Source organism: Chlamydotis macqueenii, chromosome 6 (genome assembly GCF_036417535.1).
Source record: "Chlamydotis macqueenii isolate bChlMac1 chromosome 6, bChlMac1.mat, whole genome shotgun sequence".
In the NCBI taxonomy this organism is placed as follows: Eukaryota; Metazoa; Chordata; class Aves; order Otidiformes; family Otididae; genus Chlamydotis; species Chlamydotis macqueenii.
This window is the reverse complement of record NC_141561.1, coordinates 31,380,872-31,500,969: the sequence shown is the minus strand read 5'-3', so window position 1 is coordinate 31,500,969 and position 120,098 is coordinate 31,380,872. Positions and strand designations below refer to the sequence as shown.

The 120,098-nt window shown below is 39.5% G+C and overlaps 6 protein-coding genes across 13 annotated transcripts; 3 read left to right on the top strand and 3 right to left on the bottom strand.

The window, feature by feature from the left end:
* Window positions 1-3,134: 3,134 nt before the first annotated feature.
* Window positions 3,135-26,583, bottom strand: SF3B1 (splicing factor 3b subunit 1). 3 transcript variants are annotated; one of them, XM_086750381.1, is made up of 25 exons: window positions 26,482-26,581; window positions 20,649-20,815; window positions 19,309-19,410; window positions 18,498-18,612; window positions 16,583-16,662; window positions 15,211-15,378; window positions 14,818-15,052; window positions 13,385-13,597; window positions 12,659-12,780; window positions 11,755-11,952; window positions 11,562-11,663; window positions 10,691-10,870; window positions 10,144-10,230; window positions 9,749-10,019; window positions 9,339-9,484; window positions 9,106-9,252; window positions 8,827-8,952; window positions 8,217-8,438; window positions 7,783-7,965; window positions 7,575-7,686; window positions 7,368-7,488; window positions 6,815-6,946; window positions 5,776-6,048; window positions 5,077-5,293; window positions 3,135-3,767 (listed from the first exon to the last, which is right to left on the bottom strand). In XM_086750381.1, the coding sequence occupies exons 1-25, from the start codon at window positions 26,507-26,509 to the stop codon at window positions 3,609-3,611; spliced, it is 3,906 nt and encodes a 1,301-aa protein (XP_086606507.1). In that variant the 5' UTR covers window positions 26,510-26,581; the 3' UTR covers window positions 3,135-3,608. The 3 variants fall into 3 exon arrangements, 2 of the variants coding, with proteins under 2 accessions (XP_086606507.1, XP_086606508.1); XM_086750382.1 differs by lacking the exons at window positions 18,498-18,612; window positions 19,309-19,410; window positions 20,649-20,815; window positions 26,482-26,581 and adding an exon at window positions 16,980-18,281; XR_015258860.1 differs by lacking the exons at window positions 3,135-3,767; window positions 5,077-5,293; window positions 5,776-6,048; ... (14 more) ...; window positions 13,385-13,597; window positions 14,818-15,052 and adding an exon at window positions 16,980-17,035 and having other exon boundaries at window positions 15,318-15,378; window positions 26,482-26,583.
* Window positions 26,584-33,056: 6,473 nt separating this feature from the next.
* COQ10B (coenzyme Q10B) lies at window positions 33,057-46,847 on the top strand. Of its 2 annotated transcripts, none has more exons than XM_086750656.1 (5): window positions 33,057-33,291; window positions 37,093-37,239; window positions 38,697-38,889; window positions 41,474-41,575; window positions 44,643-46,847. In XM_086750656.1, the coding sequence occupies exons 1-5, from the start codon at window positions 33,209-33,211 to the stop codon at window positions 44,808-44,810; spliced, it is 693 nt and encodes a 230-aa protein (XP_086606782.1). In that variant the 5' UTR covers window positions 33,057-33,208; the 3' UTR covers window positions 44,811-46,847. The 2 variants fall into 2 exon arrangements, with proteins under 2 accessions (XP_086606782.1, XP_086606783.1); XM_086750657.1 differs by lacking the exon at window positions 33,057-33,291 and adding an exon at window positions 36,589-36,722.
* On the bottom strand, window positions 46,553-56,714 carry HSPD1 (heat shock protein family D (Hsp60) member 1). The gene is made up of 12 exons (XM_086750652.1): window positions 56,529-56,714; window positions 55,553-55,728; window positions 52,397-52,649; window positions 51,702-51,784; window positions 50,928-51,023; window positions 50,517-50,610; window positions 50,184-50,352; window positions 49,722-49,821; window positions 48,561-48,806; window positions 48,020-48,194; window positions 47,238-47,416; window positions 46,553-47,146 (listed from the first exon to the last, which is right to left on the bottom strand). Exons 2-12 carry the CDS (start codon window positions 55,724-55,726, stop codon window positions 46,994-46,996), a joined length of 1,722 nt encoding a protein of 573 aa, XP_086606778.1. The 5' UTR covers window positions 55,727-55,728; window positions 56,529-56,714; the 3' UTR covers window positions 46,553-46,993.
* A 210-nt stretch (window positions 56,715-56,924) lies between these two features.
* HSPE1 (heat shock protein family E (Hsp10) member 1) lies at window positions 56,925-61,807 on the top strand. The gene is made up of 4 exons (XM_086750662.1): window positions 56,925-57,166; window positions 59,108-59,272; window positions 60,775-60,864; window positions 61,452-61,807. Exons 1-4 carry the CDS (start codon window positions 57,164-57,166, stop codon window positions 61,500-61,502), a joined length of 309 nt encoding a protein of 102 aa, XP_086606788.1. The 5' UTR covers window positions 56,925-57,163; the 3' UTR covers window positions 61,503-61,807.
* Window positions 61,808-67,091: 5,284 nt separating this feature from the next.
* On the top strand, window positions 67,092-77,240 carry MOB4 (MOB family member 4, phocein). 3 transcript variants are annotated; one of them, XM_086750658.1, is made up of 8 exons: window positions 67,092-67,252; window positions 69,344-69,406; window positions 69,919-70,019; window positions 70,863-70,905; window positions 71,165-71,251; window positions 72,852-72,931; window positions 73,763-73,874; window positions 74,814-77,240. In XM_086750658.1, the coding sequence occupies exons 1-8, from the start codon at window positions 67,193-67,195 to the stop codon at window positions 74,943-74,945; spliced, it is 678 nt and encodes a 225-aa protein (XP_086606784.1). In that variant the 5' UTR covers window positions 67,092-67,192; the 3' UTR covers window positions 74,946-77,240. The 3 variants fall into 3 exon arrangements, with proteins under 3 accessions (XP_086606784.1, XP_086606785.1, XP_086606786.1); XM_086750659.1 differs by lacking the exon at window positions 67,092-67,252 and adding an exon at window positions 67,398-67,714; XM_086750660.1 differs by lacking the exon at window positions 67,092-67,252 and adding an exon at window positions 67,722-67,993.
* Window positions 77,241-78,126: 886 nt separating this feature from the next.
* RFTN2 (raftlin family member 2) lies at window positions 78,127-114,593 on the bottom strand. Of its 3 annotated transcripts, none has more exons than XM_086750653.1 (9): window positions 114,138-114,593; window positions 109,096-109,279; window positions 106,859-106,970; window positions 104,463-104,775; window positions 101,262-101,462; window positions 96,471-96,592; window positions 95,496-95,599; window positions 88,669-88,747; window positions 78,127-83,048 (listed from the first exon to the last, which is right to left on the bottom strand). In XM_086750653.1, the coding sequence occupies exons 1-9, from the start codon at window positions 114,274-114,276 to the stop codon at window positions 82,779-82,781; spliced, it is 1,524 nt and encodes a 507-aa protein (XP_086606779.1). In that variant the 5' UTR covers window positions 114,277-114,593; the 3' UTR covers window positions 78,127-82,778. The 3 variants fall into 3 exon arrangements, with proteins under 3 accessions (XP_086606779.1, XP_086606780.1, XP_086606781.1); XM_086750654.1 differs by having other exon boundaries at window positions 78,127-83,045; XM_086750655.1 differs by lacking the exon at window positions 114,138-114,593 and adding an exon at window positions 113,249-113,385.
* Window positions 114,594-120,098: the final 5,505 nt, after the last annotated feature.

The following is a 120,098-nucleotide window of genomic DNA, read 5'->3' as shown; positions in this document are numbered from 1 at the left end:
TACCCGGCATGCTGCAGGCTGAGCAGCAGAAGCAGAGTGAGAATTTTCCAGCAGTGAGTGATTATTCATACATCCAGGAACTGCTGTAGTTTCAAAGTGCAACAAACAGCGACAGGGAGAATTGCTCTTCAGTGCTCTCCTCGCCACTACAGCTACGGTGCTAAGACATGGAGGGGTGAAAAAAAGTCTGATACAGACACAAGGGAAAGTATTCAGGTTTCAGTGCAGAGATTGAGAGGGAGGAAATGCAGATTAGACAGATGCCATGGAAAAATGAGGTATAAGCGAAGTGGGTACAACAGAATCAGAACAGTAGGAGTGAAGGGGGCGTATGCCTGTGAAATTGTATCAGAAGAGATAGAGGTAAAGAAGCAAGAGAATCCAACTACAAGTGAACAAAATCAAGGAAACACTAGATCATTATCTTTTGCTGCTTTCAGAAAGTAGCTAAGACAAAATGCACATAAAAATTTCTCCCAGTCTTTTAAGGTTAGCATACCTTAAGCATAACTGCTAGTCTTGGCTAATTTCAGCCCCATCAGCTCAGGCTGTAAAGGGGCACGCTTTGACGGAGAAGTTTAGACTGTAAGGAAATTGAGGTATGTACAACTGTTGCATCCTTTTTTCCTTTAAAAAGGAAAAACCAAAAAAAAAAAATCAGTTTCCACCAAGAACCACATTAAGTTGCAAAATCAAATATTCTTAAGTAGGAAAAGTCCAAGGCAGTAATGCTTATTGAAGTATGGCTTAAGCTCTCTTAATTCACTGTCCCTTTCCAAAAGCATCATTGTAATTGATTTTTTAAAATATACAGAAAAATCACATACCTTTTTTCCTATAGGTCACTCCACCTTATTCCACATACTGGGGGCTGCCAGTGAGGCTTTTCTCCATAGTTTCTTTTGCAATTCACTGAAGAAGTTAGGAGCTGTATGTAAATACAGAAGGGGGAGGGGGGAGCTGGGAAGGAACACCTGGTTCCCTTTACAAAGAAACTTAAATAAGGAAATTTGAGAGACTCCCTGGACATTCAGATTTTATGCTTGTACCTGTATTTACCAAACAGCACACCATAATTGTGCAGCACAGTAAACTTCTCAGCTGCCAAACCATGGCATGTCTCCCATTCTATAAACAAGCAGCAAAACAGCAGAAGCAGATATTTTGTTCACGTAGTCTAGTCCATTTTTCCGTATTTATAGGACAATTAATTGTTCATTAATGGAATTTTAATATCAGTGACCCAGTCTTTCCATTCATTTAAACACTTTGCCCTTTGTTGTCCAGAATCAGAAATCTGCAGGTAAACACCAGCCACAATCTCAGAGTAAAACTTTCCCATTCATTAATGATTTTCATTTGTGCTGGAAAAGAAACATGTCTGTCTACAGATGGACAGATGTCATACTAGTGTATCTAGATAGTTACTTTAGTTTCTTCCCCAAAACTTTTTGCTCTTGGGCGGAACAAAAATGGAAGCCAGTATTCTTAGATATTGTCCCCTTAATCTGTCCATGCTAAATAAAACTTGGTATGGTTGGTCAGCAACACAGGTAAAATTATTTAAGAGCTGCTGTAGGCTCCTAGGAAGTCATATCAAACAGCATGTGACCCAGAGATAGACTTTTTAGGTACGAGTTCCACAGATCCACAAGAGTCTCCAGAAGGAAAAAACAGTTTACGTGTGTGTGATGACACCACAAAGAACTGTGCTTTAATACTGCTGTTTCAAACCAGATTTCATACTAGATACTTGGATCAGCAAAAAACCTGAAAGATAAACATCACTGTTTTATGTACAATTCCGTTTCATCAAGCAGATCTCCTTCCCCTTTCCCTCTTTCTCAGGAAAAAAAAAAAAAGTTTGTATATTCCTCAAAAAGGTTTCTGAACAGACTTTTGATAATTAAAGAGATGAGCCTGAAAGACACAAAAATGAGAGTAAGTTGAAGTTGTTCCTTTCCATCTTACCAGAAAATTTTTACAACGTGAATTCTGTGTAAAATAACTATTTTGCTAAGATGCATCTAGAAGTCATGAGCCATCATCCATTCCTACCTGTTTCAGAGCTCTCTTTTGGCTAGTCTCTCAAAACTCAGTGGTTTCTCAGCCCTCCACCCTCTCTATTGGCACTTGCTTGGTCCTATCTTGCAGAACTACTTAAGAAATGAAGACAGCACACCATCTGTAATACAAACAGTATTATTAAATGAAAAAGCACTAGAAATAGACTAGAATGCATGCTACCGTCCAAGGGAACAGCTCAGCAATAGACTTCCAAGAAGTTCCAGCTGTTTTAACCTAACAAGTTTTAGAATAAAGCATGCTGCTTTAAAAAGTAACTTTTTTCCTAACAAATCAGTACCTTCATAAACAAAAGGGTCCCACGTCATTGTTGCGCCACCTCAAGCCCCTAACAAAAACTTAGGCCTTGAAAGGTAGAGTGGAATTTTCTGTATCCTGAACAGCTAAAGAATCTCACACTTACATAAAACAGCAGCGAGAAGTCAGCTAACAACGTTGCATTGAACTTCGTAAGATGGAACTTAATCACTCAACTTGAAACAAAGTCTCCCAGAACAACATGCCTGATAGCCAACTACTACGTTTTGTTGTAAGATAATTACAACACCACCAGAATGGTTTAACCTTGTGTTTTATGTGGTTTACTGTCAGATATCAAGACCTTTTTAGTATACATACAGGCAGAAAAAAAGCAAATTAAGAAATAAAGTGCTTTTCTTATCTCAAGCTGAAGCATTTCCTACGTCACACACACATAAATTGTCTCATCTCAGGTGCTGGAGACATTACCTTCCTAGCTCTTTATAGGAATTACAGCATAGCCTATAAATACTATTTGGCTTTTTATACAGCCATACGTGCTAAGGCATGGTTAAACATGATCAGCATACATAATTTGTGCAACTGATTTTACATACACCATTTCCAATAAACTGCTTAACTTCTGAAAATTTAACAAGCTAATCCATTCCCAGAACCAGGACACTGTGGATGAAGCAGTAACAAGAAGCAATTAAACACCGATTTTTCCATGAAAATAAACTGCCAGTACTACAACCATCAGCCAGACTACAGCTACATTATTGCATGACAAAGATACACACATTAACTACAGTTTATATGTTTTTCTTATTTATTCAAAAGCTAGGGGATGACAAAAAGGGTTAAAATGCTTTATGCCACCTACTTATTACATGAACAAATACTTAATCTAAAGGGACTCTTTTTACAAGCCCCTCTGTCCAAAAACCACACACAAGTTAGTTTTTATACACAAACGTTTATTTCTCAAATAAACTTCCCCTTTAAACACAAGGAATGAAATCTAAATCTTCATAAAGATGAATCCAAAATGAAATCCCTCCAGTACATTGTAATCACTGTTTTCTTGGTCACTACTGGCTTTAACTGTTTAACATCAAAAAACAAGGACATATTTTAAAAAATCATGCTACTGGATTCCTAGCTCTGCCTCTGACCAGCTCTATACTGATCTCAAATATTTTAAAATTTTACATAATCAAATCTGAAGCGTTTAATTGAAGAACAGCTGTGCATTAAACACAAACAACTGAACAAGAAGATTATAAGATGTAATCAAGTTCGTAACGAATATAGGTGTTCTTTTCATCGTTATAGATTCTTGGATAATGTGCTATCAGAGCATCCTGTGATCCGATGTAGATCGAATTATAAATCTTCCAATAAACATCTCTGACTTTCCTGGCAGGGTGAAACAAACCCTAGAAAACAGAACAGAACAAAATTTATTAGAAGTTTAAGGTCTAAATGTCTCTTATTGAATTTAATCAAGTTTTGCACAATAAGCATTTTAAAAAGCAACTAAAGTAACTAACACCACTTAAAACAGAGAAGGTACATGACATGTGTCACTCCCAATTTTTGTGACTAAGCCAGCAAGTAGTAATTAAGTTTTATTTAGAGACAAATTTCTTATCTTCTTTTTTTCTGCAGGGAGAAATTCCACTGAATTTATTTCTAGTTTTGTATTCTTCTTTTAAAATAAAAAATAAAACCTGCTGCATTATACTTGGTTGGAACTGAGTTTTACCTTCGGCTCTGCTAATTATGATTTGTGCAGAGTGCTAGATAGGAATATATGAGATAAACTATTATTAAACCTAAAAAAAATGAGCAGAATGTGAAAGCTCTAGGAAAAAAAAAAACAAACAGTTCTATGTAACAAGAATATACAAGTAGTATTTGAAAAAAAAAGTACACTGTGCAAGAGACTTCCTTCACCTTCCTACTGATGTCAGCATCTTTATGCTGAGACCTCCACCATAAAAAAAACACAGTGAAATTCTGTATCTGCAAATAATTAATAAAATGCTGCCACATCATCTCTACATTGATCTGCATTACACTCATCCTTGCTTCCCACCTGTTACGTGAGTTTAGATTTTATAGCCAACGCAGCAAGAACTGTTACGTGCAATTACACAGAAATGGAGCCTCCACATGTTACTGCCACATACACATTTACAGAAGCTGAAGTAACTAGTGTTGACGCTAATGGCATAAATTCTGATCAAAGCACTGTTTTCTAGTGCTTCACTCTTAAAGTTTTAAAAGTCTTACTGTTTTTCTTGGCTCATGACAAATAATGCTGATTTAATATTAAGCCTATCCTCTCATTTATTTATCTCACTTGTTACTTTTTCTCAGAACCCCTTGCACTATTAAGTTATTCCCCGGTCATTAGTTAGTGTCCTCAAAATTTGTGAGATGTTTCCATGTCACATATTAGAGTGCCAGGCTATTTTAGCCAATTTATATTCTAAGTTACCTTCTACTTCTATGCAAGTTCCTCAACGTAATCAGCTATCTCCCTATACCAAAATCTCTGTTTATTGCATATTTCAATTATTGAAGTCCTTGGTATGGAATGCCACGTTTAAAGAATACTGTAAAAGCCACACTGTTTTCCTTTGCTGGAAATCATCTTCAGTTGATTTTCTTTTGTCTCCTGGAAAGAAGCCCTGCCTGATAATTGCTGTCTCTGCTATCCCAGTACACATAAGGACTTACCTGTAAACAATACTGCAACATTCTGCAGGGACCAATAGCAACCCTGAGGCCCTCCAGAGCCCCCATAACTGCCTGAATGACGTGAGGAGAGGTTTCAAACACATTGGGCCAAACGTAATTTAACAAATGATTAAGAGAATCTTCACAGCCAAACCCATAAACACCAAGAGACATATGTTGCACCACAGCACTGGCTGTTTGTCTGTGTACAAGATCCCTGCAAAGAGAACAATAGTCTGTTAGTAAATTATACTTGAATATACACGATTGAACAAGCATAGCGTTTCTTTTCTATAACACTTTTTTTGAAAGCACTAACATACACTTTCAATGCATATTTACGGACAGTAAGAGGCAGAGTAACAAAAACCAGTAAATTAAAGACAAAGTTTTCTGACAAATTACTGCATGCTAATTCCTCAGCAGAAGTACTAACAGTAGAAATTATCAAAAGCAGTTTGAATGTAAGAAGTCTTGACTCGCTTAAGATGCTTGTATCATTTTAATCTTTTAAAATATTAGTAAAATAGGAGTACATAATCTGAATTATTTGCAGGTAATGGCTTCCAAATTATCAGTCACTTAACACCTTCAGCAAACAAGGAAAATATGTATATTTGCTACCATTAAGTCCAAGCTATATACTTCAAATACATGACTATGGCTAACTGTACCACAGATAGAAAGAAGTGCACTCACCTGTCCATTAAAGCATCTTCAAGCAATGGTGTAACAGCGTAAATGTAATCTTTTCCCATCTCTCCAATGTATTCAAACAGGAAAGAAAGAGATTTTAACACACCATTCTGGACGTTCAGTTCTGGAACTCTGTATTCATTCATGAGTGCAGGCAGCACTGTGAAAGGTGAGCATGTTTCAGCTACAATAGCAATTGCTACTGTAGTACATACTCTGTTCTGCCTTTCCTGTACTTTCAAGTTATTTAGCAGTGTAGCCAACACATCGTGAGGTCTGGAAGAGATAACATGCGCGTCCGTGTCAATAGACTCAGAGAGGATTTGGATAGATTGGTTGAGTTTCACATAGCAAGTGGCAGAAAAGCATGGCTTAGCCCTTAAAAAAAGTTTAGATAACTGGGAAACAACATAAACTACAAAAGTGTAAAACAGCTTAAGCAACTGCATGATCCTCTTTTCATAACCAACATTTTCTTACTTCTCTAGACTTACCTTTTTTCCTGCCTTCTGTTCTCCCTCTTGTAAACGCTGGAGGGTAACAACAGCCCCCCCACTATTACTCTGATCCCACAAGTAGTTACAAACTTGTATAAAACCATACACATTGACAGAGAAACGTCCTGTACAGACAACCACAGTTACAGTATTCATCGGTTGCTTGCTGTACCTGTATTAAGTCAGTCATCAGTCACTTATTTAAGAATATGCATAAAGATGTAAATTGTGCTTCATTTTACAATCTGTTGGCTTGCACTATCACCTTAGTGGCAAAGACTCACTTGCAAATCAGTAAAAATATTGATCTGTGGAAAAATAAGACTCTAACCTTGCTAGTCTACAAATTCAGTTCAAAAGTGCAGCACCCTATGTTAATGAAGAACAGGTGAATGTATTCTCCTTCTACAAAATGAGTAAAATCAAGGCTCCACATTTCACATGTTAAATGTAGAGAAGCCTGAATAATTCTCACCAGAAAACTCATAATTACCACTATGTTAGGTAACTGTGTATACAAGAGGATAAACATTAAACCAACTTACCCAATAGCTTTTGCAATATAACCAAAAGTGTTCACTGTGGCTCTTCGGATAGCTTTCTTGTGAGCTTTTAATAATTCAAGCAGTTCAAAGCAGATCCTCATCCATTCTCTTGCAGAAACATATTCTGCACCTCTGAAAGAGAATAAAGTGAGTCACCTCTTCAGTGATGCTACAGGTTTTTAAATAAAGCCACATAAATTGCAGCACCTATTCATTTACTGTCAACAAAGAGATACTGCTTAAGCAAATTCCTTAATTCCTGTTAACATTAGACCTTCACTGGTTAAGAGTGTACTCAATTTGTTGCATTGTGTGCATTCTAATTTTGCATAAATGGACAACATACTTCTTAAAGTGTTTGCAAAATAATGTAATTACAATATGTTCAACAGTCAGTCAGCTAAATAGAACATCTTAAGCTTCATACACAACTTAAGACATATCAAGAGATATGACAATAAATAGCTCGAAGCCAAACCTGATACTCAACTTTAGCTTTTGCTACAATAATTTCCACACAGAGGGTCAAATATTTTATCATTAGTCAGTTTACCTGTCTGCAATGCGCCCAACAAGATCAATACAATTTTCCTGTACTTTCTCATGTCTGTTCTTCAAAATAGGTGTAAGCCGTGGCAGCAGATCTTTGATTGGTGGCGTCATCTTGTGCATACCTATTAAATTCAAAGAGTCATATTTAGTTTTATAATGCCTTTTCATGTTGCTCTTGAGCAGGCATGTAATCAATACACAAACGTACCTATAACATTCACAATAGCCTTAAGCGCTCCGAGTATGCTGCCCAGTACTTCAGGATATTCTTCACCCAGGTACTCATACAACACAACACCCAAGTGTCCCATCAGTTTTTCCTACAACCAAGTAAAAAGATTTAGAAATTATTTTCTTTTCTCTTGCATTATTATGACATACTACAGCAAATTTAGTAGGAGAAGTCAATACAATACCTCTTGACAAGTCTTCATGACAACTGCAGTACGAGAGATCAGGTCAGCAGCCTGCTGCCTAACTTTAGCTGATTTGTTGTTCAAACGCCACAAAACTGTACCACAGATTTGTGGCAAGTAGGGTTTAACTCTTTTGCCTAGAGCATTAACCACTGTGCCAAAACCATTCAGCATCACAGAATCCTGAGTGCAAAAACAACAAAGGAAAAATCAGACCAACAGCAACACTACATTTTAATTAAATTTGACCTCATCTAAAATGGCTATTAACATGCTAACATTCCAGAGCTTGTTTCTGGATCTTGCTGATTAGAGCACTGACATCTAAAAAAAGATTCTAAAAATCTAACTTAGAAGCATATTATTTGTGCATAACCAACAGTGAGCTAGCTTACAATTAAAGTGCACCAAACACTAAATACTCTTGGCCATACCTCTGTGGTCTGTTCCTGAAAGGCGTACAAGATACCATCAATAAGCTGTTCTTCCAGTTTATGATCAATGTCTGCTGCCCCTAGGTTTCCCATTATCTTCTCAATTGTTTCCATGACCATTTTTCTGTACTGCTCAGCCTCATCCTTCAGATCATCCACAATTCTAGAAATAATTTCTGCTGCTCCAACTTTATTTGCCAGCTCCACAGTTGTATCAACCAGCTGAAATACAGAAATGTTAAGTAAGCAAGCATTGTTAAAAATCTACTTTCTACATCTGAAAAATAAATTTCCCTACTCCAAAGAGGAGAAACAGCATCATGCATGTTAAGCCCATACGAACAACTGTTTTGACCTTTAGAAATCATACAATGTTTTAAACAACACAAATGGGGTGAACCACCCCACCTTACAATGGATGTAGACTTATATTCACAGATGTGAAGTATCTTGATAGCCTCCTAAGAACCTGTATAACTTCTAAATCGCTAGTCCAAACAAAATTCAGCTTCAGGACACACAAGACAATTAAGCATCTAGCCTGAATTAACATTCTAATGCGTATTTTCTCCTACTGCAAAGAATTTGCCAGCTAAAAAACCCAAAATACCTGTCTGTAATTTCTTCTGTCCAATGCCATTCTGTGCTGCCAGAAGTGTTTAAAAAAAGGTGGCAAGATTTCAGTTTTAATGTAGTTTGCTTCAACACCATCCGTACCACAACACTGCTTTACCACCTGTCAGGAAATAAAAATCCAACAACTTAAATTGTGTAGTGTTTGGGGTTTTGGGTGGGGTTTTTGTTGTTATTTTGGTTTGGGTTTAGTTTTTTTAAGAAAAGGAAAAACATACATATTCTATATTAATGCTAAACAATCATTCTGACATACCTTCAACACAATTTTTTTCATCTCTTCATCAGGAGACTGGAACTCTCTGATAAGGATTAGCATGACTTCTCTGGTGTAATAATTTGCATACTCAGCATCCATAAGTGGAATTAGGTAACCAATAGCCTTCAAAAAGGCAGCCAAACCCTATTTAAATACAGAAATATCTCTAGTGAGTTACAGAACACACACGTCCATTTCAGTTCAAACCGCATAAAGTATTGTAGATATACCTTTCCTCTGTGCTGACGGATACCCTTCCATAGAGGCTTCAGAACAGAATCAAATGACTCAATACCATAGGGAGTAGCTGCCTCAGCCAAAGCAGCAATAGCCAAAGCACTGATGGTGCGAACTTTCTGCTGCTCATCCACCAAACCTGCAACAAAATAGCGTTTAGTACCACTTCTTGTGACTTAAATTCAAAATAGCAAAAATATACAGGGGCAGCATAAAAGGTATTAACTTATTTTCAGTAAAACTGAACCACTATTCCTCTTTCAGAGTCAGCTGAACTGTTTCTCAGTGTCAAAAGAACACAAAAAACAAGGACCTTACTATCCCTGTGCCTCACTAGCGTACAAGAAGTTTTCCAAATATAAAGTGAGTTTAAAAAATCTTTGCCTAGGAAAGCAAAACTTACCATGTTCAATAATTTCAACCAAGCTCCTGAGATGAGGCAGGATAGCACAACCCATAAGAATAGCAATCTGCTGTACGATCTTGATGCCAGTATGCCTAGCTTGCCAGGATTTTTTGCTTTTACAGACAGCTTTCAAGAAGGGTAACAGAGAAGGAATGCCCAAAGCAGAGGCAACAACAGCAAAGGCTCGAGCTGTAGTATTTCGGACATATTCATCCATATTATCAATATCAGGTCGCATTGTGGAGATCATTGTTGCCAAACCAGCAGCCTGAAGGAAAAAGATACAAAACATACCAATTGAATTTATGAACAACACAGTTAACTCCTCTGCCACGCTTATAAACTTGCAGCTATAAGCTAACTCAGTGCCATAATGAAGGATGGAACTTTACCTTAGCCAAGTTTGAAATAATTTCTCTGCCTTCCACTCTAGCATAGTAGTCTTCATCAATCAGCAGTGGTTCAATGACAACAAGGATCTGAAAAAGACAAACAAATTAAGATTTTAATTAATTAGTACTTTTACTAGTATTTCTGTCCCTAATACATTCCATGAAACAGAGGTGATTTCATGGATCCAAGCTTAAAGCTTTATGATGACCGGGGGGGAGGGGGGAGGTGAATTTAAATCTATTACACTCTTTTTAAAACTCATTGTCTCCGAAGGACCTGGCCTAGAGATACTACCTAGATCAGATAAGATCTCCTTCCCACCCCCACATGCGCATGGATCATTTTTACATCGTGCCTTAATACTATAAAGCCCATACTTTGATCACACTACAAGACCTTAAAGTTTGGCTTAAGAAAAAATACAAAAGTCAATTACATTAAAAAACCATGGTACCATCATCTTCTGATATGCAAATAAAATAGACACTTCTCCCAGCAATGATCAGAAAAAGCAAATCAAAGATGAAATAGTAAACTGCATCAGACCTTGTGTACATATGGTCGGACCAAGTCATCCAGTTTGTAAAGAATTCGGTCGATGACTTTGACAAGCAAGTGACGCTCCTGATCTTCAAGCGTTGGAGACATCAGCAGAGGCAGAATCTGATTAAACAATGGCCCTGCTCCAAATTCCCGAGCTTTATCAGTAATTTGTCGCAACGCAGCCTAAAGAAAAAGAACCTATCAGTTAAACTAAGGAAACAATACTGAATAATTCCAAACCAGGTAGATATTAATGAAGTTAAAATGTATTTCACTGTAACCACAGGCTTCAAAATACTTGCTCCTACCACCGCAAAAATCTACTTCAAATAATTTTATGCTGATCTGTAAAAACGTATGAGTGAAGAGAAACACCCTGATGTTAGCTCCCAGATGTTCCATTTTCAAGAAACGCATGTCCCTGGTCTAATATTAAGAATGGCTCCTTCTGAAGAGTAGCTTATACAGCACTTACTTGCATCTAGGCAGCTTGGCGCTACGGTCAATCTAAAGCAAAACTGTGCAGAAAAGACTGCTAACATATTCCATAATGTGCAAGGCTGAAACTTAACTAAGAGCTACACTGCTAATTTAAGTGTAAGAAGCAAGACGCAGAAAATTATGAAGCCCTGTAAGCAGAAAGCAGGATAAATCTAGTTTCTCTTAATTGAAAAAGAGCAGCAATACTAAATTACATCGAATGACAAACAAAAAGCCACACAGATATAGAAGAGGAAGAAAGCACTAAACAGATACCAAAGTTTAGAAGACTATCTTAAAGAGAATCCCAGGGACAACTGAAACTAAACCTCAAAATAAATGTAGATTTTTTGGAAAATAAAGTGACATAAATGTATCTGACAATTCATCTTACCTTTCTCATGGGAGGTGTACCATTCTTTATTTTCAGAAGTAATTTCATTATTTTTCTCTCCTTCTGTTCTTCAGGACTCAAAGTCGATTCATCAACATCAACCTACAAATAATTCCAGACAAATAAACAGGCATTGCTACATATTCAAAAGAAATCAGGAAACTTCAATCAGTATGTATGAAATCTCATTTACCAGCAGTTTATCAAAGTACTGGATATCATCTGGTTTTAGGAATGGAAGATTGCCAGATGGCTGGTCATTAACACTCTTCATAGTCCGGTCTTCCGTCTGCATGTGGAATCCAGTCATACCACCCAAAGGTGTTGGAGTTGCTGTCAGCTTACGAGCTGGTGTGCGAATAGGTACATAACCTGCTGGTGGGGGAAGAACCTACAGAAGAAAGAACAAAATTTATCTTATCACAACAGATATAAAAAGAGGAAGACATCAAATACAAAACATGACTAAACTTCTATCTTCCATTGTATTTGTCCGGGGACAAATTCACCACGACAGCTTGTATTTGTGCTTATCCTGTATTGATGACATTTCAGCAGAAAGCCGACTTCCACTGCTGAGAGCTTGGAAGTCTCTTGCAATAAACTTTGAAGTCTCTTTACAAAGAATTAAAGAAACACTTCAATATCTGTATCAATACAGTGTACTTGCTGACTTTGAATTTGTTACTCTCATCTGTTATTTTTCTACTTCTGGACTTAATATTTTTTTTCAGTCCATTCAGAGCTTATTCCTCACTTTAACAGGCATTCAAAACATTGAGAAGCAGAATAAAAACTGGCCATTGAGATGATCTTTAGTTCTCCCTTTCTAATGGATTTACAATAAATCAGTACCCAAACTGATCAAACTTCTCCGACCAATAATCAATACTTAATGTGAAACAATCTATTTCTGGGAGAACTTTGTTTAAAAAAAAAAAAAAAAAAAAACAACCAACCAAACAAAAACAAAATAAAACAAAAAAAAAAAAAAAACAAAACACCCTTCCCCCCAACCCCCTCCGAACCCAAACCAAATATCCCCTGGCAGAAAAAAAGCCATCATGGTCTGCTGTATTTTAATCCAGATGAATTACCTTATATCCTTCTGGAAACATAGCATCCAATTCTTCATCAGAAAGTGGTCTGTTTCTCTCATCAATTTCCCTCTCCCAACGCCAAGCCTGCAGCTGTTCAGGAGTCATGCTCATTATATGACCTATATTCAAATTAAAAAAAAAAAAAAAGTTAAAAAGGATTTTTAAGAAGTCTTCTGTATGCAGATTACTTGTTTACTTAAGTACTCTCTCGAGCCAAAGTTTCCACAGCACTTTCCACATCTGTAGCCAGTAAGATACCAAACTTTCAGAGAGCATTTTATAAATTTTTTACCAATTAAATTGAACAGGAATATTTTTTAACAGAATAATTTTTTTTACAATTAGGGTGGTAGAACACTGGCACAGGTTGCCCAGAGAGGTGGTGGAATGCCCCATCCCAGGAAACATTCAAGGCCAGGTTGGATGGAGCTCTGAGCAATCTGATCTGGTTGGAGATGTCCCTGCCCCTTGCAGAGGGGTTGGACTAGATGGCCTTTGAAGGTCCCTTCCGACCCAAACTATTCTAGGACTTCAGATAATCTTAGTCTCCATTGCCCTCCAGAACTGAGTTGCTGTAAGCATTAAAAATGGTAAACTGAGCATTCCATACAGGCAGGAGAAAAATGTTAAGCAGAAGTATATTTCAAAATACAGTATAAAGGTAAATACTTCATTTATCCACAAATAGTGGAAATGAAGCCTTATAGAATGGACTGAGCTTACCTGGTGTAGGAGTTGCCATGTTCATAGCTGGTGTACCAATGGGTGTTTTGCCAGGTGTCAGAACAGGAGTGCTGCCACCCATTTGGCTAGCAGGTGTTTCATCCCATCGTGACTTTCTTTTACTTGCTCCTGGAGTTGGTGTCTCACCAATGGAGTCACCACCTCTGTCTGTTCGAGGCGTCTCAGCCCATCCACTACCATGTCCCGGAGTATCTAAGGAAAAACAAAACAAGTTTTGCAGAAAGCTGCACAGTATATACTCCAACTATAGTATCAATATCCAAACCCATTTTCAGTATCTCATCCTCATGTCTACACAAATCAAATATCAAATAAACAAACACACTAGACAAAAAGTAAAGACTACTTTGGTGAATATTGAAAAAACACAGGCATTACACTAAAAACATCCAACAGAGAACTTCATTACATGAAAAAAGCTTGTCAACTTCTTGCTGAATCTTAGTATAAATAGATAAAAGCCTAAAAAATACAAAAGAACTCAGAAATTCTATAAATTGGACAAAGTACTCCATGCCCTCCCTTGATTACGCATTACGTAACAATGGTGTTTCACTGTTCTCAGACACACGAACTTGATTCAAATTAGGCAGGCAAGAAAACACTTCCAAAACTTGTTTTAATGCTAACTTCCTCAAAAAAATTAAACAGCTCAAAATCAACATGCGTAAATATATCATGAAGGAGAAACACGCGGTGCTGCTTAGCCCTGTGCGAAAGTTGGAGATTTCTGGGTGTGAAACAGGCCTACACGAAATAAAACTGCCAAAAATGAGCAGGCTGCCAAGTGGATCCTCTGGGATCTCATCTGTGCTCCATGAGCTGTCAAAGACGGTCACTAACTCTTTGCTGACTTATCCTATTGCAATGAGCTGTTACACCACCAATGTGGATTTTGAGACTGGTTTTGGTATAAAGAACTGGTTTATTTATGGTAATTATGTTTGCTGTTTGGGAAGGTTTAACAGTTATGGTCAGTACCACTTGATGGATTATTTCATGGAATATGAATAGTTGAGGGAGTTCAATGTGCAAATGTATACGTTTGGGGGGTTGGACTGGATGACCTTTGAAGGTCCCTTCCAACCCTAACCATTCTACGATTCTATGAAAAGCAACTGAACGTTAGCTCCTTGACTATGCCCTTTACACATTAAAATCCCAACCAGCAGCGGTCACTAGATACACCACAGAACTTTTATTCTAGTTTTGAGTCAAGGTGCTTTCATAGATGTGAGTTAAGCTAACAAGCAGAATTGAATGCTACAAACTCAGACAAAAACATCACTTCACATCAACCACTAGGTGTCAGAATATAATTACTTCTTGCTTGACTTCTTCTTAAGATGAAAAAATCCCACACAATTAACCATTCAAAACTTATGGTGAACTGTAAAGCGCATAATAAATACCTCTTTCTGTTTTAGGTGTTTCATCCCATCGATTTTTACGTGCGCTGGAAGTGGCACCTCCGTGGCCTGGTGTGGCATGACCAGGCGTGTCCCGTCCGGGTGTTGCAGCTCCTGCTGGTGTGTGACTGGGAGTCGGATCCCATATTTTTGAGCCTGGTGTGGCACCAGGAGTTTCACTACCCTTTGCACGGCCTGGAGTTTCATCCCACCGCAGAGATGGTGTATGTCCAGGAGTCTATACAAGACAAAGTCAAAAGTATTAATGTCTCTCATGCTACATAGTAAAAGAGTGCTAGTTACTCTTTTTAGTAGAGTAAGAAACTTCTGAAATTCAAGAGTATTAGCATTAATAATGTCTTCTGTAGATATGCTGATGAACATTAGGATTATTACCTCTGCTTGATCCCAACTGGATAATTTTTTAGGTGTAGCACCAGGAGTCTGATCAGCTGTCTGATCCCAACGCCGTTTGCGTTTTGAAGGTGGCTGAGATGCAGCTCCATTGACGACTTTAAGCTCTCCAGCTTTAGCCTTTTCAGCTAGTTGTTGCCTAATTTCCCTCTATTCAAGGGCACAAAAAGACAAACAGAAGAAACAGATTTCTTAAGGCGGCCTCTTCAGACTATATCTTTAAAAGAGATTTTTCAGCTGTGTCTTATCTTTTTTATGCTATTTTTGAGATTTTGCACAAATAACACACAATTAGCTACTATTTTAATTTCAAATTTATTATCTTTTTAAAGTATTCTATACTGATAGAGCAGCTATGTGCTTGGAGGAGTTTTTTTTAAATTTATTTCTTATAAAAGCTGTTACTATAACAAATGCAAACGCATGGAGAATTTTTGAGTGCTATCAGTTTCTGTCACCTATATGTACGCCTTAAAATCATTACACATCTGTTTGAAACAAGTTCCACTTCAGTAATTTAAAAGTGGATGAGTCAGAAAATGTGTTTATGAGTCACATCTCACGACACAGAAAAGCCCTGAAATTCTTATTTAAAATTCTGATATGACTTTATCAAAACAGTATACTAACCCAGACTGTTTTTAACTTATCAGTGTGTCCATGAACAGTATAGATTGTCAAAATTATGAACTAGTTCCTCAATTAAGGTAAGTGAAGTAGAGTAAATCAATGTAAGTCTACAGAGGTCACTGGAACTACAAGATCTTGCTCCAATTAACAAGATGGCATTGTAGGTATTACACAAGAAATTTGATTATATTACCAGTATCTTCTTACCTATTAAAATGAGTTTTAATAGCCATGAATAAAGCATGTACTTTAATATTTAAAATGAAATGTCAACCTTACACCAATTCTTAGTACTGCAACATCTGTTGCAAGGTGCTTCAACAAAAGCCTTTCAAAACTTCCCTGAATTCCCTTTACACAGAACTCGCAAAAACAAACACCTCTGACACTGAATACCCTTCAGTGACTGTAAATTTTTGTTTTTCATGCTCTGAAAGAAAACAAACAACAAACGTCCACGAGCTATAAAAAAAAATCCAGATTAAAATATATTGAGACTGTTTCTCCCTCCATTGTTTAGGTATTATATAGAACAGATGATTTTCAAAACTTTCATCTTTAAATTCTACTGACTTTCAATATGCAAAGAACACAATTTTCCAAAGAAAAAGACTTCTAAGTCAAGACAAAAAGTCAACAGAATTTCCATTCTCACTTTCTTAACATACTTTCAAAGGCTGTAAAATGAAACTAAGTTCAAGTGGAAAACTCTGCCCATACACACCTCTTCTTTCGTTAAATGCTGTTCACGCATAACATCCATGTACGTTCTGGCATTCATTTTAGGATCTGGTGTCTTCCCTCCTGTGGAAGAGAACAGCAACAGGAATGGAACACAATGAGTACAAGATAAGCAGAAACTACTGACTTTTTCTATTGTCCTGCTCTAATATTATATTATTCCATGATCATTTAATTTTACTTTTTGATTGAAATTTTAAAAAATTACATGTATCTTACGTTTATTCAGTTTGCTGATCAATTTAACCTGTTTGAACACAAACATAACTACTGCAGTTTCAAACAAATATTTTAAAGCCGATATAAATGATAAAATGACAACACAGTTAAAGAGCCTTCAGAAGTGATGGGTTCCTGGGTTGCTAATCCGGAATACGTACACTTTCGTGCCTTTGTCTCCATCAGCAGTTCTGACTTCAAGCAGCAGAATAGAAGCCTAGAAAATTATCTCTTTACCATTAGTAACACTTTGGAAAGATATTTATATTCAAAACATTACCTTGTGTAAGCTGTTAAGTCCTAGTTGTTATCTGACTACAAATAACTATTGCATACCTAAGTAATGTTTAAAATGTTTTATCATAAAGACCCATTTACAAGTTTGATAAATCTGGACACTTCTCCCAGATTTTCTAGTGTCATATTGTAAAAGGGCTTCATTAAAACAAACAAATAAAACAAAAAACCCCAAAAAACTGTTTGATGGCACTTTCCCCCTCTTCTCAAGGTACAATTGTCATTGGGAGCTGAATGCAATACAGTACAAATACCACCACAATGATACTCACAGGTAATGGGTTTTGTATACCATATGTTGTTTTATGCTGTGCAGCTTGAGTTAATTAAACTTTTAAATACTTTACAAGAAGCCCAACATTATAAAAATTAGACTTGTCAAGAAAAAACACTTTTCTTTAAGAAAAATGTGCAGATTTGCTATACAAGTAGTATAGCATTATAATTTAGGGAAAAAAATAAACTTCTTAAACATTTCTATGCTGAAGATCATTGCCCAATTGGCAGTGTCATTCTGACACTAGCTTTGATAGGACTTTCCTTTGGAATACTTTTTCACCATAATCTACACAGGATGTGTTGAACTGCACCCTTAAGAATGCAGACAGGACTGGCATATAGCAGTACTGCTGTAGGAAAGAAATTAAGGACAGTTAGTATGGGCCTGTGAATTCTGACAATACATGTTTATATCAATTACAATTAAGCAAGTAAAATAATTAATATCCCTATTAATTCATGCAGGCTGAAATTCTCATTTGTAAAACCTGCAAAATAGCTACTAATTTTAAGCCAACAGGCACCTTATTGCCACATGTGAAACTCACTCACCTGAAGAAAGTTTCTGTCAGACCCACTAACACCCCTTTTCCTGACTTGCATTCTAAAATTATCAGAACAGACTTGAACTATTAATAGTATCAAAGTCTTATATATGCTTTTCTTTCTTTTAGCTATACCACCTAGGTTTACATAGGATGGTAAGAATCAGGTGCTCTATTTTGAGAACTAGCATTTCAAAAGCAATAACCCTGTAATTCTATGACTTGGAATGACAACTTTCAAGGTACTGAAAGAATTTGAGCATTCAATACACAAGTTGTTCAAAGTATAATGCACAACCCAAAACAAAATGAAAAGAGAAACCTTTAACCCTTTGTGTTTCTATGGCAATGGCTCATTATTTTCTTGTCCTTCTACCTGGAAAGAAAACTTGTATTATAAAAATGAAAAATACGGCAACTAGGTTTTCAACCAAATCTCTATAAAAAGGGGATGTTTAAAACAAAACTAAGTTTATAAGCATGCCAACCAAAATCAAAGGGCTAAAGACAATTAAAGACAAACTTCATTAAGGGTATAGAAAAGTCAAAATAAATTACCATCTGCAAAAGGATCAAGACGCTCAGGGGAAATTATCATCATACGCCTGTGCTTTTTGTACTCATCTTCCCGATCTGCAATCTTTTGAGGACGGTGTTCTGCAAAAGGATCATACTAAAAACAAAAAAAAGCTTGTTAGTCACAACTGTAAAAACAACATGAAAACTGTCTGGTGACCACAAGCCTGTATTCACTTCCAGTATTACTAAAAAGGCCTACTTTATTTTTAATCTCAACTATGTAGGAATGTTAAAACACTCTGCTAATACAAATTTTACTTCTGTAACTGATTTTTTTTTTAACAACGGAATTTCTTTTTAAATAAAACAGCAAATTTTTGTCAGAAGTTAAGAAGCTTATTCACTTGTTACTAAAGCATTTCATGCTGTCAATCTTCCCCTTCTTTTTGCAGGGGGACTTAATGCTGCTTCATATGCTTTTAAATTTCACAGAAAAATACTCCAGGAACATAAAACTTAAGTGTTACATTTTCTTTACAAAAACAGAAGTATAAAGGACATTAAGTTTTCCAGTTATTTTAATTTTTGAAGTATGCGACTGATCAAAAAAAAAATTTTAATAGTTTAGAGTGCATGCCCACATTGCCTTTATATGCAGAAGTGTCAATTTTTATCACCTTGTAGAATTCTAACCTAAAGTAGTAACAAGCTTACAGCAAAAGTAAAATACCATAGCCCTTAACATACATCTTGTATTTCCAGAAGAGAAAATCTGGTCTCAAAAAACTTAAACACTTCTTTACCCTAATATCTACAACAATATTTTATTGTGCCTTAAATTAAGATGTACCTGTTCAGTAGACTGCGGTATGTCATTAAGCAATGCCACTGGAGCATGGTACCCCGGCTTCTTCTGGCCAAGCAAACTTGTAGAAGGATAGTCATCATCATCCTGTCAGTAAAAAGACATGGCAAATTTGTCATGCTGATACTGTATTTAGATAAAATAATACCAAATTAACATACTGTGGTCATAAAAAAGATGAAAATGGACAATTACAACAACTAATTCCAAATCTTAGTATGCTTTTTCATATAGCTTATTTTATTATTCCCAAACTGCTGAACCAAATTAACCTGCAATACGCTACATGTAATCAAGTATGCTATCTACACTAGCTATACAAAAAGTCTGTATTTCATATTAGCACTACTGATATTGTTCCCTAGTCAGCATATGAAAACTATTTTTTTCTTAAAAGCTAGTAGATCTAGAACTAGGTTCAGTAAGTAACCCTATAAAAAAGCTTCAGGAACAGTAAAAATTTCAGATATATATTAATGTTGACCTTAATCACAATGGCAGTAACAATTACTCAGAAGGTGTAAGATGCTTTTGCTATCTATTTCCTCATATTAGTCAGTTTCTGTGCAATAATTTACAGCAACCCAAAAGAAAAATTGCTCTTAAAACCATGAACTGATTTCAGTGAGAGCCTGTAATGGAAATTTTTAATTAAGGAATTCTTAGAAGTCTACAAATGACACACAGTACATCACTAAAAACATGTAACAACTAGTACTAAATTGAACAAAACAATCTTCCTTCCTTTTAAAAATATAATTCACTCATTGTAATATGTAGTTGCCTATGTATTTATGGTCAGAACTGTAGTTTCTGACCACTACTGCAACTGAAAATGTGGTCAAATATTTAACACTAGAAATTAACATAAAGTAATCTTACAAGCGGGACACATAAGGAGACCATAAGACAGTTAAAAAGACAATTATCAAAAATTGCTCTGAAATTTGAAATGAAGTAGAAATAGAAATCTTAAAATAGTCACTTAATTTCGTTGGTCCAAGTTTTATTAGATTTTTTTTCTCCCATCATCATTTTTCACGTTGGTAGCAACAACAGAACTAAGTTAATTATTCCAGTCAAGGCTAATACTGATAAAGTACCATTTTTGCCTTCTGCTTCGGTCTACATGACTTTCAAAGCACAATTCACTAATTACACACCAGACTTAGGACTTACAAGCTTCCCAGATATGACTTATTTGGTCCAGTATGGCTTTAATGACAATAACCGCTTTACTTCAGCAACTGCAATTAAACATTACTCTAAAGTAATTCCAAAATACCTAGAATGCATGCCCTGAACAGATACATAAAATCACTTACATCTTCCAACTCAGTTGCTGCAATAGAAGTGACGTATCCAGCAAACCTGCTGTCACTGCCACCATAAATTTCTTGGTCATAATATCCGGTGGAATCAAGGCCTACTCCTTGTGCTTCATCAAGAGCAGGTTTTTTTCCTTGAATTTCTCGAATTTGTGCTTCAATATCTAGGGTAAAGACATAAAAAAAAAAAAAAAAAGTCTTTACATATACACACAAAATGTAATATTTATGTTACTATGTACAACAAATTGAGGTTTTCCACACAATATCAAAGATTATCTCTAAATAAATAAACCAATATGACACATAAAACTACAAAATCATTATGCTAATAAGCAGCTTTTCCTTAAATTCTAATATTATCCAGCACAGACTACCTCAATTGTATGGCCTAAAGTAAACTATTCAAACCTACTGTTAATAAATCTCATTTTCCAACAGAGATAGCAGATAAGGTAATTTACATCACAGTAATATTTCTCAACATTACACTAACACACTTTCTCAATGAATGTAAACCTCTTAATAAAAAAAAGTATTTCAAAATGTTATCATCAATTAGCAAACCGATTTTGCTAATTTAAACAAATCTGTCCAAAAGAGCTACTGCATGAGTTGTCAAATCTGAGAATATTTAATAAAACACTGAACAGTGTATTGTGTTATCTAACACATCAAAGTTGTATTATCTTTGAAAAAAATAAAAAAAAACCAAACAAACCCAAACCTCTTACTATGCTACTGGATACCAAGTTAGCAAAAAAAAAAAAAAAAAAAGTTAGGAGCAGTTTCTTTTCACTCTGGCAGCTCAAAAGTTATTTATTCATAACTATTCCCGCCTCCATCACCATCTTTGAAGAGTCTACTATTCTTCTGAATAACAAAAAGCTTACCCTTCAAACAGGACAAATGGGAGCTTTGTCATATTTTTAACCTATCAGGGTCTGACTCTAACCAACTCTGGTAGTCATCTTTGACCTCAGAAATTTGGTACTTTCAGAAAGAACATTAACTTGTTAACCCAGAAAACATGGAACCAAATTAAATCATGCTTTCCTCCTAGCTGTTGTAATGCAACAAGAAAATAAGTTATAGTAATTCAACTGTCTTCAACAAATGTAATTGTAACAGAGATATAAAGGCACAGCTAACTCCATAAAAACTTATTATTTCCATCTGAATTTAATTTGATTCAATAGATATGTAAAGACATTATCCATCCAGTGCGAACTTCAGTAGACCAAAAAATAATTTCAATGGCCAAAAAAATACCCAAGAGTTGTACTTCATGGCTGAAGGAATACCAAGCATCATGCTTGAGCAGGAGGGCTGGACTATATGGTCTCAAAAGTCCCTTCCAACCTCAATGATTCTGCAATTCACCCTTTTCCATCTGAAGTGGTATTGTCTGCTATGTTAACTTGAGGGAAATTTGCCAATTTACAAAAGCTACAGGAAATTCTCTTCACAAATAATCATATATCTTGATTACTCACTAGTTTTTTACTGTTTTTCCACATTTCTCTTTTTAAAGATTAATAAATTGCACAAGGTTTTCCCACCGAGATATCTTGCAAAAGCACTATACTACATCATCTGCTATCAAACCTAGCAAAAACTAAATTAGAATATATTGGGTTTTTTTAAATATAAGATTATTGTTCATCCAAGTTACTGGATCTGAGACATAAACTGGGGAGGGGTGTTTGGTTTTGCTGAATTTTTTTTAATGATTGAAAGACTGCAGATCAGAATTGCTTAGTTTAAAAGGAATCTGTCAGCCCTGTAAACTTCAAGACCAAGGCTGGGTCCTTTTCTTATCACAAACTGACACTAATAAGAAAAATAATCCCACCACTGTAAGCCAAGTTATGCCTCCTGTACAAAGGCACGTTTTCTATAGAGAAAATCTACAATTCCTGCAGTGGTCTAGTGGGAAATGAAAGAAACAGCAGAAGTACATTTCTAAAATTATCAAGAGTTCCATGCATAGAAGATACATCATAGCAGCCGATAAGAAGAATCTTGCTCCAGCCAGTTAAGGGCTTCGTCAAACTTTTGCAGAGGTCCAGAACAGGGTAACTTGGACAGTCATCTCTGCATTACAGAAACTCATGAGAAACTGAAACCTGACAAAAGCTTGACAGTGCTAGCCATGATCACCGGCTGAATCCTGCCCTCAGGTATATCCAGCTCCCCTCAAAATCATTCCAGCAAGTCCAGAACTCGAGACACATTGCTCCCCAATATGTTAATTCCTGGAGAAGCAGCAGAAAGAAAACTACTGCCGAAGACAAGATCCTTGTCTTGCTCACAGGTCTCTAACCATCTTCAGCAGCACATCACACATATCCTGTTTACCAGTGTCATCTTAAAGTATTCCATTTTCGTGAAGTAGTCCTACAGCATGGTTATGGAACTGACACAACTCAAATACTTTTCTCACAGATTTTTTTTTATTTATTTGTGTTTCTTCTAAAAAGCAGATCAAGTTCCCGATTCCTTTTGCAGCCTGGTGCAATGCAGCACTGGGGTGAAAAAGAATACCTGAAGCTTCCGTTGCTACCAAGGACAATACTACTAGCATTGAGTGCTTTTACAGTATAATGACATTGTTTCTTATTTCTAAAGAGCAGTTACTAGAACACCACCCTGCCTCTTCAAGTAGCATATTAAGTCTTGACTATGCATTCATAGCTGTAACCAACTTCAAAATAAAAAAGCCTACAGATCTTGCCTACAATGCAAAAGCCTTTCCATCATCTGTTCACTGAATCAACCTAATCATGTAGCTCAGTCAAATAAAGCACCAGTAAGCACCCTGCCATGTCGCATGGGCCACAGAGATTTGCCTGGGCATGGGCTCCCACCACTACTATCATCAACATTGTCTATTAAAACAGCGGTGGTATCAAAAAAGTGTTAATACAAAAATATTTTCCTATTAATAGTTCTTACCAATGCTTTACAGGCTAAAGGCCTTGTTTTCTTACTTTATTTTTAAAATAGCTACATTTACTGAAGAGGGTAGGTACAGTTCTCATTCATTATTGGCCCTCTCCTTTAAATGACAATGACTATAACTGTTTGCAGATTAAGGAACATCCTCATTTTCTCATAGCAAAACCTGCTGGGTTATCTATCACAAAGCTTAAAAATACATCGTGTAAACCAAAGTACTTTGATGATTTAGTCAACTGGGACATAAACAGAAATTTCAGTCAAAGACAGAGAAACAGTAAAAGGAGTGGAATAAAAAAAAAAAAGGAGGGGGGGGGAAGGAGGGAATAATATCCTACTGATCATTCCTTTTTCCATATTTTACTCTTTAATATATTTTGGTATTTTAAAATAAGTAACTTTAACATGCACAGTAGATTTGAAACATACCCATTAAAGTCAATGTGTTTGAATCTGAAGTCACTGAAAATCTAGCTCACAGCCAGATCATTACATCCTTTCCCAAAATCTATACTCTATTACCATACGCGTGAGTTCTACTAGAACGTAAGACATTATTCAGCATGAAAAAAGAAATACTAATCAGACTCCGTACTGAAGTAGTATTTTACAGTGTAAGTAGTTTCTATGTTTTCATGCCTTATCATATTTTTGCACATTTAACTTGCCTCGTGCAGCTTAATTTCCAGCTACTTCAGCACTCTCATAGATGTTAGATCTGTTATGTTTGGAGATCTCTGTTCTTTTTTGAGCAAGAAAATAAGCGATGCAAATTTAAAATTACCTTCAACAGCATTCAAAACTCTACCATTTATTGACGCTTTATAAGCTGCCCTTTAAAACTTAACTTTACAGCCTAAAGCAAATTGAGCTATGTAACTGAAACAATCTCAAACTGTTTTGAGATCTCTTTCCAGTTGTGTCTTGAACATATCAATCAACAAGTATTTAACAAAAGCTACAAAGACATGAAAAATCTTCTAAGACAATTTAGTAACAAACAACTAAATTTGGAAACTCAGTCAGGAACTGCAAGAAGATCAGAGAATCCAGAAGAAAAATAATCAAGCTATTCAGCTAATATCTCCATGTTGAGAAAGACTGCATTACATGGTCATACTCGATTATACAGAATTTTTTATTTAACTACATACAACTCCCTTTAAAATATATTCTGATATAACACTAATCAAAACACATGCAACTGGAAGCATGCCAATGTTTTCATTAAATTCAATTGACCACTATTTGCTTCAATAAATAAGCAATTTAAGTAAAAGAAAAGATCTACTATTTTATTATTAAAAGCTCTTTGGGTACTAGGAGAGGCAGGGCACTGTGATGGGTAATATTCACCTAGGTGAGCCTTAAGCATGCCATAGCATATTAACAAAAGACAAGACAACTTCTGTAATTTCTAGAAAAGTGTTCCAGAACGTTAAAAAAAAAAAACAAAACAAAATCTAAATAACTAAACAAATGAGTGAGACAATGGTTTAAGCTTTTCTTCATCTATAAACTCAAACCTGGTCTGCAATGTTAAAGACTATATTAACTTCACTTCCACGGGAGAGGATGCCTCTCCATTTGAAAAGTTTTTTCAGTGTAAAACTTACCGCCCCCCAAGGTGATTAACACCTGGGTGCCCTGCTTACCTCACAGTGTACAACCACCATCCAGAGGCAGTTTTTGCTTAATGAATTATGGATGTAAATTAAGACAAAACAGAGCAGATCACCTATCATACACAGAAACATGAGTGAAAACCCAAAAGCAAAAACACAGAAGCAGTATGATTCTAAAAATTATTCTTCCTTGCCTGAAGATATTTAAGAGCACGGCAAACCACACTGTCCAAGAGAAAAAAAAAAAGCTTTGATTCATACTGTAAAGAGCTGGAAGCAGTAGTGAACACAGCCACACAGCACCTCGGAGAATAACACCACACTGCCTATGAAAGCCCTCACTCATTAAACCACCCAGAGACCAGTTTTCTTACGTAAACACTCGGCCGACAGGAAGTCTCCGTGCTAAAACGGCAGCTGAAATGCTTGAGACCTCACACTGGTTTTTCCCTTCCTTCGGGGCATTTTTCTCAGCAAGCACCACGTCGACGCGGTGCTTAGCAAGAGCTCGGGCCATGATGGCTTTCAGCGGGCAACACCCGTTCACCCTCCCTCTCTGGCCTCCTGTTTAATGCGTAACCAGGCCGAAGGGCTCGGTCAAGAGAATAAACGTGTGCTATTGGCATTTATGATGTGAAACTGAGGAGGCGTGAAGTGCAATTTTTTCAGAGCGCCGGCCGAGGGCTCGACAGGAGCGCCAGGAGGCGGCCGCGGGGAGATGTGCGCAGTGATCGGGAGCGGAGGCAAAGAGCGGCCCACGGGCGACTTTTCCCGGAAACGCTGCTCAGCCTGGGCATCGTGCCGGCAGGCGGAAGCCCAGCAGGGACTCGTGCCCCAGCGGAGCCGCCGGCCCCGTCAGCAAAAGCGGAGCTAACCGACACTGCTCCCCCCCCCCCCCCCCCCCCCCCCCCCCCCGCGGGTCTGGGCAACCGCCATCCGCTTCATCCCACACGTGCACAGCGAGAGTCCTCCCCTCCTTTAAATCAGGTTCCCCCCGCCCGCCCCCCCGGCCCACCTCCTCCGCCCCCGAGCGCGAGGTGGCGGCCTGGGTATGGCGGTGACACAAGCGGAGACGCCATTACAAACAGGCCCGGCCCGCCCGCCGCGGAGCCAGCCCGCCCGGCCTCCGCCCGAGGAGCGCGGCCTGACGCTGCCCAGATTCGGGAATAAACACAACCAAAATACAATGGTCAAGCGCGCGGGCACAGAGGATACCGCTGCGGGTGCCTTTCGAGCATTTTTACCTTCGTGGGTCTTGGCGATCTTCGCCATTTTGTCCAGAGCGAACAACGCCGAGGCGGAACTGCCGCGGCCCCGCCACTTCCGCTACAAGGGGGAAGGCCGAGAGCTCAGTGCGCAAGCGCGGCTTTGGGCCGCGCCGCTTCCAGCGAGGCGCTGGCGCCTTGCGCAAGAGCAGTGCCCGCGGCAAACGGGCGCCAGTCTGTCAGTTGGGCGGTCCTTCGGGCCCGGGCCCCAGCCCCGGCCACCTGGTGACGGATGGCGCGGCTAGCGAATGACAGCGCGGCTCAGCGGCATGGAGGCGGGTGCTCAGGCCACCGTTAACGGTCCGTCCTGGCAAGCATGAGGGGGCGGTGGGCTGAGGAGGGGTTCAGGCCGTGGCAGGAGGCCCGGGGTGGCCCTTACAGCCCCGTGGACGGGGTGCTGCAGGAGAAGGGGCGGCTGGCGCTGCCCACGGCGCTGGCCTCGGGAGAAGCGGCCGCCGGGGCAGGACAAGGCTCGGAGCGGGGCAAGAATTAGAAGCTGTTACGTATGTGAAGGTACAGGCACTTCAGTGTTTCTCTGTTACCTCACGCTAGAGAACTAACAGTACTCTTCTGGCTACACGCTGTCTTCTTCCCCTTTGCAACACCAAAAGATGACGACACTCCCAGCATCGTTTTTGGACAGTCAAAATGCAATCGTCAGACATGTTACTGTTGCCTGAAAACCTGCTTCTCACAGATACTGTTCTTTTCCTGAGGGCTGGTCCCACTGGAATGTGGATGCTCTGCTATGTTAGCCAAATCGCTTGACCTTTGTTTCATCTTATCAGGGTAACTGGCCCAGTACCAACAGATGAACTGATGAACTGCCAGATAGCAAAATAAAGCACATATACATATACTTGCCACAAGATGGGGGCATAATTGGATGATAGCACTTCAGGCAGATCAAGTCTATTCAATAGTTTAGTAAGGGCTTGAAAGAGGGAATGGAATCTATGTTTCTAAAATTGGCAGATGACACCAAACCGGAAAAAGCCTCTAGCAGGTGAAAGGGGGAATTCAGAATCATCTTCTATTGATCCATACAAGAAATAATCTAAGATGAAGGAGGTGAACTTCAGTAACAAACAGCAAAAAATACTACATACTGGAATTTGAAAACAAGTATATGAATTCAAAATAGCCAAAATAATCAGAAAGTGATCACATCTGGATAGCAAATCAAAGCTAAATGTCTATCAGCAGCAACATGCTGCTACAGAGGAAGTAGATCTAATTCTAGGCCATTAAAAGTGGCACTGTGCATAAAACCTGGAAGACAGTAATTTCATTACTTGGCACAGTCAAAGCCACCAATGGAGTACATGATGATGAGTTCATTTTGGGACTCTGCTGTTCAACAAAAACATGGACAAACTCAACACAGTCTAGAAGAGAGTAGGAGGAATGATCAGAGGTTTATGAAAGATGACCGAGGTGGGAATGTAAATAGAAACTGTTTAGCTGTTCTGCAATAACTGTCCTTATGCAGCTTCCGCATTGCACTTCGAAACTATTTTTTTCCCAGTTCTGTTGATGTAACATATCTATATTTCAACACCACTGTCTACAGTATACATCATAGCTGAATGGGATTGATTCTGTCCACATCCAAAGCCCTGGAAACGCTCCCTTATAGTCAGGTGTTGTGAATGAGCTGGTTTTTATTCTCTCATCTTTTAGTACTAGTAAGCAACAGCTTGAGGAAAACACCAAGGCTGGCCATGCAAGCTAAGTTCAAAGTCTGTGATTGCTTAATCATACAACACTTTCATGATACTTGGTACACATAAGTAATCTTATATAGCTTATTTACTCTCCTGCAGTTCTATTGTACAACTGCTTAGTTCCTAATCTCCTCAGAAGCCTTTGCAACAAGTGGAGTCAACTTGAGAACTTGTGATACGGTAAAATGTATAAATTATTTGCAAAAAGGGAGATAAATGCATGATGGCAAAACTCATATTCACTACTCACAAATAATTTCCAGTATGAAAGCTGGTAGTTCACATCATGGCTTTTTGAGGGTTGTCTTAAAGAAGATAAAGCCAAGGTTGTGTGTTTGTGTGCATACGTATGCTTGATTGATCAATTGATCTATACATCAGCCTATTTTTGCTTTGTATTGCATAGCTTGCAGAAGTTTGATGAACAGTTCTGCTTGTAATATTTTACATAACTACAGGTATTCAAATGCTCCTAAGAGAGACTGTCATTTGAAGGTGCTCAGTGTCTTGTTATTCTCCTCGTAGTGTTATTAAACTGACGTTCTGCATTTCTAGAAAGGTGCACTTGCACATACTCCTAGGCCACAAAAGGAGCTATTTACTGAGCGGCCCAGGGACATGTGAGGGTAAGGTCGAGGCAGGCAGTAATTCCCTACTGCAAGAACTGAATGCGTGTAACTATTTTAAGTAAATGTCACATGCTCAAGTGCACTATGAAGATCAATTTGCAGTAACTTTCTCTTGTTTCTTCAGCCTGACTTCCAACTTACATTAGGCAGAACAGTTGTAATACTGTATTTTCTCTGTTATTAAACAGAACTGAGTCCAGGGGTGGTGATGCCAAGGAACACTTTAAAATAGTAGTTTTGGAATATGCCATTTCCCACAGAAAAAAAAAAAAAAAGAGTTCTGTGTTGTGAGAGCAGACAGGAATTGTGCTGTGATGAAGCAATGAGAAAACTGCTTTCTGCTTGTGTCTCCTCTGCTCCCCTAAATTCTGTATGCTGCCCCAAGTTCTTCATGCCTGCCTGTCAAATCCTTGAATGTGTACTTTTGCCTCCTGAACAATCTGTCTATCATGTAGCTTCCACAGGATACCGACAGGGTAGTAACTTAGTGGTTTACCAGTCCTATTTCATCTGCCCAAGTTTCCATCCCCTTCCCCCCCATACACGTGTACATACACTTCATGGAGATTCCTGTACGAAATGGAAACAGATTGGGTTTAAGAGCCCATAGGCTTTGCAGATCTGCAATCTTACCTAAGTTACAGGCCTGTGAGGTCTTGCTTTACGTAACAGACTCAGGTCCAATTTCATGGCCAGCTTAAGCTGTCACTAGCTGGCATTGCTGCTGAAAGAAGTATGCAGCCACTTTGCCTGTCCTTGATTGACCCCATCTATTGTGCCTCTAGAAGTTTCTGGCACTGGTTCACTCAAAGAAGCCACGCTTCTGACGACACCCTCCTGCTGATTTTCCCCAAAAGACCTTTTTATTTGTTATTGTGTTTTTTTTTTTCTCCCCACATCCAATGCTATAAAGAATTGCACAATGAGCTGACATTATGCAAAAAGCCACAAACCTGGTCTAAACTCCCAGTCCTTTGATTTACCCCAGGTCTGTGCTTAGCTTCATGTGCCAGGGACAGGTTACTGACATTTATGTGTCTATTAAAGAGAAGGGCAAAAATTCTTAACTCAGAGAGGGAATACTTCACTACAGCAGCTATGTTTCAGCTCTGTAGAAACGTAGAACAGTTTCTCACACAACATGAACAAGAAAAAAATGGCATGAAATAAAATCTCTTCCAGTCCCATTTTTGCTTCTAATGTCAAGAAGTAGTAAGGTAAAAAGGATCATTTTTCTCACTGAAAAAACAATGAGTTAAAAACACACAATTTGGATGATAAATTCTTTGGAGGGGTTTGAATGAAGGCTGCCTTGTGTTTTATAGCATGTAACCTGAACACAACCTGAACACAAACCACCCCTTCTTTGTCTGTCCCTGCGGTAAGGACAGGCTGACGAACACAAATTAAAGTGCGGATGGGATAGTCACCCGTGCTCCTGCACTGCAGTGGGCTCCCCTGGGGGAGTCTGAGGATCCTTTTGGAGATTTTATCTCCAGAGGAACCAGGCTTCAGGCCCACAGGAGGCCTGTGGCACCCCAGGGCTGGCAGGGGAGGGTGGCTGGGTGCTGACTGCACCAGCCCTGTGGAGAAGCAGAAGATGACACAGCCTTCTTCCAGCAGCCATCCTCCCCGAGCCTGCAAGAAGCTGAGGCGAGTCTCTACGTGGTTTAGCACCGATGGCATTCCTCCTTAGCAGTTAAATCAATATAGCCTGTATTTAAGTGCAACAGGGCATAGACAGAGCAGCTGGATTTCAAAACTGGCTATAAGTGAGCACGGCCTGAGATTTCAATCTGTTTTGGATTTACAGGCCCACCAAAATCTTACAAAGGTGTAACAAGTCTAATACTTTGCACAACAGGTTTACAGCCAAATACTTTAATTATTGCTATGCCAGAAACACCCAGGTCACTGGGACTACATGAAATATAAGAAAATTGTCTTTGTTTTATATTGTAGCTCCTGATTAATCCACTTAAGTGTGAAATAGTAAATCTGCCCTTAATTCCTAGCTGCATCATCTGCAGATCATGTAACTAGCAACTTAATCATCACCCATGTTTGTAGATCATCTCTCCCAGCCTAAATGTACGGTTGTGTGAGATTTTGAGATATTTCCAAGGTCACTATTATTCAAAATTCATTTATAAATAGGAAGATGATGGCTATATTTTTGCTTTATTCAGCGTATCTTTGGCTGCCAAAGGAACATACTATACTAGCTGCCCTACTCAGTCATCTGTAGGAACAGAACTGAATGTATTGTGTAAAAGATACCCTGCTTTTAAACAGGGATATGCTTGCCTCATTTAAGATTGTCTGCCCGCTTGAAAGGGGTTTTTAAAATTCTTAAATGTTTTCAATTAGTATAACCTCTAACAAAAGTTTAAACTGAACCTTTTTCTCATGATGGTGGTATTACAAAAATAGCATTTAGAAAAAAAAAAATTCTTTGTGGTCATACAGTATGGCTCTTTCTGGTGTATCAGAAATGTCTTACATCTCTCTGGTATTAAGTATTAATTTGGGCCACTTCCTGTCAAAGTTACTAAATGCAAATCTAATTTCCAACAGCAGATATCAAACAAAGTGTAAGAACTGCAATTCTGAGCCTACCAAGGGAAAAAAAAAAAGGAAAAAAATCCTCAAAGTGCCCTCAGACATCCATCATCTTGTATTTCTCAATACTTTAGTTACTCTAAATACTAAAAAAAAAAATCGGACTCTCGAAGAGGTAATTCCTCAACCACAGAAGCAAGCTAGAACAACAGATATAGAACACACTCCCATAGCAAACAGCAAATAAGAGCAGCAAAACACAGAGGTGAGGTAATAAAGATTGGGGGGGGCGGGGGGTGGACAGGCTAGGACTGGGGCTTTTTTTATATTTCTGGGTTTCCTGTTTGTTTTTTACCTGCATTGGAGAGCACGAGGTTTTACATGTTTCTGTTTTTCATGAAGTTAAAAAAGCAGAACATGCTACAGGACAGCCTATCTGAAAAACACTACACCCTGATGTGATAAAGTAAGAGCTGCTCCAGTTAGTTTCAATGATCCAAACTGGTGGTGTTCTTGTTTAATAATTAGTGTTTTTCCTAATGGCAAGGACACTAAGATAATTACGAAGAGGATGTTTCTGAAGAGCATGTATATGTGGACTTAGATAGTCAAACTGTTATTTTGTTCAGAAACCTCTATTTCCGTGCATTCACCATTTGACTGCTTCAACAAAAATACAGTTTAACTTACATTGGATGTAAAATTCAAATTGCACTTAATTGAGTGGGCACGGGTTTATCACATAGTTGAAGAGATTTTGTTGAAGCCGTTTACCTTCTAGTGTGATCCAGCCCAGACACACATTCAAGTTAAGGACATGTAAATACTATGAAGTGAATTACATCTCAGTTCAATAGTTGTATAGCCCACCAGGCAATAAATTAAAAAATACTATTTTATGGAAATAGATTTTGCAGACTGACTTTTAAATAACTTCCGTGCAGCACGTGATGTTATATGTAGTATGAAACATAGGATGAGACAAACGATAATTAACCAGTAGTCCTTCAATTGCGGGGTATTTGTGAGACGCTTTTGTTGCGGAAGGCTGTATTTGAAAGGTGAATTATGCGAAAGCACAAGTAACAATACGAGTTTTTTGTTTCAGTTTGTAGCACAGCGATGCCCTGTGATCACAGTCAGGACTGCGGAGGTACCGGTAAGATTTAAGGACGTAAGTTATGCTATGCGTTCGCCCGCACCGAGCGCCAGCCCGCTGCACGCCTGCGGGAGCGGCCCTTCGCTGAGGGAAGGCGAGACCACACGCGGGGTCAGCGGCTACCGCCCCCTCCACGGAGCGGGACGGCCCCGGTGGGCGCCAAGGGGCTCTTCGCTGTCGCCCCCACCGCGGAGGGCTCTTACCGGCTGCTCCGCCAGCTGCTTGCGCCGCGGAGGAGAGGGCCCGCCCCCGGTCACGCGCTCTCCGAACCCAGCCGCCGCCACCCCGTGGGACGTACCCCACGCACTCACAAGCCCAATTATAGCCGTGCGCGGGGCTCGCACGCCGTGGGGCCAATCAGGCGAAGGGCCTCTCCCCCCCCCCCCCCGGCTCCTTTCCCCCCGCGCGAGCCCGCGCTGTCTCGTGACTGCGCGCGCCCCCGTCCTACCCCCTCCCTCCGCGCCCGCCAAGCGCCCGCCGGCTGCGGGGCCGGCCCGCAGCGCGTGACGCCGCACCCTGCGCGCGGCGATAGGCGGTTGGGCCGCGCGGCGGGGGCGCGGCTCTTTGCCGGCGGCCGTTAGGCAGCGCGCGGGGGCGGGCGGGGCAGCCGGCGAAGAGCGGGGCTCGAGATGGCGCGGAGCGGCCGAGCGCTGGGCAGGGCGCTGGCCGGCGGGCTCGCCGCCGCCCCGCCGCCGCGCGCGGCCGCTGTCAGGTACGCGGGGCGAGGCGAGGCGCAGCGGCCGCGGGGGTGACAGCCAGGGCCCCGCCGCGGCTCCTCCCACCGCCGCCGCCGCGGCGGGCGGTGTGCGCCGTCCCGGGGCCCCGCCACCGCACCGCCCCTCGGCGCGCCCGGCCGTCCCGGCTGCCTTCTGCCCGCCGGGTGGCCTCACTGTAGCCCCGGGGCGCGACGGCCGGGCTCAGGGGCGGGCTGGGCCCGCCTGGGGCGCGCGGTCCCTCGGTACGGCCCGGAGCGAGCGCTGTCGAGCGCCCCGCAGCCCGCGGGGCGGTGCTGGGCGAGCCCCTGCCCGGCGAGCCCCGCCCCGGGGAGCGCGGCGCTGTCCCGGGCCGCCGCGGGGAGCAGCTGGTGGCTCTGGGGAAGGGCAGAGGGAAGGTGCTGCCGCCGTCCGCGGGGGCGGCCGGGGTGCCCTGCACTTCGGTAGTTGTTGGCTCCTTTCAGCGCGGACGCAAAGAACAACCGGTTTTCAGATTATAAACCTGCCTTTTCTTTGCTTGAGCCGGTTGCATAACTTTGAGTAATCCACAAAATAAATTAAAAACTGAGTAAAACGCCCAGATGTTTTCCACTTGGTGGAAAGAACAAGCAAGCAAGAGAGAGAGAGAGAGAATGCAATTTGAAAATCTTGAAAGAGGAAGAGAAAAGGTTCATCTGTTAGTACTGTTACAGCAGTGCCGCCCTCATAAAGCCAGTGAAAAAGCAGAATAGAGATTGGTTCATGATGTCAAATTTCAAGCAGTCCTTTGACATAATTGTTACTGTGCAGTGGACATAATTGGGCACCTTACTTAGACTCCATTTCTTACTGGATGTCCTTTGTGTTTTAATCTCTAAGGTGTGGTTGCAGTATTAAAATAGTTCAATCCTGGTAAACAAAATCGCAATTTTTGAACTAATACCTTGGATTGAGGGTAAAATCAATTACTGGGAAGGCTGTTCAGTGTAAGGAAACTGATTAAGTGACTGGTTGCAACCTAAGTTTGAGCATACTTCTGTTGTAAGCTGTAAGAATCTTGGCAGCTGGTTTTAAGCAAGTGCAAGCTGAATCCAAAGTGGTGCTGCATTATTTGTAACCTTGAAGCTGGATATGCTTTCAAGTCTTGCAGTTGTCATTGGTGTACATCCTGTACCTGTTCTCAGCTCGGCAGACCCCATACTGTGCTGAGTAGCAGACTTCAAGGACTCACTCTTGTGATTATTCAGACTGAGATGCTAATGAGGACACTTGTTGGCAATGCTCATTTCTTGGGATGTGAACAGATGTCGACAAAGAATTTGAAAGAGATGGCCTCATGTCTGGCAGACCATAAAACAGCCATCAGATAGCACTAACCTTAGGGATGCAACAGTTGGGATAACAGTAAACTCAATTGCCCTGACATGCTCTGACCCCTGATTTCAGTCTTTATAGTCAGGAATTCGAGACCCTTTTTTTTTTTTTTTTTTTTTCAAAAATGCGTTAATCTTTAGGCTTAGAAAACTTTGTAGCTATTAAAAATAATCACTGAATATACATCACTTATGTATGTATGCCATACACCAGTAAACGCTTCCTTTTCAGGTCATGGAGGTCAAGTGATACTGTGATCAGTGCCCAAATGTTTAGAGAGAAAGCAGCAAGTGGCAGGAATTGAATGATGCCAGGAAGAGCAGTGTGAGTGGAAATGTTTGTATTACTGTCAGAGGATAAATACAGAGGTGGCAGGTGTGTCTGAATTCTAGCATGGACTTAGCTTTTCTGCTGTGGCCTTGATCAGATTCACAAGAAAATGTGCGACAGCCCATTGAAATCTGTGCTTTTGTGATTTCTTGAAGAGGTATGCTTTTCTGAGCTGGGACTGCGCCCAGCACATTCTTGCAGCATTCTGTTTTTCTTCAGATAAAATCGGGAGAGAGATCAAGTCTCACCATGTTTGTTAGCGTTATAACCTCTCTTAACCTTGCCTTCCTGGAACAGCAATATACTTGTGAAAAGGACATTGACTTACAGCAGCTAAAAGATTTTTTTGTAGAGATTGTTTTTCAGCCTTGTAGCTGAAACAAGTCTAGATAAAATGACATAGTGGCGTAGCATTACAGTAAAAAACAAACCAAGTTAAGAAACCTGGCAACTCATTTGGACTGTGTACGGTACATAGCCCCAGATGGAGAAGGTAATTTAAATTAGCTGTCCAGAATGAGGTCTGGTCCAAACATTTGAACACTTTCTATGAATCTGGTGGAGGCAGCTACAATGTTAGTGGCACCATTCCAGCATTTCTGTCAAAGCAATGTTTTTCCTTAACAGTCTTGTACTGTTTATGTGGAAAAAAAAGAGTGGTTCCACATCCCTTGAGACACAATTGCAAACATCTGCAGAGCTTGTTGTCTAAAGACTTATTAAAGTCAACCTATCCCTTCTTAATTTCAACACCATCCTTCTGTTGCATCTTAAGTAATTCCTTTTCAACTGCAGTGATTACAGTCTGTCTTGTCAGTCATCCTGCTTCGTGTCACAGTTGCTTATTTCTTTTTTAAAAAGTCTGTACAGATTGTTTCTAATCAGGTAATGGTGATGATTATTTTCCTCTGAACTCAATACCAAATTATTATTTGCCTGTCTCCTAAAACAGTGCCTAAAACTAATGTGGTCAGTCCATTACTGTTTGGGTTTTTTTGGGGTTTTTTTTTTGTTTTTTTTTTTTTTTAGAATTCAAAGTTATGTTGATTTTTAAAAGAACATGCTAATTACAATTTTAAGTGATTAGAATTGGTACCTATAATTTGTTAGACTATTTTGGAGGTTAGAAAAAAAATGCATCTCTCTGTTCAATGTGCTTAAAAACAACCCAAAACAACCAAAGAAACCACCAAACAGGCCTTGTGCTAAGTGGGGAAGGTTGGTTCAATTTTTGACTGTGTGAATCCAGAAGTACAATCCTGATCGTTTAATTAGAGAAAGGACAGACCTAGGTTGCTCTTTAGCTTACGTTTGTAGAATCACTGACAGCTGATAGTAGCATTTTTAACTTCCTGGTGCCAAAAATCAGAGCTTTTGAGGTAGCATTAAATGACTTGATCTAAGCAAAAAACAATAATTGAGCAGAACAGACCTCTTAACGGCAATGAATATTTTTTAGATTTTAGTGTAGATGTTCACAAACAGAGAACACTGAAGTACAATCTTAGAATTACTAACATTTTTAAAGGTAATTTGTAAAGTTTTATTTATTAAAACACTCTGTCCAATGTTTTGCATGGTATTTTTTTTAAGGAAATTTTGAAAGCTGGGTAAGCAATGCACTTTCTGAAAGGACTTCCAAAATGAAAGTGTCCTTTTAAGAGAAGGACGGCAGCAGAGGGATTATGGCAGAGTTCAACTTCGTATCTCCAAGTGGAACCTTCTCATCTTTGTGTATTCCAAAAGGGTAAAATATTGCAGACTATGCCTTGAGTTTGTAATTAAGAAAGCCTGTTCTGCAGAGAAAGTGCCTGTGAGGCTTGTACATGAACTCAGGCTGCCATAAAGCAAATGTTAACTGAGGACCTTTGTATTTTACTCTGCCAGTTACTTTTCTCGTGACTGGGGCCTATTTTTAGTTTCTCCTAAGGGAGGGGAAAAAAAAAAAAAAGTCCTCTGTGTTTTTAACAGTTTGTATACTGTTATGAGCCTTTGTTTTTCTATCAGAATCTGACATTTTCTGGAATGTTAAACAACAGATCATTGGACTCACCTGAATGTGTTGTTATTTATTTTGCTGATATAAAACACATCTAAAAGTATTTTCACTGTTGCAGGCACTTGGCTTCTTGTGGTATTCTGATGACCAGAATTTCTCCTGTGCAAGTACCTGTAATGAGCCATACCTTTTCAAGAACCTTCTTCAAATTTGCTGCACCACTAGTAAATAAAAGAAAAGAATATTCTGAAAGAAGAATTATAGGGTTTGTATAAAAGTGTGGAAAGAGACTTTATATGCTTATTGCTTTTGTGTTTGCGGTGATTAATCCAAAACACTAGAAGTTCAAAGACTCAGCATCCCTGAAGGCATATGCCCCTATGACTCTGCCCAACTGGAGACTAAAAAGGAGTTTTGACTTCCAGAATTTGTAGAAATCAGGCTTTTCGAGTCAGAAGTTGAGTATAAAAATGGAGGAACCCAACCCCCTTGCCTTATAGAGCAAAACAGCAAAAATAACCCTTCTATTCCATGACAAAAGAAAAACAACCCTGAGAGGGAAGGATACACTGGTAATTTCATGTGGTGAAATGTGAATAAAGCAACAGGTGTGAATACTCTCAGTTTGTCCCCTTCTGTCCAAAATACATGCTAATATTTGTACTTACATTATGTTGTACTTCTCACTTCTCAAGATTTTCTTCTTTCTTTGAAAGAAGGAAAATAATTAGTTGTATGATTAAGAAAATGAGGGACATATAAAACGATTTTTAAATCCTATTTGCCTAAAGCTGGAAAATTCTGGTTAATTTGATGAGACAGAGATCTGCCCCCAGTTTTGGTGCACAGTAATATGAATTATTTGTTTATTAGCGTAATTTTTGACAATGCTTAACACTCAGTTATGTGATAGTTCTTGAACTGCAACAGGTTTTGCATAGTCACTTAAAAAGAGCCTTTGTCCAGTAGTGCTCACTGTTGAGTACTGTTGAACATATGCTTCATTTTAAACACAGATGGAATTAAGCATGTGCCTCAGTTCTTTTCTGACTCAGAACTAAAAATTAAAAAACATAGCTATGCAATACTTTGCCATGTTAGCGTAGAATCAACTAAAATGTTGCCATTGTATTCTTTCATACGATTTCAATATCCTGCTTGAGCAGGGAGGTTGGACAAGATGATCTCCAGAGGTCCCTTCTGTGATGCTGTGAAGTTTTTCCAATGAATGTATTTTTTAATTAAGCTTTTTTTATTTGGGCTAAAATAAGAAAACTAGTATTCCTCTATTTAAAACTTATGAAATATAGTACTTTAGTTTTGATACTCCTTTTCTTGATAGCCATGAAGTGTGGATTCTTTATGTGGAATGTCTAAGGTCTACCTAAATGGAGACACAGCTGTGCTGGAAAAACTATTTTTCCATTTGAAATGGATGCATGCTTACCTGGTATTGCAGAAAGTAGCACACTCCAGGTTCATTGTTCACTAACTTTACTGCTGGATGTTGTGTGGTGTTTTACATCTTTATGCAAAGATTTTTATCATTTTACTACTTTTTTTTTCCCTTTTTTTTTTAATTTAAAAAAAAATAAAGTGGTATGTTTTCAGGTAACTGTATGTTCACCATCCAAACTGCCATTTATACCATCTTTGAAACTTCTAAATACTGAATTTGAAGTTAAAACACCTTGTATATAATGTTTGTGTTTCTGTTTCCAGGTATTCCATGCAGGAAATGTATGAAGTTGTTGCTGTTGTGGAAAATTACAAACTATTTGTTCCTTGGTGTAAGAAGTCAGATATATTATCCAAGCGCTCTGGATACTGCAAAGCCCAGCTGGAAATAGGATTCCCTCCCATAGTAGAGAGGTATACATCGGTTGTTACCCTAGTGAGACCACATTTAGTTAAGGTAATGTGGGTTTTTTTTGTTGTTTTTTTTTTTTTTTTCTTAGCTGTAACTTTCTGTAACTTCTGTGTGTTGAAATTCAAATAATTCATTGATGCTTAAAAAAAAAAAAAAGATGCTGGAAGTGCTTTGTGAGGCTCAAAACTTGTGTTGCTTTTGTTTAAAGCCTTAGGATACATGGAGAGAATTTGAAAGTGCTTTTAAAACATAAGCTGTCAAATGAGTGAGGGAGAGGCATTGCTTTTTAATTTCCTTTTGCTGGAGAAACCAGCAGCTATTAATGTAGAGACACCATTTTTCTTTGGTTTTATTAAAATGTTGTCCAAGACCCTCTAAATGGAGAATTAATACTAACTTAAAAGTTATCTTCGACAGCTGTAGCTTCTGAAGCCTTAGTAAAATTGATATCTGTCATTACTTTGCTTCTGATAATTCTAACTAGGTAATATGGGAAATCTTAAGTTTAAGTGTAGGATTCAGTGTATTGATGAGAAGATAGAAGAGTGGATTTAAAGTCCATTTTTTAGAATTAATTTCTTCAGAAGAGAAGCAGTTGTATTTGTCCTCATTTCAGCTTTTCAAGAGCAATAATTAAAAATGTCAAGGGAGAAATTTTAAATGACGTCTGGATCTTCTGACTAGTTTGTCTTATATGTTCAAATCTGTTTCAGTTAGGAAAAGCTCAAAACAGATTCCTTACAGCAAAACTGCCTCTCCCTTCATATGGCAGATTCTATTTTTTGAAATAACTAGCAGAATTACAACAGTTGATTGCTGTTAAAGATAATTGTTTGGATATCCTATTTCACTATTATTTTCTAGGCTTCCTCTTAAGAGCCACCACTCAAAACAGAAACTGGTTTTCTTAAATATAAGGGAGAAAGGAATTTGAAAGGAAAGTGCCTTTATTTAAGGTACTTACTGATTCTGGAAAGGAAAAAAAATCTTTCCCCCTTTCTTAAGGAAGTTGAACAACTGCAATGGAAAATGTGCATTTTATGTGCTGACTGCTTTCCCCTTCTACTCTTCCCTGACAAGACTGGCTTTTTTTCTTTCACATAACTATTGGATTGGCTTACCAAGTCTTTTTTTTCCCCTCTATTTCACTCAAAAGATGATTTGTTGTCTCAGAAAAGATCATGAAAGTGGTGAGGAGAATAATTTCTTTAAATTTCCTCCTCCTAGACTTACTAGCATTTTCTCTGCTAGGATGATGTTTCCTGGAAGCTTACACTACATTCATATAACTGTAGGAACATTTCTAGAGAAGCGACTGTGTGTTTGGACTACTTCCTTGTCCTCAAGACAAAGGCAGCTTGCATGGTGGTCTAGCACAGCAGGCTACTGGTGGTGACAAAATCAGCACAGGTTTGTTGCTTACAGCAGCAGTGCTTGAGCGATGGAAAAATCAGACTGGCAGCAGCAGCTCGTGCCGCTGAGGAAAGTACGGAGTGAGTTTGCTACTTATAAGGTTGGGAGCAAGGGGGACGCACTGGCAGTTCTCCCATTCTTCCTGCCCTTTTGGCAGCAGCAGGAAAAGCAAGCCCGGTTCTTTGTGTCTGATCTTCCCTCTACTCCTCCCCTTTCTGTTGTAGAAGTAGCAAGACACTGGATCTCATTCCTGGGCAGAAAAATGCAGGTATCTTTCTGCTGCCAATTAGTCTTTGAGATGGTTTACCTTATCACTGCTTTCAAACCATAAGCAACACCTATTCATCATGGGTAGTCTTGTTGGAGCAGAGCTTCTTGTGGTAACAGTATGACCTGTAAAAAAAAAAGAGTTAAAAACAGTTACAGAAATCCCAAGACAACTGACATGATGTATTTGGATGATTTTGAAGTATGCGTCTTGATCTTTTTCTCTTATAAATATAGCCACACAAAATTAGCTATATGCGCTAAAAGCAAAATGAGTGACAGTAACGACCTTATTGTCATGGCAACCAGGAAGCCAACTACTGCAAGTACTTTATTGTTTTGAAGTAGGACTGTATGCAAACACTCCTGACATGTCAGTTAAACATGGCTTGCCAGTAACTAAAAACTAACATATAAGTTGATTATGAACTTGAGTGTGTAGTCTTACTGACTTAATTGTTGCTCCTGACGACAGTAGTATCTTGTGACAGATGATGTCTGGAGTTTGTCTTCAGTCAGGTTTATTTTGATGCTAAGCATTCCTGTAGCCCAAGACTACCAGTCTGTATCAGTATGTAAAACATTCTTTACATGTAATGAAAAAAAAACCAACAACCAAACCAGCAAATATCCAAATCCCTTGCTTAAAACGGTGTTCAAAATTCTGGTATATAGCATTAGCATTATTTCGGTGTTCTGTGCATCGTGCTAGAGATCTGTTTTATGACTCTGAACACAAAAATTTTTCCTCTGCCTTAAAAGAGATTCAATTACTTTGCTGTAAATGAGACTGTGCAAACAGGATCTTGTGCTGGCTGCACTATGAGAATAATTTTAACTGTGCTGTGACCTTCACTGTCTAACAAAATGCAAATGCAAACTTTGGTAATACCAATTTGCCACATCTGTAAAAGCCTAATTGTAGCTTGACTTTTAAAAACTTTTTTAGGCATCCTGCACAGATGGAAGACTGTTTAATCACTTGGAAACAGTGTGGCGTTTCAGTCCAGGTATCCCTGGTTATCCAAGGACATGTACATTGGATTTTTCAGTAAGTATTGTAATTAAGACTATCACATGCTTGGAACAAGGCATAGAAACAGTATCTTCAACTGTGCTTTTTGTTGTGGGGAGTTTTTTTTATGGCTGGTACTATATATTTTTTTTTTAACATATACACACAGAAAAAGAGTTAGTTTTAGTCACTACTATCCCAAAGCATTTTTGCAAACTACCACATGGAAACCACTACAGTGTCCTTTAGAGTGAGCAGTCTTCTGTGACCTGACTGCCTGTCATGAAAGAATCTAGAGATTGGTATCTCTCATCATACATCTCACTGTGCAATTCTAAACATGCTGAGGTTTTTAGACAGTCAAATACAAAGAGAGAAATGCTAAACCTACTTGGCTAATTTCCTTTAATTACTCTGCAACCTGAGTGTTCTTAGTAGCAGGAAGCAGGTATTCTCCCATCTGTCCTGTTTTGTCTGCAGTGTGGTCAGTTTAATTTCCTGGGTTCCAATTTTACCCTTTCATGTAATCTAAGTCTTACTCCTTATTTCTGTAATACAGGTATAATAGATTTCTGCTGTCTTTCTACTCTGATAGGCTATCACTGCAGCTCAGGACTATTGCTCTTTACATCCAGTATCTGATTTAGCCTGTTAGTCCTAGACAAGTTGTTTTCCACTTAAGTTACTGCTTTTCCATTTTGTCTGTTTAGTAAGGAAAAAATGCGATGACAGACATTTTATAGTGTTAAAGAGTAGGTTTTGCATCGAGCACATAACTAAGCTGGGGTTCAGAACAGGCTACAAAAGCACATAGAAGTGCATTGATCCTGCTGCCATCTACTGGGATAGTCTGCTTTAAAAAAGATTGTAAATAGGAAGAGCTTTTGGAGTATTTGTAAACTGGCACATTAATCTCCTTGGGTTAATAGCTTTCAACTTATTGCTATAGTACACTTCATACAGTTCGACAGAAAAATGAATCTACAGGCACTCAAAAAACCTGTATTTCTCATGGGATTTGCCAATTATAGTTTGCATGCTGTTCACTCATGGAGTTTGAATTTCTGCAGGCAAATAGGTGCCAGTTCCTGCTACTGATCAGTACAGAAGCTAGCTAACCAGTACATAACCCAAGCCATAAATCAGTCGAGAAAACTTGAATTGAGCAAGTGTTTAAACCGTGTAATCTAAATACTGAGTTTGTGAGGAAAACCTTTTCCCCCATACCAAAGCCACCTTCTGACATTTCTGGTCAAGAGCTTCAGTTAAAGGAAGTCAAAACTGGACTGAAAATGGACATTTTCCCTTTCTTGGGGAAACGCTATCGATACTTCTTACTGCTTCCTCCATTTTAAGGTAGCAGAGGCAAATGCAGCCAGGTGAGCAGGGGGCTGCCTCACAAAGGCAAGTCCTTAAGGACTCCAGCCCTTGCCAGTTACTGACCTGCTCTGTTGTTTGCCTCTGGGCCTGTGCAGATAGGGATGATAAGCATTTCACAACAAACCTCTCAAAACATACTGTGCAACTACAAATATTCAAGAGAAAACTGATTTCAAGGATGCTTGTTTGCTTTAGAAAATGTGATTTGGGTTGGGTTATGCTGGTTCCCAAAAAGCTACTGTATGCTGTTTTGGAATCCTTATGCCAGGAGACATGTATATACAGCAGCGAACTTTTCTAGTTTGGTTTCAGCTCTTAAATGATTAGGTATGTAGATTGAAGCACACATCTGCGAACTTTGTAGATGTGTACCATACCTCGTGTTTTCACAGTTACTGCACACGATGCCAAACTCGTTATCCCTGCTCTGCAGGACTCTACACGCTCTACATGGCAACTCTCAGACTTTCAAAAGGCACCTTAATTTTACTGATGCTTGAGGTCAAGCAAATGTAAATGAAGCTACACCTGGCTTACAGTCCAAGTCGTTTAATTACTTCCATGCTACTGTTTCACAGTTGCTACGCATTACTCATAAGCAACTTGAGAGAAGCTGCATTTGCTCCACTTGGCATTTAATCTGCCAGTTTCTCAGGAATAATAAAAATACTTAAATCTCAATCCAAAAGACATGTTATAGCAGGAGTGCCGATAAAATCGCAGAAGAGCTACCTGTTTCTTTTCCTGAAAATTCTGTAATCATTTCTGGAAGCTGTATGTTCCAAAACAATGTGATTCCATAGCCTTAGGGGGAATGTTATTTAACTAGACCGAAGGTTAGCACAGCACAAAATCATAATTGAAGGCTATTTAACATAAAAGTGACTGTTTCTTTGGAGAGGGGAGAAAGTAGACTGCCTGTGCCCCTGCCGTAACTGTTAAACTGAAGCTACCGTAGTAGCTAATGGCAAGATTCAGCAGCTAAAAACAAATGTAGAAGTTCTGAGCACTGCAGTAGGAGGCCCGAGGGCTTGGTACAGAGGATGTCACCAGAATGCCTGTACTGTGACATTGACTGCCTGTGTCAGGACAGCGAAGGTCGAGAGTAGGAGGAGGTGTTCAGGCAGGAGATACAGCACAAAAAAGCAAATGTGTAGCTTTAGGTAGTAAAGTGCTCTTGTTTGAACATACTGTAACTCCAGCTACTGAGATGGAAAAACTGATTTAAGGTGTTGTTACTTAATAAGTAGCTATTTTGAGCCGCTTTTAAATGCCCCTTGGGTTTGCTTACCTGCAAGTCCGCTGTCTTGCCACACAGGATTTTCTTCAGATAACTTCTGTCCCCAAGTGAATTCTGTGCACAAAGTAACCAAGTTACTGTTTGTCAATAGCTTTTCATTATCCCAAATTTTTTACTTTTATTTTGTGATGCATCATTTATTAAGTAAAATTCACTTAGTTTAGATAAATTGAAACAATTACTTCAGAGAACTGAACAAAGTGATTCTTCTAATTGAAAAGCCCAGGGAGACTCCTCTCTGACCAAGGAATAAGGCTTTTCTTCACAGACACACTCGGCCATAGCTCAGTTTTAACTGTTCTTTGTCCCACAGCTTACTTGCAGACTAACTCGAGACTCTTTAATAAAGTTGTCTATTTGTAACAGCGTTTTGCCGTAAGAGTAGATACAGGAAGAACAATTCTTCTCTATTTTCTTAAACAGGTTTCTTTTGAATTTCGTTCACTTCTACACTCAAAACTCGCTACACTGTTTTTTGATGAAGTGGTAAAGCAGATGGTAGCTGCCTTTGAAAGAAGAGCATCCAAACTCCATGGCCCAGAAACAGCCGTACCTCGGGAGCTAATGCTTCATGAAGTTCATAACACGTAAAAGGGAAAATTCTAACAACCACCGTTACAAACTTGTTTGTACACTGCATTTGTACAAGAGGTGCCGTGCTCCTCCTTTGGGGCATCTGTTGCGTATCTGAGCTTTGTGTGTGATTTTATACTGTACAAACCACACCCGTTCACCAGATGTATATAGAATGTTCAAGCTGCAATCAAGTGCAACTTAAGGTGTTATGGGTAACCGATAACTGGCAGCTACTGTAACACAAGGTATCTCAGGCTGCCACTTATTAACTTGCCAAGTTTGTATAATCACTGTGTAAGTTCTGCCTTATCCAAGCTTAGGGTTTTTTTTCAGCATTGTAACATATTAACTGCAGTGTAAGTTATTAGTAGTGTGAATGTAACTTAACAGCATCAACTGGGCCAGCTCTGGCCCAGCGAAGGGAAACTGACATTCTAGCTTTGGGGAGTATGGAACAGTTGGCCAAGCATCGAGTAGCAGCTGCTTTTAGTCCACATGAATGACAAGGGACAGTCAGACCAAGCGCACCCACGGCCAGTTGTCACTAAATAACACAGAGTAGGGAGCACTGTTTCAATACTTTACTGCCATGTCGTCAGTCCATGACGATGGTACCAACTGTCTTGATTGAATTCCCTTTCAGTAGTTCTATTCCTTACATTAATATTCTCTTTCCAGTCTCTGCAGAAACGTTAAGTGACTATTTGAACAGATATTTAATCCTGTCTACACACTGCCTTGTGTTACCAGATTTCCTTACTGAAAGTAGGTGAAGCTTCAGGTCAGGTGATGAAGCTGGTCCTTTCTCCGGAGCGTCCGTAATCCACACGGTTACTACAAAAGAGCATATTAAATGACATAGGAAGGTGTGCTTCAGGACAAAGACAGCCCTGAAGCAGTTTCAGACCATTTAGATATTTCCAGAAAGAGCAACAGAAATTTCACACATCCTATCTGTGAAGGACAGTTCTTATTCAAGGTAGGAAGCTGGGGAAAGTGACAGCTGGATGAAGAGGTCAGTGTCAACGCCATGAGAAGTTGTAAAGCAATTTTGTTTGTTGAGACAATCAGAGATAAACATACACAAGTTTGGGAACACCCTTGTTTTGAAGTTTGGAAAACAGAGTTGAAAAGCAGGCAGGAGAGACTTTACACACCAACATTCCTAGCTGCATCAGGCCAAAGAAGGCAGTAGGTGGCAAACAAAGCTGTCATTGTTAAGGGTAAAGCAGCATCTGGTGCAAATTAACTCAAGCTAAATCCTGGAGCCCACTAGCAGAAAGCTGGAAGACGAGACCAGAAGTTTCAAGGCAAGGAGGTAACCACACACTACACCTGAGCCAGAAGTAGGAAAAAACAACAGCCTTTCCCTAGCAAAGAGGACTTAACCTGTTCCGTACCCTCCGGGCACTTCCCCTCCCGCAGTACTGTGAAAGATGCGCTGGGCCTGCTCCAGCAGACAAAACAAGCAGTACCGACAGGGCAAAATAAAGTCAATGCACGTGCCTTATTTTCATAGCAGTGTTTAATATTTCAAAGAACTGTAGTGTCAGTTCAGCTTAGATAGTTCTTGGCAAAATTTAAGTCACTTGTATTTCCGAGAAACATTCTAGACAAAGGAATGTTTCCTGGAGGGAAATGTCCTGTCATTTCCAAGTGTGTCAGATTTCTAGTAAACCTTAGAAGCAGGAGGCTGTCAGGGTTCTCCCGTGACTATGGCTTTGTGTGCAGATGAATAAGGTGATACATTTCGTAACTTTGAGCAGTTTGTTTTATTACATAAAGGTCACATAACTGTATATTTGCCTACTTTGTACACAATTGTCTAGTCTTACGCACAGTGGCTTCCAAGTTCTTAGCACTGGCAAGCACCAATCAATTCTGAAACAGAATATCAAGTGCCTTAATTAAGTTTAAATCAGGACCTTGGTAGATGGATCTTGCACCCAGTTATCAGGAATGTACAAATGTCTTTATTCAAAAAAAATACAAAATAAATTATCTGTAGGCATGGACAATGACTGTAAACAATTACATGTGTGTTAAATGAAATCCAGTAACTGATGGTTACAGTGATTCTTTTAAACACCAGCCTCACTTCAGTCACTATCCACCCTCCTGCACTGACAGCTGCAGTTTTTGAAGTCAGAACTGTCAGTCTGAACAGCACAGCTCATGATGCACCCCAGTCCCAGGAATTAGAACATGCCACCTCCCATTCCTCCTCCCATCCCACCCATTCCTCCCATCGCCGCCTCCTTTTCTTCTTTAGGGGTTTCCGTCACCACTGCTTCTGCTGTTGATAACAGAGACGCAACACCTGCAGCGTCCATCAGAGCAGTTCTCACAACCTAAAAATAGGAGAGAAATAACTTAATACCTGCTGACTACCATGTGGACTGGCAGGAAGGAAAGCTGAGAATTAAAGCTATTTTAAGTTACCTTCGTTGGGTCTATGATTCCTTTTTCTACCATATTTACAAAGTCCCCAAGCATCGCATCATAGCCAACTTCTGACGGACTCTGCAGGATCTTCTCAACTATTAATGATCCTTCAACACCTGCGTTCTTCGCAATAGTCATTGCTGGGATTTTCAGTGTTCTCTTTATTATTTCAATGCCTGTAAGAAAAAGGACGTTTAGAATTTGATATTACATGTGCTGCTCCTATTGCCAAGGCGTGCATTCATGTGCTGGTCATCAATACAAAAAGGGAGAACCCTTTGAGCAGGAGTAGAAGCTATTTTTAGCATTCCAGGGAAAAAGAGTTCTCTGCTACTTGACATTTGTCAAGAAAGAAAGTAATTGCAGGATATTCACCCTTGTTTTAGTTTTACTTCTGGAAAAGGTAGTAAGGAGTACTATTACTGTAACACAGCACGTAGCCTTTTTCCATTTCATTTGCCACACACTCTGTTAAGCATTCTTAGATTTTATGTCTGTGTGCAAAGGCTGCAACAGTCAACGCAGTTCTCCTTTAATGGTTTCCAATTCTTTGCAGGGGGTACCGCTGCTTTATTTTTATTGGTTCTTTCACGCCCCAGTTAGGGAGGCAGTCAAAGTGGAGCCCTGCTGTGAAGTGCAGACCACCATATCAAGGGGATATGAGGTTCTAAAGTAACTAAAAACTCACTGAAAGCAATCTATTTAATCTTCCAAAGCTTCAGGACAGAAGAACGTATGTTCTTAACACTTCCACGCACAGGTTCAAGTTATTTCCTTACCAATTTTCTGATCTTCATTGGCTGGAGTTAAGGCATCCAATGCTGGAATGCAGCGAAGCAATGCACAGCCACCGCCCGGAACAATGCCTTCCTCAACAGCAGCGCGGGTTGCGTTCAGGGCGTCGGTAACTCTGTCTTTCTTCTCATTCACTTCAACGTCACTTGTGCCACCAACCTGCAACAAACAAGCCACATGTCAGAGTCCACACAAGAAGACCTGGTGAGAGAGCGCTGCTGGCCACAGAACTGCTGCCACAAAACTGAACAGCCAACTCGAGTCATTAACTGCAAAGTGCCCGAAAACAAACCCGTGCTCTCCCGTACTGGCAGTGCTCTTTTGTACTTCAGCACTCCAGAGGCCTAAACACACCGTTCTAGTTTACTATTTGATCAAGTTCTTAATACCAAAGTGTAGCAGTGTAAGAAGCCAAGTTCCTTATCCAAATCAACTGCCAACACTATGAGACAACCACACAGGAGTAACTTAGATGAGCAATAAAGGTCTGATAAGACCCTTTCCTAAGAAGCTGTAACTTCCCACCTTCAATACTGCCACTCCATCAGAGAGTTTGGCCAGCCGCTCATTCAGTTTCTCTTTTTCATAGTCGCTTGTGGTAACTTCGAGCTGTTCGATAATTTCTTGAATACGTTTTTCAATTTGAGCCTTTTCACCCTTCCCCTTTAGAAGCATGGTGTCATCTTTTGTCACAATGACCTCTCCAACTTTACCAAAGTCATGAGGCTGAATATCTTCCACATTTAGGCTCAAACCCTCTTCTCCAAACACCTGAAACAAATTACACAAAAAGCTGTAATTCACAGCTTCTCCATACATGGATTTTTATTTATAGACACAAACACACACACAGCAGGCTAACAGTGCAAAATAATCACATGAACAAAAGCTCTTCACTTCTCCTACCAGAGTCCAGGCACACAGGTACCTCACAAACTGGCCCTGAGGGAACAGGGAGCTGCCAGCTTCTCATTCATGACTGGCTGATGTACCTCACCGTTCACACTGCCTGGGAAGTCGAGTTGTGTTACAGAGCCCTCCTCCTATTTCCAGCAGTTATGAATATTGGCACTAAACCGACTTTAGAGCTCACTGGTTTGTTACTTTGTGCTCCAGTTCGCTTAAACATTAAGTTTTATTTCAATAACCACGCTTGGATCACAGTATCATGGCTATGATTTTTAACTATGTACTAAAAAAAGCAGTACAGAGGGACACTGATCTGCACATCGACTATTTCAGAAGTTGAATAAAAAGAAGATTACCCAGTCTATTCCAAACATTTAAAGGAATTATGTTTGCCATACTCAACTCCAGGCAATTGTGAGACAACCAGTTTTATAAAGTGGCAAGAAAGCCTTGATTTTTCTAAGAAACTTCCCTGATGTTCCTCCTTCCCCTTAACAATCTAAATGCTGCACGGAGATTATCTGTGACATCAGTGAGGTAAAAGGACATATTACTCACAGTTGCTCAGGGCTGTATTACACAGCAATTGTCGATATCCGCATTTTAAAAAATGTGAAGATTCAAACATTAGAGTTACTGTTACATTTCTGAAAGAACAGGACACTGCCTACAACACAGCAAATACAAGCCATGGACCTAAAAATGTACGTTCTTTTCCTCCTTAAATACCGTTAGCATTTCTTGGAGCAAAAAGCCAACTAAAGCAGCATTACTTACAGCACCGCCAGTAGCAATTGCCATATCCTTAAGCTGGTTTTTCCTGTTGTCACCAAAACCCGGTGCTTTTACAGCAACAACTTGAAGACCAACCTTCAGTCTGAAGAGAAGAATGCAGAGAGCAACATTCCACATGTGTTCAGAGAACAAGTCTGCTAAGACCAGTTATTTCAGTACAGCTCTAACAACCCAGCAAACAGAGACCTTCATGAACTGAGCTGGTTTTGCTCAAAAAGGTATTTAGGAAACAACTGGAATTCTGTCCAAACTGATGCACAGTATGGCTATGTACAGAAGTTGCTGTTTCTTTGCTACTGATAAAAGAACAGACAACAGTACCACGTCACAGCAAACTGAAATACATGGTTTCGTACGTAATCCTTTAAAAGGATGGAAATGAAAAAAAAAAACAAAAAACAAAAACCAACCAAACAAAAAACCCCACATTATTATAAACCTTACCTGTTCAAGACGAGAGTGCTGAGAGCTTCTCCATCAACATCTTCAGCAATAATGACCAAAGGTTTGCGGTGAGCATTGGCAATTTCAAGGGCTGGAACTATGGACTGTACACTAGAAATTTTCTTTTCACTGATTAAAATATAAGCGTCCTGGAATTCACATTTCTGCCCTGCAGAAACAACATGCATCATCTGAACAACCCGATTATAAAAGCATATTGAACGTTCTCTTAAACTTCAAGAGTTACTTCGGAACAACTGTTGCACTGTTCAACAGCATTTAGAAAAAAAAAAAAAAAAGTAAGGTATGTGCCTTGTGTTGTTGTTAACTCACCTTTGGTTGTATTAATAAAATATGGAGAGATGTAGCCTCTGTCAAATTTCATACCCTCAATGATTTCCAATTCATCGTTTAGAGTTTTTCCATCCTGTTTAGATGCAAGAAAGTCCACATTAAAGACCCCTTATTTACTACCAAAAACACAAGTATATGTCCAGCATACTATGCACAACAGAATGAAAGACTCTGCACCACAGGTCAGTTTTATGTGCTCCCCTTCAAAATAACAGGATTATTAAGAGGGAACAGCAATCAAACCCTGATCTAAAGGAGCTGGGGAAGGAGGAATTATGGAGGAATACTGGATGTGACCAGCAATGGCTACATCACATGCCACAAAAGCCAGCCCCAACGGGTGAAGAGACAGTCACTTTGCATCTAGTCCCTCTGTTGGCTAGTTCTTACCTTGACAGTGATTACACCCTTTCGTCCAACTTTTTTCATTGCATCAGAGATTATATTGCCAATTTCCTGATCTCCATTTGCTGATATTGTGGCAACCTGAAACAGTAAGCCATTTAGTCTCATTTCACAATACAAGTGATTTGTTTCCTCACTACAAAGAAAATCAGAATAACCATTTCCCGACAGGACAGGGCAGCACATCCACACCAGATCCAAGAGCTCTGTTAGGGCTAACGGCTCTTGCGCAGCTCAAGCACGAGGCCAGATCCCACGCAGCCGGCTCACGCAGCACACAGAGACCATCTGAATCTGCAGCCTTGGGGAGAAATACGCCACGAAGGCCAACACATCAGGTGCCCGAGACCAAGCTGGGCACCCACCTCAATCTGAACATCCCACAGCAGATCTGTCACATCCCAAGTCTCTCATCACCTCTCATCCACAAACACATCTTTGCTCTTGTCAATTCTTCCCATGTACACAAATCTATGGCTTAAGACCACATTTTGGAATGACACTTGAAGCTGAGAAAAACTGTCTACTTCCGAACCAACTTCTAGCAGTGTAGTTGAAGGTAGAATACTGGAAATTTCAAATAACTCAAGAAAATGAAAGTGCTACCATGAAGATGATTCAATGAAACATATTCTGAATCTTGATATGTAAAAAAAAGATACTCAGATGTCATATACAAACAACCTAGCTCCATTAAACCTGACTTCAAAATACTTGTTCTGAAGAACAGCTATGTAAACTTGGCTTTATTTATGTTACCTGTGCAATTTCTTCTGGAGTTGTAACAGGTTTAGACAGCTTTTTCAGTTCAGCTGTGACAGCATCAACTGCAAGCATCACCCCTAAAGATAAATGGAATACTTGTGAGTGAACAAAACAAGTTATACAGCACAGGAGAGAAAAAAAAAAAAAACAAAAAAAAAAACCACCCCCCCCAAACCAACAAAAACCCCAAAACCAACAAAAAACCCACCCAACCACCCACAAACAGATTAAGTTCCAAACTGAAGTCCACATTGCAAAAATGTATCAAGTTCACATGTTCAAAAACAAGTGACTGGTTCCATGTTGTCTTATGTATACCCAGTGATCATTTTTTGGAGTTAGTGTGACGTACTTTCCATCATGATCCAAATTTGTGGCAATTTACATGGCACCAGTGAATTTATATACATACCAGAAATTAATTAAATGCAGACATGGCTTTAAAGTGAGTTTACCTATGACAAATTAACCAAGTTAACTACAGATAAAACAGTGAACATTAGAAAAATGACGAATTGTTCAGAGTACATAACAGAAACAAGCAAGTTCTCTATGCATCGCTCTTCATACAAAGCTTTACGTAGCTCTTCCAAAAGAGGGCAACTTATTCAGGAAGCCAGTCAAATTTGGGATATGAAAAATAAAGACAGTGATTAAACATTAGAAACAAGAGGAAAAAAATAAGTTACCCCTCCTGATTTCTACTGGATTAGCTCCTTTGCTGATCTTCTCAAAGCCCTCCTTGGCAATAGCACGTGCAAGTACTGTTGCAGTAGTTGTACCATCTCCTGCTTCTTCATTTGTGTTGTTGGCAACATCTTGGACTAACCTGGCTCCAATATTTTTATATTTGTCTTTTAAGTCAATTGCCTTTGCTACCGTCACACCGTCTTTTGTCACTTTTGGACTTCCCCAGCTTTGTTCAATAATAACTGTTCTTCCCTAGGGTGAAAAAGAACAAATATTAAGTCGAAGCCACATAATCCACAGCATGCTGCTCTAAGATTTCAACTAATTCTTTCCAACAGCCACAGCTGAACAGAAACGTCCCCTTGCACAGAGCTTTCAGCTGGGACTTTTCTCAAGCACACACATTTCCAAAGTTCTGCAAAACTGGAAAAGTGGCTCAAAGGTTTTATACTTTCACAGAAAGAGGTTTCATTTCCCAGTTATGCTTAATACCACAGCCTGAGAAATCTCCAACTAAAATAAGACTGGTCTTACAGAGGAAAAGTAACAGAAGATAACTGATATTTCCTCCTAAAATTAAAATAGAGCAACATGCTGAACTAACTTTGCAAAATTTGCATCAAATCACAATAAAAAAAAGTGATTGAAAAACAGTAGTACAAAGCTCACTTCGTTGCATGTTCTGAAGAAAAAACAAAAAAAAAGCAGAGACTTGCAAGCCTTGTTAGTGATCAGCAAAGAGAACTGAGAATACTAACAAATCTGTGTTAATGTGTTGCAATAATTTCCTCAAATGTTGCAAGTTACCAAGCTGTTCTTCTCTTAGCCCCCACTCGCATTCAAGTAAAAAGCTGGGCTCTCCTATGCCATAACTACAGACACCGTTAATATGGGAAACTACGGCCCGTACAGGAACACGGGGCAGATGCACCTGCACAAGACGATTGCTTGTTCCCAGATGAATCCAACAGCTTTAATAGCTGCCCCAATCAGTCACGTTCCAGTTTTAGCTGGAGGCAGCAGAAATGCAAGGAGCCACCTCCGGTCTGCGGCTGCCCTGCAACTCTTCAGCTACCCTGAGAGCCAGAGCTGCGGAAGAGGGGAAGGGAGAGCAACCGCCCCACTTCTCCACTGTTGCCAGCAGCTGACGCTGCACAAGTCCCCTCACCTGGCCTGCCAGGTCCAGCTCAGAGCTGACCACAACAGCCACTGCCGAGACGCTGCCTCGCTGATCACAAGCAGCCAGAGCGGCTTCAGCTCCAACCTGCCTGCGTCACGTGCCAAGCAAGCTAGCCAAGGACTCCCACACCGCACGCTACCGCTGTGGTGCACTGTGCTCCCTGCCTGCACTGAGCCCACTCACATCTGCCTCAACAATTTAAACTCTGGACTCCTGCCATGCACGGGGCTATACTGCTTCTGAAGTACAACTGCCCCTAGAAGCTGCAAAAGAAACGTTAAGCTTCAGTTACTAATGAACTTGTGAAAGAGTTCACATAATTCTAACTCTGTGCTATAAAACAATTAAGACAAAGCAACGCATAATCTGCATTCTTACTGCTATTTCATTTGACCTGCACTTCTAAATCTAAAAGCTGTCCAAGAGTAAGAAAACTCTCTCTGGAGAATCCCGCTGCTTACAAGCTGCTCGTGTAGTCTCTCCTTGTTTTGCTTAATTTTATTCTCTATTTTGACATGGTCTTATTCCAAATGTTTGTTTGGCAGCTCTGAGGAGAGCAGCACAACAAAATCTACCTATATCTGATCACATTAAAGGACTTATACTCAACAAACACTTTTAATGTGTTTCTAGAAAAAATGCCACCACCAACCACTAAACACACATGCATTTTGAGTGCATATCAGGAATCTAAGCACTCATGTAAATGAGTTTTAACAAAGTAATCAAGGTACTGGGAGAGATATCAGAAGATTGTGTCAGACTGCAAATTGTCTTTCTTTAAATACGGAACAGCGCAGAAGGAAAGTTTCCTCACCAGAGGGATTTTTCTTAAAAATGCTGGAAACAGAAGCAGGCATTACAGTACAATCCCTAAATTTCTACAGATACATGGAGAACAGCAGATAAAGTGAGAACACTGGAACAAAAACCCCACAAGGTTACAGTCAGTTGCATCAGGAAGTGCCCTTTAACCAGTGCATCAGAACTATGCTTAGGCATTTATAAAGTAGCCTGATCCAAAAATACAAGGGTTAAATTAACTGAATACACTTAAACTTTGGTCTTTTATGGAAAACAGCCACAGCTTGCTGACATCACTGTTCCTTAACCTTCATCTGCTCAGCTTATGGCATTTTTGCCTTTGAATAAAGCTAATAAGAGCACCCAAAACGTGCAGGAAACACACAAATGAATTTTAGAGGCCAAGCAACCTTGAGAAGAACTGCCACGCATATAGCGTTACTATATGAAACAAACATTCCTGTGAGTCCAAAGAAAATCAGTGTCTCTTCCTTAAAAAGGAATCTACTTCAAGCCTTACTGCACGTTGCATGACTATGCAGAATACAGCTGCTGGTTTTACAGAACACCTAGAACTTACAGGGAACCCATACGCTATATTCCGTCCTGTAAGCAGCACAGATGAACGCCACTGCCACAGAATTTCCCTTAAGCTGGTAACATTCACTAGCCAACTGAAAACTCAGCGTTACGCTTTCACCTTGCTGATGCTAAAAGGTGAAGTGACAATGTTCTCGTTTTGTTTAGTGAGGGGGAGCCTAAGCTAACTGTAGCTTGAAAAAAAAAAAACAAACCCGAGCTAATTAATCCACCTAATGATACAAATTATCTACTGTATTGTTACAGGCTATTGGCTGAGGCATGGTAACCTATTATGTACATCCCCTTAAGCTTCAAACTGTTTAAACAAATATACTGCACCTTTCACAGTGATCCGATTAATTTTACTCCGTTACTATGAAAAACACATGCACTATTGCCATGGTTCAGGTGACAAAAATGAGAACATGGCTGCTTGCAGTAGTCTGTCCATACCCCCACATCTCTATTACAGATCTGCAGATAGTAATCACGCAGCTCTGCCGAGGGAAAACTAACTGCTGTTTTCTACTTCAGTGTTCTCATCCGAGTCAAAGCGTTAACATAAAATAAAAGCAAAATCTTCCATTACCTTTGGCCCCATGGTGACAGCTACAGCATCTGCTAGAAGATCTACTCCTTGAAGCATAAGAGCTCTAGCATCTGCTCCAAACTTAACATCTTTTGCATATGCTCGTGTTAGATGGGGGGCGAGTGCTCTGGACACTGGCCTTATCTGACGGAGTACTGTAGATAAACGGAGCATGTCTAAAAGATTAAAACAAGTCCAAAAGAAAATATAAGCATTATGTATTCGCACAACCACTCTTAGAACAAAAGATAGGATCTGGATTCAGGAAGTAAGTGAAGTGACCGTGAAGTTTTAGTTTTCGACCGGTTGAAATGGAAGCATGCGAGCAGCTGCAACTAACAGGGCTGGGGAGCCCAGACCCTCAAGGCAGGATCTGGGCTGCAGCAGCTCCTCACGGAGCAGCCTCCCGCAACTCCAAGCTCCTCCCGCGGGGCCCTTCCCGGCAGCGGGACGGGAGAACGCGGGGGCACCGCGGGCCGCCAGCAGCTCCGCTCCCCAGGCTGCTCCCGCAGCACCGGCCCAGCGCGGGGGGTCGCGCACGCCAGCGGGGAGGGGTCCCGGGGCCCCGCCGGGGCCCGGAGCGGGCCGGGCCGCCCCGCCACATGTCGCCTTCCCGCAGGACACGCGCAGCAAGGTCAAGGGCCGCTCGCCCCCTGCTGCCAGCCCGCCCGCGCTGCACCGCCGGGGCCCCGCCGCGCCGGCATCGCCTCCGGGCGCGTGGAGGGGTGTGGGGACCTCGCCCCAACGGCCGGGCTCACGACCGCCCCTCCCCCCTCAACGGCCGGGCTCACGACCATCTCTGCCGCCCCCCCCCTCCCCCGCGCACGGGCGGCCGCGAGCGCCGCGCGTTCCGAACAGGCCCGGCCGTTACACCGCGCCGGCATCCATCCCCCGCAACGGTAACCGCCACCGCAGCGGCGCAAACGGGTGGGGAGCCCCGGGCCGGGCCGGGCCAGCCGCCATACCGCCGCCTCACCTGCGGGCAGTGCGGGGGGAGCAGCAGGGGTCTCCGCCGTTCGGACCGCGAGCTCAGCGGGCAAGTCTGCGCGCAGGAGCGAGAACGCGCTGGGCACTCACTGCCTCTGCCCCGCCCCCGGTCAGGCACCAGCCCATGCGGGGCTCCGCACCGCCCGGCCCGGGAACCAGCATAGCCGCTGGAACCCCGCCCCTGGTGGGAGGAGGGCGGCCGCTCCGGCCGACAGCCCCCGTCAGGGCTGTGGCGCCAACACGGCTGTGCGCATGCGCCGCAAGTTCCGGCATGAACCACTCAGGTTCCCGGGCCCAGCAATTCCAGAACCTTCTGGAACGCTCATGCTCGCCGAAGGTCAAAGTTGAGGTGACCTCACTTCCGGGCGGGTGTCTGACCCTGGGAACCGGCGGGCGCTGGACAACGCGGTTCGCGGCGCCACCGAGGCGCCAGCCGCCGCTGGAAACGGGACGTGGCCCCGGAGGGGAAAAAAATGCGGGGGAATTGAAGTTGATAGGGGCCGGGGCGGGGGGACGGGCTCCGCCCCGGGGCGGGGCGCCGGGCGCGCATGCGCAGGCGGTGACCTTTCTCACGTGTGCCCGCGGCGGCCCGGTCACTCGGCGGCGGGGAGCGTAGCAGTCGTCATGGTGAGTGCCTGCCGCCTGCGCCGCCGCTGCTCCCTTTGTCGCCTGTCTCGGGCTCGCCGCCGCCGAGCGTGCGCCGCGGCGTGAGGCGGAGAGCTCCCCGCAGGGACTTGTGGCGGGCCCGCCTGTCCGCCGCGGCGGGTGGCTGCCGGGGCCCCCTGAGCAGCCCGCGGCCGCGCCCGGGTGCCCCTTCAGCCCGCCGGAGCCCGGCAGCGGCGGCCGCTGTCCTTCCTGTGGGGCTGGGCCGAGCCGCGGGAGGCAGGGAGGCGAGGGGCCCCGGCTGTGGGCGCGGCGGCGAGCCGCTCCCTGCGGGAGATGCCCGCGGCGGTCCGGTGGCGCCGCAAGGTCACGCAGTCCTTGGGGCGGAAAGGGAGGCCGCCGGCCAGGAGGTGTGGGGGCGTTTGGGAGGGCGCGGGGAGAACAGGGCGGCGTTTTTGCCTGCCGGCCATAACGGGAGTAGCCGTTAGCGGTCGATGCGCTGGGCGGGGCTGCGCCCGCCGCCGCGTGGGCATGCGGGGCCTGCGGGTAACACCGGAACGTGTCGTGCTGCGTTCGTGATCGCTCGTCCTCTGTATTTTATAAACTTATTTTAACAGAGAGCTTACTCTGAAGGAGAACTGGCTGAGGGCAGAGCTGCCCCTGTCCTTGCAGTAGTATTTATTCTAACGGCCCTGCTAACGTGAGGAATTAGGTTTTTAAAAAACTTATTGTGAAACGCCCGTGTTCATCACTGGCTGCTTACTTCTCTTCAACGCAGAATCTCTTTAAAGAAAAGAGGATCAGAGCTGTTACCTTTACAGAATAAAAGTGGTTACAATTGGCAGCCTTTTCCTCTGTTTTTCATCACTGTGGGAGTAGCATCAGCTGGGGTGGCACACAGCTTTCACGTACTGTTTCTTGTTCGTGCTCTGTCTTTAATTTTGTTTTCCCCTGATTTTAAAGTGTCTCTGTATTGGTGAGCATCAGAAAAGGGCGCATGGATGCCAGGCCCTTGTTTCTCGTTGTTTCTGTGAGTGTGAGCTCTGCACACCTGTCCAGTGGAGCACTGTCGCCATGTGACTCGGCTAGGCGCCACATCTTTCCTTCCAAATCAGAGCAGGTTCATTCTTCCTGACCCTTGCTTGTTGGATTTGGTGCTTGCATTTATCTAATACCTGGGAGTGAGAGTGCTGTTTCTGAAATACAGACAAGTAGCAGTAAGTTGCTGTTAAAAAAAACCCAAACCAGAGAGAAAAAAAAACCCAACAAACCCAGAAAACCTCACTCTAACCCTCACGCAGGTATTGAAGCAGTCAAGGTAGAAGTATGCCTGCCTTCTTATTCTTAGGGACTTAAACCTAAAGTTTCTTGTAAAGTTCCAGTCTCTTTGTAGAAGGCAATACAAGTAACTGCTTGAGATTTTGGAGGCTGTATATCATTATGTGAAATGCTGAGGTTTGAAAGTACCTGGAGAAGACTAACATGGGGTACCTGGCTTTGCTTCTTCACTATAAAATGCTCCACTACAAGAATAAAAATGCAGCTGCCCCAGGAGGTCCTCAGTAGTCATTAAATCTGGTTGTGAACTGAATAAATACAGTTTATATAATCAGTAGTTATGCTTACCAAACTGTAGTAGCTAAGGGTTTGGGATTAAAAGCCTGCAGAGCTTTTCAGCCAGAGGAGGTGGCTGCTCTGGCTGGTGGTGGTTTTTCCCCAGCTGGAGTTCATCTTTTTGTGGCTGAGCTGTCAGGATTGCCCAGCGTCTGCTGGTGCCTTCAGCAATTTCTGATGCAATCAAAGGTGGCACATGTTTGCTGCATGCTCAGCAGGTTTCCTAAACTATTAATTTCTCTCAAAAGAGAAATAACTTTGGTGGGTTTTGTGCGGTTTTTTTTTAAACTCTCTTTAATTGCAATTTTGTTGCAGTGTTCCTTTTGTTACAATGTACAATTACTTCCACAGGCAGGAAAAGCATTTAGGAAATTTCTTCCCCTCTTTGACCGTGTCCTGGTTGAACGATGTGCAGCGGAGACAGTAACCAAAGGAGGCATCATGATTCCAGAAAAAGCTCAAGGGAAAGTGCTACAAGCAACAGTAGTGGCAGTTGGATCAGGAGGCAGAGGAAAGGTAGATATCCTGAAGGGTTATATTTGGCTAGAATTAGCAATGGTGTGGTAGTAGCTGGAATATTATCATCAGAAGGGACGGTCGCAGTGTAAGCATTGATAGCTCACAAAAAAAAAACTGATGATGGTGATGGCTGAAGTTGGAAGTACAGATTCAACGAGGAGGTAGAAATCTCAAGTTCTCCTGACTGGCTCTGGCCTTGAATTTCAGCATTCCTTTCATTTGTAAAATGGGAAATACTTGCCTTTTAAAAATCAATATTATTTATTGATATTTATAACCAGCTTTAAGCAGTAGTAACGTGGGTTGGGGGATTTTTGTTTTAGTTTGGTAGTTTTTTGGTTTTGGTGGTTTTTGGTTTTTTTTTTTGGTTGCAGTGTTTTGTGGGTGGTTTTTTTTTTAGTTTTAAATACATAAACAGTGTTTTGGGGGATATCTTGTTTCATCACTTCCCAGCCAAAACCTTGAAGGACTGGCAGCCTTCTTTTTTAAAATGACTACATGCCTGAATGCCTGTGACTTGGGAGCAGGGTGGAATGTCAGAATGAGGCATTTGCTGTCTTGTGCTATGCAAAATATCATTGTCCATAAGGATTAGGCTTACTTGACAAAAGAAAATCAGGAATCAAAAGAAATAAGTGTTTAAATTGGTTTTTTTTTTTTGCTAATGTTGCATGTTGAATATGCATCTGGGATCATAAAAAAAGACAGTCTTCACAGAAACTACAATGGCTTATGGGCTTCAGCATCAGAAGGGTTTTTTTTTCCCCACCAAAGTATTGTTCAGTCAATATCAGTCGTGGAAAACAGGTTAAATTTCAACTTGGGCATGTTGACTTGGACTTTTTCTTTACCATGTGTCCCTCTACATATCACACTGGTTTTTGTCAGTTTCTGCTTTTTAAAGCTTTATATTGTGAAATGGTGCTCATATTTTACTAAACATGCTAATATTTTATTTATAATACAAAAATGTAATTAAAATTTATCAGGTGTTTGTAAACAACTGATTTGCCAGCAACAGTGACAGGTTGATCAAATTAACAAAGATGGGAAGGTACTTTTAACTGGTACTTGGAGAAATTAGCCTTGGCTACTGAATATGGAAATGGACTTTGTCCCTTCATTTTAGAAGGGGGTTTCATGGTCTGTCAATTTTTCAGATTTCTCTGGTGTTTTCTTTAAGTGAAGTCCTATTCAGTAGGTCAAGCAAAGACCTCACAGTTGTATTTACACTTAAAACTAAATGAAAATTAATTATTTTCAGAAAATCACTGCAGTTCTACTGACAAAATATTGCAGGGCTCTGATGCTTGACAATTGACTGGTGTGCTTTCCTTCCTAGTAAACCTGTATATTCTACTGTCACCGTACAATGGAAGTTCAGAGTAGTTATTTCCTGAGTGTTTTATATGTGCATGGATCACTGTAGTTTGGAGGAAATCTATTACATCTATCTATATTGTGGAAAACTAAGGATTTCTTTTTTTTTTTTCTTTCAGAATGGTGAGATTCAGCCAGTGAGTGTAAAAGTTGGTGAAAAGGTTTTGCTACCAGAATATGGTGGTACTAAGATTGTACTAGAAGATAAGGTAAGTTTCCCAACTTTGTGAATGGAAATTAAGCTGGTTCCCAAAATGCCATGCTGCCAGTGATAAATACTGTAGTTACTTTGTAGTGTTAGCAGCATTGAAGAAATGCATTTGTTGGTATTGAAATGGGAGCGGCTGAATCCAGCCAGCTTCTGGTAGCTGTAGTACTTGTGACTTCCACCCCTGCTTAAAAGGAAGGAACCGAGGAAATCCCTGGCCTGACCTTTGCTAGGTGAACAAAGTGGCTTCGTATGCCAAGCATATTGTAAGAGGAGCCCTAAAAGTCTTTGAAAGTACCGTCAGTATCCTTGCTTTTGACAGGGAAAGCTTGCTTGCAGAATTGTCTTCTAGCAGTTCTTCCACTTCCAACTACTGAAAATGGTAACTTGGTAGCTTTCCCGAAGAGTATCTTATCAACAAAGAAGTCTTTTTGCAAGAAGTCAGCCTGTAGAGCTAGTCTTGGTTAGCTAATTTTTGATTTTGTACTTCATGACTGCAGTAGCCCTTGTCAGAACAAGACAGAATTTGCAGAACAACTGAAAAAACACAACTGATGTGACATGTACTAATATTTCTTTTCTTTGCAGGACTACTACTTGTTTAGAGATGGCGACATTCTTGGGAAATACGTGGACTAAACTTGTTGCAGTTATCAGTCATCCATTCCACTAAAATGCTGAAATTTTTCTTTCATCATGTATATAATGTCCTTTATTTTATAATAAGCAGGCATTGAGTCTCTGAAATTATGTGTGATCTCACTGTAATGATGGAACATGAATAAAAATATGTACAGTCAGAAATCAGTTGCTTTTGTTTGAGTTCCATTGAACAGTGAAATTCAGATGACCACCAACCAGCCTTAATTATTCCAAGCAACATCATTTTGTATCCTTATCTGTACTGAAGTTGTAAAGGTCTTTACAATAAACTTATAAAACTATTCTGCTTCTATCTGTTTCTGCTATTGCTCAGTGAAACTGAGTCTCAATTGTGTAATGAGCTAATCTCTCTGAAACTTAATTGTAGTAAAACATTTTTTTTCCCTAAACTTGTGTGCAGTTGGGAGATGAGTTCAAAATGGTTATCACACAGATGCAGTGATGAAGGGGAGTTGCAGCTAGCTCCCTTGACATTGAACTTTCTCTGAAGGTAACAGATGTTTCTGACCTTCTTCTGTCTTGGCAATAGCTGAGATGGTGGTATGCTGGAAGACTAACCCTGCCACAAACAGCCTATCCCACAGCAAGCCCAAAGGACCTGGGTACTAGCCATACCTGTGCTAGAACAAAATCATCCACTTCATGGATGAAGCAGATAAAAACAATGGTTTTCCTTACATACCTCTCAGTGAATTTTGCTAATAGAAAACAAATAGCTTCCCTCCAGACATTAATCAGGCAGAATTGGGGCTGATGGTGACCTTTCAGCAAATTTCTTTACTGATTACTATGTTATCTCAGGCCAGACCTCCAGTTTTCCCATAACTGAGTAGAGAGCTGATTTGATAAATCTGATTTTCTTCATCCTTAGTGCAACACTTTTAAATAGCAAGACATTTACATAAGTAATGGTTAAGCAATCAAATTTGCATATTTCCAACCACCCTGTGTTGCCTTGGAAAAGGATTCAAGGTTGTTCACGCAGGAGTACACAAATCTGTACTCTATACACTGTGTTCCTAATGATGCCTTCCAACTTGGTATGCAGTCTAAGAACATACACTGCCTTAAAATGCTTTGGTGTAGTCTTATGTGAAATAAATCAGTATATGACTTATTGCTACTGAAACTTTAATAGCAGTAGTTAAGCAGTACTTCTTTCTCATTACATTCAAATTAATGTTATGAAATCAACATTGCTAGATACACTGTAAGCCTTATTCTGGAGAGAACAGGAACGGACTGTAATGAAAAATATTTTTCAGAACTTGCATAGCTGCAGTGGGGGACTTCAGCTGTTATGTACTCTGAAACAATGTATTTTCTGCCAGGGCAGTTCCAGTCCCTCCTCCCCACAGCTAAACTGCAGCACAGAGGTGAGCTGGAGCTGCTTTTTTTACCTAGATGCCAATTATCACCCAGCAATGCTGTTAGGAGCTAAGTTTGACAATGGTGGCTGTAATGTCTTTTGCTCCCTGTAGTTGTGGAGTATGCTGCTGGTTGGTTGGTTACCACCTACCTACTTTGGGGCTGTAGGCAGACCCAGCAAAAGTTACACCATTCACGTGGTTAAACTCCCACTGAACTGATACGTGTACTAACAGAAGATGCTAGATTAAAAAAAAAAAAAAAAAAAAAAAGGTTTTCATATAAAAGGCCTGCTTCTTGAAATCTACCCTATGGCAGTTTTACTTTAGTAGTTACAGCTGAAACTGAAGATTATCACACTACAGGTATCTTAAAAGACAATTGATTGTGTAATGAAACAAATTCACCGAGAAGCATTATCTTCCATGATAGGGTAGGTACTCCAGTGCAGTTGCACACCAGAGGGGAAGGTATTTAACCTATTTACAAACTACTTACAGAAATTAGGCCACATCTCGATGAGAAAAAGATGCAGTAGGAATCAGCTCCCAACAGAGAAATGTTTAGGCTTAGCATTTCAGCATTTCTTCAAATAATGTTTTTTAGAGACACGAGTTACGTAGGATCTCCACTTAGCAAATAATTTCACAATGTTTACAGTCCTCGTTTATGAGCAGCCACTACAATCTGTGGGGGTGCAGTCTGAGGGCAGGTGACCCAGAGGTAGCACATGCTCCTTTCCTACCTGCACTACTTAGCCTCACCCCAAAGTGCTGCACCCCTCAGCCACGGCAGCACCACAACCACACCAGCCCACTCCCCAGCAGGATTACGCTGAACTTGCACTGAGTGCTGCCGAGCGCGAGTCTCTCTTCTCCCCAACTCTTCCCCCAACCCATGCTTTCAGCTCCAGCAGATTTTCAGCAGATTTTCAGCCGCTTGGTATCATGCTTATTTAATAAAACGTTTGGCATGGCTCTATCTACTGGTGTGTACATAACTGATTAAAAACAAAAGTCACAGTTTCCTGAAAACTTTTCATGGGAATAGGCAATTTATGGATATGGAAAATAAAATAGCATTTCTAGGCCTCATCAAATGGAGGACACACTTGAACGTCTGCTGGATAGACAGGCAGAGAACATTTCATTCTCGCACCATGAGGCTATCGCTGCAAGCAAGGACAAGGTAACCACTACGTAGCTGAGCTGATCCGTCTGCTGTTACTGCTTTTTAGTCCGTGACTGCATGCCAAGTTCTCTAGCCTCTGGGTGCTATAGGGGGGGACAAAATCAATCACAAATGCTCGCTCTTTGCTGTGTCACTCCTGTCGGAATTTAGACTTCTTTATTCCACTGTTTTATAGACAATTTCAATTTTGGCAAAAATGTTACATATTGCCCTACCTGCATTTTGGGAGGATACACTTCTTCCCAGCCTTTCCTCAGGCTATCCGGATCATAAGGAAACAAGGTGCACTCCATCTACTTTTGTTACTTTCCTAATGTTTTAGAACAGCTTCTATCAACAGCAACTATACGGTCTTCAGAAAATCTTTATCGTCCCGTTTACGTTATCCTGCCATAGTAAGGAAAGGATGAGACTTTTACACACTAGCAGAGAAGAAAGGAAGGCCAGGTCCCTAACAGCACGGTCAACAACATTTTGGCCAAATTTTCCATTTTTCACTCTTAAAGGTCACCAGGCAATGAGCACCAGGTGAAAAACAAAAAGTTAAATTACTGTCGATCGGATTTTGTTTAAGAACAACTTGAAATCTAACAAAACAAAAATAATGAGCAGCTTCCAGGAACACAGGGTTAATTATCACAGGGTAATATGAGAGACCTACAGGCTTTAAATATCTTCATTAAGAAACACTGCAGATTTCTTTCCTTTCTCTGCAGAACCATGAGCCAGTTGCCAATTGAACTGACAGATAGGTATTTCTCTCTGAGAGGTCATCTTCACAGACAGATTTATTTGCATTTTAGAAGCAAGATGTCCATGAAATAAAAGTCAGGGACAAATGGAAATGTCAAGTTCCAAACTCTTCTGTGCTTAAGATACCAGCTAAACCTTGAATATGATGATAGAAAAAGAAAAAAAAAACCAAAACATCCTCCCCCCCCAACAAGCTGCTTAATTTTATAGCATTTAAACAGCTAGAATTGCTTTCATTCTGGGACTGGCTTATTACAGTATCAATCTCATTAAAAAATTAATCTTGGATCACAGCTGATCTAGTGAGGTAACAGGACATTTGTACCTTCCATTCCAAGGCACCAATTTCTCCCAACATTATTAACCTTTTCATGGTTTCTTACACAAACTGCTAAGAAGTGCTGAGTTTCACCACATGATTCAAACGGCTAACATCTCTGGGGCAGAAATGCTGACCAGGAGTAAAAAAAGGAACCCACGCAAACTGAACTTGGGTGCCTAAAGTTAGGAATGCCATCTCTGTGTTACTGAGTAACGTGAATGGAGCTGCTGTTGCTGTCAATACAAAACTCCTGGTTAGCCGGGTACATGCTCCCGGGCAGGAGATGACCCTGTTACCCAATTCTCACTGCTCGCACATTATCCAGCTTTCAGCTGTAATCTGGCCTTCAGAACAAGGCAGGACTCTGGTCACGGCATTGCCCAAGCAAAAATACCAAGCAAAATGCACTTTGATTTCTGGTGGGAAAACCTAACTGGAGATTTTTCAATGTTTTCAGTCCAGAAGTTTTTCACATTCTCTAACTCTCCGTGGGTAGAAGGAAGAGGTTTTAATACTGGAAAGCACATGTTACTTAAAGCAAATGAATTGAGTTAGGGGGGGGAAACCATTCACTCTGTAATGCAGTGGAAGTAGAGGCAGCAACAGGTACCAGCTTTCTCCACTTTTTAGGAAACAACACACAACTGCAACCATTTGCTTACTGATTGTCTAAGGGGAGGTATTTCTACCTTGCTGCTCCATCATTCTTGCTCACAGAGAGAAGCAATTCACTCTTACTTATCCATTTTGTACTCCTTTCTACCATCTATTCTAGAGAATCAGAAATAAGGTAAAAATTTTCCAAAGAATTTTCTTCTCATTTATCCTACAGAAACAGTATGAGCCACTCCAGTCTTTCAAAAATGTCTATTTGCTAGTAATAGGGACTCATTTATCACCCAACTAACGGTGCCTTTTTAATGTTTTCTTCCCAAATACAGTCAGTGCATGTAACAGCAAGCTTAGTAAACCTTGAAACCCAAGCTAACTGTTTTTCCGTTAGCACAGCAGTCTGTGACCTCTGCACACCAAACACACAAGTCTGTCAGCCTTGCCTTTGAAGACCGAGAAAGGCTTTGTCTGTACTTTGTTCGATGTATTTTACCTCAGATTACTGTTGGGGGGAGGGTGTGGTGTTCATTATTCTTAGCACTAACAACTATATCTCTTTAATGTAGGGCTTAAAATAATTTTTTAAAAATTCACACCCTTGTGGTTCATATTGTACAAAGGTCCATAGACTCAGCTGTGTTGTACGGAGCAAGTGAGGACTGACCTTGAGGGAGAGCACGCATCTGACTAGAGGCTGACAGAGGGACACTGATGAAACGGGCTGAAATCTGAAGAACGCGTTTTCTCAACAACTCGTCAGCTCGTAAATCTCCGGAGAATTCATCTCACAAAGCCTGCAACTGCACTCACCGCTACAGCCCTGTCACGGTGAAACCGGCTTCGCCGGGCACCGGGCAGAAAGCGGCGGGAACAACCGTTGAACTGTCCCAATCTCCCGAGCCTGGGGCGGGGGTAGGGGATGCCGTCCCTCTCGAACACAAGGCTCACAGGAGAGCTCTGCTCTCGCAGGGGCTCCCCAGACAACCCGCGGCTGCCCGCAGGGCCTCGCCCCACAGAGGGGCCCGAGCCGCCGGGGAAGTGGTCGCAGCCTCCCTGGGCCCCCAGCCCTGCGCGGGGGACGGACAGCTCTTCCGCGCACCCCTGCGGCCAGGAAAAGGAGCAGCACGTACCGGGACGAGGAGCCGCCCGGGGCCCAGGCCCGCCCGGCCTCCCGCCGCCCCTCAGCGCCGCCTCCCCGCGGCTCCCGCCCGCCAGCTCCTCTCGCGAGAGCCTACCCCCGTCCCCGCGGCTGTTCCCGCTCGCGCCGCGCGGCGGCCGTTGCAAGCCGCTGGCTGTTCCGCCCCGTCCCGCCCATCCCTCCCTCCGCCAGCGGCCGCCGCAGCCGCAGCGCCCGTTCCACCCCCTTCGCCCGCCGCCCCGCCCGGCGCTGCCGCATCCGGGTCCTGGCGCCGCTGTCACTATGGTCATGGCGGAGGGGACGGCAGTGCTGAGGCGGAACAGGCCGGGCACCAAGGCCCAGGTGAGGCGCGGCCCGCGGCTGGCTGGCGCTCGGGGACGGGCAGGGCCCCCGCCGAGGCGCCGGGCCCGGCTGGCGGTCGGGGCGTAGCCGCGGGCCTCACGGGGCCGCGGGCCTACAGGGGCCCAGCGCCGGTCGCCGGGGCGGACAGGCGGCGACGGGCCCCGCTCTGCGGGATCGCTTTGTTCCCCGCAGCCGGGCCGCGGCGGCTGCCTTCCCTGCGGAGCCCCTGCCTGCCGGGCCCGGGGAAAAAGGCCTCTCCGGCACCGGCCGCCCCTCGGCTTTCCGGCGGGGCGAGCGCCGCGCTGCCCTGGGGTTCGCAGGCTCCGGTCCGGGAGCGAAAGCGGCGTCGCGTCCAGTTGGCTGCTGGGAGGGAGCCGCGACCCGGAGCCGGGATCACCGAGAGCGCTGGCGAGCCCTTGTGAAATGACCGCGCATGGGCGGAGGCGAGCTGCTCTTTCCCAGGTGTTAGGCTTTCTTCAGGCACGGGGCTGTTTTCCTAATGGGTGTGAATGCGTTACGGCTGGTGCTGTTAAAATACACAGTCAGCCAGGCGAGATCACCGTGTGATCATACAGCCAGCCTTCGTGCTGCACCGTCAGGCGGGCCATCCCCGGAGAGAGAAGTCATCCTTCCCTTACGTAACCTGCATGCCTCACCCTCAACCTGGGCTGGTGTCAGATCGTTTCTCTTAATCAGAGCTAAATTGATTTATTCCTGAGCTTTCAAAGCCATCTGGAAAAGGTACATCTCAAATATGTAAGGTACATTTTTTTTTTTTTAGATTATTTCAGAGATAGAATCTTCTGTGAGGCCTTTACGCAAGGCTTTTTCACTCTGCTTTTCTGGGGAGAGCTCGTGGTCAGAAGTGGAGCAGTACATGACACAACACTATAGGAGAATGCATCTCTTTTCTCCTCTTAGTTTTTGTCAGAGTGTACAGTGGTAAAATTATTGCACAACCCAGTAAATCACTTCATTCTATACATGTTTAATCTATGAAGGAAATGGAGTATTGTGTGCCTTCGGTTTGATAGATTTTGGGTATCTGGAATACTGGACATAGAACTAGATTTGGTTGAATTATAAAGTATATTGAGAAATTCATGTAGATTGACAATTTTTGTGTATATTGGTGCAATCATACCATTTTTGTGGCTGTATTTAACTTTGGATGACACTGGAATAGCTATTCAGTATGTAAATACAATTACTTAATATTTCAGCACCAGATATTCACTCCTTTCTTCAGAGATGACTGTATTCTCTCAAGAACAGATTGCTAAGCTTTACAGTTGGAACTTTTTCACTGAGTCATTGTCTACTAGGACGGCTATAGGAGGCTGATGTGCAATTTCTCTGGTTAGTAAGAGGGAGTAGCACTAGATTTTAGAGGTGAAAAATGCCAGCTAAGAAAATGTGTATGTCTGGGACTGTCCTAGGTGCACCAGATGTGAATCGCTGCAGAACACTGCAGTGCAGCTGGATCGGAGGTGGAACTTCAGGAGGGTTTTATCATTAACAATACTAAACACGCTGGGTTAGAGCTGGTAACCATCCAGTTATGCAGCATACTGATCATACCATGAGAATGTAGTGCCAAGTTAAGCCAACACTGTGGTAGATCATCTCGGTTTAAAGAAAGTGTTTTCAGTGGTGTGTTATTACTCTAATATACTGGAATTTTTAGTTTAATCATAATTGTATAATGCTACTCTCTACAGATCTCATTTCTTTCCCATTCTTACGCGGTCTAACATGTGAAATTGGCACTGTATGCAAATATTTGATTTAAAAAATAGAGACTATATAGCTGTTACAGCAAGATGTGGAGGAGAGACGAGGTTTGTAGTATGCCAAGTCACAGAGAACTGTCATTTCAAGGTGTTCTACTATTGCGACAATGGGAACATCAGTCCCATTTCACCCTGTTCATGCCAAAACTCTGTGCTGCCTCTGTTAAGATGTAGCTTCCTGGAATTGTATAAACTACCTCTACATCTGTTTTCCTGCATGTTCAGGCTTATTGTATGTTGTGTGCTTTTCTTCTGCCTGCTCTATTTTTTGTTAAATTAGTTTAAACTTTTTTAACAGGATTTCTACAATTGGCCTGATGAATCCTTTGAAGAAATGGACAGTACACTGGCTGTTCAGCAGGTATTCTTATTTATGTGAAATGTTGTTAGAAAGTTCAGTTTCCCAAGTTTTGTATTTTGGTAAAAAAACAGGGAACAGGGCATGCTATTTATCTGATTAGAATGTTGCTGCACAGGAGTTAATTTCATAAGCAACCTACATATATTTAAAAAAATTGTAATAATTGGGTATGCCGAAATAACTAGAATTCCCACATTTGGTTTAAACAAATAAAATTTAAGAAAATGGTGGTGTTTCCTGCAGGGTTCTTTTGTTTTGAGAAGGATTTTGTAAAAAAGCTGTAAGATTTACCCATTCTTTTACCTTTTCTAATTGAGGAAAGGCATTTTTCAGATTTAGTGCTTTTTATACCCATTTTCTTACCCTGCCCATCTACTCTTTAACTCTGTAGTCCATCAGTCACTTCTTAAGTAAAGAGAAAGAGTAAGTCCCTCAAAGATCTAATGTCCTAAGTATACTGTCTTACTATAATTACAAGAAGATCTAGATTTATTTTTTTCCTCCCCTCCTAGTATATTCAGCAAAACATAAGGGCAGACTGTTCCAACATTGATAAGATCCTTGAACCTCCTGAAGGCCAGGATGAAGGTGTATGGAAGTATGAACATTTAAGGTAAGAATCCATCTTTTGTCAACACGGTGTCCCGATCCTGGGTTTTGTTCATTGATAATGGTAGTGAGTCTTTTTGAACAGGATAGATCAAAATTAACTTAAATGAAACTTGATATTTCTACTATTAAATATTTTTATACTTTGGTATTATTTTCTGAATTCCTTGTTCTTTCTACAGATTTATGATGCGCTCTGATCTAGTTTTGTTGATCTTTTTTAAGAAAATGTTTGTATCTCACTTCAATAGTTCTACTAGCATGTTTTAAATATGAAAATATAGTCATGAATTTCCACAGCACTTTCTCCTAGTATTATCCGTTCTTCATCTCCACTAATTGGGAATTATTTCCCTCCCTCTAGATGCTCCCAGTGCTTTTTCTGGAACTTGCAGGAAAATAGGCTTTAGTTGGGAAAGCAAGAGAACCTGTGTCTTAACAGTTCTTTTTCTAGCTGTAAGGGAACTCAAAACTTTTTGTCCTTCTCTCCGTTTGTTTTATGCAGTTTAAAAAATATGTTCAACTTAGGTAGTTTGTGCCTGAAAGTATTTTTCAGTTGTAGTGTGGTACTGTTTCTCTCAACTTGTAGTCTTTGCGTAGTGTGTTAATTTCTAGCCTATTGTCTTTTCATGTGTGACATCAGATGAAATTACTTGATGGTATTCTTTTAAGTATGATTTTTTTTTTTCATGTTCTGATGTGTTTTTTACACTGTACAAGAATAATTTCCAAAAACATTAAGAGATTTGTGAAGAAGATCAGAATGTGTAACTTTGTTTTGTAGTAGATGTTTCCATTGGGAAAACAAATTGTTGATTTTGATGCTGCTGTGTTCAATTTTTCTTAGACAGTTCTGCCTTGAGCTCAATGGACTAGCTGTCAAGCTTCAGGTAATTATTTTCTTGATATTTTTATATTGTATCAGGGAGGGGATTTTTTTTGTATTGTAAGATACAGAGTTTGTGGAGCTTTCTTCTAAATTTATACACATAGACTTAAGCAGTGGTTTGAGCTAAGAGTTTTTTAGAGTTCTGAAGACTTCTAGCAAATAACCCTTTTTGGTGGGGGACAGAGCAAGAAAGTGATTTGAAAAGATCAGCTCATTTTTACTGTCCAGTGGTTTTCATAACTCAACAATTGTTTTAACAGAGTGAATGTCACCCAGACACATGTACTCAGATGACAGCAACTGAACAATGGATTTTTCTTTGTGCAGCTCATAAAACTCCCAAAGAGGTATGGATATATTTTGGAAAACAGACTCCACTGATGTAGGATTTTCTTTCACAGTTCATATGTTCATCATTATAGCTGGCTTCTTAGTCAGACTGAGAGCTTATGCAGGTTAAGAATATCAGTTGAGGTTTCCTTCTTGACCATTCTGTAGCGGTTTACAAAAGAACAGGATGAGGTAGGAAGGAACTGCTTTTTACTGCAGTATTAGAGACTTTGCACATTCCTCTCTTTTCTCTCCCAATTTGTGCTGAGATAGCCTGAAAGTCGGTGGAAAAAGGTCTTTGTTTAATGGAAAGAAGAGTCCATGCTGAGAACAGGCTGTCCTCTTCAAATTTTGGCCTCGATCCATTGTACTAGGCATATAAGCCTGACACTCTGAAAGTTGACTGCATATGCAGTTACAGTCGGAAGTTACTCCGAAAAGGTAGTGGAGTCATAAAAATACTTTGTTGAGTGGGTTAACACCATGGCAGTAGCTTGTCTCCTTGAGTGTCCAATTACTTTAAACTTTGTTCAGATTTCCTATTGAACCACTTGATACTTTTTTTTTTTCCTTCAGAAGGTCTTTCTCTGTTGCTATCAGTTATGGCAGTAGTGCCAGTCTGTCAGATTTATCTTTGTATTTCACCTTCCAGAATAAGCTAAAGGTTCTTCTTAACCTTATCCTTTTTGTCTGGTAAGCTTTATTTTGTTTTAATTTCCTGAGATGCCTTGATTTAGCTCTGAAGGCCAGCTTCTTCCCCACTCACTCCTTTAACCCTCATCCCCACTCGGTATATTGTCATGCAGTAAGTCTGTTTTATTCAGCCAGAGTGGAGAACTTCAGGCTGCTTTTTAACTCTGAACACACATCATTCATCTGCTGTTTTCTGTGTCGGTAATAGCTGTCAACTAATGGTCAGACAGTGGGTGATGCAACCTTGAACTGCAGACAAAAATGTACAACTGAGAAGTCTTCTTCCTGAAATTGGGGACTGGCGAAATGGACAGACATTCCTGCTCTCAGCCTTTCTCAGTTCATCTTTCCTTTCTTCCTTCTCCTCTGCTTGTACTTGATTTCGGAGCCAGGGATTGGCTTGTTATACACTTAGCTACAGTAATGATTTAGTTTTTCTTTGCCAAGGTAAAAAGCATTGATACACTTAGGTGCAGTGTTTTGGTTTTGGTTTTTTTTTGTTTTGTTTTGGTTTTTTTTGGTACTGTGTTAATTTATGCTGTAGAAGAAAGAGTCTGGCAAGTTAACTATGTGGGAAACAAATGAATTGTGAGGTAACAATTGTCTTTCCTTTCAGTGTACTTCCAGTATGTACTCTTACTATACTTTACTTAAGGAGATGCATAAAATTCACTACTCGTGTATAATAAGATTTCCATAGTAACTTTTTTCTTGAAATAATTTCATAGGTTGTGAAACAGAGAAAAGAAATAGCTCACTTCAGAGGGGAATGTAGTTAGACCTTCAGAGAAGCTGTGTGAAACTTCTAGGAATAAAAATGACTAGTTAAGTTAAAAGCATCAGGAAACAAAACATTTTTCTTTAAACAAGATATATGACAATGTCATGCATGCACTCAGGTACGTTTTCACTGTATTTTTGTAGTGTCCTGCTATAGACTACACCAGGCACACACTTGATGGAGCTGCATGTCTTCTGAATAGCAATAAATATTTCCCCAGCAGGTAAAAATGCTTTCTTTTGGGAGGAGAGAGGGAGGGATTAGGTGGCACCTAAATGCTTATAAAGCACATGGAAATGTGTAACATATTTTTAATGGATTACTACTGAAAATATAATGAGTCCTGCAGCATGTGTCACTTGTGGGGAAGCCTGTTGTCACTTTTTAGCCAAGGAAGAATTCCTACCTGTTCAAACAGTTTGCTATTTACTGGAGCTAACGGATGCTTTTTACGTGGAAACCGTTTTACTAGTATCTGTTGGTGTTATACTCCATTGGAGTAGTGCCAACCTAAGTAACAGGATGGCCTTTAGAGAGATGCAGTGACTCAAAGGACTTAAACACTACACCACTGAAAGCCTCCAGAAGCCAACACCAATCTACTGTGGCACATCAGTGACCACAGAAGACAGAGACTGAGTGTACTGAATGGGCAGCCCGTGTGTTAGATCATGGAAACCTAACTGGAGAAGTCAAAATTGTGCTTCCCTGGGAATCTGGTCTTGGCACGGAGGTACAACTGGAAGTCTTTTTCCCTTTGCCTATCGATGCTAAAACCCAGAAATCCAGCCCTTACCAGAACAACTGATGATGTTGAACTACAGGCAAAACGTTTTTTATAATCAGAGTACAATTTTTAAATGTGGAGTGTGCACCAACATTTTAATTTTCCTTCCAAAAAAAAGCAATTGCAGACACAGGTATCTGCCACAGTTAAGTCTAAATTTAATGTGCAGTTATGTAGTGTAGTTGAATAACAGGAATTGATGTCAACATGTATCTCGGTAGTCATTTTGGTAGACCTGTTTTGTAACCTTTCTCCTGGTGCTTGCAGGGTTAGCATTAAGGAATCCTCTGTAGCCAAATTAGGATCAGTGTGCCGAAGGATTTACAGAATATTTTCACATGCTTATTTTCATCACCGGCAGATATTTGATGAATATGAAGTAAGTAGTTTCAAATTGCATCTTGAAAGAAGGGCATTTACTGAAGTTACAGCTGTGATGTAATTGTATTACACCTTTTCCTTTAATCCTGCCAAAGATCTACATTCAAGTGAAGTATTGATTACAGTAGACTACAGTTTTATAAGAAGTGAAATGCTATGTTATACATACATATATATATATATATAAATGAAAACTAATTTATATAATTAGTTTACCCAGTTAGTTTCCCTCATCTGGATAAAAGGTCAGAATTTGACAGTTTTTGTACAAAAAACCTCAAAATTCATCTTGTTTTAAAGATTCCTAAATGTATTCAAGCACTTGGTGTAGTTCGTACTCCTTATGTATGTATGTTCCCTGTTCATGTATGTTACACAAGAGTTAAGGAAGTATAATTGTAAAACTGAAAAAAAAAACCAGTGTAACTGGAGCTTGTGCACCTCCAGTAACTTCCAGCTTTTTTTTTTTTTTAATGGAAAAGTAGAAATTAATAGATAGAAAGAATATAAGGGGTGGAGCTGGATGCAAAAGGAACCCTTTGCCAAATCCCACTTAAGGTTGCTGGAACAGCCGTGGAATGGCTGTGTCCTGTTCTGTAGGCGGAGTTTCACAGTACCTTAACATTCTCTGCTGGGGAGTGGATCATGACTACGCTGTATTTGAATATATTCTCAGCTAAGTGCTGGTGAATTGAGCTGTGACTTAAGCCTGAACTTCAGTAGGGTTTTTTGTTAACTGTGGTAACTATAAGCAAGCAGTAAAGATTTAAAAGAAGTAATATAAATTTACCATTTAAGCATTACTACTGCTTTTTCAAACTTGTAAATCTCATGAGGCAATTACATATAAGCAGGGGTGTTTTTTTAGTATGTTCTCCTTAATTGTTTAAAATATTCTTTCTGTATATACTATTTTTTCTCCTTTTTTCATCTCTAGAATGAAACTTTCTTGTGTCACCGGTTCACTAAATTTGTGATGAAGTATAATCTGATGTCCAAGGATAACCTGATTGTACCAATTTTGGAAGAAGAAGTGCAAAATTCAGTGTCAGGGGAGAGTGAGGCATGATGGGAATGGTAGCACAGAAGCTTGTCCTGAATATAAAGAAAACATTAATTATGTACTGTATATATCATTTTAGACACTTCAGTCACGTATCCTCATAGCTTTGTTTAGTATACTTTTTGTATGCTGTGTGCATTGCCTTTTAATATGGGAAATACTTTAAGTTATTCATGAGCTGTATATTCATCAATGTGGCACTCATGGTTTTTAAATAAAAATAGTAGTATCTGTTTATAATGCCTGTTAATAAAAGAATTTACAGTTCTCTAAAATTGCTGCTAAACAATCATTGAATCACAATCCTGAAGATGTGTCTGATTGGGTGGGAGAAAAGTGAGATTAAGATTTCACAGCAAGGCATTTTTTTAATGCAGTGGCTATATGAAGTCTTAGTTCAAAGATTATCACCTTAAATATATAATTCTGCAGGAAGCTTCTTGCAATGTAGCTTATTCCTAATTTAGCTTTTATTTTTATAAGATGACTTTGAAGATTTACTTTTGGATGTGCATATTCCTGTATGTGTATATCCAAGTACTAACAGGATCTATAATATTAGTAATACCAAAAGGATAATTTCACTATGCTATTGAACATATATATTCTTGATATACATCTAACATACTTTTACTTTCTGGACTTTTTTTTTTTTGTGAACAGTGGAGGTTTGTGTCCTGTTAAGGCAGACTTCTGCTGCTCTCCAGTCCACAACTTCTCTAATGAATAACCATGGCAGAAAAGTCAATGGCTTAAACTTGTGCATATTTATGGCAACTGCTTACGGACTATACCTCACATAAATATTCATGTTACACTACCTAACACACTAGCACAGTCTTTGCCTGTATTCCTAGTAAAAATGTTCTACGTACTTGAAATATTGAACCTGATTCTTTTCAAGAGTTCATCATATTTTCAACATACATTAATTTTTCTTCATTCACCTGAGTTACAATCTTGGACAAAGATTTGGATTCATGCTTCTGTTCCCTATCAAATGTTTATTTCAAGTTCTGTTTGCAGATTTGCAATAACTGACAATTTCCATGAGTGCTGCTTAATTGTGTTATATCTAGAATGATAGAATTAAATGTTTTAGAGATGAATATAGCAGATGAATATGTGCTAAGCGTACATGAATGGAAAGTCTAAAAGCACTAGCAGTGTTCTTATGTTTAATGGATTTTGTTTAGCTGTTTAAGAAAGTTAGCTAGTTGTTTCTCTCTGAGGTTGCAAGGGCCCCTCCTTTTATTTCTTTAAGCAGGTCAGAATGGGCTAACTCAGCTGGTTTCTGTAATCTACACTTTGTTTTCTAAGTTGTACTTACTTGGAAAGAAGGGAGTCCACCTATTTTTAATAAGTCTTTTTTCATAATACACTAAACATGCCTTAAATTCTATTTTTCTTTATATGAATCAAGCACACCTCAAGCAACTGTACCACCTGGATGCAAAGGGAATTTAAACAATGAGAAAATAGACTAAGCTTAAGTACTTCATCAACAGCTGTATTCTTCACCAGCTCTTTGTCTTACATTTGTAACTGTATTTAATTGTCAGCAGGGTAATTGCATGACATGTTGTCTGAGTGAAAGTAGCTTCAGTTACTGTCTATACACGTAGCTGTAACTTGCCTTGTATAGACCAGGCTACTTGATTTTGACAGAAACGTTGAAGTGTGCACCGCAGGTAGGAGGATTGTATTCTGGAGGTAGGAAGATGTATTTAGTTCTGTTACAGCCCGCTGTAGGACTGTCCCTGGTGTGGTTCTGCGTACAGTCACTCTGCATGCTTATATTGGCCATGGTGACTGAGACAGGCAAAAACACGTGACTGGTGTTGCTAATTACATTTCCTCTACAAAACTGAAGAAAATGATGTGGTGCTCAGGACTGCATTAAAATTTTAAACCTCTCTTATTCCTCTTATGCTTTAAGAGTTTCACTTCAAAACAAAACTTGGAAAGTTTTAATCCTGTTTATTCTCATTCAGATTTGCACTGTAAAGGTGACATGCTATACTAAGCTGATTTTATATAAAGCTTAAGTGAAACACTGCTTGTATTTTCCCTTGCTATTGTTTACATAAGTACTGTGTACACACATGTGCCTGAATGGTACCATAAAACTTCAATTACCCTAAGGAAACCATTGATTTGTCTAATAAATATTAACAGGTTTAATTTAGACTCTACATAATAGGGAAACTGAGACTGTCTTTGAGTTATATTGTAAAAAAAAAAAAAAAAAAAAAAAAAAAAAAAGGATAAAATTAAACTGTTTCTGTATCCATACCACTATATTTTGGCAAGTTATTCTCATTTGTCATGTGTTCCAAGACTTCAGGCAACTGAATGCTTCCAAGAAAAAGTTCGGTGCGGTGCTCTCCCATCTCTGCTACAAGGTGTGCTGAAGTGAAGTTGCATTGCTTCCAAAAGTAGAGAAATACAATACTCATTAGCATCCTGAAGACAGACCTCAAATTTATACATCTCTCAAATCAGAAAATGCTGGTTCTAAAATTAAAATGTAAGGGAGATCGAGAAGAGGACCTTTCAGATCCCAAAATAAGCACATTATGACAGCACATCACAGATGCAAGGGCGTATTGTAACCAAAGAATAACTTTCAAATTACTTTTTCCTTAGTCACTGAGGTTTTTCCCCATGTTCGGCTTAGCATATCTTGCAATGAGTCAGCCACTGTGATTTTGTGACTTTCCTTTTAAGATTTTAATTCTCTCCCACGTTGTCAAAGTTTGTCTGCTTAAACAGATCAGAACATGTCACCAGACCAGTTCCTCTAAACCTCGTCTATTTCAAGTTATGCTTACCTAAAGTCAAGAATGTTCACTTCTTTAGTTCATAGTACATCTCAATTCTGATACTGAAATCTGGCTTTGAAGAATCTAAATCCTAACTAACTCTATTCTCTAAATTAAGCCATAGGGAATTGTCAGGACAGCAACTTGCACTTTTTACCTTCAAAAGATTAATGTACTAAGACCAAGGAAAACCTCATCAGCTTTTAATAGATGGCTGTAAGTCTAACAGGCTTTGCCTTGTGAGCTGTATGGAGGTACAGAGGAGACTGCAAAAAAAAGTAATTCTAGCTTAAGACCAGGTATGCATTGATCTAACCCATTTAATGTCAGTGTGAGACAAACATAATAAAGGAACTGGCAGCTGATGTGGTAAGTGCTTTTAATGGTGAGAAGCTTCCTATCAGAACTACAGAAAAGATCTTGGCTTTACAAAAAGAAAACACTATTTTACAGACCAGAAACACAGAAGTTAAGCAGCTGTTTATTGCATTTGACAGGTACGTAGACAAACTGTTCTGACAATTATGAGCAGGGCACAATTTTATTTTTTTTTAATGGGATAGTTTCTTCCTGCTTGTAAACACTAGAGAAGTATTTCCTCTCCAGACAACTTAAACATCAGAAAGAATAAACAGTCTTTTGCAGAGGTTCATAAACAGCACTGTTTCCTTCTATCTCTGTTCTTTCCAAGAGCGGCAGGGCATTTCTGTTGTCCCATACAGGTTAGGGACTTTTCTATTACTTGTCAGACACAGGCTCCTAATTGAAGCCCTGTTACTGAATAAATAAGTGTACTTATTTTTTCAGTCAGAGAATGCATCCCATACTTTAAATTTGATTTGCCATTCTTTCAATAAAAAGATGAGTATGTAAAACATATTCTGGTAAAATGAAAACTGAACAGAGTGCGTGCACACATATATCTACCTAAAAAATAGGAGCATACAAAAAACAATCTTGCCAGGGTTACTCTTTCTGACAGCTCTTCTGATTTACAAACAATTTAATTAATGGACCGTGCTGGTCACAACACTAATAAAGGCAGACCTTACTGCTCTAGTTTGTGTAAGACCAGGTGATGAAAGAAGTAGCTTAAATTAGAATCCCCTGCACCCAAAATGCACCCTCCCCCTCTCACTTTTCCAAGTAAGATTAGTTCAGAGTTTTTAACTATAAAGAAAGAAATAGTTTTTCCATCATTTGTTTTAGAAGCATTTTCAATTAAAGAGCAGGATAAGCATGCAGTCAGACCAGCTTTCACAGTCTACCACAGTTTCTGGTTCAGTGACTTTCAGAGAGGATAGGGCAATGTTTTTCCTTTCAGGAATTTTTCAGTCACCTTTTAAATCCATGTAGTTTTATATACAGTGTGCTGCAGTGAGGAGTTCTACGGATATCGTGACTTGTTTGCAACCCACTACTTACCACTTACATGATTCCCTTGAGTTCTTGTATCAAAAAAAGAATGCTGAGGAATTTTTTCCTTTGCTACCCTCGCCATGCCACTCACTTTACAGATCTCTATCCTGGCTCCTGTCAGGTTGACTTTTTTTTCCAGGTGAAGAATTGTATTTCGTTTATTTTTTTTTCCAATACAGAGCCTAAATGTAGCCCTGTGAGGTAAAAGACAATAGAGAGCTAGGAAGACAATAGAGATTAGCGTTTCTACAACAGAGGCAACTTTACATACTGTGAGACAGACAGCATTAAAAAAACCAAAACAGCTGTCCTTAACTATATAGGAATTCCTGGGTGGGTTCAGAGGAAACAATTTACCATATTTACACTGAATTAAAAAGACCAGAAAGACATTCAGAGGTTTTCAGCACAGTCAACACCTGTGAGATTCAGGAGCAAGGACTAAAGCACAGGTAAAACTGGGGGCTACTGAAAAGAAATATGGCTTTATTTCATTTTAAGAAAAGCCTTTCCTGCTAAAAGTGGGGATATTCCAGAGTGCACCTGTGGACATCCACAGCATGCTCTATTTCTACCCTTGTTCCAAGGCAGAATCTCCCTTGTATACATCCCATTAATTGTAAGGGGAGAAGTTATTTTAAAAAGATACTAATTTATTTTAATTCTCTGGGTTCTCAACAGCTGATACAAAAAGATCTCAGTTAAAAGTTCAGTGATTCTTTTTAGCCAACGAATGTGTTCTAGAAATATTTACTGCATTCATTTTATACACTTTATACATTGTAACTTACTTAAACAGTTGTACATCATCAGTTTTGTTTTGATTCACTACTCTTAACCATCTTAAGCAGGGATGCTGCTTTATAAAAAGTCAGTAGTTTCTTTGATACACTTCAAAAGCTTTTAACTTGTAATATGCAGAATTCCTAGGATTTTTTGACTGATTTTTGCTGCTATAACAGATTTGGCTTGTATGGAGAACCACTAGTAGTTAAAACTACACACACCCCCCAGAGTTTTGGATAACTTGTGACAAATACTTTTAGAAGTAGAGCAACATATTCCAAGTTGCACAAGAGCAGCTGTTACCCCATTTTTAATACACTAAAGTTACTTGGCTTTCTGCCAGAGACAGATGTATTTTCATAATTTTTTCCATATCTGTGTGCCATGGAGGAGATCCTTGCTACTGCATGACCACGATCGCTGCTCACGGAGTAGGGGGCTGCACGAGAACACAGCAGCTGGGTCAAGCTCTGCAGGGAACAGCCAGCCCAGCGCTCTCCTCATTAGTGGGGCAATCCTCCCTCGCATGGTGCCCCCAGATAGGGAATAAATGTGAGGTTTGTGCCCCACATCTGTGACTTTGAGATGCTGGTGCGAAAGCAGGGAGAGAAGCATTGGCAAGAATGGATTTCTTACCGTGCCTACTATCACAGGTACTCCTCCACTCCCACTGCTCCCCGCAGTGTACGCAGTCCTCCTGCTGCCCTACTGGCGGGTACGTGGCTCTTAAAACAGTCACGGTTCACAACTATTTTGCTAGGCTGCCAGCATTTTTCTTAAGAAATTCAAATGAGAAGATAGAAGCTGTCCTTTTCAACAATGTGCAAGAGGAAAAAAGAAGTTGAAGGAATGTCTCCAAGCTCCAGAGCTGTGGATTTAAAAAAAAAAACAAAAAAAACCAAAAAAAACCAAAACACCCAAACCCTCTACAAACAGTTGCTAGAGTTGTTCTTCCAAAGTGAAAAATAAACAGCAATGCTGCCTACAACAATTTCATAATGAAACTAGAAAGCAGCTCCAAAGCAATAATAATTTCAAGCTCCCACGATGACAATCATGCAAGCAGAAAGGGTTCCCCTCCGTCCCCTAAAAATAAATTGAAATAAAACTAAGGCTTTCTACTGCTTTTCCTTATCATGGCACGTGTAACTTCTTTCTTTCATGAGTTATTGAAATAAGCAGCTTCTGCCAGTGTTCCTTCTGCGCAGCTCCCCACTACGGATATCACAGTCTGACTTCCACCATCCCGGTCATCTCCCAGGGTGCTCGTTTGGAGTCAGTTTATTGGTTGCTGCCACTGCATTAATTTGCCCGCTGCATTTAGTGCCAGCATCTACCACTGTGGACAGGGAGATTCGTGAGATACCACCCCAGGGGAGTGGGGTCGTGTAGTTAAATGCATTCACAACGCTTCTCCCAGTGTTTGCAGCACAACACACACAAACAGGTATCAAAATCCCTGGGTGATGCGTGTGCTGTACCGCAATCATTGAGAGAAACATTATGAATACATTTGCTCAGTTCTGTTCTGATTTCTCATCTTGACCAACTTATTCTCCATTAGCTTAAGCGTGATGGGCATTTAGTTTTTACTTCCAAAATTAAATGAAAATGCAAATTTTAGTTATAATCACATTTATCTTCTGGACATGCATTTTGATTCAGCTTCTCCTCCATAAAGTGTGATTTCAAGACAGCAGCATAAAAATAATTCCTGTCCATGCCTCTCCCCAGAGTCCTGCCAGTGTTAGCCTCCCTTAACACAAGCAGTTCCTCCCCATGGTGAGGATGGAAGCACAGCAGCTTCATCCTTTCCTCTGAACATTCCTTCTGGTATTTGATGCAGCTGAGTACACTTCACCCACTGTGAGATACACTTAGCTGAGAATTTTTTAATGTATACATCAGCATATTTGTATATAGTCTATCATCTAATATTGCCTACTAAACTTAGCCTACTTTGTCCTCCTATATCTTATCAGCATCATTGTGCACCTTGCTGTCAAAGCTGCTTAGCAAGTTTCTCAAACTACTTTTTAATGGACTGGAAGTAATCCTTCAGAGGGTGAGTGATTCTTAATTTCCACTCATGAGTAAATTATGAATACATCATTATACAGACTATATGCTGGGATAGCTTTTGGCTTAGATGTACAAGGAAACCTGGTAAAACCTGCATAGGTGAAATAATATTACAGGAGCAAGTGTCTGCCTACAGCCTCCAGAGGTTTTCTGTACATAACAAGTCTGAATGTAGCTTAAATTATTAACACTCTAGTCTAAGATTTACATTTCTCTAGGCTTCTGAATTTATGCTAAGGCAAGTGAAGTGAAAATTACATTAAAACTTAACAACAGTTGGATAGTTCATTTTTCTTTTTTTTTCCCCACCAATATTTACAACACCCTTAAACAAAAAAAAAAAAACCAACAAACAACAACAACAAAAAAGAAAAGAAACACTCCTCCAGCTTGTGGAAAATGCTAAACATCCTCATTCCTTTCTCTTACACAATTCAAACTGTCACTGTTTTGAACCATTTGCTTCCTAGCTTGTCAAAAGCATTAACAAGTTAGCAGAGCACCCAGTCATGTAGTTGCTCTATTAAAGAGACACAGAAAACCAAATTATTTTGCAGTAGTATTATTACTACAGTAGGATTAACATAAAGAAACTGACAAAAATACAAAATGAGTCTGGGAAAAGTCAGGGTTATACCAATGCATTTAAAGTAGTATGATTTTTTTTTCTTTAAAAAACATTTGTGTGAATTATGTACATGTCCATCTGATGCAGTTACTTACTTTATCACATACATGTGACTTGAGTGACTCCATCTTCCTGGTCAAATTGTCCATCATCCAGTTCCCTTAACACTCCATCACTGGTACTGAATCCTGGAAAGCCGCCATACTGGGAGGATCCCTCCTTGATCCAACATTGTTTAGAAGGAGATAGGTGAAACTCATCAGGTGGTTGTCCAGCTTCTACAGGGTGAGAAGTAGCTGTGTCTAATCCAACACTTTTGCTAGAGACTTTGCCTTTTTCCTCTGCAATAACTTGTCTTAAGGATTTCTTCTGAAATACAAGGGGATGTTTAAACGTTAGCTTATTCAGGGGAAAAAAAAAAAGCCAAACACTTTGCAATGAGTCATGCACAGATTTAATGGGAATGGCATTTTAACATAAGGCAGCATTTAACACTGGTTTAAACTATGAAATCCTCTGCAGAAAAAGCCTCTAACAGATAAATTTTTGTTATCTATAAATAAATTTCAAGTGACACAAAGAAGATACAAGATGTAGTCAAGATTCAAAAAAGCACAGATGAATGCTAAGAAAAAGCACCTCGACAATGCTCGATTCTTATGCAGTATTTCGCAGCTCCAGAATGATTTACAAGTCTTGACTCATGCTAAAACCAGTTGTTTGAAGCAAGCATTATTTCTGTGCCTAATGTACAAGTCTAACACACCCTGACTCTGACACCTTTGCCATACACACAGGCGTGTGCTGCCCTTTCTTGTGCTCTGCAGGGATGGATGCTCAAAGGTGGCACAGCTCCCGTCAGCCTCCTCTCAGCAGCAGAGGCCCCTCCTGCCCGAGCGGTGGGCAGGCCGGGCAGTGGTGGGCATGCAGCTGACAGCTCCCCTACAGCTACCACTGTAGGCAGCCGCTCACACTCCTCCAACACATATCTACGTGCCACCATGTACAATATCTGGTTAGTGCCCTCATCTGCAAGCTGCTCTGGAAATCAGTGGATGTCGATCACTTCCCCAAACACAGTTCCAACTAGGAGCTCCAACAAGAGTGCAATAGTTGATAAAGATGCGAATTAAACTCCTTTGACGTTGAACTCAGTAAAACTGTGATCTGACCACTTCAGAGGACTGAAGACTTCCCAGTGATCCATCTCATGGCAAGACCGCTTTCCCATCTTTTCAGTTCCGCCCATAAAGGCCTTCAGAGGCCTCCTCAGGTAACAGTAAGTTCCTTGAGAATTGCAATCAATCCACATGGTGGATCTACGCAGATGGAAGTTGGCAGCTATCCTGTAGAGCAATTTGAGATGGGTCTAAAGAGACCTTGCACAGGAAGAACTCAGTATAAATACAAACTGACAGTACTGGGATCTCCTGACATGATTCTTGTTGAAGTGATGTCTGACAACGTCAAAAAGAAAAGCAAGTAGATTGGGATGTAGGCAATCAATAGACCTATCAGACTATGCTAAGGCTCCTCTGAGGCATTACCAATAAGTAAAAAGGTTTATTTTATTTTAGCACCAGGAGCTACCCGAGGTACTCAGACCCATGATGATGCAGCACCTCCAGAGGCAGTGTCAGTGCCTTGAGGTGCAACAGAGGAGCATGGTCAGGCAGGCAGAAGTGCCCTGGCTCTGTGCCCAGAGCCTTGCTGTCAGCACCAGCCCTGCTAAACCGGGAGCTGCTTTGCCAGGGGACACAGCCCTGTCCACAGGAGGAGAACATCTAACTAAGAAGGAATCTAGCCTCAGCACAGAGCTGCGGTTCAGTGGGTAAAGGACATGAGTCCTCTTGCAGGGGGATTTGCACAAATGCAAACACTTGAAAAACAAAACCACCCCACAACTGTTTTTGCCATGCTCTGGCAAGTTCTGTCCCCCACTTCTATACATTACTAAGTTTTTTCTCAAAGCCTTTTGAAACAGTAAAAACAATGGTCCTTGTCTAAAGGAAATGTGTTTAGGGAAGCTGTTACAGGAGACATTGGGAAATTAGACCAAGGGGAAATAACGTTGCCTCAGGAGAAACAGAAGGAAATAAGCTTTGCCTGGATGCCACAGTAAGAGGATAAAGAAGTCTGCCTAAGAGAAATAAAGGAAAAAACAGAAAAAAAAAAAACAAAAAAAAAAACCCAGAAAACCTTCAAGCACTGTGTGGTTCTATCTTGGATCTCCTTCCCTAAACTACTTTCTTAGAAAAGAAACTGGTATGTGATAAAAAAAAAAAAAAAAAAAAAAAAAGGCCACTGAGACAGTACAGCCCTTCTAATCCAAGACACCTTTGAACCATGACATAAATCATAAGCCAGGTCATAATGCACTATCCTATGAACATACAAGCAGGCAGAGAGATGAGCTGTGAGGACATAAAAATATATTATCCTCAGAAAAGAGACCCTGTAGGAAGAAGAGACCAAGTAATAGGAGTTTTCCCCTCAATTCTTACTGAAGCAAAACTTCCTTTAGAAACGGCAATGCTATCTTTGACCCAACAATTAAAAAAAAAAAAAAAAAAATTCCTGAGTACACAAAGCAACCCCATACCCTGTGTTGCCATTCTCCAAAACACAAGTCTCAGAGGTCCAACAGCTGGATCTGCCTGTGGGGCAAAACTCCTGTCGTGGCCAGGCCCCACCACGCTACAGAGAGCTGGAGAGTAGTGTGACCGGGCTCTGGGGGCTTGATAGTTAAGTGTTTGACCAGGCTTGTATGAGGCTGCTTTCTTATTAAGAGTCAGTTAATGAAAGTGCCTTGTTGTTTTCCTATTTTGACTCTTTCCTAGGTAGCATTCTTCCTGAGGTATCTGAGTTGCAAACATGCTACCGATATGCTTAAATAAACATAAATTGTGATACAATATATTTTTTTTAATTTAAAACGTTTTAGGTGTCTTAAGCACTTCTGTGTTTCAAAAATATCCTGAGTTGTGGACATGAAAATTTTTTAAACAGCTTAAATGTAATTTGAACATCAATGAAAAGATAGGCAGCATGAATGAAATTGAAGAGGTCACGCTTAACAATATTGAATCACAGGAAATAAGTGTTTTAACAAAAATGTTTGCAACATTTTGATAAAATTGTACAGCTCTGTCATCAGTGTCCAGGGCATATTTTAAATAAATGTATTTATGTTTCTAGAGCAGAAGTTAATGCTTTCAAATCTCTGAAGGTTGTTTTGCACCTGAAATCAACCCACTGCATGCAAAGCTAGCATAACATTCCGTATCAGTGAGGTATTACGAACAAATCTATGAATTTAAATTGTAATGAAGGTAATACACTGTTTGTAAATTCAGACATTTTGGTGAAAACACAATGTGGTAAAAAGATTAAAATTTAGGGGAAAAACCAACATAATTTGAAAAACAGAAGGAAAATGTTACTTTGCTAAACGTTTCAGCTTCAGCCTGAACTACCTATTTATCCCATGTTAAAATGACCTCAGCATACTGAAATTTCCTGGTGGAGAAGTAAAACATTCACTGGTATTTAAGGAGCTCATTTGGATACTATGTTTGTTCAGATTTTAAACACAGTAATCCTGATGTAAATGGCTACAAAACAGCTATTTCTTGTTTACCTCCAGTATTTTGTTTAAGTCAAAGCTCTCCCATTACAACAAAGTAAAACAATGACAACAAAACACACTACCATTTTATTTGTATAAACCAAAGTAGCAAAGGTCATTCAGCTGCTGATCATCTCACAACTGTGTGACAATTTAAACTGTGACCATAGTGCTATATTTAATTTAAACCACATCTCAAAGATTCATCAGCTCCTCAGACTGAATGTTTTTACAGACGTTTGTACTACAGCCCTTGCCAGAATCCCGTCTTAATGCTTCTACCTTGTGTCATGCAGTTATGCTGCCTTTGAAGAGATGCTTATATAGTCAGAAATAACATGCCTTACCAGGGAAAGGGTATTCCTATAAGAAGTCAATGCCCTTACTATATAGAGTATTCAAAAACTGCAAAAACATCAGCACAATATGAGTTTATTTGAATTTATTTGAGGCTGTTCAGTAGGGCCTGCTGTGATAGGATGAGGGGTAATGGTTTTAAAACAGAAGCAGGTAGATTTAGATTGGATATTAGGAAAAATTTTTTTACAATGTGAGTTGTAGAACACTGTCACAGGTTGCCCAGAGAGGTGGTGGATGCCCCGTCCCTGGAAACATTCAAGGCCAGGTTGGACGGGGCTCTGAGCAACCTGATCTAGTTGGAGATGTCCCTGCTCCTTGCAGGAGGGTTGGACTAGATGACCTTTGAAGGTCCCTTCCAACCCTAACCATTCTATGATTCTATGACACAACTGACATTACAATATGGTTTTATATATTTACAAAACTGATATCAAAATTATGTTCCAAAACATACTTTCAGAAATGTATTAGGAAAGAATGTAAGGATGACAAAGTCAGGCAGAGGTCTGAAGCTTTGAAAGCTAAAAGCTGAAGATGCTTGGTACACAGGTGGAAACGGAAGGAAAAAATTGCATGAGGGACTGCAAGAATTTAGAAGCGGGTATGAGTGGAAGAGGAGATTAAGCCATTAGCAAGGGAGACTACACAGAACACTGAAGCGAAAAAACAAGGAGCTCAGATTTTGTAAATGAGTAAATAAATTATAGATAGTGTACAAGAACTAGCTGGGAGTTGAGATGGCAGTAGACAGAAAATAAAACAGGACTTTAATTGTGCATATTGAATACAGTTCTTCCAGGCATGGAAACAGTAATTATCACAGGACACACAGGACACAGCGAGAAGGAGGTTAGGCTGGAGATACACAAAAGCCTGGGCAAGAGAGGGGAGAAAAAAAAAAAAAAAAAAAAAAAAAAGTGACAGGGTATTTTAGAAATACGAAGCAGAGGAAAATATAGATGATGGTAACAGTCTGGATAGAAGGTAAAAAAGAGAGAAAGATCAAATATGAAAGCGAGAAGGTTAGGGACTTGTAGAACTATTTATACAGATGGAGAAAGATGAGACTAGGTATCACAGCCTTATAATAGTATATAATGTCACAAATGACAGAGTTTGTAAAGTCACAGCTCTGGTGCTGGGCAGGACTGAAAACATCCATAGTTTTCACAGGTGCTTAAGACTACCACAGGAAAGCCATGTTGATCAGACAAAGGTTGAACAGCCATTGAAAAAGTAGAAATAACAAAAATTGAAATCCATCATGGGATGTTGAAAGACTTGGTAAAGAGGCCACCAGTACATCCTTCTCTGGCCACAGCAGGATTTACTGTAGTGCCATACGAGTGCAACAACTGCTGTGATCTTGACTGAGCAGAACATGGTGACTGCCAGTTACTTAATCCTCAAAGTACTTCTATACAAGCACTATTCCAGGAGTCTCGCTCTAAAGGGACAAGGACTTACTGAGGTCCAGATGCAGGAATTTTAAATCCTCTATTTCTGCCACACACATCTTCATGCAGCAACAGCTAACAGCCCTTCACCCTGTTAACCTCCAGATTACAGTATCCCTTGCAAAGCTTGACACTTGTACTCTTCTACTAGTGTGAAAACAGATGTTTTGGAAGTCAGAATAAAATGTTCTCTTTTTCGTGTGCAACAGATCCAGAATTCGAAGGAGAACAGTTAAGACTTCCTAAAGAAATACTGACAGCATAGCCAACCTCATCCACCTGAGACAGTAACTCAGCACAAAGCAGGTTTTTAGCATGCCTATGCTTTTCTTTATGGCTTAATTTAAAATGTATACAGCTGTGGAAAAAAAAAAAAAAACAAAACATGAGTTGAGCTGCAAAAACCCTCCACAAACTTGAACCCATTTCAAATGAAATCTACCACTTTTTTTTTTTTTCCATTAGAAGTCTAGTTTGTTTCTGCATCTAATCATTATATGAAGTACTAACTTGTTCATGTTGATACCATAAATGCCTTACTCACCTCTGGTGTCTGGACAGCAGAGTTCCACATAACAGGTCTCTGAAGAAAAACAACTTGCTTTGTGGCCAGATTTCCTTCACTAGAATTGAAAGAAAATTGTTTCAATATTTTAAAGGCAGTAATAATCACTGTAACACATTCATACCTTTCAGAGTCAACTCTAAGTTGTATGTACGTAAGTCCATGAGTGAGAAGAGTATAGACTGCCAGATTAACTGGCTTATTAATTCCTAAACAGTTCTATAATCATACTGAAAAAAGAAATAGAAGCACAAAGCTGGGTTAAGGTGTTGGACATGAAAATAAGCATAAAACAACTATTTTTGTTACTATGATTAGAGTTATTTAACATGACTACTCTTGAAAGTTTAAGTACCAGAGCTCCTACTTTTAATCAGTGTCTGTACCTTTATGTCTGACATTAACCTCAAAAGAGTCTTTCCTTCATCTAATCTTCACTGTCAAGTATACAGCAACATATTAAGACCTATTAACACCACAACAGGACCAATCTCAATAGATTCACAGCTTCAACAAATATTTCAATACTTTGTGGTATGAAATTTGGGAAGCAACATTCTTTACTGCTAACTAAAAGGGGTTTTCCAGTTGTAACATGACATCTAACCGACACAGCGAGATAATGAGATGTCTCACCACATATGGATGAAAGGACTCAGCTCAGTTTTTATAAGCTCCACATCCACAATGACAAACGACACTGGCCGTTTGGTACATGGGAGGTACACGTATAGGAAGGACAAGAGAATAAAGCAGTAAGATAAATAAAGGAGAAAAAAAAAAAAAAGAGAAGAACTTCAGTTTTCAGTCCTGGAACTTTTACAAATGTTGATGCTGTTGTGGTAGATATAATTTAAAGAAGGACTGTTAATTTATTTTTCTAAAAGTATTTCTTTTGGAAAAAAAAAAGTGAAAAGGCAAAGTTTTTCCTTAAAAACAAATCAAATGTTACTGATATGATGTTTCAAGAGTGTTGTACTCTTTTAGTACTGGTGATACATCCTCTTGAAGTTTTTATGTATTTATTTTCATCATCTCTGAATTAGAAATATAGGTCAGCACATTGACTGCCTATGTACTACAAAGCCCAACTCTGCGGCACTGAATGAGTGCAAGAACTGCAAGACCAGAGCTCTAGGATGGGAGGGCTTAAGAAATTCCTGTGCTCTTCTAAATACCAGATACTACGTTTTGATAAACTCTTCTTCTACCCCCAACTCCTCCTTCTGGGCAGCATTCAATGAGGTCTTTATGCATACAAAGGCAAGACACTGAAATACTTTGGCAGAAGAATGACTACAGATTTAAGAGTGTGCTAAAGAAAAGTAGCAAAATAGAAACACAAGAGACATCTAGTGAGTTCATTTGAAGTATCTATGATTCTACCTATTCTATCAATCATGAAACAGTATTACTATGCACAACATTGGAAAGAACTACTAAAATAATGTAAGCTTATACTTCAGCATGAGTATGTCACAATCTTAACCACACACAAAGTTGAGATCACTGATTCATGTTTCATGCCAGGGCTAGGACTGATGGAATTAATTTATATTTAACACTAAGAACTTGCTCAAAAAAAATTGAGGAATTAAAACTGTTCCTATAAGATCAGGAAACGCTCATTAACAGCCTGCCCCAGTAGAGCTCCTAGAAGTAAGCTGAGAAAATACACAAAACACCACTACTCCCAGTGTATATCTGATCAATAGTGATGATGGTTTTGTGATGATTGGCATCTCACAGTCTTCCTTTCAGTCCAGCTGAATTCAGGTCATGGCATATCTTTGCACAACTTTCTTCGATGAGAACAGAGAACTATCTTTAAGTTCAGCTTGTGGAGAAAACAAGGAGGCAGGAGAACCAACTTAATAGTCTCCTTAAGTTAACAAGGCTTCCTGCTCCGAGAGTCCCTTCATTAAAAGAAAATGTGCTGCAATTTTATGTCATGACAAGGAAATTAGCAATCCTGCAACCTTACTCCACTTGGCTACGTATCTCTCTCTGCCTCAGTTATGTCTGTTTTGATAATATTAACCGGGAAATCTCTCTTAAGCGAGAAGACTGAGCAGAGTTCCTGGCACTGGGAAGAGCCTACGGCTTATTTTGTAACAGTGTCTGCATTCCTTCAGAGGAAAGGAAAAAACCCAGACATTAAGATACAAATGTACAAATTCTACTAGAACAGAGAAAGGACATGATGGTGAGTAGACAAAAAGTAAATTAACAATTTTCTAAGTCTGACCTTATTAAAATGCCACACACGACAAAGTGGCTATGAGCTTAATTCACAAAGAACTCAATGACCGCGGGATTTCCACAGAATTTAAATGAGAAGTAGTGCGCAGAGCAAGCCACTCCACAGCTTCCCTCACATTTCCACATTCCATCTTTGCCTTGTAAGTCAGGGCATTTTGAAAACTTAGATTGAGTCGTCTGTCATGATACATTAATAACCACAGAGTCGGTGGTTTTGCACTGTATGTGCCTGCCTGCTTTCCAGTGCTCATAGACAGCCAGCCTGGCCCATTTTCAGGGACTACAGTAATCAGCGAGGGGAAATAAAGGTCAATGCAGAGCGAGGCCACTGAAGCCTTTTTCCTGTCTCTTCTTTTAAGAGGGACGAAGAGCAACAGAGACTCTATTGTTAAAACATCAGCAATTTGCTTGTCTGTTTTTGCCGTATGGGCAATGAATTTGTCCTCTTATTATATGTATATATTTAATTAATCTCCCAACACAATCATCCAGCTAGAAGCTAACTAGAACCATCAATAGCTCTGATTTTACAGGTCTATGTATATAAAATGTTTATGCATTTCTAAAAAGTGCTTAAAACTAAGGTTAGACAAAGTTTTCTGAAAAAAAATAAACAAAGGGAGCAAGACTCTTTTAACTCCTCTTTTTTTGTCTTTTTCCAAAATAAAGTTTTGCACTCCTTTGGGATTGCACAGCATCTAGACTTTCAGTTACGAGACAGACACCAGGATCTGTTTAATGAAAAAATTTTAAAAACCTTCAAAATAATACTAATTTTAGACTATAAACTTGTATGAAATTCTGCAAACTCATGGTAATATCATATTAGTAACTGCTGTAGCACTAAGTTACTAGTAAAGTATTTGCTAATGTATTTTTTCCCCAATCACTAGATTTAACTCCTAAAAGGACTATTAATTTTATCCTTGCTATATAGCTTCTGAACTTGGCTTAATTACTGTCAAATTCTTGTCCTGAAAACCTAGTAAGAGTTGTATATAGTGCTGGAGGCTCTTGGGGTCACCAATATTATTTGTAGGTATTTTTAATATTATTTTTTCTGTCAAAAAAATTCTTTAGTGACTGCTGACAAAATTTAAATACTCAAGATACGGATGGATACAGCAAACGTTGCATCATATGCACATTTTTTTGCACATCTCTGGAAAAAGAGAATCACTGACAGAAGAGGGGAACTTCTGTGGGATTCACAGTGTGCTGACCAAAAAAACCACACCCCCAAACCTACCATGCTTATTTTTCAAAACAGCATAGCACAAAAAAAAGCAACTCTGCGTGTTTCAAGAATATGACATCTACCATTGCTCTATTTGTAACAAAGATAACATTTCTCAAGGAAATGCTTCCTGCACCCAACAGGATTCAGCCCTTGCGGTAGGAGTTAGAGGAGTAAAGCCTGCAGACTGCTGCCCCTGCCTGCAATGGGACAGCGCTTCCTGACATTCCGCTACCACCTGGCATGACCCTCCACATAACAGGACTTTTTATTTTATGGAGAGGAACATCTGTTATTAACAAAAAAACCAACAAACAACAACAAAAAAAACCAAACAAAAACCAAACCCAAACAACAAACAAAAACTTAAACCAACAACAAAACCACACAGGAATAGACATTACAGCCTGGAGTTTCTTAAAACTGTTGCAAAATCTAACCATGTAAAAACCAAAAAAAAGGAACACATCAGCGCATGACAATCCTGTCACACCCCAGGACTTGTTAGCTTGTTGGTCACACTCTTCGTCTGCAGATGAGCAGTGGGCATAATGGCTAGGAACAGATCACAGATGATCTGAGATGAGGGAAAGTTCTGCAATAAGTTAGGAGAAGAGGAAAACAGAGACTACAGCAAAATATATAGGTGAATAAAAATGGGGAACAGGTTGCCTTGCTAACACATTTTATTCTTAAATAGATTTTTCCTTACATACTTTGTTCAAATTGTTTTTTAAAAATAAGTATGAAAACATAAATTTGTCAGATGATCCCGAAATGTTGCTCTTTTTGTTTGTTCAGTGTTTCTGAGGCCTGTTAATATTCAAGATGGGTTTTGAGGTCAGAGTTCCAAGTTTGGGAAAAGATCAGCTGTTCAACAGAAGTGTCCATCTGAGACATTTAACTTGCATTCCTAGGATAATTCACCACCACAGTAATGGCATTTTTCAAATCAGACACATAGTAACCATCCAGGAATTTCTTCTCCTCTTTAAATGCCAACATCAATGCCTAAAAATAGAACTTATCAATTCAGCATATTAGGATACAAACACATTCTTTTTTGGACTCTTAAGAATTATTAATTCCTAATTAGGAATTCTTGTTCATGGGCTTTTTTCAAAAAACTTTTTTTTTTTTTTTAAGAAAATTGGATAGCTGTGTATTAGATACATGATATGCACACAAAAAGTGATTTATCCTATTTCTTCTACAAGTACCTCACAAGCCATACTAGGATAACAAGTATTAGACAATTCATGCAGACACCTACCCAACCCTTTAGGCCAGAAAACAAATACTTTTTATTAGTCTGAATTATTCTCACGTTGATACAAAATGGATCCAACTTCACATTTGGCCAGGTTACAATCCCCGTTTGCATAGTCACAGCTATTGATGGGCCAGTTGATTCACATCTGGGAAGCAATGCCACTTCAGACATCCAGTGCAACTTACTTATCTTGCTGATATACTACCTTCTTACTAAGGCAAGGAACAGGTCCTGGTCTAACAAATCTGTTAGGACTTCCTACAGCACTTTTTCCTTTTTTTTTTTTTTTTTTTTTTTTACAGCACTTAGTTGCTTTTAAATGGCGCTGCCTTTGCTCTGCAATCTACGAGGTACAGAACAGCATCATTTTGTCTGCTGCAAGCACAGACTGATACTCATGGAGTGGCTGAGCAGCGGCTGCTCAAGACAATCCTGTCCCTGGTGTCCAAACCCTACACGGATAGGTACAGTCACACTGCTTGTGGGACAGAAGAAGCCTGAGGCTAAAACCTCACTCTCATCCTCAGACCCACAGTGCACCATGACTACTAAAATCTTTCTCTCCCATTGTCCACTCACATCCTTCAGGAAGTGGATCCGGATCCTGAAGGTTTACTCTCAAGCTCTATGATTTAGCTAAAAATTTCAGCTGCTTATGAAAACCAGGCTCAGCAGTTCATATACCCTTAAAAAGTCACCATGGTCAAAGCTAATACATTTAGATTACAAAATATTGTTTTAAGAAGTGAATTAGAGGATAACCATCTTGTTTCATGTTCTGAAAACTGCCTCTCTCTGGAGCAGGAGCTTTACATGTTCAGAATTTCACACATTTCAGAAGAAAACAAAACATATAGAGACCCTTAAAAACAAGCAGAACATGCCATATGTTTTACCACAATTTCTTCTGTCTTTGCTTTTAACTAGTTGGTTAAAACAAACTATTAAAAAAATACACAGCCAAAACAAAGATTCTAAACTACTTCCTGTCCAGAAAAACCTCCTTCTCACATGGGCGAGCTGATTTAATTATGTCAAATCACTTCAACGAAATACCACTTTCCTGCAGCAGGTCTCTCAGAACCCTTCATTCACATCCTTTTTCATGCTGTCTTGATTTAATACAGTGAGGTTTGGATCTAAAGATTACTAAGGTCACACACTCTTTCCATTGTCCTTAATGAGCCCTAAGCCATGCTCAATACATTTGTTTGTTTTCAAACCTTGGCAATCCTAATCTAATGAGATGAGAATTTAGGAAAGAAAAAAAAAAAAAAAAAAAAAAAAAAAAAAAAGAGCGAGCGAGCAAAGAGCTGTATGGTTAATCCAGTGTTTCATTTGCCATTTTTTAGCTCAATACTGTGAAGAAAAGCACAGTAATACTTTTTATTTAAAAAAAAAAAAATACATATATATAAAGAAAAGAAAATCTAGAACCTTATAAGGTATCCAGGTCTGCTATTCAGTTCCTCCTATGTATGTAGATCCCCCTCAGTCACCTAAATATCACAAGAAAACTGAAATCCAGTAGTTTGGTCCTATATTTGAAATGAAACATAACATCTACGTTAAAGAAGAGAAACAGCCCAGTAACTTGCTGGATTAGCACATTCTCCTCCCTCAATTGCAACAAATACTGCATGACTGTCTTGTGACAACATGACTTCTTATATAGTCTAAACCAGTCATTCACCAAGGTTCATTGTTTAGTGAAACATTTCAACACCAGTTTAAACTTGAAGCATGTAAGTAACCCCATTGCTGGGAACTGGGTATGTGATAAAAAGTTTCCTAAATAAAACCTTTAATGTTTAGATATAAACAGCCTATGGTATAGTTTGAAACTCACTGAAGTCAGCAGTCCTAAAACAGTGTTGTAAAAAAGATTCTACCATAAGGCTACTTACATCTCAAGTTTTATATGCAGTTAGTATTATTAGCATTTTTGTTCCTTTTACACCTAAGTACGGAAGTAATCACTTGATAATTCTGCGATGTATACACCAAAAATGCTGTAATCTATTGTTTGGGTACCTGTCATGTCGTACAATAGGTGTAGGCAGGACACAGGTCAGGAGCCATCCAAACTCAGCCAGCGTGTGCAATAAAGGTCCATAATCTGTTTTAATTTCACACCCCTACATTAATAATTATAAAAAGTAGTAAAGAAACTCCATACAGATTTTATTTGCATTTCTTCACCAATTACAACAACACTCCTCTCTTATTTATAATGAGATAATCCTTTGAGACTATATCAAACTGCGCTGTCTGGTGGAAATTCACCATTTCAAATTGAAAACAATTGAAAAGTTCAAGACTACAGAAGACTAAGAAAACAGACAGAACATATTAACTTTACGTATGAGCCCTGATTCAGCAAGACATAAAAAGCACATCTCACTTGTTAAACTTATGTAGCTAAAGTAATGCCTAAAACTTTTAAAACACCAGAATAGGTGTCTCAATTGATGTATTTGGATTTTTACTTCACATCGAAAAACATACATCTCATTTATCTACAGACTTAAGTTTGGGGGGGTTGATGGTTGGTGGTTTTTTTTTTTGTTTGGGTGTTTTTGGTTGTTTTTTTTTTTTTTTTTTTTAACATACAAGGTCTTAGTTTTATGCTGTTTCTTTTCAGCACATACGTCAGCAAATACTTCAGCACACTGTCAGGGGATCTGCACTGGCTGAAATTATGTCTAAACTGGTCTGAAACACATACATTTTTAAAAAAACTCATTTTCTTTGGTGGTTGTATTTGTTGGTATGAACACTTGTAAATGTCAGGCCAGAATCCCTGCAGCATTATTTCTTTTATGCCCATCAACCAATGGCCACAGGCCTGACTTCATTTTTATGATTCAAGGCTTTAGTTTAGCTTATGCAGGTGGCTTCAAGAAACCATCTTGAATGTTTATCAAGTACTGGTACAAGCAATCTAAGGAAAAAAAAACCAAAGAAAACTAAGTAGGAAATTGCGTTGCTAAATAATCATCAATTTACCTCAATGACGGTCCACTGTTCAACAACTATTGCATCATTTCCTTTCCTGTTAGAACCTGGAACCCCAGCACCTTCTTCTTCATAGATAAATAATCCTTCTAAAGATTTGGGCAAATAGTCCCCTGTGAACATAAAGACAAATATAAACTGCAATATAAAGTTTTAGGTTGATATCTGAGATGTACACATGAGCTTATTTTTTCTCATTGAACAGTCCTCTAAAATAAAATTAACTGTGACAGCAAATAACTCAAATTTGTGGTTATTTCTGTGTCTGGTTAACGAACAAGCATGCAAGTCAACTTATATTCAAAATGCTTTTTGCTATACAACTTGAACTATGAACCATTTCATTTTCTTAAAAGCGTTAGCCACTTCCATACATTAATCTGAATTCCAGCTTCCCGTATTCAACATATCCCCCGCAGCAGATGGACACAAACTCTCTTTATTCAACTTCAATATTGGACGCCTGATAAATGTGGCTTTTGGTGTAGTGGGAGGGAGAGAGCATAAAGATAAATAAAGCATGAAGTGCAATGCCTCGCTGCTGTTACTTAAATAAATACATAAGTGGCCACAGGAAGAGCCTGAAACAGAAGTAATTGTAGGAAGATTCCTGATGGGAAGGAAGTTTCGGAGCACAGTTCCCTGACTCACTTCTCAAAGCCTGACAGTATCCGGTTGGCCCAAACTAAAGCTGTGCATCAAATAATGGTTCATTTTCCATTTTTGCTTCTCCTAAGAACCATTGGGAAGCCTTTTGTGCAGATGTACCTTGCTAGCTGACTATCTTAAACTAAATTTGAACAGTAAATTATGTAACCCTCAGAATATCAGATTTAAATAATATCCAATATTGCACAAAGAGACATTAAGAGATGATTGTTTTTGCCACAGCTTCAGGAAAGGTAGATAAAACAAAAAAACACCTAGCAAACAAAGAAAACTTACGGAACACAACTGGTCTGGTTTTAAAAATTGACCAGATAGGTACAAAGTTGTGCTATGTAAATCAGAAATTCCTGGGTTTTGCGCATGCTTGTTAAAGTACCATACTATTTATTCATACTCTTTTTTACTATATTGCACGTAGCACATTCATACGTTTCCAGTTATGACAATTTAGATACATGCATGCATCTCTCATCTACACATTTCTAGAGATATTGGACATTTTATTTTTATATTACACATAAATATGATGTGACTGTACATGGAACTGAATATATGGCTTCAGGCACGAACATATGAATATCTACACAACTCCTAATAATTCATAAATACTCAATCTTACACATTCATGGACTTTGACATTTCTTCAGTCTTCAGGCAGATACTTAAAATGGGCAGTCCACCTACAATGTTGAATACTTTTTTCTATCATTGTTCAAACATGATAGAGTAACTCTAAATTTTAAACCTTTATTAACACAAGACACCTCCGCTCAGTAGTAATTTGAGACAAACTTAATTCATAAAGTGTATCATGACAAAATCACCTCTATTGAAAAAAATGCACATGCAGCTGTTTCACCTGCCCATTCTATCAATTACTATAGGTTTGTTGGTGTTTTTTGTTTTTTTTTTTTTTGTACTAGTATTAACAAAGTGCTGCATGACAGATAACACAAACTAGAAAAAGGAAAAACACTGCCACAGCACTTCTACTAATCTTAGGTACTTCTATGATCATGAAGGCAGCCAAGGCAGCGACAAATGGAGGAAGCACTACCACTATCCCAATGGCTGTTAAAAAGAGAACTCACCTGGATTATTTTTATGACTGCATCCTCTTTTGGCAGCAGAACACAGAAGCTGGTAATTATTAAGAACTGACAGTGGTTTTTTAAAAAACTACTTTTTCTGTTAAAACTTCCTCCTGGCTTAAATTGGGTATGGCATTTTGATCCTGGTAGCAACCTGAGTGGTACCAGTCAGAATTCTGCTGACTCTGCAGAACATCTGTAGAGTCCAAATCAGAGGAAGATTGTATCTGGTGGCTTTTAAAATTTAAACAATAACTAAAAATTGCTCATTTCACTAAAGCTTCATAAAAGGACAACTACTGCTAAGGACATCTCACAGTCTAAAATCAATCAAACAAAAGTAAGGTGAAGGTGACAATTAGATGTATACGGCGACACACAAGAAGTAATTCTAGTAATGACTGCAAGTGCTTTAATACTTTTTCTCCCCAAAAGAGCATTTTAGGTTTCCTTCTGTAGGATGCCAAACTTCTGTCTGGTTGTAAAACTCTGTGCACCTCAAGAACAAACATTTTAGCTTAAGAACTCAGTAGCTAAATTAATTTTTACTGTGGCTACAGACACTTGATCAGCCACGGAATCCCATCCACACAGAAAGCCATGCCTTTGAATACCTCCATTCTAACTCAGCAGCGTCCCACCCACGAGTGTAACTGCGACACATTCCAGCCAAGGGGGGCTGAAGCAGAAGCACCAACTGCTGCAAAGAGGCAGCATGAAATCCCTAAATGAGTCATAACCTTGGTATTAAAGATGGGATAGTTATTCACATCGAGAAGAGCAGACAGCTACAGGGGAATGGGAAGACTGCAAAACTGTTGCTGGACAACAGCTGCAAAGATTAATTTCAACAGCTGCCAAAACCACCCCTCAGTGAATTGTAATGTATCTCCAGACAGTCATTTTCAAGCTCTAAAAAATCTGTATTGAAAACTGGAGTCTGATTTCTCACCTCTCCTCTCCCAAAGGAAACTTTGTTCTTCCACTGACTTAATACATAGGAATTACACTTTAAGAGCAAAAAAAGGTGGCCAATACAAACCATGCCATTAGACTGTTTATGTGCACAAAATATGCAGTTTGAGAGGGACTAGCTGCCAAATTCAATCTGAGTTAAATACAGTGATGTTGATGTGCCTGTGTTCCTCTGCCAGTGACTTCAGTGCTGAGGTACAGAAATGCAGCAATTCACACAAAACTAAACTACTGAGGAGAACAAAAATTCAAGAGTTCTCATTTTCTGCATTTGATTTTTGAAGAGCCTACACCATCTAACTCCCAAAGATTTTATGTTTCAAACTTTTTTTTTTTTTTTAATTTAAGCCTTTCACTAATCCAGGCCTTGCAAAGGGGATGTTGAATGTGTATTATTTTAAATCAGAACATCAGAAGAAAAGCATTAAATAAAGGATACAGTAAATATAAAAACTACTCAAAACCTCAGTTAATTCTACCCTCCTTCATGTAAGAAGCAGATGTAAATTTATTTATGAAAGCCACTTCAATACATTATTAAGTAAACTACTGCACTTGATAATCAGCTTGACTATTGCAAAAAATCATTTAAGGTTTCTGAAACCTTTTCAACAAACTTTTTACAAGACTTTTTTCTACTGCAGCCCTATGTTTTGCTCGCTTACACTGAACTGCCAGAAGCAATTCCTTTAAAATGCATCTGTCAAGCAAGACATGAACAGATCCAACCAAAGACGAAATCAGTGAAGTATAAATTCTAAGTTTGCTATCAAACAACATTTATTACAATAATGAATAATTTTGAAGCAATTAACTATGTCAGATTCTCTTGGTCTGTTCCCCTAGAGTACTACTATTGTGTTCACGTTATTTTCAAGTAATTGCACAACAGCAGCTCACACTATTTTTTTGTAACAGTTCTAATTCCTGGCTTTCAGACAAATTGAGTTCAAATGGAAACGAATATCTTAATTACATATTTTACCAACAACAGAGTTTTAAAATTCAAAATACTTCAGCCCATAAAGAGCTTCTCCTGTTGTCAGCAGTGGTACAGCACTGTCTCACAGCTCTGCCAAAGTGCAGGATTTTGGGCTCAGCAGGGTGTGCAGCAATGGGCCGGGGCCAGCAGTAGTACTGCTGATGTTTGGCTTCTGTCTGTTCATCAGGACCATGAAGGCCAGGAATTCTGTAAGAGCTAGTAGGATCTCTCCAGAATAAAAATCTGTGACCCAACTGAAACTGGCAGAATGAAGAATTTGAAAATCCTGTGACCTGTAACACTGGAATAATTTGAGTATTAACTGAGCTGACAGATGCCTGCAGAAGAGCGCAGGAAGCAGGAGGACCAGGGAAGACTGCTCTCCCAGCTGTGTGAAAAGGCCCTGGAGGACCTGCCTACAGTGGAGGGCAAGGACAAAAATAGATTTCTCTACACTCCGCATACATCCACATCTGACTAGAACAACCTGCAGAAGCACCCTGAAACTTCAGGATCAACAGTCAAATTTTAATTTGGTTTTCTGGAAAGAATTTTTAAGCCCAGCAAAGAGCTGGAGAAAGCAGGAAGTGTGGAAAGTCTCACCTAGGTTTAACAGTACAGTAAGCACAAAGAGAACTCAAGGAGCTCTTTTGTCTGATTAGAAATATTCAGAGTGCAGCACAGTATCTACACTAAGCAGTAGAATATGAACATCAGGGAAACAGATTCCCCCCCCCCCCCATTATCTTTTCCTTTAAAAAAAAAACAAAACAAGAAAAGAGAATTAGCACAAAAGGTTTACTTCATTATAAAGCTACACTAATTTTTTGCTTTGGAAATCCTCAATTTGATAAAACAAAGCAGAAATTTAAATTATTCAGAGTTACAACAGAAAACAAGTCATTCCCTTTTCAAGTATCAGATTCTATAAGTTTACAAGGACTATCTGAACATGTTTACATACTGCCCTTCACATCAAGCAGCAAAACACGATCCACTTTTTGCAAATTATGAGGTTCTACATAAACAAGTAAAAACTTCATGATATTCTGGGACAGTACTCACCTTTAGAAGTTTCCCAGTGCACAAAGGAATCAATTAAGGACAATCCTTGTTTATAATAAAATGTGGTTAATTCTAACCAGTCTGCTTCCAGTGTACTAATAACTGGCCCCTTTCTTGTTACTTTCATAGACAAAACACCTTCATGATAGGTCCAGCAGGTAGAATCATCATCAAAAACATTGAAGACTGTATATAGCTTGTCTAAGGAAAAAAAAAAAAAAAGGGGGGGGGGAAGAAGAATGAGCCTCTGGAAGACAGCGCTCCAAAATAAAAACATTATTAATCTCTTACGTCAGTGTGGTTTTATAATTCTAAGCAATAGTGTTAAGAATTGTTTCCGGATGTGACTGTACTCAGCTTGAGCCCTAAACACACTCAGGATGAAGCATGAGGGGCATACGCTTTGGGATACGAGAAATATTTGAACATACTACAAGTCAAGTTGTCACTGGATCTTTTGGGTAAGTCAAGTTTGCATGGAGAAAACATACTAGAGCTAAGAAAAACCCAGGGGAAACAGGCTTCATTTCTACTATTCATGGAACTTACAAGTATTTGAAGTTGCTATAACTGAAGATTAAAGACAATTTTCTATATTTTAAAATATTAGGAATGCCTTGCACAGTATTGATTTTTTCCCATTATTTTGAAAATATTACTTAAGTACCGGTATAACTAGTTGCCTGCTGGGGTTTCCCACGCAGTAACTGATGAGTGTGTGAGTTAAGCATACAAAACCTGCATATCCTCATAGGCATTAATACAGTGCTGTTACAAAAACAGTCACAAGTACTCATAAAAAAATCAGAATTCACAAATCCATAGCATTTTTGGAAGTCACTGGTGACAAGTTATGAAGTCCTAGCTATATACACGAATTCTACAAATACACTCACATGTATGTCACTGCTGTGGAGAAATACACAAACTAGTTGCCAAAAATTGCTCTCAGATTGTCTAATACATCAACATCTGAGCAGCCTAAATCAACACAAACCAACCTCTAGAAAGCGGAAGCATTCACATTGCCAGAACAAAGGAACTTGGTTCAGACGACCCCACTTAAGATGCTAGTCTCTCTAGACTCCAGAAATAGAGGAAGACTTCCAAGGCAGGATTTGGACTGCAACTAGTCTGAATCAGTAATCTCTGGGAGAACCTTTCTCTGTTTTGAGAAGTGCTACCACACCCACTGCAAGTGACATCAGGTGCCTGGAATAAGGTAGAGTAAATCCAGGAGAAAACGTTGCCCTCTATCAGCAGAAGATTACTCATCTTTCTATATAGTTTGATTTTATCACCTCCCCAGGTAGTTGTATTAGCATAAATGTGTTTATCCTGAAAAACTTTAATTTCCTTTCCCATATACTAAAGTGAGATCACTTCTATATTTGTTCAAAAAAAAAAAAAAAAATCAAGTTTCCTGATACAACTATTCAACTGCTCATGTGTATCCAAAATTTGCCTCTGCAAGCGGTGTATTTATAAACACTCAAAAGTCATATTATGGCCCCCAAATCTAGAACTCACAGTTTTGCATCTTTTGAACAGATCTAAATAGAAATGGCATACTGAAGTGGCAGTACATAGCCACATGCATGTAAGACTTTCTTTGAAAATTCACAGTGGTATTTTTTTTAAATGACGGCCACAGCAACATTTGCAAAGAAAGGTGGTTAATTTTTGAGTTTTGTCTTATGAACTCCAATAACTTTACTGAGTATTTGACTAGTATAGCGATGCTTGGCGTATTCTTGCCAAAGCTTTTTGAAGAATGTCCCAGGAACAGTGCATGCAGGGGACTGCACTGGCTGCTAGTGTACCTGGACACACCAGTCGGCACCAACAAAGCTCCTGAACAGAACCCAGAGTTTTCTGCTTTTTACTTACAGGATTTATACTCTGATACATATAGCAAACCCACTATTTCAGCTGTAAGGAAAGAGTTAAGCTTTAACAGGTCATGCTATAAAGGCTCAGCGTGTTGTACAAGAACTGCTTTAATTCAAGTGTTAAAAATAAGAGGGACATTGATTATCTCAGTGCTCGGAGTCATTATCCTGACAGTCTACAAACTGGAGAGGGTGCTTAACTCTTCACAGGAAAGGGAAAAGGTTGCTTTTGAGAGCAATTAAAGCATGTCTGGCCCATCAGGGAAGAATCTATTACGTCAAAATGCAATCTGACGTGAAAGTTTCATGCTGCCTGCTTTCTACAGAATACTGTCTTGCATTAGTTCTCATGCTTTAGATTACTTGTTCCTTTTCACGTTTCTTCCTAGCAAACCAGGAGGCCTTAGTGCTTCAGTATAAGAAATCACTGTTTCAGGCAGTGACTACAGTAAGTATCTCAGATTCTTCTACAATTAAGTCTTCTACCACAGCACCAACATTTTTCAGTGATATTTTTCCTTCCTATACAACTTTTTAATGGTTACTTTTCTCTAGTGTAAATTCATTTTGTAACAACTATCCTCTTTGATTTCATGGTCAATGCATTAATTTAAGTGGTTTCTTTCAGGACGCTTCTTGAAGGCACGTTAACCAGAAAGAATCCATTATGAACGGATTTGTTTGCTGTACGTTATGTGAGTTGGCTAGAAGCACATAAAATTACAGCTCTAACTGGAAGAGGCTCTCTTTGTCGTCAGTTTTGAAACAGGCAGAACTGGAATAATAACATATTCTTTTATGTTTATGATTTTATATTAAGAGTAAGTGAAAACTATATGTATTTAGGAAAAGGTTTTAAAACAATTGCATCCTTCTAAAATGAATGCTTTTTACTGCCACAATTTTGTTATACACATATCAAGCAAAAAAAGCTATCTATTTGCACCACATTTAAAATCAGAATTACAGTGTGGGCATTTTTTGGGTGATTGATTGTGTTTTTCCCTTTTTTTCACATTACGAACTAGAATTTTGACAGTACATTTAAAATATTCTATGTGAAAACTAAGATATCATTTTAATATATTACCACAGTTCACACATATATAGAACAGAAGGTAAATATCTCTTCTGTTTCTTCAACTGGTAACTTTTTTAGAAATACATACGCACTTAAGGAAGACGTATCTTCCCAAATCAGTATTTGATACAATAGAATATGCTGTTCTGTTATTTTTTCCAACACTTTTTAAAAACAACAGCTCAGTAAAATACCCTATTTCTGCAACAAACAAGCAGCATTTATTACCGTCTCCTTTTCGTGGTTTAACAGGGCTGACTTCTTTTCCAAACTGGAAATCTGCATCCTGTAAGAGAGTGCTTTCTCCTTGCGTTTCCTCCTCTATCCCACTCTCAGATGAGTGACCACTCAATGTCCCTTCATTCCAGTTTTTATAGTTTTCATCAGAATTTTTTCTTCTGTGTTCCCTATTTCTTCTGCCCAGCGTTGATTCCAGCTCTGCACTTCCATCTGTGCTTGCTCCATTACAGGCTTTAGGTTGAGGAAAATGTTGCGTTACAAATCCCACAAACTTCTTTCCTCTTTTAGCAGCTTCATTAACCTGTATGTACAACAGAAATTTATCTGCAAATGATTTTAGAACTGCATGTCACTTTTTTTTAAAAAAACAAAACAAAACAAAACCCTTTCTACATACATGTACTACTTAACTAAACCATTGATTTTCAAGGACGTAAAGATACAACACTTGTCTTTGCACGCTGCCCATGTTTCAAAGTAAATGGAAGTCTTCCAGCATGCCCTTGGACTCAAGCCAAGGAAGGTGGCCAACACTGGTACTGACTTTAGTGTATACAAAGTCCTCCATTTAGAACAAGTTCAAAGTATTTTACTGGCTGTGTCACGGTGATAAGGAGTATACTGGTGCAATAAATAGTATTGTTTCTCTAAACATGTGATACCAGTCATACTGAAACTACTTACCACTAATACTATAGAAATATCTGTTTGTCATGTGTCATGATTCATCATCCTTGGAGGCTACTCAGCTTCACTGCTACTGAGAACAGTGAAAGAGCAGAGAAAGGAGGGAGCTAGAAGCAAATTAAAACTCTCTTAACTCTGCTTTCAGCCAGTGGTGGGTCTTTTTCTCTCCACTCAAGTCTCAAAATGCAACTGGAGAATATGTACCACATGTGGGATGTGTCTGTTCTTGGAGGGAGGGGTTTTTTTTTGCTGGGATAAGGAGTGCTGCCATTTAGGAAGGTGATCCCAGTGACATCTTGTGCCACAAGCTCCCCTGCAAAATAAAGTCTTTCCAGGAAAAAAAAACAGAAACCCCAGCCTAGAAAGAAGAAATTGCCTGGGAAGTACTGGATTAAGCGATGGCAGAGAGGGAAGGATCTCTACCCAGTTACCTCCCATAAACAACTAAGCGAGTGAAAAGCACTCAAATAGCTGGTGGTACTACAATCCTTTTTTAGGACCACGACAGACTGAAGTGTTACTATCTACCACCATTATGTATGTACAGCCATGATATGATATGCCTAACACTGTGATTATACAGAGCTGCTGCTGCTTCTACGACAACTGAAATAATTTTAAATGTGACCAGCAACATGCATAAAAAGAGGCAATGTGACAATTTTTTTTTTCTGAAATGCCACAGTCTTACTGTTTCAGACCTTTAAAAAAAAAAAAAGAAAAAAGAGAAGTATTTTAATAGGTTACTGTCTCAGTCTTTTAAAAACACTGGGAGCATTTAAAAATCAAATTCTTTTCACATACTACTTCTGTACCAGATTTGCTTGCACGACTGAATCACTGCTAATTTAAATTGTATTTTTCCTCCAAATGTTTGTCATGGTATGCTATACAACCAACCTGGCAGTACAAATACAGTATAAATGTGTAATGGAATACTATTTTAAAATTGAAACACCTGAAAATTTCAAAACAAGCCATTTAGAAATTTTAAACAACTCTGTGATAGTTTCAAAGATCATTAAAGATTTCCAACATGCTTTTTTGCTCTACTCCTTTCCTTGGCAACTAATGTAAGAGATATCACACTAACTCTTGCAATAGCAATAGTTTCCTGTTTCAGCAAGTCTTCACTTTTGCAGAGGAAGTTAAACACAACAAGAACTAGAACTAGAGCCCGCATTCCAGTGGATGTTTAGTTTTCTTTAACTAAACAGTATTTTCAAAAGCTGTGCCAAGCACACATTTAATACAATTACTGTTTATTGTATATTTCTGTTAGAGAATTTAAAAAAATCTTTCTTAGAAATTGAATATATTCATGTTCATTAGGAATACCTTACTTAACTCAGAACAACATAAAACTTCAAGGTTTTTTTTTTTTAATATTAATTCAAGAAAAAGGTATCATACAAACATTTTACAAATACTGGCTGACAGTTTGGGCCTCACTCTGCTTTCAGTGGTGTAAGTAGCCAGTCTCCCAAAGCCTTACAGGACTCAGTACTAAGTCTTAAAGCAGAAAAAGCAACTAGTGAAGAAAAACAACTTATTTTGCACCAATAAAAGACTTTGTGGCTTCTATAAAATAAATCAAGTTAAAACTCAAAACTAAAAGAACATCAACCGCTATATATAACTTACATGTAGGGTAGAAATAAAAGACTGAAGAGAAATTGGAAAAAACCTTCCATTACCTTTTCTAAGAGTTCTTTCACTACCTCATTTGTCAGTGTTTCACACATTAAAGGACATTCCTCAATCACCAGCCTGGGATGCCTTTGTCCTCTGGGTGCTGCGTGCTTCTGGCTAGAACACAGAAAGAAAGCAGTCTTTGTCAGTAGTTTGCTGCTAACTTGGGGAAACGCTTGCATATAGAATCCTTCTATTTTGAAATAGTTATGAATGAAATCCTGGCAATGTTTCTTCTTACTTTTATTTAGAACTCAGCTTTTTTTGGTGCTTTGTTCTGTTTCCTACACAAAGTGGCAGGTTCTGTGTATTACAGTGTCAGGGTAAGAACATGAATATTTAACATGAATTCAATCTGAAGACTGTTAATAGACATCTTTTGGAAACCGAGCTTTACCGACAACCCTGCTTTTGTAATAAATAAACCTAAAAATCCCTGATAATGCAAAAAATACAAATTTAAGCCATAACTGTAGCACATACAGATTCAGTTTCATAGAAAACACACTATGAATAGAAATAGTCCTTTTACACGGTTAACATGCTGTTGTTTAGTTTTTTTAACTAAAGTGGAGATGCAGCTACTGTATGAAATACAGTGCAGGCAAATACTAGAAATACAATGCAGTAACAATCACTTTGGGTTAGATAATGTTTACATCGCTTAGATTTGAGAATCCAACAAGCTTTAACTTTAAATGAAAGTTAAAGAACAGCATTCATCGTGTTTTGTATATCAGTTATAGAATGGTTTGGGTTGGAAGGGACCTTAAAGATCACCTAGTACAACCCCCCTGCCATGGGCAGGGACACTGTCCACTAGACCAGGTTGCTCAAAGCCCCAGCCAGCCTGGCCTTGAACACTTCCACAGACAGGGCATACACAGCTTCTCTGGGCAACCTGTTCCAGTGCCTCATCACCCTCACAGTAAAGAATTTCTTCCTTTTGTTTAGTCTAAACCTACCCTCTCCCAGTTTACAGCCATTACTCCTTGTCCTATCACTACAAGCCCTTCCCACCCTAGTTTTCTCGTAGGCCCCCTTCAGGTACTGGAAGGTCCTATGAGGTCTCCTTGGAGCCTTCTCTTCTCCAGGCTGAACAACCTCAACTCTCTTTGGCTGTCCTCCTAGGAGAGGTGCTCCAGCCCTCTGATCATCAATAATATAATGACATTTTATTCAATGTTTCCTTCACACAAGCTTTTGCTTTAGAATGAACCATTCATAAGACACACTCAAATACAAAAGCCTGCTTTCCAGGTAGCAGCCAGAGAAAGTGCATTTGCCTACAGGAAAACCAACATAGGTAGATGTGGCATAGGAAACTGGGAACCTACAGTTTCACATGTAGGTTCAGGTTCTTGTCCTTCATCTATCCAAGGGCCTAAAGGTGAGGTGTGGGAGCTGTGCACTGGCAGTTTCAGCTCTTAGAAGCCTCAGCTCCAGAGAGCAAGTATTCTGCTTTTCTTTCTCAAGCCTTTGCCCACATGGACAGCATTCACCTTGTTTGCAGATGAATTTATGAAGGCAAATTGTATGAGCAGCAAACACCATGGACAATGCTTGCTTCAGCAAAGTGTCCAAGAAGCTCCTTCAAACAAACCATGCTCTACAGAAGCACTGCTGGAGAGGCAGGCGGCACCTTCCAACTCACACCCTTCCAGTCTTCCAAAGGAGAATGAAAGAATCTTTGTGCACAGCACTACAGCACTAGGACTCAGGATAGTAGAAGGAAGCAAGACAGGCCTTAATGCAGTAAGAAATGCACTCTTCCAGTTACACAAATTAAGAACAAAAGGTTACCTTCTTTGCAATCAAAGGAACTAATGATAAAATTTCTTTGTGCATTATCTTTATGATCACATGGTATTTACAAGACAGTGAGAACAGGAGGAATAGACTATGGAGCTGGAACTTAAACACAAACTCTTGACTCTCCCTCAGTGTCAAAACAACAACAAAACATTAAACTTTAAACAGTAACAATTTATCTTCCCACAAATTATGATAAGGAAATTCGTATTTCTGTTTGGACATTTACTAAGGCAAAATAAACATTAGCCTTTTGTGTGCTTAGTGTTAATTAAAACAACACTATTAAGTTGCTCACGTTTCTAGACAAGGATCAGTTATTTGATTCTATCCGCTCATTTCAAGCTGATAATAAATTATGCATGTTGAGCAATCCACTTACAAATGGCTTAAGTAGGAGACCAATGTATTCTAATTATTTCACTGTTACCTTAATTTTAATCGTGAAAGTACCACTCGATACATGTGACTTGCAGGGAAACTCCTTCTGCGTCCAATTGGCAGTATAATAGGATGAACAGCTCCTACAACATATCCTTTGCTGTAATATTCTTCCACCTTAGATGCTATATCCAACACAGAACTGATCTTGATAACTTCTGGATTTGAGGAAGCTAAAAGCATTGAAAGCAGAAGAGAAACGCATTACACTATGTATGTCCATATACTTCTGGATGAGTTCCTTTTATATAAACCACACAAAATCTACCCCAAAGGCATTTACTAAAAAGCTACAGTTCTATTTATACAAGAAAAAGCAGAGTCACAGCTGATTCAACAGTATTCAACTAGTCCACCTCTGTATTTTTACAAATTAATATGATTATTTTTAATCTATTTGGCAACACTTTCCGTTGGTTTGCCCTTCTTAAACACTTCTTTTTTGGACCCGTTAGAAGTGATCTGTGGATTGTAGGTTGAATTTTTAACACAGTCCCAACTCCTTTTTCCAGTAGACCTAAGTAATGTCACCTAAGCAAGCTATGTGGTGTCACTAATTTCTAAGCAGGATCCCTCTGAGATGTTCAAGCATTTCCTATCAACAGATAACAGCTAGGTACTACACAGCTATTGTCAGAAACTAGGGAAAACTTCTTGGAGAACCTGTTTTGAATGGTCTGATCCACAGCTTTTACACAGAGAAAAAGAAGATTGGTAACAGATGACATTCTGCCACAGTCTGATAGTATTTCCTGTTCCACTCAACTCAAACTGGAATTACAGCAGCTCTCAGAGCCTCCACAAAGCATGAAATCAATCCTCTTACACAGAGAGTAACTGAAGAGTAATTTTGCCAGCATATATTTGCTGTCATCAAAATTTTTATCCTTTGCACACATGAAATATTAGCACAAGACAGTTTGGTCTGGAATTTGATGGTCTCTATGAGCGATCATTATTGCAAGTGACGTACTTCTCTGTTCTGACAGGTCCCTCTCTTTGCAACACTTTCAGTGCATTAAGACCAGTGTTCATCTGTATGAAGGACTGTCTCATTTTGAATTAAGGGACCTGACAACATCATTTTTTTTTTGAGATATGAACACTTTAACATGCTGCTTTATTCCCTTTCAAACCATATAATAAACCCTAAACAACTAAATACACTAATTCTCCCTTGATTCTATAATTAAAAAAAAAACCAAACTAGATAAATGCAATGACCCAAGTCTCACTTCTCACTGTATTCCTTAGAGTTAACTTCATCTTCTTACCTACTTGTCCTATATTGTAGATGGGCAAGGAATTTACAGACTTTTATCAAAGACACAGCAAATCACAAAGTCTACCTATCCTACTGGTTTAAAATATCATAAATCAGACACGTGAATCTTTAGTTTGCTGAAATATTTTTATCTAATAAACTGAATTAGAATTCTGCTGGTTCATGAGTGATGTGTTCTGTAAAACTTCAATCTTTATACCATTTTCGCACTATAAAATGGGGATAATATTGATATATGTACATTATGCTGGGCTTTAAAAACAAAACAAAACCCTACATAATGTTTTACACCACTAAATTAAATGCTTTTAAATATCAACCTTTACTGATGGGAAACAGGAATGGAGGCGTACTTTGCCTCTTACTTTAAGAACCTTAATGCCTCAGAAAAACTACCGAGAGAAACCAGAATAATGTGTATCATGAGATGCACAGTAACAAAAAGCAACACTAATGTATTTAGATGGCTTATTGTTGGTAACTATCAAATTCAACTCATTAATGTAAACTCTGCCATTTGCAGCCATAGGGACAGGGCTGTTGCACCTTCTTGTGCTACTTTGCCTTTTTTTTTTTTTTAAGCAGACAGTACATCACAGCTCTCCCTTTCATAGGTGGATGATATTTTGCCCTACTTAGTAATGCCTCCATCCCATAATTCAACTCACAGTAAGTCCAAGCCACATTAAATATGTATTGAAGAAATAAATGCTCTTCAGCCCACAAGTCAGAAAAGCAGGAATGCATGCAACGTGATCATTACTTCACTGTTTTGCAAATGCCTTAACCATTTTTCATTAAGAGAATTTCCTTATTGATCTGCTGTCAACAGGTAGTCAAAATATTTTTACAAATAACAGAACTGCAGTTAACTGGCTAGCTGTATAGTAAACTTCAAATGCATGATAGCAAAGATGATGACAAAACAGCCACTTCATATATATTCATACTGTTATTCAGCGTGACAAGAACTTCACAGTATGTCATCTTAGTGGGCTGACGTGAAATACCCTTGCATCAATATTCTTTCTTTTCCCTAACAGAAAAGTTGTGGAAAAGGCATAAGCATTCTCCTGGAGAAGTATTTAAACTATCCCTACTTTATGGTTAAACTGACCTCAAAAAATAACAGCTGGTTTTTTTTAACTGAGATATGCCTCATGATTGAGACCATAGAACTCACAATCCTTGACAGACTTCAGAGTCTACTGCTCTATTTCCTTTGTACTATTCATTCCCACCAAAATAAAAGATTAGTTGTAATTTTCTTGTTTGAGATTCTCCTGATATGGAAGAACCTCCATGGAACTCAAAGTTAATTTTTGCAGTAGGGATGGGAGTATTTTGGGGACAAGGAGGGGAGAAGCCAAAGTACAATACACTGCTGATAACAAGTTAAGATGCACATGGATTCCAGGCAATGAATTTGGACTACAGCATGGCTGACCTAATCTGCATCATGGCCTGGGAGAAGATCAGGGACTTCTGAAAGTCTTCCCAGAAGGCCCATTTTGACCTCACATAGCATAAACCTGATGAAGCAGAAAATAAGGGTTATTAAACTGAAATAATGCATTTATCCTTGCTGTACTTTTATTTTAATGCAGGACATAGCTTACTGCAGGATCTTATAAAGGATACTAAGTGCAGATTTTCTGTTTTACTTGGTGCCAGATTCAGTGGTAAAAAGTCACTCAGGCAAACAGAAATCTCAGATGTTGGGGAAGATTTTGCTTTGGAAGTCAGCAGACACAGTGCCATGAAGACATAACACAATTTGACAGCAGAGTGAAAACTGATTTTGGTCTAAAGTGATAAAAGGCTCTTTCTATGGTTTCCTTTAGCCAAAGGATATTCAAGTAGCAACAAGTATGTGAGTGAGCTGATTGGGGTAGAAGAAAAAAAAAAAAAAAAAAAAAAAAAAAAAAAAGAGCCCAACATACTCCCCACAGTACTTCAGCCAATCCCTATGTTTCATAAGCAAACAGAATTCAGAAATGCCTCCAGGACAGTATATACACCTTTTTTTTTTCCTGTATTCATTATCTTGGCTCTAAAAAGTAGAGATCCCAAACAAAAAAATATTTTAAGGTCAGATACACACACAGCTAGAACCATTCAACAGAAAGACACCTGCGTTTACAAATCCACTTCGTTACAGTTAGAAACTGAAAATATTTAGGCAGCTTTCTGAAACTGATCTCACTGTTATTTAGCATTCATAATTCCAGAGCAAGTCACTGAAGCTAAGCACTTTTGAGCACCAGATAAAGATGAGAAAATGCTTCTTTAATGCTGTACTGGTAGGTTATTAAAATAATAGAGATGCACCTTTATTTGCACTTGTTTGATGTGCTTTTTCTTAAGTCACAACCATCTTTACAACTAATCATTTACACAACACTTCCAGAAACTTATTACTTTAAAACACAGCAAAACTGTCAGGAACACAGACCATTTAAGAATAGTAAATGCTACTCAGTCTCAAAAAAAAAAAAGTTTTATTAGCCTTTCTATTATCAGGAGATTAGTAGGCAATTCATGTATACATCAGGCAGCCTAGTTTTATTTCCATTATGTTATCATTACTACTTACTCAACACAAAGTTTTGTTTCTTCACAAAGAACAAGCCAATGAGAAACTCCGTTTGTGTAAACAGAACAAATATAGTTGGATGTCAAGTCTTATAACTTTGTAGAATGTGGCTTATATTAGTATCTTGCAGTTTTTCAATTAACAAACTGATATTTAAAAAAAAAATATTACTACAATCCTTTAATTTAGAGTTAAAACTACGCAGAGGCCAAGTTTTGTTTATGAAAAAGTTCCTGAAAATGTAACAAGACATGTACTTACACTTTCTCCCTCTACCAAACCCTTCTAGCAATTACATTTACTTCAAATCCTTGTTATTAAGAATTTCCAGTAGATTGGGTTGTTATAAAGTGCAAGTTACTACAAAGTGACTGCAAAACTGAGCTGTCTCTTCTCAGAGGGCAGCCATCTGGGGTTGTTTATGTTTTCAACTTTGTGGAACAGGGAGTTGCTCTGTTAGAGACGGGACACCCTCGGGAAGGAAGTATCCCACAGAGCACTGTCTGCCCATAGCTACGCATACAAATTCTGTTTCTTTTCTTTTCGGTCATGATTTCAAAAGACTATTGAATAGCTACAAGTAAAGCATTTGGAAAAAATAGTAAGATGAAACTAAGACTCTTACTAAAATAGCTACTAAGAGACTGGCGTGAGCTTAAGAGAGGAAGCTGCTCCTCGTATACAACTAATAAACAGACTCACTTCTGCATAAAGTAACAAGGACAATGACAGTCTGTTTTCGGAAGTTGAACACATTTTAAAAAATTCTCATTCAATTAATGCTCAGGCAGAGTGTATTTTCCAAACGGTCACAGTGAATTCAGACAACCATTATTCAAAGTGAGTACGCATGGCAGTATCTGACTCACAGGAAACTAGGAAAATCTCTAACAGTTTTTAAGCCAGCTTCCTTAACAGGACAGTTGTGTAATTTGGAGGGTTTGGTTGTTAAAAATACTTCAGTAGTTTCCATTGTAATTTTATCTATGTGAGAACCTTCGTCATGACTTTTGTTTCAAAATAAAAGTCTTATGTTTTGGCTAGCTTTGATAAAAGCATCTAAGATTTACTGTAAGTCAAACAAGACAGAGCGAAGTTAAATCCTATTCCTTGCTTTCTCAGAACAGTAAAATATAACATGAAAAGATACCTTCTAAAGTAAAATCCAGCAATACATATTCATAAGCAGAATCCGTCTTTGTTTCAACTTGTGGTCTCTTCAATGTAGAAAAGATTTTTCCAGGGCTGCTATCATCTGGGTCTTCCAGCTTTCTCAGTCCGCACCCCATGGCAAGATCTGCAAATGATTAAATCGCAGGAAAAGGTGGGGGGGAGCAGCAATATGTCGCTCTCACTACAGGGGAAAAAAAAAAAAAACAAAACAAAAACCCCACAAAAACAAAACCAACCAAACAAAAAAAACCAAAAAAGTAGCCAATTCCCTTCGATTTTGTTTTCTGTTAGCCGTAAATCCAAATATAGAAAACGTCCAGTTCCCAAATAAAAAAGCAAAGGTACTTTCCATTCATTTTTTTATAGAGAAACAGTAAGCCTGTGACAATTTCAAGCTACAAACTTGGCAAGAGTAGGCTTGATTTCATAGCAATGCTAGAGCTGCTACAAACTAGCAGAGATTTTCCATGCCACGTCAATTTACAGCCAGCCCCCTATCAGTGCTCTCTTGCAGAGGACACCAATAGTGCTTTGTTTGTCCTTCTAGACTGACTGGGTGAGGGGGGGCGCTGGGGGGGAAGAAGAACTGAAAAAGAAAGTTAGAGAGAAACTTGTCTGCAATTACTTACCTCCAGAGGTTCTACTCAACTGCAGTAGCAAGTCAGAGGGGAAAAAAGCAAGTTAGTCAGAATGAAGGAATGAGAAAAGAGCCTCAACATGGTTGGAGACGAAAATCACTTCCAGAAAGGAAGTCAGCTTTAAGAGGAAATTGCTTCTGGCATCTCAAAGGGCAGAAAAGTAAATGAAAAGCAGTTTAGTCCTTATTTTAGATTTCAAAGTTTTGTTCTTATTTCCTTTCCACTGGAACTTTCTTCCAGAGGGGAAAAAATACCCCAACAAAACATGAACATACTGTAATATATTGTAATAATGTAAAAACATGCAGCAAAGACATTTCTTGTAAAAAAAATTAATAAGCATCTACATCGCTAAAATTAACTTACATAATTGGTTTTGATAAACACCAAAAAATGACACTGAAATATCCCTCATTTCAAATCAGAAAGCCTTTTTCTATGTTACATACAAATATAGTTACAAGACTTTGTTCCCCATTTTCCACGGGTATTGAACAACTGAAATCCTCTTCTCCTCTCTCATGCTGACTTCAGTTGGGACAGCCACAGACTTTCAACACTCTTTCCTAAGTATATTTTTCTTTAAGACCTGAAAATTTAGTATCATCTTAAGGACTCATTACTCTTATATTAACTACTGCCAGCCACTCACAACTGTATTACATCTGATGCAGGGGGAAAAAAAGGAACAGTGACTGATTTTTCTAAGGCCCTGTTACTGCTGGGATGGGTGCTTAGACAATTTACCTTTTTACTTTTAGACTGCATCTAGAGAAATTAAGAGTCATCTAGAGAAAATCAGAGATTCATAATACAGTTTTGGATGAAAGTAATCAAATACTTTAATTCAAAAAGCTTTTTACATTTTTTTCACTGAAAAATATTAATCTTCTAAAAATGCCCACATTTTCTATAATGAATCATTACAAGTGAGGCATTAACCATTTGTGGTTTTCTTCCTGTTCTACTGCAAGCAAAGTGAGCTAACTTTTATTTAAGTAGCTTACCAGGAATGATGTCTGCAGACTAGATCCCCTTTGAAATCCACATTACAGTTTAAAGTTACTTAATTTTGGAAGAATTTAAAAAAAAAAAAAAAATCAGTGAGTACAGAGCCTAGGACTGAAGTTGTAATTATTGCAGAGACTTTAAAATAACCTCCCAGGTGCTGAAACAAAGAGGAAATCCCTCAGTGTTGTCTTCTTGAATTAAAACCTAGGAAAACATACCAAAGAATTACAATTCTTTGGCTTCCTGCATGTCTACTTACACAGAAATGGCTCCCAAACACTGGGGTTTTTTTTCAGTAAAGGTCATCCTTGAATTGTTGCTATACCAGACATAGAAGTAAACTGTCCACTCACCCTTGAGAATCCTGCTGCTTCATTCCACACAGTTCTTAACATCCACTGCAACCACTTGTATAAAGCCATGGCATGACTAGGAGAGCTGCAAGTAAAGCAGCTTTTTGCAGCACTAGTCCAGTTGTCAGCTGGTTGCTTTTTTTTTGTTTTTATTTAACTAAAGCTAGCTACATTTTTCAGGAGGCCAGAATACTGTATTTTGAACTCTTCGTTACAAGGCTTAAACAATACTTCAACCCTCTACAAGGATTTTTCACAGTATAAACAAACACTTATGCTACCAACACAGAAACACTGTTACAGATAAAAACAACAGTCAGTCAGTCAAAAGTTGCCACTGCAGACTTGACTCGAAAGGCACTAGACTGAACCAGTGAAATCAAAGATACCACATGTGCTGACATGAGAAAACAAAAACAAATAAAGAAAACAAAACCAATGAAGAACTGGCAGTATCCCTCATATGCGAGTTCAAAACTGCACCAAAGCACCTTGAATGACTCAGAGGAACAGGATCGTAAGACTCCTGGGCTCAAGAGCTGCTTAAGGAGCTGCCTGAATAGCTATAGTACCTGTTGCAAAGTGGATATAACCTACAAACCAGTCCATGTTCAGTGACTTAAAATGCAAAGGCTCCAGGAACTAGTATCAGAGAATAGACCCCTGAAACTACACTGAACTACACTGTGATTCACTGAGGTGTGGTAGACACAGCAACCCCCTCTGAAAGAGCACGCGATGCATGCATTGAAGCGAAGTATCACTTTCAGACTTCTGAAAAGCCTAACAAAGATAGCCAAACAATGGACCAGATAATCCAAAGGAATTATGCTCCTGTGGAAGGCTTCCAGGATTCCCCTACAGTTTTTATTCTGATTAAATGGAAAAAATGATACAAAGATAGCAGAAGAGCAGCACACCAACAGGAACGTGGGTCCAATGCTGGACTATTGATTGTCTTCTAATAGCACAGGATGAGAAGCAGCAGCACTTCCGCACAGTAATTTTGACCAGAAAGTGAGACAAGCAGCCTTGCTGTCTACCCATACCTCAGGGTTATTCCTGTCCCTTGCTCATGACATACTTTGCTCTCTGTTTTCAGTGTCATGGGAGGTTTGAGAACATTTGTGTGGGAGTAATTTTTGTCTTTTTTGTTACATTACTAAACTTACTGAATGTTAAGAACATCATCTGATGCTTCAAATTGATGTTTTGAAACAGATGTCCCTCTTTTCCTGACTCTATGAAGTCATAGCTGCTCACTATGAACACTATTGATGTCCAAGGCAGGCACTCTGTCTACAGCGCTGGTGTCAAATAAAAGTGGTGCTGGCACCCCTTTTTGATGAAATTTTGCTTGCTACAATTAGAAAGTTTGTTCTTGGAACATCTGCGATAAAACAACTTCAATACAAGAATGCCTTCTCTTCTCCAAAATCAATTACGACCTGAATAAATAATTTAATAAAATACAATTTGAACTGTGCCTCCTCCAGTATCTTAAAAGATCAAGAATAGGAGATAGTACTTGACAGTAGTATTTTTTCAAGTCATCTGGGCTTCTCGTTAATGAAAACAATGAAAATAAGAAAAACTATGAAAACGGTACAGGTAAACAGAGTATTTTCCTTGTCTATGTATGCATAATGTCAAAATAAAAGCTAAAAAAAAAAATTAAAGTTCAGGGAAATTGTCTTACAAGCATTTTGATTTTTAATAGATACTGAAACTCAAGAAAGAATCTGCAATTCAGAAACACAGCTATATCAGGATCCATTGCAAATGTTTCCCTAATGACATCTTTCTTTCCAATTAGGGTGTGGGCTACTATGACAAAAGGAAAAGGAATCATACTGCTTTAATGCTATGTTAACTGCAAAAAGCTTGAAAAGCAGTAGTATTTTATTTTAAAACATATATCAAGGACTTCGTAAGAAGGGCTATAAAATTTGTAAGCAGTATCACAATCATGACAAACGACTCCTGCTCAATCCCATGATTTAGAACCGGCTGAAGCTTCTGAGAGGAGAACATTTCACACTTTCCAGGCTGTCAGGCCACCACTGGGACAAAAACCTCACATCTGTGAGAAGGTTATTCACTCAAAACATTTTAACTGATGAGCTTACCTGGAATAAATTCACTATTACAAGCTGCACAGCCTTTAAAGATCCATTCCTATTCTCAAGGTTAAAGAGTAGTGAGCATCAGAAATACAAATACCTTAAAACTGTACCAATTACCTAAAGAATAAATTATTGCTATTTATAAAGATTTCACTAGGACCAAAACTGACTCAACTAACAAGAAACAGAAGAGATAACCCTTAGTTCCTCTGACAAAGTAAAAATGTAAAGTAATATTTGCACCAAATATGTTTCCCATTTGGGGTCATAACCACCCATGTTCACAGCTTAAAGGCATAGAAGAGCACCATTCAAAAATAATAATTTTAAAAATCAGCATTTTCATCAGCTATAGATCAGTCATCATTGACACAGAATGTTTTTAACAGAGGACAGACGTTAGTAACATACAAGGGGCCAAATTAAATACACAATTTAAATAAGTCATGTTTTTCCAGAACCTGAGGCTATCTGAACAGCTACAGAACTCAGAAACAATGCATTACAAAATCCCCAAATATTAATCATCTCAAATTGCAACACTTTTGAACTTCACAGTTCCTCTCCGAACTTCTCTTTAGGCTTATTTCCTTTGTTTTATGACTCAAGGCAAATGTAAAGTTTTTGCTTTGGACAGGATGACAGAAAAAAAAAAATTCCAGCAGAAAAATTCTGTATTTCCACTGTCAAATATTTTTCACATCCCCATCCCCAAGATCTACTACTTTAACTAAAACAAAACACTGATATTTAGCTCTTTTTTTTTTTCTGTAGAATAATTTGATTAAAACTGTTTTGTCCATAACTTAAAGATTTTTAAGAAAGTAGCAGTGTTCCATTCTGAAGGCTCCTTGGTTTAGCAACTTCTAAAAATATCTAACAGAGAGATGACAACAGTAGCTAGTTTTAATGACTGCAAAAGCATAGTCTAATGCTAAAAGTTCATCAGTTCCATTTTTCATATTTTTCTAAACACATATTTAAACTACTTACGGATACTACAAATAAACAAAAAAGTTACAATCCAAACAGTACATAGGGACCAATTTGAATTAAACTTTTAGTTACAAACTTTACTAGAAGTTACAAACTACAGAAACTTGTTTACTATTGCTGTATTACAAGTAGTTTCAACAGAAAGAGGTTTTGATTCATAAAACTGCTAATAGTGCTCTAAAATGAGATCTACAAATTTATTAAGCTTTTATCTACGCACATCCACAGTTTCTCGCTTATCAAGGCTGCAGTAACTAGATTATCTGTATCTGCAATACAGTATCAAACAACACAGCCATGTGATCAACTAAAATAATTCATTCTAGAATCAAACTGGATGTTCTACTTTATCCGATTAAAATAAACTGGAAATATTATGAACAGTATTTTGTTTAACTTAATGTACACACTTATGTAGACTGCAGCTCCACTGAGAGAGGTAAAAAATGACTATGTGAGACCCTCAAAATTACAGTTTCAATGCCTCTAAATTTTTTGTGACTCAAGAAGTCTAAGAAGGCCTTACAAGACCTACACGTTCCCATTACACCTTAGCTACATTATTAAAATTGTTAAAGTGAGAGCTACATATTACTGTTCTGCTTTCTATATTTCTATTTGGATTTTTTGCGTAACAGCTTATAAGGATTAGCATACAGGACTGCACACATGTATCAAAACACTGGCATTCTATTTTATATCCCTAAAATATTGGTTTAAACTGTGTATTTTTTACTTGAATAGGAAACATGAGAAACTCTTATACCAGGTGAATTGAAACTACTGTAGTACTTCAATGTTACAAAGACACAAG

What these genes read in the sequence shown, in the direction of transcription:
- SF3B1 (XM_086750381.1), bottom strand. Translation starts at nt 26,509, where the DNA reads ATGGCGAAGATCGCCAAGACCCACGAAG. An exon ending in TTATTTCAAACTTGGCTAAG is followed by an intron (nt 10,020 to 10,143) that starts GTAAAGTTCCAT and finishes TTTTTCCTTCAG; the next exon opens with GCTGCTGGTTTGGCAACAAT. An exon ending in GGCTATTGTGAATGTTATAG is followed by an intron (nt 7,489 to 7,574) that starts GTACGTTTGTGT and finishes TGAATTTAATAG; the next exon opens with GTATGCACAAGATGACGCCA.
- COQ10B (XM_086750656.1), top strand. Translation starts at nt 33,209, where the DNA reads ATGGCGCGGAGCGGCCGAGCGCTGGGCAGGGCGCTGGCCGGCGGGCTC. An exon ending in CCGCGCGCGGCCGCTGTCAG is followed by an intron (nt 33,292 to 37,092) that starts GTACGCGGGGCG and finishes TCACTGTTGCAG; the next exon opens with GCACTTGGCTTCTTGTGGTA. An exon ending in TCTGAAAGAAGAATTATAGG is followed by an intron (nt 37,240 to 38,696) that starts GTTTGTATAAAA and finishes TTCTGTTTCCAG; the next exon opens with GTATTCCATGCAGGAAATGT.
- HSPD1 (XM_086750652.1), bottom strand. Translation starts at nt 55,726, where the DNA reads ATGCTCCGTTTATCTACAGTACTCCGTCAGATAAGGCCAGTGTCCAGA. An exon ending in TTTTATTAATACAACCAAAG is followed by an intron (nt 50,353 to 50,516) that starts GTGAGTTAACAA and finishes TTGTTTCTGCAG; the next exon opens with GGCAGAAATGTGAATTCCAG. An exon ending in CAATGAAGATCAGAAAATTG is followed by an intron (nt 47,417 to 48,019) that starts GTAAGGAAATAA and finishes TTTTTCTTACAG; the next exon opens with GCATTGAAATAATAAAGAGA.
- HSPE1 (XM_086750662.1), top strand. An exon ending in GATCAGGAGGCAGAGGAAAG is followed by an intron (nt 59,273 to 60,774) that starts GTAGATATCCTG and finishes TTTTTCTTTCAG; the next exon opens with AATGGTGAGATTCAGCCAGT. An exon ending in AGATTGTACTAGAAGATAAG is followed by an intron (nt 60,865 to 61,451) that starts GTAAGTTTCCCA and finishes TTTTCTTTGCAG; the next exon opens with GACTACTACTTGTTTAGAGA.
- MOB4 (XM_086750658.1), top strand. Translation starts at nt 67,193, where the DNA reads ATGGTCATGGCGGAGGGGACGGCAGTGCTGAGGCGGAACAGGCCGGGC. An exon ending in CTCATAAAACTCCCAAAGAG is followed by an intron (nt 71,252 to 72,851) that starts GTATGGATATAT and finishes GTATTTTTGTAG; the next exon opens with TGTCCTGCTATAGACTACAC. An exon ending in AGATATTTGATGAATATGAA is followed by an intron (nt 73,875 to 74,813) that starts GTAAGTAGTTTC and finishes TTTCATCTCTAG; the next exon opens with AATGAAACTTTCTTGTGTCA.
- RFTN2 (XM_086750653.1), bottom strand. Translation starts at nt 114,276, where the DNA reads ATGGGGTGCGGACTGAGAAAGCTGGAAGACCCAGATGATAGCAGCCCT. An exon ending in AACAGTGGACCGTCATTGAG is followed by an intron (nt 95,600 to 96,470) that starts GTAAATTGATGA and finishes TTATTAATGTAG; the next exon opens with GGGTGTGAAATTAAAACAGA. An exon ending in CTGCTGTCCAGACACCAGAG is followed by an intron (nt 83,049 to 88,668) that starts GTGAGTAAGGCA and finishes CTTGTATTTCAG; the next exon opens with AAGAAATCCTTAAGACAAGT.